We start from the raw sequence: 144,179 nt of genomic DNA on the forward strand, positions 1-144,179 counted from the left end.
GTGATAATAAATGATATTGGCCTGCATTTTCTTTAAGTCACATCTGTTGATTTCCTTAAATTACTTGATTTTACTGATTCTGAAAAAATGCTTTTCTCTATTGTAGCATTCAATAAAGATGTTGAGTCTTTTGGTAGACTTTCCTGCATTCCTTTATGAGAAATGGTGTAACACCACCTAAGCCAGAAAAATGTTTGGCTTTTAGTTGGTTTATTGTGTTCGAAACCTCTGTGTCAATGTTATTAATGGAATGGTAGAATTTTTGCCTCTGTATTCTCTCTGTCTGTTATATGTCGTCTTATTTTATCTGTTACAGTTACAATATATATGTTGAAGGTGTCTGCTATTTCAGGAGGCTCTATTTCACTTTCATTACCTTTCAGTGGGCAGATGTCCTCTGTCCTATTTCTTCTCTCCTCATTTTTATTTACCCTGTTAATTTCAGTAAGTAACACATGTGATGTAAGACTGATACTGAATCTTTGGTTTGGTACCCTTGTGGAAGAATCCTCCAGTGGATGTATGCCTGACTACCTATAACCTGACTCAACCTACATGGTTAAATGTGCTCTCTCATGATGGGGTTTGGGGGACATAATGTGTGGGGCATCAAACTGTAACAGATTTTCAGTCAGTTCTCACTATTTCTCCAGCGTCACATGCTTAATTTGAAGTGCACTATTCATTTCATTCTCAAGTACCTACATTGGTGTTGCATCTTTCACAATATTTACCTCAAAATCAGCATTCTTTCAACAGTCAGTCTGAGTTATCATCATTCGAACCTAACCTAACAAATTTGTTTTCTTTGAAACCAATTTATGATAGTGCATCTGAACTGTGAAACTGCAGGTAAGTTAATTAAGAATGTGTACATATTGTAATATTTGTACCATTAGAAATGTATCCATTCAACATGGTGCTGGACTGTTTCAGTGAGTCATCTTTTATTGTACACCTACTGCCTTGGACCTAGAAGTAATCTGTGCAACTGTTTTTATTCTTTCCTCATTTAATGCCCTCAAGATGATTATTGTCCCATTCTCTCAGAGTTTAATTTTCTATGTTTAGTGTAGACTGCACGGTTCCATGTCACCATGCTGGGAGCTCCACAGTATTGCTGCTCCTGATGACAGCCTGGCCTCAAACTGTGTTTTGTGGAGACATTGTCTAGTTTCTGTTCAGTCCTCCCTGCACAGGGGGCTTGTGAGGATGTACCGGGCATCATTCATGTGCCCCTCAAGGAGTTCCCACTTGTTATTTGAGTGAGTTTCCTTACTGTAACACTGTTCTGGACCAGACCTGATGGAGGAAAACATCAGAATTCCACAGACATGTAGTAACATTATTTCACCTTTGCTTTGAGTTGCTACCTACGTCTGTTCACTGGTTGATGTAAGATCCATTTTTACAACTTTCCCTTTTTTTCAGAACACTGACAATTTGTATCATTGTTTAGACTTCACAGTGAAACTATGCCCCCAGTCACTACCAGTACATTGATCCTGTGGCCTTTGATCTCTTACAACAGTGGAGACAGCAAAGAAATACTTTACTTTTAATTTTTTCCGCAGTGCTAATAGTCTTGGAAATCTAAAATTCAGAGATTTTGTAAGTGTCATTAAAAATGGGCAATTTTGTTAACCAGGAGAACAACGACTCTGTCCCTAGAAAAGGATGCAGTTGGCATTATTTGAAACTGATTTGTATCATTTGCTGTATATTTTAAATAAATTAAGCTTGCTGATGTGCGCTGAAATCAAATTTTACTCAAAGAAGGAAAGAAGATTATGGTTTAACACCTTGGAGATAATGAAGTCATTAGAGATATAATGCAAACTCTGATTGCACAAGGAGAATTGCCATGTGCTGTTCTTGGGAGTGGTCTCGGTGTTTGCTCCAACTCACTTGAGGAAACTGTGGGAAACCTCAACCCGCATGATCAGACACTTTTCCTGGTCCAGATGCCTCTGCGTGGCAGTCATCTGCCAACTCTACAAATTATTCTCATTGTTTATTTGCGTGCATTAAAAACTGAGATACTAATACATGTGAGGAGGTATTTTTTGTACTTAACAGCACTCAGAAATCTGCAAAATTGTCTTTTTTTGGGATGGGACGGGGGAGGGGGTGTTGACTGCTTTAGGAGTTTTGTGTTCAGGAACTCAACTCTAGACCCTGTAAGTATGGAGATTACCTGAGAGGACCAGTCAGTAGGGAGTTCTTGTTCAGTTGCTCTCATACTGTACTACAAGGTTGTGTAAGCCTCTTTTGTTGCCATAAATGCTTCATCTTACTTTATCATTTAAGTTTGCATGAGCAAGTCACCAAGCAGAGTGTACCATAAATGAAGATGCTCTTAATACCTTCACTCTCTAAACACTGTGAATGTGGCACAAGCATGAGACCCAATGTCTCTATGTTAAGATATACATCTTGACATGTCAGATACCTAACAAACCTGTCCACATGATTTACTGTGTTAGAGGTAGTGAAATCGTTGCAGTAACTGTTTCTTAAACAGATGTAGAGGAATGTTTGATGAGTCGTCGCCTTTGACCTGTGACATAAGAAGCACGCAATGAACACCATTAACAATGTGGTGACTATAACATGATGTTATTGGCAATTTTTTCAAAAACTACAATCAGGATTTTTTAGTGTCACATTCACTGTCTTTGCCAATGCACAACCAAATTTTCACCTTCCAACCCAACTGACACATTGGACACAGCTATAGATCAATCTGTCACCATAGCCACATATTTTTATTATCAAACTCATTAACTTCACCTGCTCACAAGCTACAGATCATTGTGCCACCAATACCAGTTATTTTTCTCTTTTTCCAAATTAGTTGACTTTGCCAACAAACAACGAAAGTGTGAATTCATACACCAAAAGGTGGCATGACAGCAGCCATTAACAGTACATCACTGGCCAGAGCTGATGACTCATATCGAACATTCTTCTTGACGCTCTTAAACACCCAGTGCTGGCTGTCGAGAGAGCAATGTCTGTTTCTTTCAATGAGTATCATAGCAGTATATTGCCAGGTGATCTTTCACAGAACTAAAAGGAATTCTGGTTGTATGTAAATGCTGTTAGTGGCACCAAGGCTAGTGTCCAGTACCTAGTGAATGAGACAGGAACTGAAGCTGAGGGTAGAAAGCAAAAGCTGAAATGTGTAACTCTGTTTTCAAATGTTGCTTTACAACAGAAAACCCAGAACTGCCCCAATTTAATCCTTGTACCACTCAAAAGATGAATGAAATAAGTATCAGTATCAATGGTATTGAGAAACAGTTGAAATCATTAAAGCTGAACAAAGCTCTTGGGCATGAAAGTATTTCTGTCAGATTCTATACTGAATTTGTGACTGTGTTAGACCCTCTTCTTACTATAACCTATCATACACCCCTTGAACAAAAAACAGTGCCCAATTCTTGGAAAAAGACACAGATCACACTCATTTACAACAAGGGTAGAAGTTATGATCCACAAAACTGCCATCCAATATCCTTGACATTAATTTGTTGCAGAATCTTAGCACATATTCTGAGTTCAAACATAATGAATTATCTTGAACAGAATGACCCCTAAATGCCAACCAGTATGATTTTTTGAAACATCAATCATGTGAAACCCAACTTGCACTTTTCTCACGAAATATTGAAAGCCTGTATTAGTTGATTTCCAAAAAACATTTGACTCAGTACCATGCACACGCTTATTGTCAACATTATGATCATAAGGGTATCAAGTGAAATTTGTGACTGGGTTGATGACTTTTTGGTAGGGATGACACAACATGTTATCGTTGTTGGAGAGTCATGGTCAGATGTACCAGTAACTTCAGGTATACCTCAGGAAAGTGTGTTGGGTCCATTGCTGTTCATGTTGTACATCAATGACCTTGCAGACGACATTAATACTGACAGCAGACTTTTTACAGATGATGCACCAATCTATAGTGAAGAACTATCTGAAAGAAGCTGCATAAATATTCAGTCAGATCTTGATAAGATTTCAAAGTGGTGCAGAGATTGGCAACTTGCTTTAAATGTTCAGCAATGTAAGACACTGCACTTCAAAAAATTAATATCCTATGACTATAATATCCATGAGTCACTGTTGGAAGCAGCCAACTCATACAAATACCTGGTTGATTTGGGGGAGTGGACCAAACAGCAAGGCCTTTGGTCCTATAAGATTAGAGAAGGAAGTCGCCTGCACCCCTTCAAAGGAACCATACCGGCATTTGTTTAAAGTGACTTGGGGAAATGAGGTAAAATCTATAGCAGGATAGCTGTATGCTAATTTGAACCACCATCCTCCCAAATGCGAGTCCAGTGTGCTAATAACTGCGCCACCTCACTCGGTACAAATACACTTTGTAGGGATATTTATTTATTTATCTTCTGTCCATATAACAAAAAGTTTTCGGAGATTGTCAGGGAAATTTAGACTACATTACACATATACAGTAAAATATTTACATTCTTTCATAACAAAATATGGATCAGACACATGTCTGTACACATTATTTTTCAAAAGGGCACTACAAGTAGATTCCTCTATAGTGTAACACAATTTAGCTTATATTTATGATAGTACAGTGCACATTATACAGTGTATAATTACATTCTTTCATACCACTGATAGATTGGAGACATTGTCTATATACATTGTTTTCCAAGATGGCACTACAACTTAAGGTCCTCTATAGAGTAACAACACTTCTCTATTCATAATTGCTTCGGTCTACTCATTAGCATATTTAGATTATAAAATGGCATGATCACATCGGTTCAGTCATGGGCAAAGCAGGTGGTATATTAGAGTTTATTGGAAGAATACTGGGGAAGTGCAGTCTATCTACAAAGGAGATTGCTCACAAATCACTCATGCAGCCCATTCCAGAATATGCTGAAGTGTGTGGGACCCGTACCACATGGGCCTAACGGGGGTTTACTGAACGTATACAGAGAAGGCAGCATGAATGATCACGCATTTGTTTAATCCATGGGTGAGTGTCACAGATATACTGAAGGAACTGAACTGGAAGACTCTTGAAGATTGAAGTAAACTATTCCTAGTCTATTAACAATGTTTCAATAACTAGTCTTAAATGACTGCTCTAGGAATATCCTATAGCCCCTACGTATTGCTCACACAGATGTCATGAAGATAAGGTTAGAATAATTACTGCACGCATAGAGGCATTCAGTCAATCATTCTTGCTGTGCTTCAGATGTGAATGGAACTGGAAGAAACCCTTGTAATTGGTATAATGGGACATACCCTCTCACATGAATCTCACAGTGGTTTGCTGAGTATTAATGTAGATAATATTTCACTCTTTGGATGTTATAGATCGTCATAAAGAATCTCCACACTGGAAAGTGGTTCCAAAAGGGCACGTGTACTTTGTTTCCTAAGTGTCATAAAACAATCCTACAGTGTTCTTCTAGTCTTGGAAAGATAAAATCATAAGTGTGCGAAGTACACTTGATTGTTAATAACTGGCAATACTTGCTACATTGTGTTGTCATGCCTACCTTGTATGTCGTTTGTCACTGGTAGAAATTATGGAGACATCGGTAGCTACAATTAAGTCGTGCGACTGTAATTTACGAATAATTGATGTATTTTTGCCCATGTTGTATAATAAATAACACACTACAGACTTATTACATGAAGTTCAACGAAGAATTTATGCTGAATAATGTACGTAAAAAACATATATTTTTGCTAAAGATTTATCTAATTTTCCTTGAATAAAGCATTCTCAGATGTTTTCTTTGCCATCAAAAGGCCACATTTTACATTATCCACCATTTTTCTGTAATTCCAAACGATACATTTTCAGACTAAATCTTGCACATCTGTCCATTAATTAGAATCGTACGTTATGGCTGCTTAGGAAATACACTTGAGACTTTATTAGTAACCAATATTATTTATTTAATACTGAAACCAATTCAACTCTTCACAACTTTCCAGTGTAGGGGCCAATTGGTGGAAGAACATAGCCATTATTACAAAAATTTTATAACACTTCTCGGACGCTTACAATAAACTACCTTTGTCCTGCATATATTGCTTCCGATTTACAGACGTGCAAGCTCTCTAACCTTTCTCGTTCATTGTAGATCGTCGTTTCACACACTCTTTAAAAGAATGGAGCGAACCATGTTAACTAGGCAGTCTAACCTTCACGATAGTATCAGCAGGGATAAAATTGAAACAATAAAGTTGATGTGTGCCAGACGCGAAATACTTTATAAAACAGCCATAAAAACATTAATGCAGAAAATTAACAGCATTAAGCAAAGAAAAGCTAAAACAAAACTCTCGGAAAATATTATGTTATTTACAACGTGTATCATAAACATTAATAGTAATAATAAATTGCAAACTAATGTATCCACCGTTTTTCAACAGATAGGCGAGAGTAGAAGTTTAAATCGAAAGCTTTATTTAGTTCCTAAAATTAGTGTGCACAACTCCAGCTGCGGCCTAAAAACAAATGAGTACTGAACTAGTGGCAGAGTTTCGCACGATAGTAAACTGCCAACATCGAAACATCAAAAAGTTTCAGAGACGCTATAAAAATGGAATTTTCCACATTGGCATCTAATAATTAGGACTCTGGATGTTTGAGGTGATAAACTCGTTTTATATCCGGTTAATATCAATTGATGTTATAATATAATGACGATAAGTTATTATTATTTTTAATTAGGTGGGACGTATGTGTGAATGCCGTTCTCCATATGAATTAAATTTCTCCGATATAAGTTTCTCTAGCTACTATTTTGTATAATAATCATTACGTGATTGTGTACACTGAAAATATTTTACGGACTTTTCATTTTCAAATGCTTCTATGTTGGCAATGGAATGGTGGTGTACTGTGGTGTGTTAACATGTTTGGCGCGTTAATTTTAGTGTTTGAATTGGATTTGGTTATTAAAACAAATAATACTGTAGCTCTCTTTAATAACAGTAATAGAACAAGTTTTTGGTTGTCATAATAAAGTAATCGGTGTGCTGCAAGAACAAATATTGTTACGTAACGTGCAGTTGTTCGACATCCGTCTATCGTTTCAGAAGTGCGCCGAAGATATATAAATCTGTGTTAGAATTTTATTTATATTTATAAGAAGCCCCAGGTAAGAATGAGGAACTATGAAATTTCGCATATCCATAACTGTTTGAAGCTGTTGGAAGACAGTAATAATTTCAAATTGCTGCATATTTTTTATGTTGAGAGAATAAGTAGTGATGTTGCCAAATTAATTTTGGTAACTACTTTGTTATAAACACGAGTTCTTCGAGTGCAGGGGGTTATTTGCTAACAGTTTAATGATGCAAATATTCTTTCCTTTTGTTTTAAGCTCTACGGACAGGAAAGTTATCCCAGCGCTCGATAATTGTGTTTACGTGTATATAATATTATACAACAATTAATGAAAATTTCGGGAACTTCTTCTTGTTGAGTATTTGACAAGTTTTTCGGTGCATGTTGCAGTGTTGTTCTTCTTAGTTAAAACGACGTTAGATGGGACGAAAATAGTCTGTTTAATTTTGCCGTTATTTGAATCTTACTCCCAGCACTCCTCCCAAATGACACCAAGGAGATATTTGTTGCTTAGGAGTCATAAATAGGTGTTTGCTCTAAAACTACCCGTACTGCCAAGAGGTGTATGTGCATTTTAAGTTGATTTTATAATATATATGCATGTTATTTGTTTGCTTGCTGGGTTCCTGCTCCATGGTTCCTTTGTACCATAAATCATAATGATGTGGAACGATTAATTTTACAAGCGCACCATAACTTAATTTTTAAAGAGCTGTTTTTCTCTTTTTTTTTTTTAATATATTGAGATTGAGTTATTAACTCCTAGCCACCACCCTTTACAAATTATGTTGGCAGAGATAGTTATACACAGTAGCAGGAGGTGTCAAGGAGAAACGGTTTGTTATCGAGAATTAAAATATATTGGTGCCATGGCCATTGCCCTTTTTTAAATTGTATTGGGCTAAAGAATTTCATGGTTCTCTCATCTGTGTAACTATCAGTAGGAATTAGTCCAGAAAGAAGAAAGTTGGGGACTCTGTCTAGTGGCAGCCTGCATTTATTTATATTTCCACCTGACTGTTATTTTCCAACTAACGTAAACCCCAGGCCATATGACAGACCTGTCAGTCATCAGAGCCAAGGTTTTGAGGCAGAACACTATCATACTCAAGCCATTATGCATTTTCTTGTGCAATGTTTGTTAATGATATTACAATATAGGCTAGTTGCACTTTTAAGGTGTCCAGATGTGTCTAAAAAAATGTGCTGACTGTCTTAGAATTTCTGGTATGAGGATACACGGATCTGCTCAGGATTGGACAGCACTTCTGCTACTGCTGTAGGCCCTAAGTGGAATATGTTGGCTGTGAAGCCTTTGATCCCTGTAGTGGCTGTCTGAGTGAGAGTTGTACTCAGCAGAGTTGGGACAAGAGATCTCAGGCACTTTGATCTCGGGTGGGTTGCTGGAGTAGAACACACTTATATTCTCTTTCGGAGTAATCCTTTATGTTACTCATAGACCACAGATCCTGTGGAGAGGTGTCTCAGAGCTGTGGAAAGAAGTCAAAGGTGCATGTATTATCTAAGTTAAATGCAAAATATTGTTAAGACATTATGTTAGAAATGACTGTAGTTTTGCAATGCCAATTCTCGAATGATCAAAAATATTGTATTCGGTATTTTCTGTGACAAATATCTTCAGTGGAGTATAAGGAGTTGCCCAACAGAAACTTCTTTAAATCAGTTTAAACTCAATCACCTTATCGACCCGACATTTAATGTGTTTTGGTAGGTTTTTTAATACTTGAAAACCTGTGTGTGTGTGTGTGTGTGTGTGTGTGTGTGTGGGCGCGCACGCTATTTGTATGCAGTGTCAAGGGTTTGCATTAAATTTGTTTAAATCTGTCACTGCCATAGGTGACACCTCATACCATTTGTTGCTCACATGACAGCTGGTAGGTGCTCCCATTTCTTAGCCAGCTGTGACATTCTACTCTCTGCCTCTGTTGTAAATGTGAAAACGTGTAGAATGTAGTGACAAATCAAAGATTTTTGTACTGGAGGCGCATCAAATTACTTAAAAAAAAAGCTAATAATAATTAACATATTTAAGCAGACATTTCTGAATTTTCAGACATGAACATTTTAACAAGAACATATATAACACTTATGGTCATTTTGCAGCTTGCAATACAATAAATACGATATATTAACAATTTATTATACAATACGTAATCTTTATTGTTTCTTTTATTTTCAAATTGCCAAAGTGTCCTGCATTAATTCTTCGATTGAATAACAACATTTTTCCATTAGTGTATTAAATAACAATGTTTTTAGTGGGTCCAACTCCATATTTAACAGATTTGTGTTATTTAGTTTATTGTAAATTTTTAAGCCCTTGTACAGTGGTCTTTGAGTGTAAAGTTGTAAATTATGAGAGGGAAGGGTGATACTGTGTCTGTGACGAGTACTGTAATTGTGGTTAAAATGAAAATTGTCAAGTGAGTTTTGATTTTTATGTATGAAAATAAAAATTTCGTATATGTACAGAGAAGGAATGTTGAATATTTTTAATTTTTTAAATAATGGGCGATACAATGTTCTTTTTTGAACTAAACCCATGTTTCTTATAATTCTCTTATGAAGTGTAATGGAGAACAGCTCTCATCCACCCTATCCACAAGAAAGGTTTGAAGACAGACCCCAACAATTACAGACTATCACTGCTGGATATAACGTACAAGATTCTTTCTAAAGTCCTTTTGAACAGGGCAGAGCCGCAATTGGATCCACAAATCGGGGAATACCAGGGAGGTTTTAGAAAGGGTAGATCATGTTCGGAACAAATACTAAACCTCAAAAACATCATGGCTTACCAAAAATCAAGGGCAAAGACATACGTAATCTCCTTCATTGATTTCAAAAAAGCATATGATTCGATTGATAGAGAATCTCTGTTATCAGTCCTGGAAGAAATGGGTTTGGATAAGAAAACAACTAATATTATAAAAGCGACCCTTACAAATACATTTTCGAAAGTTAAATTTATGGGCGAACTATCGGAACCCTTTGAAATAAAAACGGGAGTGCGACAGGGTGATGGGCTCTCACCGTTGCTGTTCAATTGTGCTCTTGAGAAAGTAGTCAGAGAATGGAACACAAATATTGAGAGTGGTATAAGACTGGGTTGCAAAAAGAAGAACCTTAAAGTAAATTGCATTGCTTTTGCAGATGATATGGCCCTGTTTGCTGAAACAATGGAAGAAGCACGGGAGCAAATCCTTGAACTAAAGAAACAAGCAGCTAAAATTGGTCTTCACATCTCCTCTGAAAAAACTAAGATATTGACAAACATCAAGCACTCATGTAAATACATCAAAGCTCAAGAACAGAAGATTGAAATAGTAAAAGAATTCAAATATCTCGGAGAATGGATTACTTGGAATGCTGGGGAAAGCAAAGCAATGGAATCCAGAAAAAATAAACATGAATTGGCCTTCCAACTAACAAAAAATACATACAACAAAAAATCCCTTTCATGGGGGTCCAAAATTACACATTACAAGACAGTGATTAAGCCAGAAGCACTGTATGCAGCAGAAACACTTAACATGAATTTCAAAGGCCAAATGGAGAAACTTGAGATAAAGGAAAGAAAAATTTTAAGAAAAATCATTGGGCCAAAATTTCAAGACAATAAGATTATATACATTAAAAATGAAACTCTCTACAAGAAAATTGAAAAACTTTCAGATTCTATGCGAAAAAGGAGAATAAATTTTTATGGTCATCTTCTCAGAATGAATTCCAACAGATTAACTAAACAAATCTTTGACTTCTTCCGTAACCGAAAAACGAAGCCCAACTGGTTTAAAGAAACTGAGAAAGACCTAGTGGAATTAAATATTTCAGAAAATTCACTTATTGATCGAACTGCTAAATTAATTACTAAAGATGAAAACATAAGGTTCCAAGACAAATCCACACAAAAGTCCAAATCCTTCATCTCGGAAGAAGAGAGGAGAAGAAGATCAGAAAGAATGAAGAAATACTGGGCCCTAAGAAAAGAACAACGCACAAAGAAATGATTGATCCAGCGTACCCCAAAGAGGGTGAAACGAAAGAAGAAGAAGTAGTGTAATTAATCTTGGGCTGTTCGCAGACTTCCTCAGAAAATTATTCCATATCGAATTATATCCGTACTCTTAAAGTAGCTGTGGTAGACTATGTTCCTGGTATCCATAAGGGTGGAACCAGATAAAATGTTCATCGCATTAGGTAGGCTGTTTAGTTTGTTTGCTAAGAAGTCTGCATGTGCTGTCCAGTTTAAATTTTTGTCAAGATTTGGACCTAGAAATTTTACATAACTTGCTTCAGTCATTTCCTGATTGCTGTGCACTTTTTTCATGGGAGATGCTGATGATGCTTTAGCACTGAACTGCACTGATTGTGTTTTTGTGACTTAAGTTTTAATCCATTTTACTGAAACCATCGGTCTAGGTTTCCCATTATTTTATCCCCAGTATCGTGAATTTGTTCAAAATTGTTATTTTCTATTAAAACTGAGGTATCATCTGTGAATAAACCGGAGTGAACATCAATGCTTAAAGGTAAATCATTTATGTACAGCAGAAAAAGATAAGGCTAAAAAATTAAGGCCTTTGAGACCACTGTACAAATCTTTTTCCAGTCCGAGACCGAGCGAGGTGGCGCAGTGGTTAGCACACTGGACTCGCATTCGGGAGGACGACGGTTCAATCCCGTCTCCAGCCATCCTGATTTAGGTTTTCCGTGATTTCCCTAAATCGTTTCAGGCAAATGCCGGGATGGTTCCTTTCAAAGGGCATGGCCGATTTCCTTCCCCATCCTTCCCTAACCCGAGCTAGCGCTCCATCTCTAATGACCTTGTTGTCGACGGGATGTTAAACAACACTAACCTAACCTAACCCAGTCTGAGAATGATATTTTCCTGTTTGAATTTAGTATAAGTCCCTGGTTTTTTTTTCTGACCAATAAGATTTGAACCACTGTAATGCCCTGTCCACGGTCCCATCTCTCTCTAACTTGTGTAGAAATAGCAAGTAACTGACAGAGTCAAAACCTTTGGTCAAATCACAAAAAATATCTGTGACCTTTTTACCCTTGTCTAAAGCAGAGCTTGTCTTTTCAGTGATTTCCCTGATAGTGTTTATTGTATTTTTCCCTTTTGGAAATCCAAATTGATTTTTAAGTATAACGTCATTTTATATAAGAAAGTTTTCAAGATGTTTTGCAATAATCCTTTCTATCACCTTAGCAGAAACTGGCATCAGGGAAATAGTGCAGCAGTTTCCCATGTCATCTGTTGAGCCTTTCTTGAACAATGGTCTTATTTCAGCATATTTTAACACATCTGGGAAATATCCTGCCTCAAATGTCTGATTAATAATTTCAGCCAATGGATAAGAAATGATGTTATAAACAGCCTTGACTACAGTGGTTGGAATTTCATCCCACCCAGCTGATTTCTTGTTTTTTAAAGGCACTGCAGCATCTTCTACATCTTTTGGGATAATTCTTTTGAATGTTTTAACAGATTTGACAACATCTGAAATAGGCCTTGATTTATTTTCATGTTTACTAATAAACAGGTTGTTATCCAATTTTCTTGCTGCCTGTACAACTTTTTTGAATGTATTCTTATATCTCTTTAGTCAGAATTTTTGTCATGTTTTAACTCATTGTGAAGTTGTCTTTTCCTGGAACTAGAAACTTTTATTCCTTGTGTAATCCAGTTTATTTTGTTGGCCACTCTTTGTTGCCAGGCTTGAGGGGGAAAGTTTAGTTGAAAAATCTAGGAAACCATTTAGGAATGTTTTGAAATTTTTTTCACTTGACACACTATTATCTAGAAGCCTGTTTATAGTTTTTTAGAGAATATATTTACATTCTCTTTCCTTTCAAAACATGTTTTCACACGGTTTGGTTTTCCTATTTTTGGAAACTGATAATATGTGTTTCAGAGTGGCTATTTCTTCTAGTACTTTAAGTGAAATTTAAATTAAAAGCATGTTTCTGAATTAAGTGACAAAGATTTACAATGTCATTATTCTGATTTAATACATTTATATTAAAGTTGGCTGCAATTACTATTTTTTTCTTTCTTTCTGGTTTTCGGAAGTCTTTCTAATAGACATTGAAATTTAGATAAAAAGAATTTTGTTACAGCATTTCCAGGAATTCTGTAAAGAGATACAGTATTTAAATCAATTCGTTCCACAGCACAACTTTCAAAATTACCTTCCTCATTCAAACAATTGAACTCACTGTCTTTAAAATTTATTGAGTCATTTAGAAGCATGCAGCAGCCCCCATGAGACCTTTTACCTCCACAAAAACTACTGACAAGTGTAAAATGTTCAATTTTGTTTAGAATTTCTATACTGCCTTTGTCAGCCAATGTTTAAATTTGAACATTCTGAAAGTAAAACTTGGAAGTTCATCAGTTTTAGAATACTTGGGTTACAACAAATCTGAGGCTATACCATTTATATTTGAATACATTAGAAAATGTTTATCACTGTTTTGAAAGCTTTTAAGTAAATCATATGTTCGAATATATCTACATTTTTTATTTGCAGTTGATTCTTTTGTTTTTAACATCCATTCCACACACTGTCAGTTTCCCTGATAATTGATGATTTTGCAAATGTCGAAAAACATTTTACTCAGTCACTGAGAATAGCCTATTTAGATGTACACAATCTACACCCAGACATTTGTTACTTACAAATTTCTTTGGGTTTATAAATACCACGCCAAGCTGATCACACTGGTCCCATCTACGTAAGAGACAGAGTGCCAATAATAATGGGACAGGAATAATGTGTAATCCACACATTGAGAAGTTAACGGTACAAATTGAAAATGAAGTCACACTTTCTGTCTGTGATGTTTTGTAGTTAATGAAAGTTTGACAGTGAAAGAAGTAAATGGAATAGTGAACATATTCTGTTGTGCTTTCACTGAACTAAATATGGTTTTTGAAACTAAGCTTCTGGTGCATCCGAAATGAAAAGTTTGCATTGGTTGGTCACATTCTGCAGATCTTGTCGAGAAAGAGAATCTTTAGGACAGAAACATGTCGAGGCATACCGGTAAATTTTACCAAAATGGAGGTGAGTCAAAGAAACTTAATGTGTATACTTTGCTAACAATAAACTATCCCTATACTAAACACTGTTCATATTAATACCACCTGACTTTAATCCAAGGCACTGGAACGAAAGCTGCTATTTTGGAAGAAGCTGCTACTTCCTAATTTTTAATATGTAGCTTTGGCTTTCGGCAGCTTACTATTCATTATTATCATTACTATTACAAAGCATTTTTCAAAGAAAATATTTTTACATCCATAAATACTGAGTGTTATTTATAGTACAGTATTACTTGTCATACAGCTTTATCACAAACACTAATATTTACTATATGGCTAACATATCACTGAACCTAGATATTCAGATAGTTGAAAGAGTAGTTAATGAGGTATGTTTTTAATTTTCTTTTGAATTGGCAGGGATTTCCAGTTTCTTTCTTTATGTTAGATTGGAATTTGTTGAATATCTTCCATCATAGTACACAACCAGGCAAAGTCTAGATGAAAATTGTTGTCATGTCTTTATTGTGACTGTGTAAGAAACATTTCAGCTAAATCTGATTTTTATTGTCAGCAACAACAACCATTTGGGAGTAAACGTATTGGGAATTGAGTGTCAAGCCTTGTGTAAGATGTACAGTTATCTAATTTATTCAGTAGTTATACTACTTGCTGTTGTACAAACATTTTGCTTAATTACTGTAGGTGCACTCCCCCAGTGTATATAGTAAGTCCACAAGACAACAGGTAGTGACAGTGGGAAAATGAGAAAACACTCTTGTCTTCAGAACAACACAGTGAGAGATGAGAGATGCTTCTAATGATGAAACGCTTTGAACTGAGCTGCTTAATTAGTTTATCTGTGTTTCTTTTTTCTTTTCTGTAATATTTAGCCTGCCTAGTATGGGGTCCACTTTTTCAGGGTTTGGCAAATTTTACTTTGACAAATTTTATTTCCATGTGCTTTATCTTGTAGACAAGAAAAAAAATCATTCTTATTTAGATGTACCAAACATATTTTGCCTATTCATGCTGGACGTCCTCAATGGTATTCATTTTTATGTCCTTGTCACATATCCATACATTCTTTTGCATGTGCTAGGTGCACATAGTAGAGATTTCTTCCTTTTTTTTTTAGGCTGCATTTAAACACTGCACTGCCCATAATATATACTTTGGCACACTGAAAGTGCTCTTACTTATTTAGTACACACAAATAAAACATTCAGTTGCAAAAGACTGATTTTTCATATGTATACAGGGTGTTACAAAAAGGTACGGCCAGACTTTCAGGAAACATTCCTCACACACAAATAAAGAAAAGATGTTATGTGGACTTGTGTCCGGAAATGCTTAATTTCCGTGTTAGAGCTCATTTTAGTTTGTTCTCCCACCTACGCTCAATGGAGCACGTTATCATGATTTAATACAGGATACTCTACCTGTGCTGCTAGAACATGTGCCTTTACAAGTATGACACAACACGTGGTTCGTGCACGATGGAGCTCCTGCACATTTCAGTCGAAGTGTTCGTACGCTTCTCAACAACAGATTCGGTGACCGACCGATTGGTAGAGGCGGACCAATTCCGTGGCCTGCACGCTCTCCTGACCTCAACCCTCTTGACTTTCATTTATGGGGGCATTTGAAAGCTCTTGACTACGCAAACCCGGTACCAAATGTAGAGACTCTTCGTGCTCGTATTGTGGACGGCTGTGATACAATACGCCATTCTTGAGGGCTGCATCAGCGCATCAGGGATTCTGTGCGACGCAGGGTGGATGCACGTATCCTCGCTAATGGAGGACATTTTGAACATTTCCTGTAACAAAGTGTTTGAAGTCACGCTGGTACATTCTGTTGCTGTGTGTTTCCATTCCATGATTAATGTGATTTGAAGAGAACTAATAAAATGAGCTGTAACATGGAAAGTAAGCATTTCCGGACACATGTCCACATAACATATTTTCTTTCTTTGTGTGTGAGGAATGTTTCCTGAAAGTTTGGCCGTACCTTTTTGTAACAGCCTGTATAATGAAGCATAACTGAAGTAGCAACTGAGAAAAAATGGCTGCAGATATAAAGAATATTTTATCTCTGTAGGGGTAAGGGAGACAACTCACTGAAGAAGAACAGCCTTGAGTCATTGACAGACAAACCGAAAATGAAGGAAAACATGCTAGCTTTTGGAATAAATCCTTTTGTTCAGCTGTATTGCACCACCACTCCCCCTCCTCCCGTTCTGTCCCCACGCCCCACCCCTCCCTCCCCCAGTTGCAAGGCTTTGTGAGAGCCACAGTATGCACCAACAGCCTAATTTTTCTTGCTTAGCTCTGCCAGCTCTTCACTTTTGAGGCCTCGTGTTGATTTCTCTGTGGAAAGCTGTTTATGATAGCCATAGTGAGAGGCAGTTAAATAAGTCAGTATTCATCATAGGCCAGTTCTGGAATTGTTAATCTCTGCATTGCACATTCATATCTTGAAACTGGTGGAATAAGATTGTTGTTTTATTTCAAGGTGAGACCAGGATCATTGAAGTTATTTTAGTCATGATTTTCATTTTTTGTAGTTCTTAATTTACTTTTTACAATATTCTAAGTAAGTATCAGTATGTTTTTACTGCATATACTGATAGTGCTAAATGAGGCAACTCGCTCGGTTATTGAACTGTTTATTTGTGGGGGAGAGGTAGGGAGAGGTGCATGCATACACAAGTGCAGGAGAATTGTGTGTTCTACCTGGCACAGATTCAGTTTCTAGAATTGTAATTAAAATTACTGGCCTTTGTCTCTAATGTGTCCCTTTCCTTACAGGCACTAATATGGATGACAAACTGCTTCCGAGAGAAGTGCCAGAGCCGACAAGGTTTCCAAGTGTAAGTAAGTCATAATATTTTTTTTAATTATTAATTTTTTATATCTCTTTATGGAGATAATTAGTTTGGATCATTATTGTCCCATACTTACCAGTGGAGTAGCTTTTAAAACTGTTACACACAGACTGTGGTTTCGAATGTCAACATTGAGTGTTCCAAGTTCAGCTTGCTGCTGAAAACTCAGAAACAATGTAACTTGTGCGTATGGCATGTGTTCCTCGATGTGATATATGCGATTGCAGTGCGCTCCAGTGGCTGTTGTTGGCTGCGTCTCGCTCGCACATCATATTGATTATTAAAGGGATGAGCATAGATTTGCTATGTTAGCTCTGTTAAAATGGACAGTTACTCCCTTGTCCATAGGCTAGTCTTGTTTTGTCTGTAGTATACATAAATAAAAACTTTAATATCCATGAAAATGTTGTAAGGCAAAAAGGAATGTACCATGTTCAGTCAGTAAGAATGGTGGTGTACAAAAGTTCCATTACAAGTAGTGTGATACAAATTTACAATAATTCTCCATGTAAGATAAAAATGATTTTGTTATTCTTACTGTTTAGTAAAATCCTAAGGCCATTCGTACTTGATCACTGTTTCTTCAGCAAGAATCACTACAATATGTGGAATACACTTAAAACAAGAACGTGTAAGTAGTGCATGCTGTTTTGTAGCTAAAACCAAACAAGCAAACAAACTGACTTCCCAGAAAGTGCATGACATGGGATATTGGAGAACATACTTTTATTAATTTAACAAGAAAGTATCAGAACCTGCTAAGAAACGCCACTGTCAGTAAAAAAAAAATTGGCTCCAGGGAGGCGCAGACCAGTGACACATTGACATACACCTTAGAATTCTGTGACGCTACCCATTGTGGTATACCAGCCGTGAGTGTTACATGATCTTAATTTGCATCTTAGCATCTCCTGAAAGTGTTAAACATAGGTGTGTTATTAACTGACAATTGTAACAAATTGTACCAAGAACATTGTGGATTCTCAGTGTGCCATTGCCTTGGCATACTTTAATAATATTCAAGCTACAATAATTTTTTAACCACCAATGTGATGTTTCCAGTCATTTTATCATAACTAATCATACAGTTAACAACAGGTGTTTGGGACAGGACAATATTGCAGGGTGGCAACATCAAGGTGTGGATAATCATGTGACATTGTTGTAGAGTCTGACTGTTAAGTTACAGAGGCGACCAGAGCGATGGATGCCAACACTGGGTGGAGTAGGTGGGATACAAAAGGGAGGGTATCCAATTTCAGGGCTCAATCGGAGTGTGTGTGGTATGTTCAGTGGAGGCATATCAGATCCTAGGTGATGAGGGTGCTTCTGACAGGAGGGCATTAGTTTGTGAATAATGCCTGTAGGGGTAGTTGTAGGACAGCTTGCCAGTCTGTCGGGGGGGGGGGGGGGCATTTGATGTGGATATGGTGATAACTTTTAAAGTGTAGGTGTTGCTACTTGTCATTTGGTTTTGGGGGACAAGGTTTGAATGAGGGCTTCAGTGCAACAGGGGTTTGACGATCTTAGATTCTCGCACATCAAGGTATTTGCCATTGTTTGTAACGTTTGTTCATAAATGTATCGATCTACTTCATTGCAGAGTGTGTGTGTTCCAGCTACCTCTTGTTTAGCTGAGGTAAGAATTCCACAGTAATCACTTCCTGCTGGCTATGAGTGTGATTTTTGTTGCTGGGCACTAGTGCTTGGCATGGTGCAACAGTTAGTCCGAGCATAGCAGTTGGATTGAGATGATGCTCTTGTCAGCATGGGTCGCACGTGCTTGCTAACTGTGTTCACGTGAGACATGCCCTTTCGTAAGAAAGAATTCACTGTAATTATTCACACTGCATTATTTATGTGATAGTGAGTGGGAATAAGTTGAGTTGAGTTCAGACAATGTGCTTACTGACATTGCTCGGTTGTATTTGCTGATTTTCTTTTGTTATTCGTATCGCATTTTGTTTGCTTTGAGAATTGCAAAGTGATCAGTGTTGTACGGTGACATGCACAATAGCACTAAAGCCAAGTATCTTAAAAAATGTTTGAAATTACTAATAATTGTGGTAATAAACCATGCTATTGATGATTTGCTAACAATCACTGTTCTTAATCGAACTCATCTTAATTGACTAACTCAAACCGTCAGAAATTGAAATAAACATTTTGTAACTTCTTCGAGTGGAGAGAGGCAGCATTATCGTAATGTGACACACCCTCGTCGAGGAAGGTGGCTTTGAATCTGAAAAAGGACAGGGTTACTTATGTTGGGAAATGAATTTTCCTTTAAATAATTTTTCATTCTCACAGAACTTAGAATTATGTAAAAGATAGTCTACTCCATCCAAAAACAAATAAATATTCTTAAATTGTGCAATGTGGACAACATGGTCTTGTATAGTATGTATTTACAGAATGAGCAATACAAACCTCAGGACTTTATCTGTAAACCTCACCGTGAAACTCAGCACCACTCTTGCAGCACCCACTACTGGAGTTTGTTGAGCATATGTGTAATCTAAAAATGCACTTCTTTGCATCTTCTCTGTTTACTATCAATTTTAGGTGTAAGGATCACAGACAGATGAGCAGTATTCGGGTATTGGTGGAAGGAAGGTTTTGTAAGGCACTTCACTTCTGGGTGGCCCATACATCCTGAGGATTCATCCAGTGAATCTCATTCTGACATCTGCCTTACGTGCAGTTAGTTTTGTGTGGTCATTTCACTTGAAATTCCTCCATCCGCATTCTCTTAGGTATTTAATGGGTGTAATTGCTCTGTAATCATGCAGTCATACAATAATGGGTCTATCTGTCTGTTTAGATACAGTACATTACTTTATTTTTTGTTGAGGGTCAAACAGATGTACATCATCATCATGTTTTCAGCTAATAGACCTAGTTGTCTGTTATGACATCCTTGCATCTCGTGTAACAGACGTGGCAGGGAAACAGGCAGTTTTGAAACCTCTGCTAGTGATACAAATTTATTCGCAAAGATATAAAATAAATACAGCATGGATTCACAATGCTTGCAATTTAAAATGCCTATCACTTGAAAATGATATCACTCATGTGGCCACCATTTTCCTTCACAAACATTTCAAGTTGAGGAAGAACCAGTTACTTAATTTACCGTACAGACTAATGAACCTGGCAAAAGAAGATTGGGCATCAAGTTAATGAGAAGTCTGTCCAAAAACTTACAAGCAGAGGTGTGTGACAGCAGAGTCTCTGGTGGACAGTATTAAAGATAACCTAATAGATTAAATCTGTAAATAATGTTCTGTGTAGTCACTAATCAACTGTATTGAGGATTTTTCGGTAGAGAGGATGGAGCACATGGTTGTAGATATAGATTTGTCCACAGATATAGATGTAACTTGAGGTATGCCCCATCAAAATGTTTAAGGATCCTTACTATCCATATTGTGTATAAATGACCTTACAGACAAAATTAATAACCTCACACTTGTTGCAGGCAATGTAGTTATCTATCTGAAAAATAGGCGGAGACATATTCAGTCATATCTTGATAAGGTTTCAAATTGGAGCTAAGATTTGCATCTTGCTTTGAATGTTCAGAAATTTAAAACTGTGCAGTTCATAACTTGCAAAAACATAGTATACTGCAACTAAAATACCAGCAAGTCACGATTTCAGTCAGTAAACTTGTTCGAATACCTAGATGTAACAGTTTGTAGGCATATCAAATGGAACTCCACTTAAAATGGCGCAGTGATCAGCTTAAAAAGACTGCTGATGGACAAAGCTTCTGGATATTGTGTAACTGGTTGTGGACCCAGAGAACAATAAGGATCCTGAAATATGGGTAACCAGTAGCCCAGCCAATCTCATACTATATGGAGGGGTCAGCCCGTCGTGAGTACCACCTTCCGGTTTCTTCACCCAGTGCAGTCTCCAAGGTCGCCTCTCAGCATCTGTCGTCCTGCACCGGCCCATCTCATCTGTTCTGATTTGTGTACAGGTTGATTGGAGAAAGCGTCTCATATTTTTACAGGGGGCACTGCTAGTCAAAACAGCAAAAATTTTGCCATCAACATGACTGCAACACACACAGATCACATGAAACCCATGTCACACTTCTGTTACATGACATTCTGAAAGCTTTGGATCAAGGCAGGCAGGTAATGCAGTATCTCTTAATTTCTGAAAAGCATTTGACTCAGTACCACATCTATTTTTATTGTCAAAAGTACGATTATATAGGATATCAAGTGAAATTTGTGACTGGATTGAAGACTTTTGGTACATAGGATGCAGGTTATTATCTTGGTTGTAGAGTCATCGTCAGATGTAGAAATAACTTTGGGTATGCTCCAGGGTGGTGTGTGAGGACCGTTGCTGTTCATGTTGCATATTTGCAGTTCTCTATAATGGAGTGCTACATGAAAGATACTGAATAAACATCAGTCAGATCTTGATAAGATGTCAAAGTACTGCAAAGGTTGGCAACTTGCTTTAAAGATGATGGCTTTGAAGATGGCATAGTGGAATGCTGAAACTGGTTGTTGTCAAAATAAAAAAAAAATTTAAAAAAATCATCATCTTAGTTACACAGCTGTTGGAGTATTTCATTGATATTGACAATTGCTTAACCAGCTGATGTCCCCTGTCCATGAGGGACCAATAGAGACTTGCTTTAAATGTTCAAAAATGTAAAGTTATACACTTCGTATAGTGAAAAAAATGTAATATCCTACGACTATTATGTCAGTGAGTCACTATTGGAATCGGCCAACTCATACAAATACCTGGGTGTGACACTCTGTAGGAATATGAAATGAAATAATCACATAGGATCAGTCGTGGGTGAAACAGGAAGTAGATTTCGGTTTATTGGTAGAATACTGGGGAAGTGCAGTCAGTCTACAAAGGGGACTGCTTACAAATCACTCGTACAACCAGTTCTGGAATATTGCTGATGTGTGTGAAACCCTTACCAATAGGACTAAATGGGAATGTTGAATATATACGCAGAAGGGCAACACGAATGGTCACAGGTTTGTTTGACATGTGGGATAGAGTCACAGAGCTACTGAAGGAACTGAACTGGCAGACCCTTGAAGGTAGACGTAAAATACCCAAGAAAGTCTACTAACGAAGTTTCAAGAACTGGTTTTAAACAATGATCTTAGCAATGTGCTACAACCCCGTATGTATTGCTCACACAGGGCTTGTGGGGATAAGATTAGAACAATTACAGTCTGCACAGAGACATTAAAATTATATTTATTCCTGTGCTTCATACGTAAGTGGAACAGAAAGAAACCCTGATTACTGTTATTATGGAACATACCCTCTGCCATGCACTTTGCAGTGGTTTGCAGAGTATAGTTGTATATGTAGATTAATCGAGTTACACCCCAGGCTGTCGTACAACAGGCACCTGTACTTCCAACATTCCTTGTGGTTTCCATTTGTTGTCACACACCCTTCAGCTCTCCTCCTCACAGAGTCACAAATTTGTGTAGACACATGCTCAGATTTGGTGTTACACATGTGCACATTGTTGATGGCTGCAGAATACACCAATATCTTTAAAACTTTGAAGAAGAGCAACGTAGCTTGTACATCGCATAGATTTTGCTTGAAAAAGACGAGCAACGTATCTCCGCTGGCTGTTTCTCAGCTCTGTTAATATATTCCAAATTTTGTGTTGCATCTGTCGGGTGTATAAAGGTACCCTATGATGCCTGTACTATAATGAAAAAACATAGATGGCAGCACCTGTCACTTGTATTGACTGGTGAGGAATCCAGACATTGTGTATCACTTGCTTTGCAGCTTTTACGTTCATCGTGTTGCAACGCGCCGTGTCTCATGATATTACATGTATTGGAAAAATGCATCAATTGTAGTCTGCTAAAAGCTTTGTATTTATTTTCAAAATGATCTTATAGTACACTACTGGAAAATGGAAAAGGGCTAGCTAACAGTCCAGTTGTCCAAAAGCTGGTAGCAACATTAGGAATAACAGAAAAATCTGTATTTTGCATTGTAATAAAAACAATGCAGTGACCAGCTAATGGGCTGCTACCCTTTTGAGATGAAGTAAATAAAGTGGTGGAATAAAGCTTTTTTCACATTTTCATGATAACAATTGTAACTTCATTTGCCTATTAGTAGACATCATCTTGAATTCATTACTAAATTGAAGTGGCTTTGATACACAAAGGAGGCTTTCCCACAAGGTGGTTCACTTGTAAACAGACTCAATGGAAGATATTTTCCTATACTGAAGCTGGTTACAGAAATGTCACAGAGGCCCCAGAGAAGATGTTACGTTTGTGCAGAATGAATCGAGGCATGATCTGGAAAAGTGACAAGAAAATGTACCAGGTTCTATTGAGAAGTACGTGAGGTGGGACTTTGCTTTCCAAAATCCTTCAAAAGTTTTAATGCTAAGTAGTTTTCAATAAAAACTATATTTTCAAAAAGATTTATTTTTAGTACCACCAGTTTCTAATTCTGTCTGCAATAAGGAAAGAAAAGATGAAAAAAAATGTTTTGTTTTATTAAAACAACACATTATTTTTATTTCAGTATAAAAAATGATCACTGTGTAGGTCTTATGTTTCTTTGCAGTATCTCAGAGAAAAGATCTTCTTTCAAATGCAATAACCTGACATAATTTTTCCGCAGTAGAATCTACTAAACAAAATTCTAAAAAGGCTTTGAAAAAGCACAGTACGAGTTTGTTGAATGACGCCAGAGGTGCCCAGTCCTCAAAATGTTAAATGTCCGCACAGCTGGAAATTCAAAGGATTGAAGGCAGTTGAACCTCTACCAATCTGTTGCTTACCAAATGTCGACGATAGGTACTTTTGCACGTGGCATAGAATGTGCAGCGGTGCCCTGTAGTGCTTAAATCCTGTCCGTCATCTTTTGGTGAGAATGCTGTGGGTAGTTTATTATTGCAGTTTGGCGATAAAGGGCAGCTGTTAATATGTCTGGCAAAGTATGATAAATGAATCGTACAACAATGCCGAAGGTGTGAGTTTGACGTTAAACAAACTGTACTACTCAGTGTGCATGGGTGTACAGATGTGATACTGCTAGTTACATAAGCCCAGCCACCACGGCAAGGTCATATCATATTGGATGGTAAAAATCGGTTTTTAATTTTCCTGAGGCCAAAAACCTCATAAAAAGCATCACTCAGATCAGTTTTTAACCGTCCTGAGGCTAAAACTGCAATCAAAATCAAATCGCATTATTAATTTCCGTGTGACTTTAACAAAACATGCTGTCCACTGTTTTCTGTAACAAGTTGAAATCGAAAAACAGCATGTTCCATAACTGATCGAAGTGTTTCCAGGGTCACGTTCAGAATGTGTTGGGCAATGCGTGCCTTCAATGCAACTAAGTCTTCAATCAGAACATTGAACACAACATCTTTCAGATAGCTCCACAGCCAGAAGTCACACAGATTAAGATCAGGTGATTGGGATGGCCAGCCTGTAGGGAAATGATGGCTGATAATTCTAGCATTCCTGAAATGGCGCTTGAGCAGCAGCTTAACTGGATTTGCAATGTGCGGAGGTGAACCATCTTGCTTAAAATGATCCCATTCACACATCCATGCTGTTGGAGAGCTGGAATGACGTGGTTGTGCGAAAGACACTCGTAGCATTTACCAGTGACGGTACAGGTAACAGGACCGGAAACACATCTCTTCGAAATAATATGGCCCTATGATAAATGATGCCATAAACCCGCACCACACAGTGACCTTTTCAGGATGAAGTGGTACTGGTTGATTTGCCTATGGATTTTCTGTTGCCCATATTCGACAATTCTGTGTATTGACATATCCTGTTAGATGAAAGTGGGCTTCGTCTGCCCACAAAATCTTTCACGGCCAATCATCGTCTACCTCCATGCGAGCAAGAAATTCTAAAGCAAAGGTCTGTCTTGCTGACAGGTCAATAGGAAGCAACTTGTGCACATGGGTAATTTTTAATGGATCGCAAAGAAGGATGTTTTTTAGGATTTTACGCACCATGCTCACAGGTATGTCCAATGTTCAGGCAATTCTCCATGCACTACGCGTTTGCACATCACTACTTGTCTCCTCCTGCATTGCTGTGGCCACTGCTTCCACTGACGTCAGATTAATTCGTTTTCTCCATCTACCAGGTTTCACACCAAAAGAACCTGTCTTTTTGAATTTCCGAATAATTTTCTCCAGACCCATGGTAGTCATCGGACCAACGCCTTTCTTCAAATCCTTCAGTGTCTGGAACTTCTGCAGAACAAGGTGTGCACAGTCATCATTTGTGTAATACAGCTTTACAAGCAGAGCAAAATCCTGCATTGAGACAGTCATGGCGAACATTGCAGGCGCGAAAGGAGGAAAAGCCGTGTACCTGGTGTGTTTGTACCAACTTCAGTGGGTCGTGCGCATGACAGGTGTATTCATTTACATATTCTGATACATACAGTGCCATCTATTGATCAATTTTCACATTATTTCTTTTTTCTGCCATACATTTTCCCCCTTCTCCAATAATATTGTGTTGCAATTTGACGTCATTCTGACCAACGGTGTTATGTGTGCAGTGTTTTGAAAGTTTAACTTTAATTACAATCACCCTGTATTATACTTCTCTATGTGAGTGGTACCTTATCTGTAAATAAAATGAGAGTTTTGAAGTGTAGCTCTTCTAATGTAACATGAGGGTATTGTAGCCCGAGAACTCGTGCACGCTGCAAGTGGAATGGAAAGAGTGATTTCCCAGGCAAGTGTGACCCCACAAGACCACTGTTACAGTTCCCTGCACATTTCACATTTGTTTCGAGGTGTAAAATGCTCTTCCAATAACTTACATCGATAATGACATATCCACTATGTGGGTGTTCGTCATTTTTGAGTGAAGTTGAAATGCGTACCCACTTTGATGAGTTTAGAATTTTGCTACTTAGCTCATTCTTTTACTAATCTCATTCACTTTTCTCCAGGATATCAATTTTTCAATGAGTTTCATCAGTACAAAGAAATTGTACTACTTCATCTGGGAGACTCTATGTACAAGTTATAAAGATCATTTCACTTTAACTCGTGTGTCTTTTGAAACAACTCTTTAACAGTGAAGTATAACATGTCTCTTCATTACAATTCAGTTTCCAAGACTTTCTGCCTTTGTTTTACAACAATTAAAATATAATGTCTTCTCACACGCTAAGACACAACTTATCTTAAGACAACTAAAATGTCACTGTTCTGTCTCTTCCCACATTGCATGAGCAGGCCAGACAGAGATACCGTAATAATGTACATGTAGGCTGAAGAGTTTAGTCATTTGCAAAGATATTCAACAAAGGTGTTTAAATTGTTCTTACATAAATTGACACGTAAACATTACAAAAGGTAGCATCAACATGTATGCTGTTGACTTTACTAAAATGGGCATATTTGTATCTTTGTTAATGTAACTGCACAGATGTTAAATTTGTGTCTAGTGAAATGGTAGTTCACAAGCCATAAAGATTGTATAAAAATCAAAGTTTCTATTTTCTTTTTCTAATTTTTTTTATTTTTTTCACACACAAAGTTACTGGTACGCACCAGTATCAGAGATTTCATACTACATATTAGGCTCGATTACAAGACAGGTTTCAATCTTCTGTTCGTCACAGTATCCCCTCCTGCGTATCTGGTGTATGAATTGTGTTATGTCTGTCACGATCCTTAGTCCTCGTGGTATATCGTTCCATGATTGGGAGTTGCTGAAATAACTTGCAGAAAACTTTTTTCAGTAAGAATGTGATGCTGAGGATCTTGTGCTGCTACAGTTTAGCTGACGGTGTATTCACCAGGCGGGTATTACGTACACTGAACAAGATCCTTAGCATCACATTCTGGGTGAAAAAAAGTTTTCTGCAAGTTATTTCGGCAACTCCCAGACATGGAACAGTATGCTACGAGGACTAAGGATCATGACAGACGTCACACAGTTAATACACCAGATATGCGGGAGGGGATACTGTGACAAATAGAAGACTGAATCCTGTCATGTAATTGAGCCTAATACTTAGTATTAAATCTCTGATACTGGTGTGTATCAGTAACTTTGTGTATGTGGGGGGGGGGGGGGGGGAGGGATTAAAAATTTAAAATAAAAAAAAAACAAAAAAAAAACAAAACAAAACACTGTGCAGTTACATTAACAAAGATATAAATATGCCTATTTGAGTAAAGTCGACTGCATACATGTTTATGCAAACTTTTGTAATATTTTCGTGTCAATTTATTTAAGAACGATATAAACACTTTTGTTGAATATCTTTGCAAATGATTAAACTCTTTGGTCTACATGTACATTATTACGGTATCTCTGTTTAGCCTGCTTGCGTGATGTGGGAAGAGAGAGAGCAGCCACATTTTAGTTGTCTTAAGAAGTTGTGTCCTAGTGAAAGAAGACATTATATTTTAATTGTTGTAAAACAAAGGCAGAAAGTCTTGGAAATTGAATTGTAATGAAGAGATTTGTTATGCTTCATTGTTAAAGAGTGGTTTCAAAAGACACATGAGTTAAAGTGAGATGTTTTTTATAACTTGAACATAGAGTCCCCCAGAGGAAGATGTACAATTTCTTTGTACTGATGAAACTAATTGAAAAACTAATACCCCAGAGAAAAGGGAATGAGACCAGTAAAAGAATAAGCTAAGTAGAAAAAATTTTAATTCATCAAAAGATGACGAACATCCACATAGTGGATATCTCATTATTGATGTAAGTTATTGGAAGAGCATTTTACATCTCAAAACAAATGTGCATGGAACTGAAACTGCCAATGGCATTGACAATGGTCTTCTGGGATCACACTTGCATGAGCAATCACTCTCTCCATATCACTTGCAGCGTGCACGAGCTCTCGGGCTAAAATGCCGTCATGCCACCTTAGAAGATCTACACTTCAAAGCTCGTATTTTATTTACAGATAAGGTACCATGGACATTGCCGTTGGTGGGAAGGCTTGCGTGCCTCAGCGATACAGATAGCCGTACCGTAAGAGCAACCGCAATGGAGGGGTATCTGTTGAGAGGCCAGACAAACGTATGGTTCCTGAAGAGGGGCAGCAGCCTTTTCAGTAGTTGCAGGGGCAACAGTCTTGGTGATTGATCTGGCCTTGTAACACTAACCAAAACAGCCTTGCTGTGCTGGTACTGTGAACAGTTGAAAGCAAGGGGAAACTACAGCCGTAATTTTTCCCGAGGGCATGCAACTTTACTGTATGGTGAAATGATGATGGCATCCTTTTGGATAAAATATTCCGGAGGTAAAATAGTCCCCCATTCGGATCTCCGGGCGGAGACTAATCAAGAGGACTTCATTATCAGGAGAAAGAAAACTAGCATTCTACGGATTGAAGCGTGGAATGTCAGATCCCTTAATCGGGCAGGTAGGTTAGAAAATTTAAAAAGGGAAATGGATAGGTTAAAGTTAGTTATAGTGGGAATTAGTGAAGTTCGGTGGTGGGAGGAACAAGACTTTTGGTCAGGTGAATACAGGGTTATAAATACAAAATCAAATAGGGGTAATGCAGGAGTAGGTTTAATAATGAATAAAAAAATAGGAATGCGGGTAAGCTACTACAAACAGCATAGTGAACGCATTATTGTGCCCAAGATAGACACGAAGCCCATGCCTACTACAGTAGTACAAGTTTATATGCCAACTAGCTCTGCAGATGATGAAGAAATTGATGATATGTATGATGAAATAAAACAACTTATTCAGATAGTGAAGGGTGACAAAAGTTTAATAGTCATGGGTGACTGGAATTCGGTAGTAGGAAAAAGGAGAGAAGGAAACGTAGTAGGTGACTATGGATGGGGGGGGGGGGGGGGGGTAAGAAATGAAAGAGGAAGCCGCCTGGTAGAATTTTGCACAGAGCACAACTTAATCATAGCTAACACTTGGTTGAAGAATCATGAAAGAAGGTTGTATACATGGAAGAAGCCTGGAGATACTGACAGGTTTCAGATAGATTATATAATGGTAAGACAGAGATTTAGAAACCAGGTTTTAAATTGTAAGACATTTCCAGAGGCAGATGTGGACTCTGACCACAATCTGTTAGTTATGAACTGTAGATTAAAACTGAGGAAACTGCAAAAAGGTGGGAATTTAAGGAGATGGGACCTGGATAAACTGACTAAACCAGAGGTTGTACAGAGTTTCGGGAAGAGCATAGGAGAACAATTGACAGGAATGGGGGAAAGAAATACGGTAGTAGAAGAATGGGTAGCTCTGACGGATGAAGTAGTGAAGTCAGCAGAGGATCAAGTAGGTAAAAAGACGAGGGCTAGTAGAAATCCTTGGAACAGAAGAAATATTGAATTTAATTGATGAAACGAGAAAATATAAAAATGCAGTAAATGAATACAAACGTCTCAAAAATGATATCGACAGGAAGTGCAAAATGGCTAAGCAGGGATGGCTAGAGGACAAATGTAAGGATGTAGAGGCTGATCTCACTGGGGGTAAGATAGATGCTGCCTACAGGAAAATTAGAGACCTTTGGAGAAAAGAGAACCACTTGTATGAATATCAAGAGCTCAGATGGAAACCCAGTTCTAAACAAAGAAGGGAAAGCAGAAAGGTGGAAGGAGTATGTAGAGGGTCTATACAAGGGCGATGTTCTTGAGGACAATATTATGGAAATGGAAGAGAATTTAGATGAAGATGAAATGGGAGATACGATACTGCGTGAAGAGTTTGACAGAACACTGAAAGACCTGAGTCGAAACAAGGCCCCGTGAGTAGACAACATTCCATTGTAACTACTGACAGCCTTGGGAGAGCCTCTCCTGACAAAACTCTACCATCTGTTGAGCAAGATGTATGAGACAGGCGAAATACCCTCAGACTTCAAGAAGAATATAATAATTCCAATCCCAAAGAAAGCAGGTGTTGACAGATGTGAAAATTACCGAACTATCAATTTAATAAGTCACAGCTGCGAAATACTAACTCGTATTCTTTACAGATGAATGGAAAAACTGGTAGAAGCCGACCTCGGGGAAGATCAGTTTGGATTCTGTAGAAATGTTGGAACACGTGAGGCAATAATTACCCTTAGACTTATCTTAGAATAAAGATTAAGGAAAGGCATACCTACGTTTCTAACATTTGTAGACTTAGAGAAAGCTTTTGACAGTGTTGACTGGAATACTCTCTTTCAAATTCTGAAGGTGGCAGGAGTAAAATACAGGGAGCAAAAGGCAATTTACAATTTGTACAGAAACCAGATGGCAGTTATAAGAGTCGAGGGACATGAAAGGGAAGCTGTGGTTGGGAAGGAAGTGAGACAGGGTTGTAGCCTCTCCCCGATGTTATTCAATCTGTATATTGAGCAAGCAGTAAAGGAAACAGAAGAAAAATTTGGAGTAGGTATTAAAACCCATGGAGAAGAAGTGAAAACTTCGAGGTTCGCCGATGACATTGTAATTCTGTCAGAGACAGCAAAGGACCTGGAAGAGCAGCTGAACGGAATGGACAGTGTCTTGAAAGGAGGGTATAAGATGAACATCAACAAAAGCAAAACGAGGATAATGGAATGTAGTTGAATTAAGTCGGGCGATGCTGAGGGAATTAGATTAGGAAATGAGACACTTAAAGTAGTAAAGGAGTTTTGCTATTTGGGGAGCAAAATAACTGATGATGGTCGAAGTAGAGAGGATATAAAATGTAGACTGGCAATGGCAAGGACAGCGTTTCTGAAGAAGAGAAATTTGTTAACATCGAGTATAGATTTAAGTGTCAGGAAGTCGTTTCTGAAAGTATTTGTATGGAGAGTAGCCATGTGTGGAAGTGAAACATGGACGATAAATAGCTTGTACAAGAAGAGAATAGAAGCTTTCGAAATGTGGTGCTACAGAAGAATGCTGAAGATTAGATGGGTAGATCACATAACTAATGAGGAGGTATTGAATAGGATTGGGGAGAAGAGAAGTTTGTGGCACAACTTGACTAGAAGAAGGGATCGGTTGGTAGGACATGTTCTGAGGCATCAAGGGATCACCAATTTAGTATTGGAGGGCAGCGTGGAGGGTAAAAATTGTAGAGGGAGACCAAGAGATGAATACACTAAGCAGATTCAGAAGGATGTAGGTTGCAGTAGGTACTGGGAAATGAAGAAGCTTGCCCAGGATAGAGTAGCATGGAGAGCTGCATCAAACCAGTCTCAGGACTGAAGGCCACAACAACAACAAGGTACCATTCACATAGAGAAGTATAATACGGGGTGATTATAATTAAAGTTAAACTTTCGAAGCACTAGAAATAAGACCACTGGTCAGAATGACGTCAGATTGCAGTGGAATATTATCGGAGAAGGGGGAAAACGTATGGAAGAAGAAAAAAAATATTGTGAAAATTGATAATAGATGGCGCTGTACATGTCAGGATACGTAAATGAAAACACCTGTCATGCGCACGAGCTTTTGAAGTTGGTATACACACACCGGGTACACAGCTTGTCATCGTTTCATGGCTGTGATGTTCACCATGACTGTCTCAATGCAGGATTGTGCTCTGCTTCTAAAGCTGTATTGTTTTCCATCATTGCGTGGAACAGTAGGACTCCATATTACTATCTACGTTTTTCACTAACTGCAGCAACATTGGTCTTCTGCTCAGGCCTGCACAACTTGAAATGATGCATATGGAATGACTCTTGTTGGAGACAGTTGCAAATGCCAAGTCTGACAAGAATATCATAGTCGGAGGGCCAGAAACAGAGTTGAACCCAGCCAACATAGCTTACACCACTGATTGCTGACTGCTCACCACACAAGCAGTATGGCCTGTATCTCAACAAGTATTAGTTCATAGGTATAAGTTTATAGGACACTACTTTTTTTCCAATTTGTAGTCATTATTGTCTTCTCTCTCTCTCTCTCTCTCTCTCTCTCTCTCTCTCTCTCTCTCTCTCTCTGTGTGTGTGTGTGTGTGTGTGTGTGTGTGTGTGTGTCCGTTCCCTCCCAGTTATTTTTGATGTGTTTTGTGACCTCACAGGTTTCCTCAGCCTTCCTGAATAGCAGTGTACTTCTGGGTGGCTCAGCTGAATTCTGTCCATTTTATACCCAATATTTTGACGACTGACCCACTTGTCTTCTTCAGGTGCTGCGAATTGTGCCGCCTTGTGTAATTGCTGCCCGAGCTCCAACCACACTATGAACTGTATTTGGTCTCATGCCGCTATTCGTACCCGATTGTGAGTCGACTCTTGATGCCCACTGTGTCTTTTGACTTTCCCGAGTTTTTCAAACTGTGCGCTGTTAGGTTAAGTTCACATTCTTGCAGCTTTTCGTAGAAATGATAGATGATAGCCAGCAAGATCTCACTGAATTGAGTGTCTAGCCCCAAACCTTGTTAAAATTAAGGTATCCATACCCATTTATTAGTTTGTCTGACGTCTTTGTTTCAGTAGTCTCCTTAATTACATTGCCTCAGAAGCTTGGTGTTTGCACCACGATACTCGTCTGGTGATGAGTGTATTTGAGACAGTGCTTGGCAACCATCGATTTGTACAGTTGTTTTAGTCTGGTGTATCCGTGACGTTCCTCGAACCTCTCATCAACTGTTCTAATAGCTTGCACCGTGTAAGACATTTGTGTGGAATGCAGTACACACTTGGCTCTGAGACCTAGAGCGTCTTTAACATTACAAAGAAGACTTTTTATCTTTGTTGACGATAGTGAAAGACACTGAAATCCATATTTCTGTAGGAGTCCCCAGTCACTCCAGATACTGGGCCAGTGCGAGGTAGATAAGTGATTCTTAGTTCTCTTTTTCTGTGTGTCTCAACCTCTTTCTTTTGCAATCTTGATGTTGACTGCAAAGCCTGTTGAATGAGTCTGCATCCCTTAGGGAGACTGTTCGAGGGTGTGTAATACTTTCATAAGCCACTCCTTGTCTGCTAGTGTAAAGAACTTCATAGACCAGAGTCTTCAGCATCAATTTTGTCTGTGAGGAGTGGTGACAGCTTGAGGTGTAGAGATATAAAAAATTGTGTGCATGTTTACTATGTACACTGTGACCCAGGGATTTTGCCCAGTTTTGTCTTAACCAACAAATTAAGGATAGATAGCCAGCCTCTTTTTTCTAAGCTCTGTCATAAATTTTATATAAGAATGGATATAGTTAAGATATTCCAAACACTCTTAAAGGTTTTCCTTTCCATGCGGTCACATGACAAACATGTCATGCATGTAAGAACAGATTCATTGGTTTGAACTTTGCAGATTCTAGTGCCTTTGCTTCAAAATGTTCCATGTGTGGATTTGTGACTTCAGGCATAAGGGCTAACTGCTGCAACACCAACAGTATGTTAATAATAATTTGTGGCATAAAGGAAAGAAGTTGATGTCAGAATATGCCTAAAAAGTTATGTGAAACACTTGATTGCTTCCAAGGATTTACAAAGTGGGACTATTGTGAAGAGGGAAACTACGATGGGGCTGAGTTTCCAGAAGTACATCATTAATTCTATGAGTGTTACTAGCAATGTACGCTGTCTTGTCTTTTCTGTTCACTTGACCTACACTCCTTTTTCTGTTTAGATTTTAATGTGATTTTTCTGACAAGAATTGAGAAGAGGTGGTGATGTAACCTCGTTGTGACCTTGCTATCTATGACAGTCTTTACAGCTCAGCATACAAAAACTCAGTCATGTTGAGCATAAACTGTACCTTGTTCACTTACAAACATTTGTTTCTTTTAGATCCTCTTCGAGCCATGTGTGCCAGACACATCTCTAGTTTTTGGATGTGGGCTGTTCGAAGCACCAAAGGCATCTGCCAAAGTGATGAAAACTCCACACGAAACTTCGAACACAGAAGATATTTTACGCTATGGCATACAAGAGAAAGCTGTCCCTTCATGGATAAAGGCATACAAAGTGGAGACAAATACAGTTGTCGATCCCAGCAACTTTGAGCAGAGTGATCACCAGCGCATATCAGGTGACTTCAGTGAGAGGAGACCAGATTTCGAGGAGTTTGAAGAGCGAAGTGCTGAGAATTTTTCAGGAAGGACCAGTTCAGGGCCCGTTGGGGCAGGGAATATGTGTGTGGGACAGAAGACGGGGGACGGAACTCGTAAAGCCGATCGACTCGGGTATAAGAACTCGGTTGCAGTGCAGGAAATGAGAGAAAGAGGTGAGTCATTTGGAAAAAGTACCACCGATAATTTCCTCGATTCTGACACAGACCCGTTTGCAAAAAAATACCAATATGGTCTCAAAAGGAGCAAAGTGACAAATTCTCAGACTCGTGTTGAGATGTCGGATCGGCACTATGCTGAGCTGCAGGAAGGCACTGCTGCAGTGCCACATAAGCGTCTCGGGGATGTTGTGGACTGTACGGGACGTCCCACACAGGATTTGCCCGACATTATGGGCGTCCAGTGTGACAGTACCGTTTCGGCGACAGTCACTGCACCTGGAGGAGAGATACAGGGTGTGGAGGAGGAGCGTGGCAGCTTTCCACCGGGTCACTCGGACCGACAGGGAGGAGTCGCTCGCTACGTCGATTCGTCCGATCGGGTCGCACTCGGAGGGGCGGGGTACGTCGCCTCGGATGTAAGTGGCCTGCGGGTACCCCAGGCTTTCGGCTTTCAGAAGGAAAGAGAAAAATCTACAGGGCCACACAAAGGTTTTATTTCGTCAGACTGCAGCCTAAGTGACGGTTCTCCTCTCAGTTTGGGAAGACGCAGACGGAAGTGGAAAAACAGACTGGTGAAAGAAAGTGACCCGGGATCAGTTCCGTGCAAAAATCTTGGAATAAATGTGAGGGAGAGAGAACTCCTCACAGTCGGCAATTCTGAAACGCGCGACAGTCCCAGGCGTGCAAAGAGGGGGAGCTCCGCGGGATCGCCCCTCACGGACTTCGGAAACGCACGCACTGCGGAGGGGCTCGGAGGGTCGCGGGTCCCAGTGTTGGACCCTCTTATAAGGGCACTGTTCCACCTGCAGAACCGCCACACAGAGCTGCTGCTAAAGCTGGCGGCAGATGTGGGTGAGGTGGCTCACAAGCAGAGGAGGATGTTTGACGTCTTCCAGAAACTGCAGAGTGCCTTCTGTGACAGTGGCACCCGGACTGCCGCCGAGGTGCCTGTGGGGAGTGGCGGGGTCCAGAGGAGGCACTGCGACAAGTGCACCCAGACGAGCTGTGACGGTGGCGACCGGGTACCAGTGGCTGTGACGGATGCCTGGACGCAGTCGGGCAGTACGGGAGACACGGAAGGTAGCAGTTACAGGGCAGGTCATCTGGAAAGTGGGGTCGTGGCTGTGACTGAGACTGAGAGCGGAGGCTCGCACAAGACACGTGAAGGTCTCGGTGGAGCAGTGTGTGCTGTGAGTGAAGGGACAGGACATCTGGCCGAGAGTGGAACCTGCATCGGTGATAGGTATGTTTTCCTGTTGTCACTGGGTATCGCATGAGTTTTAAATGTATTCATCTTTGCATTTTGTGGTAGAGATCCCATACACACTTTGTCATTTGTTGTGAAGTCTCCATTCAGTTGAATACATACACCATTTTGCTCATTGTCAGTCAAGACTTCATTTGCTTTAATGTTTGGAGCACACTCTCACTGAAGCGGTGGTTTAAAATACAATGTTTCCTGGATAGAAATGTGTTTTATTTTGTCTAATTTATGTAATAATTCTTGTGCTATTTTAATTTAAAGATTTAATTTGTTATTTAACAATGTAACAAAGAACACTACTTTAATTTCACACCAATAAAGCAGGTCCTGTGTAATTAGTGTTTTAAAAAGTGTTTGAATTACTGGGAGGTACAAGGAAATATGTTTTGATTAATCATGTTATTAATCAAAATTATGCCAGCATAAAACTATGTGAAATAAGCCCATTTAAATGATTTTTGAAGCAGTGGTGTACAGTCCAATTTGACGATACACAGAAGTGTGAAATTTAAGATAATGGAATGCAGTCAAATTAAATGAGACATTGCCGAGGCAATTAGATTGTGAAATGACACAGTAAAAGTAGTCAGTGACTTTTGCTATGTGGCCAGTAGAATGACTGATGACGGCCAGTGTAGAGAGGATATTAAATGCAGACACAGATACTCTGAAATAGTTAAATTTGCTAACATGGAATATAAATTTTCATCAGAAAGTTTGTTCTGCAGGTGTCTGTCTGCAGTGTAGGCTCCTACAGAAGTTTGACACCGACAGTAAGCACATCAGACTAGGGAGAACAAAACCTTCTGAAGCGTGGTGCTGACGATAATATGGGTAGATCAGACGACGAATGAAGATGTGCCAAAGGGAATTAGTGAGAAAAGAAATTTATGGCAGAAGTTGACTAAAGGAACGGATAAATTAATAGGACACATCCTCGGGCATCTAGGAATCATCAGTTTGGTAATGGATCGAGTACGAGGATAAAGTAGCGAGTGACCAACGTTTGAATACAGTAGCAGATTCAAGTGGATTAGGTTACTTTAGCTGTGCATGTCTCTTGATATTTATTAGAGAGTCACATGTACAGTAAAAGTTATGTACTGTGCTGGGTGATTGATCGATTTTGTTGTTTAATTTTTTAAAATTATTTTCAAAAGAATCACATGAATTTTTCACGGTTTTGTAAGGAATTGGGACGAGACAGTGTCTGTCTTCAGACTGTGATAGATAAAAAGTGGAGACAAGAATCATCACAGAACCTGTAACTGCTGCCAAGTAACCATGTACAGTTGTCATTCATGCTGTCTTTCTTTGGTAGTTTACTTCTTATTTGTGATTAATGTTTATCATTCTCAGGTGATTTTATCCGTAGCAATTAGTATTATTGACAATGTGTGGGGAATATTAAATCATCAGTTGCACCATGTGTCTTTAGGTATAACTATATTCTTATTTATCAAGAAGTAGATAGTTACTTGACTGAGTTTATATGTTCTGCAATAATCCTTTGTCTCCTTGTTTTTTTTACTTACCGGAAGTCTGTGGAACACGGCCACGAGACTGAGAAATGGTTGTGTGACTGTTTGTGTAAAATAAAAAATGATAAAGACAGTATACAGCTGACGAGAGATGTCTTTTGCAGGTTGGAGACAACAGAGGTCAGAGCGAGGGTAGGCTCAGGTGCCACCCGGGGAGGCAAGGACTCTGGCAAGGCAGCAAATCCTGGTGATGTGTGGAGGCTTATAGGAGCCGTGCGGAGCATCGCTGCCAGGTACAACGAGTGTTGGTGTGGAGGGTGTCGTTAGTTGGTAGCACTACTACAGAAACCGTATAAACAGAATATGAGCTTGAATTGAATTATTTGTGCACGCCCATGTAATATATAGAGTTGGTGCATAAGTTTGTAGTGCTTTTCCATGGGTCTTTGTGTATCTGCTGTATTTATACAAAGACTTTAGTCTTATAATATATTCTCTTTGACTACTTGCAACAGTTTGCTAACACTGGGTTAACTGTCTGATTCTGCAGCTTTTGATTCATGTGTTTTTGAGGCAAAGAACTCGTTAAGTCACGTTCAGAGTGCATTCCCATCCAGAAAAGAAGATCTTTGACGCTTGTTTGATGGAGAGCAGAAAAGGTGAAAATCTGAGGGTGCGACATCAGGTGAATAAGGTGGCTACGGAATGACTTCCCAACCCAACTCCTGTATAGCGTTTTTCGTCAGTCAAGAGGAATGTGGACGGGCATTACTGTGGCATAGCATCACTTTTCACAGTGTTCTTGGTCATCGTTCTCAGATTGCATGTGCAAGATGTCTCAGTTGTTGACAATAAATGTGAGCAGTGATGGTTACATCTCAGGGAAGCAGTTTGTAGTGCAACACCATCACTGTTCCACCAGAAGCATAATGTTATCTTTTCTGGAAGCGTGCAGGTCTTTGTACGGGGAGTTGCTACTTTGTTTGGGTTCAACCATTTCTCACCACCAGTGACAATATGGGATAGGAATGGTTGGTGTTGTTCACAAGCCAAATGATGACGAGCAAGCAGAGATGAACATACGGCCACCCACTGATTTTTATGATTTTGACTTAGAGCATTCGGTACCCGTACACCTAGTTTTTGAACATTCCCCACTGCATGCAAATGTCACATGATGCTGCAGTGATCACAGTTCATCACATTTTCCATTTATTGAGTGCACTGGTGTGGATAATTGTGAATTAATGCGTTTAAACAATCTTTGTCAAACCTTGAAGGTCTTCCTGAATGTGGAGAGTCACTGATGTCAAAATGATCCTTCTCAAAATGAGAATAGCATTTTCTTCCCATGCTTTATCCAATGGCATTATCCCCATACACAGTGCAAATGTTTCTGGCTGTTTCCACTGCTGTCATCCCTTGTTGAACTCAAACAAAAGAATATGTGTGAAATATTCTGATTTCTTCATTTGGCACTCTATAAAATAGCGTCCACAGCTTCACTTATTTGGTCGAAAAGACAAAATGTATGTAAACTCAGATAGCAACATTAAACTATAAATGAAAAGAAAAAAATTCAGTCAATAAATAAAACCATAGCAACTGGAATATAAACATGCGAAACAAAAATGCTATGAACTTATGCCTCAACCTAATAATAATAATAATAATAATAATAATAATAATAATAATAATAATAACTACCAATGCCAGCAGCTTTGCAAGTGTAGCATTAAGTATCTACAGCCAGACAACTTGCCTGCCATAATGAGAATAAATGATATACACAAACCTTCGTCATGATTTAGTCTGTGCTAGTGAAAATTGTATAAAAAAACCCTACAGTAGTTCTTGAGAGTTATCTTCACAAACAGACAGAAAAATATGATTTTGGGAAGGGGGGGAGAGGAGGGCTTTAATTCAATAATAGACGTATAATACTTGAGCAAGCTAGTTTCCATAGCAGATTTGGCAAACTTCAACATAGTTTTTTCTGCAGAAATTAAACAAATATGGATGCCTCTATGGTAGATTTAGTGAATTTTGTAAAGGCCTTGGACTGAATTAGCTATCAAGTTGTGTAAGCCATAGCTGAGTGAGGGGTTAGAGGTGGCTTATGGTAAAGCCCTGTAGCACATATACAAAACCTACATCTTTCATTAATCTCAGAGAACCTACTTGGGACTTTCCAATCAAAGAGGAGTAAAATAAGGTGAGTTCATCTTTCCTAATCTGTTCTGTCATACTGGAAATGGCTGTGATGAAATTAAACTGGAAAGAAAAATGAATTTTATTCAGTAGGAAGATAATTAACAACCTGAGATTTAACAGTAGACATTGGGCACTTGGCAAACAGTTTTGAAGAACTACAGATGTCGGTATTGCATCTCGCCTCGGAATGTGAGGCAGCTGGACTGAACTAGACCTTTCCTAGACAGAAGCTATGCCTAATAAGTGGAGAATGGTAAGAAATGTACAGTTTAGAAATACACTACTGTACACTTCCAGCGACTACATCTATGCCGGCCAGCTCATAAATACGACTGGAGACCTAATATCTGAAATGTTTCGACACATTGATCTATGCTGGCAAGCATTTGGAAGACATTCAAGTATCTTCAAGTGAAACTTGGTAGTAAAACTGAAAAAATCGTTTGTGTCCAGAATGTCCTCCCCATGTTGACTTTCAGCTGCTAGGTCTGGAGACTTCAAAATACACCATGAAGCATGGAAAGGTTGGAATCACAAGAAAGGACAAAAAGGAGGACAGAAGGCATCAGATACATTACTGACATCAAATACATCCTGGATATAATAGGTACCGTATTTACTCGAATCTAAGCCACACTTTTTTTCCGGTTTTTGTAATCCAAAAAACCGCCTGCGGCTTAGAATCGAGTGCAAAGTAAGTGGAAGTACTGAAAAATGTTGGTAGGTGCCGCCACAACTAACTTCTGCCGTCAAATATATGTAGCACTACACAGGCACGCTTTGCAGGCACAAAAATAAATACTGGCGCCAAAAACTCTGCGTCAGTAAATAAATTTTAAAAAAGGAGGAAGTCGAGCTTTTTTTCTCCGCCCCGAGTTTCGACCACTGCATTTTCATACGTTATCCAACGAAGTAAATGCAAATTCCATATTCTTCATCTTCGAATGTAGCAGCATTTCAATGTACTACGAAAATCCGACTGGCAAGACTGTTTGGGATGTTTGTCAATATGGCCAATTCTATGTTCTGAATTTTTTCCCACCTTTGAGAAGAGATGGTTGCTAATAGGAGCTTTTATGAATTGTGAATCACATGCAGTATTCTCTTTACCATAAGAATAATCCGAATATAAACATTTTTCCATGTATTCCTTTGTGTTTGCTGCTATCTCATTTAAATCCTGTCTGCCTAATAAACTACGAAACTAGAGTGAGACAACAGCAAATGCGGAAGACTATACATATTATGTCACGTTTATATTCGTGTTATTCTTATGCCTAATAGTGATATAGTCAGAAATGAAGCATGGCAATTGACTAGATTTTTAAATCTAAGATGACTAATTTCTGTGCAGAATGTAATGTACTAAAGAGGTGCCTGCAAAGATTGTCAAACGGCGAAAAATTTTCACTAAACTCTTGTTCAGAAAATCTTCTATCATATGCAGTCTATTATTTGGTTCTTGTTGATCATTATCAAAGAAAGCAGCAGTGTAAGTAACAACAAATAGCGTTCTCTTGCCATTGTTTCGCTAATGAGAGAATTCCTCTCTCTTTTTTTTTTTTTAATTGTAAACGGCGGTAGTGTGCACAAAAGCAAGCTATGCCGCGAGCGGCGACAGGTCGTAAACACCCAATATCAGAATAACACAAACAATGGATGACACAGTACAGTAATGCATTTTCAGCTTGGAGTGACGTAAACACCTATAACAAAGAGAACGGCACTTATCAGATCAAAGAAAAATAAGCAATCAATTCAAACCAGACGAAGCACGTGAAAAAGGAAGGGAACCCGTATGAATACGGACGGAGCGAATGACGCATATTGGCTACCTGGTAAAGCTTAACTGCTAAGCTTACGACTCGAACCAAACTACTGTAGCTGTATCGTCATTCATTCGACCTAAATTGTTTCTCATATTACTGTGGACCAACTTTGTTTCGATGTGGAGGTGCGGCCTAAAACTTTTCTCTTCCCTTGAATTTCGAGTCTCAAATTTCAGGTGCGGCTTAGATTCGGGAAATTTTTTTTTTTCCTTGATTTCGAGTCTCATTTTTCAGGTGTGGCTTAGATTCGAGTAAATATGGTACTGTGAAATGGCAGTGGGTTGGCGTGTTGCCGGAAGAATAATGACTGATAGATGAGGACTGTGCTGGAATGGAATCCGAGAGACAGACCATGAGGAGGACTGCCAGACTGATGGGACAAAGACCTGTTGACGTTATTGGAGCCAGCTGGCAGAATATTGCCCAAGGCTGTTGAAGTTGCAGACACCAATAAGCTCAGTACACGAATACCACATCATTTAATAATAATGATGATGATAATAATAATAGTAGTAGTAATGGTGATGTTGGTGAATAGTAATACACTCCTGGAAATGGAAAAAAGAACACATTGACACCGGTGTGTCAGACCCACCATACTTGCTCCAGACACTGCGAGAGGGCTGTACAAGCAATGATCACACGCACGGCACAGCGGACACACCAGGAACCGCGGTGTTGGCCATCGAATGGCGCTAGCTGCGCAGCATTTGTGCACCGCCGCCGTCAGTGTCAGCCAGTTTGCCGTGGCATACGGAGCTCCATCGCAGTCTTCAACACTGGTAGCATGCCGCGACAGCGTGGACGTGAACCGTATGTGCAGTTGACGGACTTTGAGCGAGGGCGTATAGTGGGCATGCGGGAGGCCGGGTGGACGTACCGCCGTATTGCTCAACACGTGGGGCGTGAGGTCTCCACAGTACATCGATGTTGTCGCCAGTGGTCAGCGGAAGGTGCACGTGCCCGTCGACCTGGGACCGGACCACAGCGACGCACGAATGCACGCGAAGACCGTAGGATCCTACGCAGTGCTGTAGGGGACCGCACCGCCACTTCCCAGCAAATTAGGGACACTGTTGCTCCTGGGGTATCGGCGAGGACCATTCGCAACCGTCTCCATGAAGCTGGGCTACGGTCCCGCACACCGTTAGGCCGTCTTCCGCTCACGCCCCAACATCGTGCAGCCCGCCTCCAGTGGTGTCGCGACAGGCGTGAATGGAGGGACGAATGGAGACGTGTCGTCTTGAGCGATGAGAGTCGCTTCTGCCTTGGTGCCAATGATGGTCGTATGCGTGTTTGGCGCCGTGCAGGTGAGCGCCACAATCAGGACTGCATACGACTGAGGCACACAGGGCCAACACCCGGCATCATGGTGTGGGGAGCGATCTCCTACACTGGCCGTACACCACTGGTGATCGTCGAGGGGACAATGAATAGTGCACGGTACATCCAAACCGTCATCGAACCCATCGTTCTACCATTCCTAGACCGGCAAGGGAACTTGCTGTTCCAATAGGACAATGCACGTCTGCATGTATCCCGTGCCACCCAACGTGCTCTAGAAGGTGTAAGTCAACTACCCTGGCCAGCAAGATCTCCGGATCTGTCCCCCATTGAGCATGTTTGGGACTGGATGAAGCGTCGTCTCACGCGGTCTGCACGTCCAGCACGAACGCTGGTCCAACTGAGGAGCCAGGTGTAAATGGCATGGCAAGCCGTTCCACAGGACTACATCCAGCATCTCTACGATCGTCTCCATGGGAGAATAGCAGCCTGCATTGCTGTGAAAGGTGGATATACACTGTACTAGTGCCGACATTGTGCATGCTCTGTTGCCTGTGTCTATGTGCCTGTGGTTCTGTCAGTGTGATCATGTGATGTATCTGACCCCAGGAATGTGTCAATAAAGTTTCCCCTTCCTGGGACAATGAATTCACGGTGTTCTTATTTCAATTTCCAGGAGTGTATAAGGTATTACAACAAATGAAGTCAGTTGTGCAGTATCCATGTTCTTTCTGTTCATACAATTGAACAACTTTTGGTCCAGGGACATCTGAATTTATGTCTTGAATGAGGTATCTGACTACAGATAAAGAAATCAATAAATAACAGGCTAAAGGCAAATGTCAGAACTGAAAGTAATTATGTATGTGCAAGTGATAGTCATTCTGTAGCCTTCAAAAGTCTGAGAATATGTCAGACGCACATGCGGCATACAGCAACACTAGTCAGATTATTTAAGTTTGTGTTTGTTGTGCGTGTGAGTGCAAAGCCAGTGTGTATTTATACTAGCTGTATGGCAAGTAATGTGCATGTACTCAGCCTCGTATACATAAACTCTGCAGTAAGGAAAAATAAGGATCAAAGGTGTATGGAAAGACATGCCATATTTAAATAAAATTTGGAAAGGAGTAGGTAGTAAAGTTTATACTGGATTATATACATCAATAGAGCAATTAATATCTTTTTGTGACCAATTGATGCATTTAACAACAAAAAATTTGTTTCTCATGTTTCATCTTTATGAGGGCTGATGATTGTCAAGGTGATGTGTTTTGTAAGAATGGACCCATATTTCTTCACCCCTCATTCAGCCTGCTAGTTGGCAGAAAACCATCCTTGGATCCCGTACTGTGAATACTTTCGTTTCTGGCATGAAAACTGTGGACCTTTCCACAACATTGAAAATAGTTGTCTAAATTGCAAGCTCCGTTACTGTTGCCCAGGAGGTCTTTAAATGATTCCAGCCCACTATCAGAGATATATATATCACTCTTTGCCTTTACACATGTCTGCTTGTGTGTGTGTGTGTGTGTGTGTGTGTGTGTGTGTGTGTGTGTGTGTGTGTTAGTGTTTCTATCAACATACCAACACTTTCGTTTGGTAAGTTTTTAGATATATTTTTCCCACGTGGAATAAAAAATATCTGAAACAAATAAAGATAACCCCTGATAGCCACTTCTGAAAAGTATACTGACAACAAATTATGACTAGTGCTAACCTCCTCGCACTCATAATTATGCAAATTACTTCTGAATTATTTCATACAGATTTAAAAAAAATTTGGAAAAAAGCCAGCTTTCCAAAAAAATATATGTATAGTTTAGAATCTAGTAACTGGTCATTGTGTTGTGTTTTTCACTGAGAAATTGTACTATAATTGTAAAACTCCCTTATTCCAGATTGTAGCAAGAGGTTTTGACTATGATGTGACGTGCAATCCAAATAGCTAACCAGTCACTAACAGCTGCCTATATACTGGCAGAGCTTATTTTTGTTTTATATACAACATGGAATTTGGAGAAATTTGAATTTTTGATTCCAAATATTATGACTACATTATTCTTTTATTTTGTTTTTAAGTGTTTAGGGGTCCACTGGCAGAGTGTTACAGACTTTTGCACCAGAATATAAAACTCCACTCTTAATATTAGAGAATGAGGTATGGCCTGTACAAAAATTGTTCGTACTTGTAGTGTTGCGGTTGTGAATTGCTGAGTTGGTTCCAAGTTGTCTCTTATTATTAATCACAAAAATTTATTATCATGTAAGTGCAGGAGTTCTTAGGCCCCCGAAGAGGCTTTGGCAAGGTGTTTGGTTTCCTTATACGCAGAATATTCTTACTGCACACTTGTGTAAAATAAATAGTTGTTTGGTGTTAGCCGCAATGCCATAGGACAGAAGTGACCGAAAGTATGCGGAATATGCCAACAGTACTGTCTGCAGGTCAGCACAATGAGAGAGGTTTCTACTTCTCCATCTATACTTATAATGTTATTAAGCTAGTTTATATTTTACAAAGTACAAGCTAGCACATACACACTTCACAATTTTTGGCAGTGACAGCAGCTTTTCAGGGCACTTTCACGAACTAGCTCTGACTGACAAGTATCACAATATTTGTTTTGGTTAAATTGTTTTGATATAACACTACAGATTGTCTAAAGTATACTCAACCTGCCATGTCAATTCAGGATGAAAACTCGTAAATTCAGGATAGAACCTTGCCCTTTTGAGGATTGCCTCCATTGCCTGAGTCAGGAGTAACTGACTGTCAAAACTACTACTGTGGTGACACATAGCAGAGAGACAGCTTCTGATTGCTTGATAATTACATCGTGCTGTCGCAGATGTTGTCACTGTCCAGAGTGGTGGTTCCATCACTCCTGCCGTAGCATAAAAATTGCGACGCATGTTGCTGGCTCTTCTCTGCATCGAGAGCTTGCTTTTGTGCACCACTAAGATTACACCTGTTGTCAAGATTCGAGGTTGTCTCACACTTTCTTATTTCCATGGCCCCTTTAATTACAGAATCGAATTATGTGGGAGCCTGAACAATATTTTATGTTTGTTTGTGGGGCTCTGTTCAGTAACAGCAGATCTCTCCAGTTCTCAACTTTTAATGTGCCATTCAAGTTCTGCATGGCAGTCGGAAATGGTGCAAATGGACTGATTCATGTAATTCTATCCACACTTACAAGTGATGTTATAAATCCCAGGAATCGTGAGTCTGAGACTTCTTAGGAGGTCAAACAATAGATCTGATAGGTCATCTTCCCAGGACTCTGCCTGTTTTGCTGAATGTAGCACTGCAGAAGGGAAGGAATGCAACCAGTTGATCATCATATGATTGTTCAATATTTTCACGTTTCCTTTGCTTGGAGAATACTGACTTTATATCATGTGACTCATAGCCACTCTTTCTTAATGCTGGCTGCTAACTAGATGCCAACTTTTATACTTAGATGCTAATCTAAGTTCCATTGTGGAGATACTACCCGGGTGACAGCTAAGCATGAATTTTTTACACCTAAGAGTGGACACTGACACACAGGTATTAACAGATTGAATTCTAGCAGCCAAATGACTACTCAGTAAGGGGTGTATAAAAACAGGCATTTGAATAAGTAACAACATCAGTAATTTCATTTCACTTCATGATTATGTAAGATTCAAATTTACTTATGTGGTCAACCAATTGAGCCCAATGGTAGTTTTAATTTATTTTAGACTATTAGAAAAGTATTAAAGGTAGAAGTCAGTGTGTTTAACTTTAAAGCTTTTCTATTTGTGTGTTCTTATGTGGTGGATTCCTGGGTTGCATGTTAAATTCTCATGTTTGTAATTTCTCTAATTTACTCAATTTCATTATTAGTGGCTTATTCAGATAATGAAAGGTATCTTGTTCAGAAAAATTAGGACAGCAAAAGCGTAGCATCAGATGAAATTAAATGAACTTGAAGGCTCAAATAACGAAAGTACTCCTTATGTCAGCAAAATTTCAGGACAGGTTGTTTTTTTTGGGAGTTTGCAATGCTATAAAGGAACAAATGTTATATTACCTGCAGCCTTGAAATGACCTCGGCCGTGCAAACTCACTAGGTTGCACGGCTGTGCTTAGCAACTCATTGTTTGGTTTCTTGACACATCAATTACTGTGACATGATGGGTGCTTATGGTGAGCAAAGAGTGAACATTAAGTTCTGCGTTAAGCTCGGGAAAACCCGTAGTGAAACATGGACAATGATTAAGTGAGCATATGCAGGTGAGGCACTTTCAAGATGTCGTGTTTTCAAGAGGCACAAAAGGCTTCATGAAGGCAGAGATGAACGAGTACCAGGTAGAAGGATTGGTGGCGTGCGTAAACACGTTCAGAGCGCACAGGGACAGGTACAAAAGCACACGTGTTAACACATCTAGAGCATTTAAAGGATTAAGGAAGTCCGATCCCAATGTTGGATTTCTGCCGAGTATTAACTGGGAAAAAGCTACTTCTTCTTGGGAATAAGCTAATATTGGTAACAAGAAATGATAGTAAAGAATATCTATATTAAGAGGCCAGTGTCAAAATACCCAGGCTAGTGAACAGGGGTTGACAAGGGTTTCATGAACTCACACCACTTATTTCCCGTTTCTGAGCCAAAAATATCCATTTAGAATGGGAAGAGCTACCCCAAAATGTAACACCATACGACATAAGCGAATGAAAATAAGCGAAGTAGACTAATTTTCATGTCAAATGATCACTTCAGATACCGTTCGAATCGTAAAAATGGCAGCATTAAGTCTTCGAACAAGATCCTGAACGTGGTCTTTCCATGACAGTTTACTATTTATCTGAACACCCAGAAATTTGAACAGTTCAGTTTCACTAATCATATGCCCATTCTGTGAAATTAAAATGTCGGGTTTTGTTGAATTGCATGTTAGAAACTGTAAAAACTGAGTCTTACTGTGATTTATTGTTACTTTATGTTCTACAAGCCAGTAACTTACGTCTTGAACTGCACTGTTTGAAACAGAGCCAATGTTGCTCACGATGTCCTTTACTACCGAGCTAATGTCATTATCAAACAGAAATATTTTGCAATTACCTGTAATACTATAGGGCATATCATTTAAATAAATAAGAAACTGATATCTGAGGCACCCCCCCCCCCCCTCCCCGCCCCCAATTTAGTCGTATCCCACTCAGACCCCACATCAGGGCCATTCTCAACACTGTGAATAATGACCTTTTGCTGTCCGTTGTTAAAGTAAGAGGTGAACCAATTGTGAGCTACTCCCCGTATTCCGTAATGGTCCAACTTCTGGAGCAATTTTTTGTGGTTAACACAACCAAACGCCAGAGTTAAATAAAAAAAAAATACCTAGCATTCAAAACCTTTTGTTTAACCCATCCAGTACCTGACAGGAAAGAGACTATAGCATTTTCAGTTGTTAAATGACTTCTAATGCGGATGAGCCATGTGTGGCTCGTGTTCGTGCCATATCTCATTTGTCGTCCTGTTTTTACTGTACTACCACCTCGTTCTGTTAATGTCAATCACTGGTGTCACTGAGTTGCCGCCTTGCCTGCCCGTGAGCGGCAGCAGCGGCGCTTATCGATATAAGCCCTGGCGTATTATCTTTTCTGTCTGCTATTACTTCCCAGTTGTCGTGTGTTTGGAGTTAGTTCAGATCTGCCAGTGAGTTGGGAGGCACTAGCAGTGCGTTCTGACCTTGCAGCGTTTGACTTAGGACGTGGGGGGAATTCAGTCGGGATGCGGCTGCAGTGAGATCCGGACAGCCACGACTCGCCCGACAGTTGCCGATACATGTCACTTGAGTGCTGACCACCTCGATTGGTCGTCAGTTGGTCGTCTTGTTGGACGACGTGTATGTCGGCTGGCGATGCTTATGGGTTGTCTGCGTGTGCCGGCTCGTGATTTGTCCTTGTTATTGCACAGTCGCTGCCATCAGTATTGTCTAGTCCTTTGTGTAAGTGTTCATGAAACTGTGTGTAGCTTGTGATGTCAACTAATCAGTTATTTTAGTGCTGTCCCCGTGCTGATGTGTGACAGTCGGTCGGTTGGCGTGGAGCAGCGAGGAAATCTCTGCGGGGTGTTGTTTGGCCGGGCCCGCTGGCGGTCTCTACGCAACGTCGGAGTGTGTGGGGCCGTTCCCATTGCTACGAGGTCCGTGGCTCACCGACCCTGGACACGAAAGTTGAATTTGGATTTAATTTACCAGCAAGTCAAGACTGTTCACATTGTGCCATTTGGTTCTCATTGTTGGCTGTTGGGACATTCCCGTGAGCAACAACATGTGTGTTAGAGTTTGCGAAGGTTTAGCCACCGTCCGGTGGAGTCTAACTGTATTTGGTTATTTGCAATTGAAGTGCACCAGCGGAATTTTCTGCCTTGTGACTGTTAACGTTCCGGTTACCTGCCCTGGCCGTTAACGCAAATTTAGCCATTGTCCTTTCCTCACCGTGTTGTCGCTGTCCGGCACGGTGTGTAGCTCGACAGCTTAATGTGTGCTTGGTTGTGGGCGTCCGTGCCTTTTACGTTTGCATTGAACTCCCGGTTGTGTGCTGGTCGAGTGGAGCGCAAGTTACCTTGTCGGTGGGTCCGTTGACTGTCAGTTGGTTGGGTTGTCGTCGGATCGAGAATGGTTGGGCCGACTGTCTGTCTCACCTAATTAGTATTTCAAGTGCTGGCCAATGCCTGAAACTTCTGAGCACCATTTGCTGCACTGCCTTTTCTTATTTTCTGTTGTGTGTATTTCTATGGCTCATAGCCGATGGGTTTCAATTAAAGGTGAATTGTTTTAGTGGTGTTTTAAGTTGTTGGCCTTCACCCGCTTTAAAATTAAAGTTCTTTGATTTTCAAGTGTTACATTTTTGGGCCTTCAGCCAAATTATAGAACTTACTTAATGTGAGGCCTTCTGCCTTCTAAATATTCTTTTTGGTGTCTGAATTTTAAGTTAATGGCTTTTAGCCTTTTTAAAAAAAAAATTAAAGTTGTTGTGGCCTTAAGTTATAAGATAGTGTGGTGTATTCCAGCCGATAACTAAGTTCAAGAATTTGTACTGTAATATTTGGTCAAATAAATAAAGTTCTATGTGTTGAAGTGTAATTGACAGCCACTCATTTTGGCCCCTTTGCACAATTCCAACTACCTGTCCTGTCCTTTGAGTTTAGCAGGGTGTCTCAGCGGAACTGTACATTTGATAGCAAATTATGTGATATAAAATGATCAATTAACCTTACATACACAGCCTTTTCAATAACGTTAGCAAATACTGATGGCATAGAAATAGGTGTAAAATTGTATACATGATCCCTTTCTCCCTTTTTATAAAGTGGCTTTACTACTGATGCTTTAATCATTCAGGAAACTGATCTTTCCTAAAGGAAAAATTAAAAATATGGCTAAGTACAGGGCTGACATGTGCAGCAATGTACTTTAATATTCTGCTATGCACTCCATCATATTCATGAGAGTCCTTAGTCTCCAGTGATTTAATTTTTGAGTCAGTCTCGGAAAGGCATTTTCCAAGAGAGTTACATGATTCCCTTCAGAAACTAAATCTTTATTTAATTCACTAACAATGCTTACAAAATGATTGTTAAATACTGTAAATATATATCTGATTCATCAGTAACAGAATATTTTTACTACGAACTGATTGTATATCGTCGACCTTATGCTGTTGATCACACTTCCTTCACAACTGACCCTGTGGTTTTAATTTTATCCTATGAATTAGCTATTCTATTTGGACACCAAATACTCTTTGCTGTCAAAATAATATTTTAAGCACTTTAAAATACTGTTTGTAATAGGCTTGATTGTGACTATTTCTAACATTTTGATATAATTCCCGCTTTCTTCTACAGGATATCCTTATCCCACTAGTCAGCCTCCCAGGCTACATTTTACTGCTAATATCCCATTTAGAATGTTCTAATGGACGGCAACTCTCAAAGAGCATGAGAAATGTGTTAAGGAAAGTATTAATATTTGTCATGTATATTATTGGCACTATAAACATCCTGCCACTCTTGTTCCTTGACAAGGATTTTTTTTTTTAAAAAAAAAAAAAAGAACCTTTCTGTTGCTGCTGGATTAACTTTCCTACATAGTTTGTAATTATATGTGACATTTGTTTGAGTACAAAAGCATTTTAGTGTTAAAATTTTGTATCATGGTCTGAACGGCCATTCACCCTTTTACTAACAGAATGCCCATTTAGTAATAAAGAATGAATAAAAATATTGTCTATGGCTGTGCTACTGTTCCCTTGGCCTATAGTTGGAAAACAACACAGTCTGCATCAGATCATATGAATTAAGGAGTTCTACTGACATCCTTTTTCTTGCACTGTCATGTACAAAATTTATATTGAAGTCACCACATATAACTAATTTCTGGTACTTCCTACAAAGTGAACCAAGAACCCTGTCTAGCTTGAGCAGAAATGCTCTGAAGTCAGAGTTAGGGGACCTATAAACAACAACAATTAGAAGTTTGGTTTCACTAAATTCAACTGCTGCTGCAACAACATTCCAATATCTTTTCAGTGCAGTGTCATGGAATGTCTGTGGACTCAAATGGAATACTGTTTGTTACATACATAGCCACTCCTCCACCCCGCAAGGAACTCCTTGAAAAACAGCCAGATAATCTGTATTCTGGTAAAGGAAGCCTCTGAATTATCAAATTATTTAAGTGGTGCTCCGATTTACCAACAATTTCAGAGTCAACGTCTATAAGCAGTTTACTAACTTTATCTCTAATACCTCTTATATTTTGATGAAACATACTAATTCCTTCTCCACTTAGGAACATGACGTCCTCTGAAGGTGAGCCCTTAGAGGGACTTCCTTTAAGCAGATATACCTATCAGCTGACTTCAATCTAAAAAAGGCGCAGCTATAACACCAACTACTACAGGAATTTTTCCATGAGATATCCCCCTCCCCCGCACACACTACACTGTCACCTATAAGCTTTGCCAGCCTCCCTTTCCCATACCTATTGAGCTGCAGGCCATGCCTAGTGAAATCCGATCTACTGATGTACTGATGATGGACTCAACTGGCGCTGTGACCCATGTCCTCTGCCATCAATGCCTCCTCCAGCCTCATGATAACGTGCCTCACAGCCACATTAAGATGAGCCCAATCATGATACTGAAAAAGTTGCACAAATGCACATTAGTGTCACCAGTTCGAGTAGCTACTTTATCTGTTACCAAGTAGTTGGCCAGACATTCTGTTGTTTCCAACCCACAACTGTTGTATTCTCCTGACCTCTCTCCTTGTAATTTTGTCTCGTTTCCGTGAGTGAAATGGTGACTACAAGGAAAGCTACATCAAGATATCGCAGACATGCAACGGGCTGTGATAAATGAGTTTACAAGCATCAAAGTTGAAAATTTCCCTGTTTGCTTCTAAGACCTCTAGAAACACCGGCAACTGTGTGTACATAGCCAAGGGGACTACTTTGATTGGAGCTAGGATCATTACCTGGTTTTCTATTTTTTAAGAAACCTGACTTGGAGCTTTTCTGACAGAGGGAGTGTTTTCAGATGGGTGGAAACTTTAGTCAAAAATAATTTATTAGTTAATGAATTTTCACAGAAACTAAACTGATTATTAAAAGGAGTGAAATTGGGCCTATCTAATGAGCTGGGTGCTTTTTGAATAAACTGTAGCTTTCACAATTTTACTAACAAGTGGCATTGGGACAAGTTCAATCACAGATTTATCATAAAAATATTTTATGAAAACTAATTATGTCACTGGAATAAGCAGCAAACAGACAACCCAGTCAACTATAAATTGTGATAGGTTTCAGCATCTATAGGAATTTTGATGCAATTTTGGAATTAGCCAAATGAATATGTTGCTATGAAACCTGATGTCATATTACAATCTTTAATTATTATAGATCTTCCATTTGTGGTAGCAAAAATGAAGAGCTGCATTTAAATGATTTCAGCAATCAAATTTTGGGCTTTATATATGAATCATAAAATACAGAGGGGTCCAGGAAAATGTAGACACTCTTTGATAGCCAGTATTCATGAAACAGAATTACATATCATTACAATTCTTGCATGGGAGAAAGGTTATTTCGTGTGTTCAAACTGACCCCAAATTAACAGCCACACAATATCAATGCCATTGAAGTGTTGCCGAACTACGGCTGTCAGTGTTGCTGGCGTGATAGCTGCACAGTACACCCAATGGTTTCTAGAAGCTCATTTGGTGTAGCTGACTTCTGTTGATAAACTTCATTTTTCGAGGTCTGTCATAGGTAGAAGTCAAGAGGTGTAATATCTGGAGACGGTAGTGAGTACTCGACAGCTCCTTTTTGACCGCTCCATCATCGAGGTAGGCTCTGACATATCTGTGGTGGTGAGGCAGAGTGCCATTTTGTTGTAGGTAAAATCTCTCATTTCCAAACACCTCTCTGATGGCAGGTAAAGTGAGTGTTTGCAGCATATGAAGACACACCTCATTTGTTACAGTACCATCAAAGAAGTGTGGGCCATTCAATGACAGACCACACCTCACATTAACTCCCGGTAGGTTAACATGTTTGTCCACATGAATGTGAGGATTTTCAGGAGCCCAGTATACACAGTTGTGGCAGTTTACATTACTGTTCAGTTTTAATTGCGCCTGATCAGATCAGATAACCATCCCTGCAAACTTTCATCCTCACGAAGCGTGCCTTCAAACCACTCGCAGTACTCCGTCCTTCAATCCCTGTCGTCGTCATTCATAAGCAGTGATCTCGGAATGTACACTTCCCAGTTTGGCGGCCGTTGGAAATGGTTGTACGCTTGAATGGCTTACCCCGCTTTCATGTGCACCCTGCTTCACAGATTTTTGAGGTGGCTTATTAAAATGTTGCCAAACAGCAGTGCTGGAATCTTAACTTGTTGATGTTTTTGGTCGGCCAGACCTTTCCTTACCCACATCCTGCACGGTACCATCAGCTTCGCATTTATCCCGAATATGATAAATTGTTGCACATGTTGTGCCTGGGTTCTGTGCACATTCTGCCAGTGTTGTTGTACCTCCAACATGTTTTCATACTTCCACTACCACTTCAGTACGGCCTTGCATTGCTCGAATGACGATCTTTACTTCATTCGGTGCTGCACTATCATCTGCTGGAAAACACTTGCCAAAATCTGTTGAGAAAATAATATACTTTGCCACCATGCAAAATAGCTACACTATGTCATTTTGTTCCAAAGATATTAACTATCAGAGAGTGTCTACATTTTTCTGGACCCCTCTGTACAATTCAGGATTATATAGCGCCTTTGGAATCATCAAAGTAGTGCTATTTTGTAAACATATCTTATGTGTGAAGAAATGGAATTTTGTTATATCAGTTTAGGCTAGGGTCAGCGAGTGTCACTAGCGGTCGATTAACTTTGCTTTAATAATCGATGGTCGGCTATGAAATTGTAGTACACTATGCAGAATATTTTCTCCTCAGTATCTGAAAATTTGTAAAATCTGCTAGGGCAATTTGTTTTCAGGGTTGAGGAGTCTGGATCGAAAACGAGACATCCCTCCGGGGAGGCGGGCACCGGCAATGACGAGGCAGAGGAGGAATGTGGTGACCGCTCGAGGCAGGTGGAGGTGGCTGGCCTTGTCGCAGCCATGCGGAGTGCTGTGTTGAGGTGAGTGGGGGCGAGGCAGCCGTGGCTACTGCCACTGTATTCTGCCTGCATTGACTCTCGGCTGCCACGAGTGGGCACTTTTATTTACACGCCAGCCATGGGATCGCATGAGCTGTGACAGTGAGGTTCTGAGGAGCAATGAGTGCAGACTTCAGTAATGATTGAAGCAAAATTCACAGTCTCTGTTTTCGACAGAAGTGTACGATAATTTCTCGACACTACTGATTACAGAGAATAGGAAACAAGTCGTACAAACATTTTGAAATGTCATTGTTTTAGTTGCTCCTGTAAATAAATGTCTACAAACATATCAAACTGTATTTAGAAGGCAGTACTCAGAGCATTTCTACTTTATCCTTGCTGTCTCAGTTTCTTTCAGAGTATCAGATATAGCCGTTTTCACTGTTGAAATAATTTTCACTAACCCTTTGGGCACGTCTGCATCAGTTAGCCGCAAGATTTAGTTTTCTGTTAGTGTCACAGATAGAGTTATAGTTGGAGGCATGTCCAAATACATATTTGTCATTCATTACAGCTGTCACCACTTACTACATTTGTGCAATTCACGCTAAAAGCAATTTGGTCGCTATTGTTTGGAAAGTGGATATTGTGTTTACAGTGTGTTTGCTGCTATGCACCTTGTAATGTAAGTACTTTCTATACTTACGTTTTTCTCACTTCCCAAGGCAATCTTTCTATTATTTTAGTATGTAATGAATATTTGAATTGAATCAAAGTTCCCATATGCAACTTGTGTTACTTTTTAAAATCTTTGATATTGTCTTGCAACAATATCTTACTGTTCTAAACATTTGTATCATTTGGTCTCATAAAAGTATGGAAATGGGGGAAAAAGAAGACATTTCACAGGCACTCTCAAATTTTATGTCCTAAAGACTATGAGACAATATTACAGAAATTGTCAGAAGAATTATCAGATCAAGTGAATCACAGTTAGAAGAGGAAGTTATTGAAAAAGAAAACCACAGTAGTAACTCCGAACAATCAACAGAGGAAACAGTCTGTAGGAGCTGATCATTCATTTGCTCCTGGGATTCCTGAGCCCGGGACTGGAAAGCACCGCTGTTTGGTCACCATAAACTGTATGCATGCTTCACCGATCACTGTGGCAGTGGAACAATGTGTGTGACAGGGAATGGGAATCGTAGCATGAACACCCAGGTCATGATAACGGAATAAACTTCTATTAAAAGAAAGAAAGAAACTGTAAATCTCAAGGTGTGCTGCGCACAGATGAGATGAATAGCAGTTGAGTTGTCACAGTCGTTAACGGACAACCTGGGGGGACCCTGCCGCACCTCAGTTGTATAATGCTTACTCAGCCATGTGGGTCTCAGTCTGAGTGGACCCTTATTTCCCCCGCTACTCATGGGATAAAAATGGAACCCTTGGAGATTTCTCCTTATTGTCCCAATGGCAAGAGTGGGCTGCTGGTAGGTACTAACACCCAATCAAATAAGATGGGTCATGTAGCCACTCTTCCAGACATGGGGGCTACACAGAATTTGTGCACGAATAGTAACGGAATGCATGCTGCAGGTCAGAATGTGTTTATAATTGTGAAACAGAAAGAGGGCAGTTTGGAAAAAGTTTCGCCTTTTTATGCTCAAGGAGGTTTGGAGCGCATTACAGGTTCAATGAAATCCGTCAAGCGATTGTGTAATGATATGCTGTTGGTTGAAACTGCTAGCTCCCAATAATCAATATGCCTCCGGAAAGATAAAGGCCTTGTAGAATATGCCGTCGAAATGGAGCTCCGCAATACCTTGAGCTATACCAAACGTGTTGTGTTGTGTAGAGATCTGGTAGACATACATAAGGAGAAATTGAAAGATGAGTGGGCTCAAGAAGGATCAGCAATCTGCTGAATATGCTGAAAAGGGTGGATGGGAATCTGGTGAAATCTGACTCCTTCAATTACATGAAACTCCCAGAGCATATCAAGGCAGGTTTTCTTCATCTAAGCGTACGGCCGTATGTCCCTAACCCAGTGCACTGTTTTAAATGTCAGTATTTTGGTTACACACCTGTGGCAAATGTAGCCAATGCCTTGATGGCATTGGCTGCTCCTCCCCTCCAGTGTGTGTAAATTGCTCTGGGGATCACCCTGTCTGGAGTAGGGATTGCAGTGTCTCCCTTGAAGAGCGAAAGATACAGGAGATTAAGATTTTGAAATGCATCCCATACGTAGAAGCCAAGAACATCTATAAGGCCAAGCAGCCTTCCACATTCACATCTTTTGCATTCCCCTTAAAAAGCATAGTTTGACAGCCAACACTTCTTCACAAATGGAGATTGCTAGTGTCAGCACTAGTACCTGCATGTGTCACTGTACTTGTCAAGTAGTTTCAGAGCTCATAGCCCCTCCGAGAACGCAAGTGGAAGCCACGGTTACCACCACTGCGGAGCTTGTGGTACCTCAAAAGGCAGAGTCTCGTAAAAGTCCAGCTCTGCCTCTGCCACTGTTGTAGTCCCCAGAAAGCCCTTCCAGGTCAAGAAAGCAAACGGACTCGAACCGCAGTCAAAAGCAGGTGATAGACTGTCAGACCGAGACAATGTAATTCAACTTGATGGCTCTGCTGCTTCTGCTTCAGAGCCTACGGACTGCGAAGTCTGCCCGAGGCAACCATCTTTCCCCAAAGCTGAAACTCCAATCATTGTCGGCTCCCCACCCCAGTGGAAAGGCGGAAAGACAGGGTGAAAGTCCAAACACCATGATAAATGGCTCCCATACTACAGCGGAACATGAACGGGTTCAGGACTCTTGTGGAGGAACTGAAACTCTTGGTGCAAGCACAGCCCCTGTGCTTGTGTTTACAGGAAACACATTTCAAAGCTAATGATGCCCCTGTGCTATCGTGCTATACCCTCCACCGTGAGAATGACCTGATTGGGGAATGAGCTGAGGGAGATGTTGCTGTGTTTGTCAATAACACACACCACTCCTCTGCTCTCCCCTTAGTTACTGATCTAGAAGCAGTGGCCATTGCAGTTCATGCAAGTCCGATGATCACTATCTGCTCTATGCACTTGCCTTCACAGGAAACAATGGACTCTGAGGCTCTCGCAAGCCTAATTGAACAACTTTCCCACCCATTGCTCCTACTGGTTGATTTCAATGCCTGCAATGTATTATGGGACTTGCACTTGACTTGCCCCAGGGGTCAAGTGTTGGAGATCATCATGATGTCTCAGGAGCTGTGCACTGTCAACATGTCCCGTGCATTTCTCAGCTACTCCTGGGTCATCTTCAGGCATCGAACTGTCTTGCTCTCCAGGCCGCGCACACTAAGCACAGTGAGAAGCAACTGATTACTTTCATTCCAGTGACCACTTCCCACAGTGGATCCACGTACCGGATGGAGGATTGCTGGAACAGAAGCCATCAAAATGGATGATCAGCAGGACTAACGGGGTGCTGTTCAGCCAGTTGGCTGTGTTTGAACACCGTGACAGCATCCTGGAATAGGTGGATCACATCATACGTGTGATCCGTCATGCCACTGACCTATCCATACCACAGTCTTTAGGTCATCTTAGGGGGTGACTTGCACCTTGGTGAACAGATAAGTGCCGTTCAGCCGCCTGGGAGAGGCATGCGGCCCTTAAACAGTTTAAATGCCTCTCGACAGCAGACAACCTCACAGCCTTTCGAGTTGAGTGCCGGCCGAGGCTTGACTCGTCATTATGGAGAGCGAAAAAAGGTCGTGGGAAACATTCCTGGACTCCATCAACCATTCCACTTGTTCTACAAAAGTGCAGGAAGCCATCTGGAGGATTTCCAATAAACATAGTCGATTATTGATAGCAGCGGTACTGAAAAAGGGGTGTCTCCAAATGGCACCCAGAGCCATCGTTCAGATGCTGGCTGACCATTTTGCAAAAACTACAGCCGATGCAAGTCAGGATCCAGCATTTTTTCGCTACCGTGCAGCTGTAGAGAGGGGCAAGTTGGACTTCAGATCCAACAGTTTTGAGGCCTATAACTCTCTGTGTGGGAGCTCGAAACGTCTCTGTCTGATACTCGTGACTCTACATATGGTCACGACCAACTCTGTTACCGCATGCTTCGACATTTGCCAATATTGTGAAAGGAAATCCTCCTAAAATGTTTTAATCTTATCTGGCAGACAGGCAATTCATGGAGGGAGACAATTCTGATACTTCTCCTAAAACCAGGAAAGGAGTACACATCTTCCAGTAGTTACAGGAATGTCACCTTAACGAGCTGTGTAGGAAAGACTGGAGTGAATGGTTAACTGTCGTCTAGCCTGGCTGTTAGAGACCAGGCAACGCCTTAGCCACTCTAATTGTGGATTGGGGAGATTTCGGCCCTCCATCGACAACCTGACCGTGCTAGAGGCGGCTGTTCAGCAGTCTTTCCTACATACCATCACTGTGTGGGTATATTCTTCGATATTAGAAAGGCTTTGATACTACTTTGAGAAACTGTATTATTGCACAACTGCATCCTTGGGGATTTCATGGTCACCTCCCCATCTTCATAGGATCTTCCCTGTTTCAATGGTTTTTTAGGACCCTAGTTGGTGACTCTGCAGCTCGTTGTGAACAGGAGAATGGTGTCCCTCAGGGCAGTGTTTCAAATGTTACCCTCTTTGCCATAGCCATAAACAGTAGTACGTATACAGTAAGGAGTCCTGTACAGTGTTCCTTATTTGTGGACTTTTTTGCTGTTTTCTGTTACTCCTCCAGTGTTGCAACTTAAAGTGCAGAGGTTACAGGGAGCTGCCAAGATGGGTGTACAGTTTTCTGCAGATAAGAAGTGTGTGTGTTTTCATTTTAATCAGTCTTGTTATATTTTTAATTTTAGCTGCCATGCATATGAGGAACACCATCCTACATTTTAGAGACTCAGATGGGTTTCTGGGCCTCATTTATGACTTCAAGTAGACTGAGATACCTTAGAGCGAGAACCCTGTAGGGACTCAATACCTTAAAGTGCAATTAAAGCAATAACAGCCCTCGGTCACAAAAATTACATCTTTTGACCTGGTTTCGGCACTACTATGAGTGCCTTCATCAGAAGTAAGACATTGAAACTGGCTTATAACATAAGTACAAAAATCACCGCAAATACAAATAGGCTACTTAACATTCAAAATGTAGACAGATGAATATTATGATGAACATTCCAGAATGAGATTTTCACTCTGCAGCGGAGTGTGCGCTGATATGAAACTTCCTGGCACATTAAAACTGTGTGCCGAACCGAGACTCGAACTCGGGACCTTTGCCTTTCGCGGGCAAGTGCTCTACCAACTGAGCTACCGAAGCAGGACTCACGCCCGGTACTCACAGCTTTACTTCTGCCAGTACCTCGTCTCCTACCTTCCAAACTTTACAGAAGCTCTCCTGCGAACCTTGCAGAACTAGCACTCCTGAAAGAAAGGATATTGCGGAGACATGGCTTAGCCACAGCCTGGGGGATGTTTCCGGAATGAGATTTTCACTCTGCAGCGGAGTGTGCGCTGATATGAAACTTCCTGGCAGCTTCGGTAGCTCAGTTGGTAGAGCACTTGCCCGCGAAAGGCAAAGGTCCCGAGTTCGAGTCTCGGTCGGGCACACAGTTTTAATCTGCCAGGAAGTTTCATGATGAACATTATTTAGTACATGAAGTAAAACGCAATGTTTTATTTGACAGCAGCATACATAGTAACTTTTTGTCTATGTAAGAGTTTAGAAGTGCTGTTTAAAGGCGGAAAAATAACAGTGCAGGAAAGAAATAGTACTTACATGTCACGTATAAACTAAATATCAAGCGCTAAAGCCTTAGTCACAAAAGTTTTTATGAAATAACACATGGGAGGCAAACTACTATGGGCTGCTCGCACGTCATGCCATAGCTAGCAAAAGACTGAGGTGCCCGCGTTAACAACTGTGTGCAGGAGAACATTACACCAAGATAGCCATCTAGTAGCCACAAATACAAACTGGATACTTAACATCCAATATATAGACAGACAAATATTATGATGTACATGAAGTAAATGGCAATATTTTGTTTGACAGCAGCAGACAGGTTAACATTTTGTTATACATTAGAGCTTAGAAATATAGTTTAAAGATTGAAAATGCCATTATAAAATTACAAAGGGGCTGAATAAGAGCATGTAGAAAAACAATATGACATGAAAAGCAACCAATATAAACCATTTAATAGACAAAAAGTATGACTCCACTTGATAGAAAAAAAAAAAAAAAATATTTCGGTAACTGCGTGAAGAAACACAAAATCAAATATCAAGTAATGACTTTATACCGTTAAAGACGTTTTTATTACGTAATTCTAGCTGCTTCTTAGGAATGAAGCCATCGTTTTGAGAAAGATGTTCAAAAATTTCTAATTCTTCAAGAATATTTAATCTATGCCCATTTTGCTCAGTGTGCAAAATGTTGATGTCGTGAACACCTTTAGGCATGTAACCTGTAATCAAAAGATGGTTGGCAAAAGACGAATTTTGGGCAGTAGTGCCATTTTTTCTTAAAAGATGTTCTTTGTATCTGATTGTAAAGACAAGTCCTGTTTGTCCTATGCAGTAAGAAGAACAGATGTCGAGTAGGAAGAACAGATGTCGCAGAAAATCTAACGAAAGCCAGTTTTCCAAAGGGGAACGAGTCAGTTTTAAATTATGAATAAATTTTTTTTCCAACTATTATTGGTTGAAAAGACTGCATTACAATTGTTTTTATTACGAAGAAGGCGTTGAATCTGGTAGGAGATGGGCCTCAAGAAAGGAATAGAAAAAAACTTTTTTAGGTTGGATTCAGTGATGGAAGTGCTGAGAGTAGTAACTATTTTAACAGTTTTCGTTCTAAGGATGTCATCTACTCTGCCAGGTTCATATTCATTATTAACTGCTACTGTTTTGATTAAATTAATTTCTTCATTGAATTTTTCTCTTGAGAGTGGAATAGAAGTAGCTCTACGAATAGCAGAGTGAAAGAAAGCATTTTTATGAGAGTGTGGATGCATGGAACATGCAAGTACGATCTGATTAGTGTATTTTTCTGTACAAAAAATATTGAATGAGATTTTATTTTCTTGTCTGTAAGGGTCAAGTTGTTGTTGTTGTGGTGGTCTTCAGTCCTGAGACTGGTTTGATGCAGCTCTCCATGCTACTCTATCCTGTGCAAGCGTCTTCATCTCCCAGTACCTACTGCATCCTACATCCTTCTGAATCTGCTTACTGTATTCATCTCTTGGTCTCCCTTTACGATTTTTACCCTCCACGCTGCCCTCCAGTACTAAATTTGTGATCCCTTGATGCCTCAGAACATGTCATACCAACCGATCCCTTCTTCTAGTCAAGTTGTGCCACAAACTTCTCTTCTCCCCAATCCTATTCAATACCTTCTCATTAGTTATGTGATCTACCCATCTAATCTTCAGCATTCTTCTGTAGCACCACATTTTTAAAGCTTCTATTCTCTTCTTGTCCAAACTATTTATCGTCCACGTTTCACTTCCATTCATGGCTACACGCCATACAAATACTTTCAGAAACAACTTCCTGACACTTAAATCTATACTCGATGTTAACAAATTTCTCTTGCCTTCCTTGCCATTGCCAGTCTATATTTTATATCCTCTCTACTTCGGCCATCATCAGTTATTTTACTCCCCAAATAGCAAAACTCCTTTACTACTTTAAGTGTCTCATTTCCTAATCTAATTCCCTCAGCATCACCTGACTTAATTCGACTACATTTCATTATCCTCGTTTTGCTTTTGTTGATGTTCATCTTGTACCCTCCTTTCATGACACTGTCCATTCCGTTCAACTGCTCTTCGAAGTCCTTTGCTGTCTCTGACGGAATTACAATGTCATCAGTGAACCTCAAAGTTTTTATTTCTTCTCCATGGATTTTAATACCTACTCTGAATTTTTCTTTTGTTTCCTTCACTACTTGCTCAATATACAGATTGAATAACATCGGGGATAGGCTACAACCCTGTCTCACTCCCTCCCCAACCACTGCTTCCCTTTCATGCTCCTCGACTCTTATAACTGCCATCTGGTTTCCGTACAAATTGTAAATAGCCTTTCGCTCCCTGTATTTTACCCCTGCCACCTTCAGAATTTGAAAGAGAGTATTCCAGTCAACATTGCCAAAAGCTTTCTCTAAGTCTACAAATGCTAGAAATGTAGGTTTGCCTTTCCTTAATCTAGCTTCTAAGATAAATCGTAGGGTCAGTATTGCCTCACGTGTTTCAATATTTCTACGGAATCCAAACTGATCTTCCCTGAGGTCGGCTTTTACCAGTTTTCCCATTCGTCTGTAAAGAATTCACATTAGTATTTTGCATCCGTGACTTATTAAACTGGTTGTTCGGTAATTTTCACATCTGTCAGCACCTGCTTTCTTTGGGATTGGAATTATTATATTCTTCTCAAAGTATGAGGGTATTTCACCTGTCTCATACATCTTGCTAACCAGATGGTAGAGTTTTGTCAGGAGTGGCTCTCCCAAGGCCGTCAGTAGTTCTAATGGAATGTTGTCTACTCCCGAGGCCTTGTTTCGACTCGTGTCTTTCATTGTTCTGTCAAACTCTTCACGCAGTATCGTATCTCCCATTTCATCTTCATCTACATCCTCTTCCGTTTCCATAATATTGTCCTCAAGTACATCGCCCTTGTATAGACCCTCTGTATACACCTTCCACCTTTCTGCTTTCCCTTCTTTGCTTAGAACTGGGTTTCCATCTGAGCTCTTGATATTCATACAAGTTGTTCTCTTTTCTCCAAAGGTCTCTTTAATTTTCCTGTAGGCAGTAAGGGTCAAGTTAAGAAAGTTTAATTGACAGGCCTCGTTTTAGAGTTCACAGGTAAAGAATGTTTTCTCGTGAAGTTCATTAAAGAGATTGAAAATATGGTCAGTGCCATCAGCAGGTCCTTTGTAGAGAACTAAAATATCATCAGGATATCTGAAATAGTGGAGACGCCTAGTGCTGTAGCTGACAACCAGTTGAAAAACTTTTCTTCTAGAGAGTTAATGAAAATGTCTGCAAGGATACCAGCTAACGGATTTCCCATAATGAGACTGTCGGATTGCTGATACAATTGTTCATTAAATGCAAAATAGTTGTATTTGACTATGAGTATGATCAGATTCTTAAAGTCAGTGATTTGTTTGTCTGAGAGTTCTTTTTGAAATGATGTAAATTTCTTTTCTGCGATCCTAAGTGTTTCTTGTACGGGAATGTATGTATGAATATAATAGAGGGAAACATTCCACGTGGGAAAAATATATCTAAAAACAAAGATGATGTGACTTACCGAACGAAAGTGCTGGCAGGTCGATAGACACACAAACAAACACTCTGTCAGACTTAGTTATTTAAGCATCAGCTTCTTTAAGTTTATTATTAATGTATGTATGAAGATTTTTGATGTCTAGGGAAAACAACTTGGTATCTGGATTGGATTCTAAAACTTTCATTTTATGGACTAAGGCATGACTATTGGGGGTGCAATAATTGTTCTCAAAGATGAATAATTTTTTCAGAGTTTTATGCAGGGATTTGGCTAAATCATGGTACACATTATTCATACTATTAGAAATTGGGTGTTTTGGATGGTTAGGTTTGTGAATTTTGAATTGTGAATGAAGTTTTGGGGGCTGAGGGTTCATGTTGATAAGCATGTCCTTTGGAAAAGGTTTGAGTAAAAATTTTGCATTGTTGATAGCTGACCTGACTTCTTTTTGTAATTCAGGAGTTGGATACCTGTACAGTTCTGAAATATTATTTTCGTTAAAAAAATCTGAGGTTTTAGAAATATGTTCAGAATTGTGGGCAATAACCAAAGAGCAACCTCTGTCAGACTTAGTTATTTAAGCATCAGCTTCTTTAAGTTTATTATTAATAGATTTAAGTAACTTACTATCGTTATGCGTAACAATTTGAACACAGGCTATGTTTTTACTGATAATGTTAGCTATATCAAAGGCAATTGTATTTTGATATTAATTATCCATGTTTTTACGGTCAAGACCAATTTTTAGGTCGACAAGCGTCTTTTCTATTACATTTTTGTCTGCCAAGTTGGACATAACATTGTACTTTACGCCTTTTTCAAGTAAGGCTGTTTCATTCTGTGTAAAATTCTTTTATAAAATACGTAACAGCTTTTCTTGAAAGTGATTTGAGAATATTTTTCAGCAGAAAACAGACAAACAAAGTTTACTTAGCATTTTTTTTCACGCAGTATGCCTTGTTTACAAAATTTCTAAATGTTTGTTAATATGTACCCAAATATCATCAATGATAACATTATAGTTAATACAGAAGATATATGTGAGTTCTAATTATAGATAATATGCCTCTTCATTAAGAACATCCTTTTTAGCATATAGCTTTTTAATATGAGCAGAAATGACATTTTTAACTGCAGGTTTGAAAAACTTGGGGTCTTTCTTACAATTTGCAAAATTAAATAGGTTTTCATATAATTAGGGAATAGGCCACTTTTTTCACCTTGCTTATTAAATTGTGAATGGCCATACTTGTACTTAGCAGTTTCTTCTTAATATCCTTATATTTAGAGGCAGCCTTGGATGCCTGGGCAGGCAGAAATCTTAAAGCTTTAAATATGGCTGCATGGTCAGCAACTGTTTACAAAGTAAAATTAAAGCAATAACAGCCGTTGGTTGCAAACAAAGTCTTTTGACATGGTTTTGGCACTACTATGAGTGCCTTCAACAGAAGTGAAACATTCAATCAGGCATATAACAAAAGTAAAAAAATTATGGGAAATTTTTTTAATATAATTTTAAGTACTAACAGTACAAGAAAGAAACAGTACTTACCTCTCACTTATAAAATAAATACCAAGCGATAAATCTCTGTCTCAAAATTTTTTAAAAAAGAATGCATGGGAGGCAGGCCACCAAGCGCTGCTCACACACGTCAAGAGAGTTGCTAACGCGGGCGCTCCAGTCTGTTGCTACCTGTGGCTTGACGTGTGAGCAGCCCATAGTGGCTTACCTCCCATGTATTCTTTTTTAACAAATTTTGTGACTGAAGCTTTATTGCTTGATATTTACTTTATGTGTCACCTGTAAGTACTGTTTCTTTCGTGTACTGTTAGTTAGTACTACTCTTATATAAAAAATGTTTCCCTTAATTTTAGTACTTACCTTATAGACCAGTTTGAATGTTTCACTTCTGATGAAGGCACTCATAGTTGTGCCAAAACCAGATCAAAAGAGTTAATTTTACTTTGTAAATGGTCGCTGACCTCACAGCCATGTTTAAAGCTTTAAGATTTCTGCCTGCCCAAGCATCCAAGGCTGCCTCTAAAAATTAGGATATAAAGATGAAACTGCTACGTACAAGTATGGCTGTTCAATTTAATAAGCAACGTGAAAAAAGTGGCCTGTTCCCTAATTATATGAAAGCCTATATTAATTTCGCGAATTGTAAGAAAGACCCAAAGTTTTTCAAACCTGTAGTTAAAAATGCCATTTCTGCTCATATTAAAAAGCTATATGCTAAAGGACCTCAAACAAGAAAGTATGAGAGAAGAAATTGAAAGAAAGAGATTAAGATGGTATGGGCATGTTAAGAGGGCAGAACTAAAGATGGATGGGAAAAGACCTAGAGGGCGCCCAAGAACACGGTGGAAAATGGGAGTGAGAATATCTGTTGAAAGGAGAGGTGTGACATGGCAGCAAGTGGAGGAAGAAAAGTGGTGGGAGGACCGAGCCAAATGGAGAGGACTCGTGAGCACCCAGACCCGGCAGTAGCTGGAGCGGGATTCGGATATAGATAGATATGCTAAAAAGGATGTTCTTAATGAAAAGGCAAATTATCTATATTAAGAGCTCACAAATATCTTCCATATTAATTATAATTTTAACGTTGACAATTTTTAATTACAGATTAACAAACATTTAGAAATTTTGTAAACAAGGCATATTACATAAGCTCGAAAAGAAGCTTAGTAAATTTTTTTTGTCCGTTTCCTGCTGAAAAATATTCTCAAAGTACTTTCAAGAAAAGCAGTTATGTATTTTAAAAAAGAATTTTAAATAATTACCTTTACACAGAATGAAACTGTCTTACTTGAAAAAGTACCACAACTATGTAGCTGTTTTTACAGATGGGTCGAAACGGGGAGTTTCTGTTAGTAGCCCTGTTGTTTCCCCAGGTCCTGTTCTCAAGTTCCGAATGCCTGAAGCCTTTAATGTCCTCCTGGCAGAATTATATTTGATCTTTGGGGCTTCGGAAAAACAAGATGTTCTTCCAGTGCTAAATTTCTTGTTTTTCTGATTCTTTGAGTGCCCTTCACTCTCTCCAATGTTTGCACCCAGCAGATAACATAGTCCAGACTATCCAGGGTGCCCTCCTCCAAACACAATGACTGGGGACAGAGATTTTTTTCTGCTGGGTACGAGGACATATGGAAATTGTGGGGAACAGAAGGACGGTTCTAGCAGCCAAGGTGGTGTGAGTTGATCCTAAGGTATTTCAGTGTGCCAGCCCCCTCCATGCTATGACCTTGCTGTTGAAGTCCAGAGTCTTGTGTCAGTGGGAGGATGGATGGCTTGAAGTGACTGGCAATAATCTCCGTGCAGTAAAACCCACAACTCAGTTGTGGCGTACCTCCTTCCAGACACGTCGATGGGATGAGGTCCTCCTCACTTGTCTTCGCATAGGCCACAGCCGTAAGAAGCGTGGCTTTCTGCTCCGGCAAGAGGACCCTCAAATGTGTGGTGCTTGTGGCATGCAGGTCACTGTGCACCACATTTTATTGGACTGTGTTTTATTTTCCAATCAGCGGAGCGCAGCTGATTTGCCGACAGATATGCAGTCTATTTTAGGTAATGAACAAATGAATGTGGTTAGAGGTTTAAAGTTTTGTGAATTGTCTAATGTTTTTACCAAGATTTGGGGGAGATGGTTTTAGTATGTTCAGAGTGACTGGCTTGCCCATATTTTATGTAAGTGGTCAGCCTGTGACATTTTCCTGTGCCTTCCTCCTTTGTCATTTTACTTGTGTTTTAGTCTTCTTTATAGCATCTTTCATTCTTTCCTGTTGTCTTAGCATGTATGATCACATTTCCATAATTTTTTGCATATTTGTTTCTTCTAATGTGTGTAAGGGGACCTGCAAGCCACACACAGAAACACACACACATACACACACACACACACACACACACACACACACACACACGAAATATGACCACATAATTGAAGAAGGGAGACAATAAACATATGATGACCATTTTTTAAATAAGAAAAGATGAAGAAACTATTTGGATAAGTGAACCAGTTCCTTCTTCTTCTTCTTCTTCTTCTTCTTCTTCTAAAGCCAAGGCCAAGAACATACTAAAGGTTTTGCCAGGTCCAAAACAAGTGGTATAATTATGGAAAAAGAAATTGACACGTTTTATTTATTTATTACTATGGGATGATTGTCAACATTGTGGAAAATACAAAATAATGCATCCAGTATAGTAAAAGAGCTGAGGTTCAATATCCAAGAGAACGAGACTACAGACACCACAAAACCAGAGATACAGGCTCTTTTAGGTGCATAAAGAAAGGAGACACAAATTGCTGTGAACTGTGGGATTCAGATGCCACAAGAACAATTATTTTACAAGCTCTCTTCAGCTATAAACACTTTAGGTTTCTGTTTTGAGCTCATAGGCTTGACGACTTGGGTACCTGGAATGAGAGAAAACAAAGAGAGAAACTAGCACCTATTTGGGACTTCCATCAAGAATTTGTCAATTGTCTTGTTCAGTACAATGTTAGCGAGTTTGTAACTGTTGACAAGATGTTGCATCATTTCAGAGGATGCTGCAGATTCATATAGTATATCCATAACAAGGCTGCAAAATATGGGATCAAGGTTCGTGCCTGGTATGATGCCAAAACATTTTTTACCATGAACTTTGAAATTTGCTGTGGCAAGCAGATGCCAGGACTCTAACAAGTCTGATAACATTGTACGAAGATTAGTGACACTAGTTGAGAAAACAGATATCTTTCGACTGGCAATTACTGCAATAGCTACCCTCTGGCTGAAAATATCCTCCGCAAAGAATTGACATTCTTGGAAACCATGGAGAGGGGGAGGGGGGGGGAGAGAGAGAGAGAGAGAGAGAAGGAAATTCCTCCAGAATTTTTTTTTTTACCTCGATTATTTCTAAAAAGAACAAAGCTGTGATTTTTTTATTTTTTTTTTTTTTATCGGCAATTCACAGCACAAATATAATAGATCAAGAGACTACGAAATCGAGAGTGGAGTACAATGCTACCAAAGGAGTAGTAGGTGCTGTAGATCAGATGTTCTCGTCCTACAGCATTTCCAGAATTATGCGACGATGGCCAATGACACTTTTTTCTACGGACATCTAGATACTGCTGGGGTAAATGAAGACATTATTTTCAAATTCAACTATCCTGATAATAAAAGAGAATATGGATTTTTTTTTAAACATCTTGCTGTTAGCCTGATGGAAGAACATTCAAATCAAGAAATGTTACATCAAACACTTCCCGCCGGCCGGAGTGGCCGTGCGGTTCTGGGCACTACAGTCTGGAACCGCGAGACCGTTACGGTCGCAGGTTCGAATCCTGCCTCGGGCATGGATGTGTGTGATGTCCTTAGGTTAGTTAGGTTTAAGTAGTTCTAAGTTCTAGGGGACTGATGACCTCAGATGTTAAGTCCCATAGTGCTCAGAGCCATTTGAACCATCAAACACTTCCCAAGGATGTGCACATCATCTTGGCCAAGTACAGCCATGAAGAAAAGCAGACCAAGGAACCAGCAAAATCTGGAATTTGTTACATATGCGGCAGGCATAAAAACAACAGAACAAAAACAGAATGTGTTAAATGTAAGAAAAATGTATGCAAGAAACATAGTGCCACAGGCACCAAGTGTGTGCATTGTGAAAGGAGCTGCAGATGGAAGTTGACTAACTTATTCAGTCACAAAGAGGAGTGGGAGTTGACGAGTGCTCCATTTCATAATGTGTTCTCGTGTTACTTTCTTTTCACACCAATCAGTGCAGTTTAGTGATACAACTTTAAAAAAGTGAAGGGAACAAAGAATATTAGCACCTTATTAATTACTGTGACAGCAATAGACAATTATGAAGGCAAGAAATAAATAAAATATTGTTTTTATAGAGCCATGTGAAGTTATGTTTTCTCCACTCAAATATGAAGGCAAGAAATAAATAAAATATTGTTTTTATAGAGCCATGTGAAGTTATGTTTTCTCCATTCAAATGCAACTAGTGATTATAAAAAGTTTATTTTTCCTAAGGTTAAAAATGTATTACTAATTGCTGTGTAAAAGCCGCAAGGCTCGTGCTCGTGAAACTTTGAATGGCACTACCACTGAATGGTTAAAAAAACATTTCTTATCTATTCATTTCTTATTTATGCTCAGTGTATACTCCTTTGTCCAGCTATTGTGAAGTGTAGATAGCTTTTAGCTTTCAAATATTGGGTTTCTCTTGTTGAAGAACTGTCTTAGTAGTGTGTATTTATTCGCTGGCATGACACAATACTCTCAACTGAGATTACGACTGTAGATAGCTACACAGAGGCCCCCCCCCCCCCCCCCCCCACCCTCTTGCTGCCCCCGCCCCTCAGGAGAGTATGTCTTTGTAAAACAATAAACCGTCCATAAAGCTTGGTATTAAATTGCTGTACACTTGAATGATCAGTCACCATTTGTCAGCTGGAGTTACACTTGATTCTACTGGAATGATATATAATAGCACAATATAGATGATAGATCTTGTAATGATTTTACCCACCCCATGAACCCTTGGTGGGGTGGCTTGTGTTCCTCAGCGATACAGACAGCCACACTATAGGTACAACCATAATGGAGGGGTATCTGTTGAAATAGCAGAAAAACGTGGTTCCTGCTGAGGAGCAGAAGCCTTTTCAGTAGTTTCAGGATCAAGAGTCTGGATGATTGATCTGGCCTTGTAGCATCAGCCAAAATGGCCTTGCTGTGCTGATACTGTGAATGACTGAAAGCAAGAGTAAACTACAGCCGTAATTTTTCCCAAGGACATGCAGCTCTACCATATGGTTATATGATGATGGCATTGTCTTGGGTGAAATATTCCAGAGGTAAAAGAGTCCTCCATTTGGATCTCCGGGTGGGCGGGGACTACTCAGTAGGATGCCTTCATCAGGAAAACAAAACTGGCGTTCTTTGGATCAGAGCTTGGAATGTTAGCTCCCTTAATCGGGTAGGTAGGTTAGAAAATTTGAAAAGGAAACTGGAAGGTTGAAATTAGGTATGGTGAGAAGAGAACTAGTGAAGTTTGGAGACAGAAAGAACAGGACTTCTGGTCATGTGAATACAGGTTTGTAAAAGTTTACATGCCAACTAGCTCCGCAGATGATGGAGAGATTGCAGAAATGAATGATGAGATAAAAGAACTTATTCAGATAGTTAAAGCAGATGGAAAATTTTTATTGGGGGGACTGTAATCCAATCGTTGGAAAAGTAGGAGAAATAGGTGAATGGGGGGTGGGAGGAAGGAATGAAAGAGGAAGCTGGCAGGTAGAATTTTGCACAGAGCACAGTGTAATCATCTCTTAACACTTTGTTTAATAATCATAAAAGGAGGTTGTAGACATGGAAGAGACCTGGAGACACTGGAAGGTTTCAGATTGGTTATATAATGGTTAGACAGAGATTTAGGAACCAAGTGTTAAATACTAATACATTTCCAGGGCAGAGGTGGACTCAACCAAAATTTATTGATTATGGGACCTGGAAAAGTTGAAAGAACCAGAGGTTGTTGAGAGATTCATAGGGAGCATTGGGCAAAAGTTGACTAGAACAGAAGATGAAAGTGAAGCTTTAAGAGATGGAGTAGTATAGCCACCAGAGGGTCATGTAGATAAAATGACAAGACCCAGCAGAAACCCTTGGATAACAAAAGATATTGAATTTAATTGTTGAAAGGGGAAAATTTAAAAGTGCAGCAAATGAAGCAGGCAAAAGGGAATACAAACGTTTAAAAGATTAAGTTTACAGGAAGAGCAAAACTGCTAAGTAGGAATGGTTAGAGGAGAAATTTAAGGATTTAGAAGCATATTTTAGTAGGGGAAAGACAAATACAGCCTACAGGAAAATTAGGAGGCCTTTGGGAAAAAGAGAAGCAGCTGTAGCAATATCAAGAGTTTAGATGGTAAACCAGTCCTAAGCAAAGAAGGAAAAGCTGAAAAGTGGATGGATTGTATAGAGGTCTGTACAAGGGAGATGACCTTGAAAGCAGTATTATAAAAAGGGAAGTGGATGTTGAGAAGATGAGAGGGGAGATATGATGCCACGAGAAGAATTTGAAAAAGCTCTAAAAGATGTAAGTCAAAACAAGGCCCCAGGAGCAGACAGTATTCCGTCAGAACTACTGATAGCCTTGGGAGAGCCAGCAATGACAAAACTCTTCCATGTGGTGTGCAAGACATATGAGACGAGGGAAATATCAGCAGACCTCAATAAGAATGTAGTAATTCCAATTCCAAAGAAAGCAGTTGCTGACAGGAGTGAAAATTACTAAATTATCATTTTAATTAGTCATGGTTGCAAAATACTAATGCGAATTCTTTAAAGAGGATTGGAAAAACTGATAGAAGCAGACCTCAGGGAAGATCAGTTCAGATTCCAGATAAATGTCGGAACATGCGAGGCACTACTGACCCTATGACTTATCTAAGAAGATATATTAAGGAAAGGCAAACATACATTTATAGCATTTGTTGACTTAGAGAAAGCTTTCGACAGTGTTGACTGGAATATTCTCTTTGAATTTCGGAAGGCAGCAGGGGTAAAATACAGGAAGCGAAAGATTATTTATAACTTGTACTTACAAGAGTTGAGGGCCATGAAAGAGAAGTAGTGGTTGAGAAGAGTGAGACAGGGTTGTAGCCGATCTTCAATGTTGTTCAATATGTACGTTGAACGAGCAGTAAGGAAACCAAATAAAAGTTTGGAACACGAATTTAAGTTCATGGAGATGAAGTAAAAACTCGGAGGTTTGTTGATGGCATTGTAATTCTGTCAGAGACAGCAAAGGATTTGGAAGAGCAGTTGATTGGAATGGACAGTGTCTTGAAAGGGGGATGTAAGGTGAACATAAACACAAAACAAGGATAATAGAATGTCGTTAAATTAAATAAAGTGGTGCTAAGGTACTCAGATTAGGATATGAGATTCTTCATGTAGTACATGAGCTTTGCTATTTGAGCAGCAAAATAACTGATGATGTTTGAAGTTGTTGTTGTTGTTGTTGTTGTTGTGGTCTTCAGTCCTGAGACTGGTTTGATGCAGCTCTCCATGCTACTCTATCCTGTGCAAGCTTCTTCATCTCCCAGTACCTACTGCAGCCTACATCCTTCTGAATCTGCTTCGTGTATTCATCTCCTGGTCTTCCTCTACGATTTTTACCCTCCATGCTGCCCTCCAATGCTAAATTTGTGATCCCTTGATGCCTCAGAACATGTCCTACCAACCGGTCCCTTCTTCTTGTCAAGTTGGGCCACAAACTCCTCTTCTCCCCAATCCTATTCAATACCTCCTCATTAGTTACGTGATCTACCCATCTAATCTTCAGCATTCTTCTGTAGCACCACATTTCGAAAGCTTCTATTCTCTTGTCCAAACTATTTATCGTCCATGTTTCACTTCCATACATATACACTCCATACAAATACTTTCAGAAACGACTTCTTGACACTTAAATCTATACTCGACGTTAACAAATTTCTCTTCTTCAGAAATGCTTTCCTTGCCATTGCCAGTCTACATTTTATATCCTCTCTACTTCGACCATCATCAGTTATTTTGCTCCCCAAATAGCAAAACTCCTTTACTACTTTAAGTGTCTCATTTCCTAATCTAATTCCCGCAGCATCACCCGACTTAATTCGACTATATTCCATTATCCTCATTTTGCTTTTGTTGATGTTCATCTTATACCCTCCTTTCAAGACACTGTCCATTCCGTTCAACTGCTCTTCTAAGTCCTTTGCTGTCTCTGACAGAATTACAATGTCATCGGCGAACCTCAAAGTTTTTATTTCTTCTCCCTGGATTTTAATACCTACTCCGAATTTTTCTTTTGTTTTCTTTACTGCTTGCTCAATATACAGATTGAATAGCATCGGGGAGAGCCTACAACCCCGTCTCACTCCCTTCCCAACCACTGCTACCCTTTCGTGTCCCTCGACTCTTATAACTGCCATCTGCTTTCTGGTCAAATGTAAATAGCCTTTCGCTCCCTGTATTTTACCCTGCCACCTTCAGAATTTGAAAGAGAGTATTCCAGTCAACATTGTCAGAAGCTTTCTCTAAGTCTACAAACGCTAGAAATGTAGGTTTGCCTTTCCTTAATCTTTCTTCTAAGATAAGTCGTAAGGTCAGTATTGCCTCACGTGTTTCAACATTTCTTCGGAATGCAAACTGATCTTCCCCGAGGTCAGCTTTTACCAGTTTTTCCATTCGTCTGTAAAGAATTCGCGTTAGTATTTTGCAGCTACATCTACATCTACATCTACATCTACATTGATACTCCGCAAGCCACCCAACGGTGTGTGGCGGAGGGCACTTTACGTGCCACTGTCATTACCTCCCTTTCCTGTTCCAGTCGCGTATGGTTCGCGGGAAGAACGACTGTCTGAAAGCCTCCGTGCGCGCTCTAATCTCTCTAATTTTACATTCGTGATCTCCTCGGGAGGTATAAGTAGGGGGAAGAAATATATTCGATACCTCATCCAGAAACGCACCCTCTCGAAACCTGGACAGCAAGCTACACCGCGATGCAGAGTGCCTCTCTTGCAGAGTCTGCCACTTGAGTTTATTAAACATCTCCGTAACGCTATCACGGTTACCAAATAACCCTGTGACGAAACGCGCCGCTCTTCTTTGGATCTTCTCTATCTCCTCCGTCAGACCGATCTGGTACGGATCCCACACTGATGAGCAATACTCAAGTATAGGTCGAACGAGTGTTTTGTAAGCCACCTCCTTTGTTGATGGACTACATTTTCTAAGCACTCTCCCAATGAATCTCAACCTGGTACCCGCCTTACCAACAATTAATTTTATATGATCATTCAACTTCAAATCGTTCCGCATGCATACTCCCAGATATTTTACAGAAGTAACTGCTACCAGTGTTTGTTCCGCTATCATATAATCATACAATAAAGGATCCTTCTTTCTATGTATTCGCAATACATTACATTTGTCTATGTTAAGGGTCAGTTGCCACTCCCTGCATCAAGTGCCTATCCACTGCAGATCTTCCTGCATTTCGCTACAATTTTCTAATGCTGCAACTTCTCTGTATACTACAGCATCATGCGCGAAAAGACGCATGGAACTTCCGACACTATCTACTAAGCTGTGTTTATTAAACTGATAGTTCGGTAATTTTCACATCTGTCAACACCTGCTTTCTTTATGATTGGAATTATTATATTCTTCTTTAAGTCTGAGGGTATGTAACCTGTCTCATATATCTTGCTCACCAGAAGGAAGAGTTTTGTCAGGAGTGGCTCTCCCAAGGCCGTCAGTAGTTCTAATGGAATGTTGTCTACTCCCGGGGCCTTGTTTCGACTCAGGTCTTTCAGTGCTCTATAAAACTCTTCACACAGTATCGTATCTCGCATTTCATCCTCATCTACATCCTCTTCCATTTCCATAATATTGTCCTCGAGTACATCGCCCTTATATAGACTCTCTATATACTCCTTCCACCTTTCTGCTTGCCCTTCTTTGTTTAGAACTGGGTTTCCATCTGAGCTATTGATATTCATACAAGTGGTCCTCTTTTCTCTAAAGGTCTCTTTAATTTTCCTATAGGCAGCATCTATCTTACCCCCAGTGAGATCAGCCTCTACATCCATACATTTGTCCTCTAGCCATCCCTGCTTAGCCATTTTGCACTTCCTGTCGATCTCATTTTTGAGACGTTTGTATTCATTTACTGCATTTTTATATTTTCTCCTTTCATCAATTAAATTCAATATTTCTTCTGTTACCCAAGGATTTCTACTAGCCCTTGTCTTTTTACCTACTTGATCCTCTGCTGCCTTCACTACTTCATCCCTCAAAGCTACCCATTCTTCTTCTACTGTATTTCTTTCCCCCATTCCTGTCAATTGTTCTCTTATGCTCTCCCTGAAACTCTGTACAACCTCTGGTTTAGTCAGTTTATCCAGGTCCCATTCCACCTTTTTGCAGTTTCTTCAGTTTTAGTGTATAGTTCATAACCAATAGATTGTGGTCAGAGTTCACACCTGCCCCTGGAAATGTCTTATAATTTAAAACCTGGTTTCTAGATCTCTGTCTTACCATTATATAATCTATCTGATACCTTCTAGTATCTCCATGGTTTTTCCATGAATACAACCTTCTTTCATGATTCTTGAACCAAGTGTTAGCTATGATTAAGTTATGCCCTGTACAAAATTCTACCAGACGGCTTCCTCTTTCATTTCTTACCCCCAATCCCTATTCACCTACTATGTTTCCTTCTCTCCCATTTCCTACTCTTGAATTCCAGTCACCCATGACTATTAAATTTTCGTCTCCCTTCACTACTTGAATAATTTCTTTTATCTCATCATACATTTCATCAATTTCTTGCATCATCTGCAGAGCTAGTTGGCATATAAAATTGTACTACTGTAGCAGACATGGGCTTCGTGTCTATCTTGGCCATAATAATGCGTTCACTATGGTGTTTGTAGTAGCTTACCCGCATTCTAATTTTTTTATTCATTATTAAACTTACTCCTGCATTACCCCCTTTTGATTTTGTATTTATAACCCTGTATTCACCTGACCAAAAGTCTTGTTCACCCTGCCACCCAACTTCACTAATTCCCACTATATCTAACTTTAACCTATCCATTTCCCTTTTTAAATTTTGTAACCTACCTGCCCGATTAAGGGATCTGACATTCCACGCTCCAATCCGTAGAACGCTAGTTTTCTTTCTCCTGGTAACGAAGTCCTCTTGATTAGTCTCCGCCCGGAGATCCGAATGGGGGACTATTTTACCTCCGAAATATTTTACCCAAGAGGACGCCATCATCATTTCACCATACAGTAATGCTGCATACCCTCGGGAAAAATTACGGCTGTAGTTTCCCCTTGCTTTCAGCCGTTCGGAGTACCAGCACAGCAAGGCCGTTTTGGTTAGTGTAACAAGGCCAGATCAATCAATCATCCAGACTGTTGCCCCTGCAACTACTGAAAAGGCTGCTGCCCCTCTTCAGGAACCACACGTTTGTCTGGCCTCTCAACAGATACCCCTCCGTTGTGGTTGCACCTACGGTACGGCTATCTGTATCGCTGAGGCACGCAAGCTTCCCCTCCAACGGCAAGGTCCATGGTTCATGGGGGGAAGTAGGGAAGATATAAATGGTAATAACAAGAAAAGCATTTCTTAAGAAGAGGAATGTGTTAACACCGAGTATAGATTTGAGTGTTAGGAAGTCTTTCCTGATGGTGTCTGTCTAGAAGGTAGACATGTATGGGACTGAAACGTGGGCAATAAACAGTTTAGATAAAAAGAGAATAGAAGCTTTTGAAATGTGGTACTACAGAAACACGCTGAAGATTAGATGGGCCGATTATGTAACTAATGAGGATGTACTGAATAGAATTGGGGAAACAAGAAATTTGTGGCACAACTTGACCAAAAGAAGGGATCGGTTGATGGAACACATTCTGAGCCATCGAGGGATCACCAATTTGGTATTGGAGGGAAGTGTGTGGGGTGAAAATTGTAGAGGGAGATCAGGAGATGAATACAGTAAGCAGATTCAGAAGAATGGAGGTTGCTGCAGTTATTCACAGATGAAGAGGCTTGCACAGGATAGAGTGGCATGGAGAGCTGCATCAAATCAGTCTTTGGACTGAAGACCACAACAAACAACAAATTCATTTTATGGAGCTCATAGATGACAATATCAGTCGTACAGCACAGATTATTTGTTATTGATAAGTTTTATAGATCTTGCCTCACTGAACATAGATGGTAGTTTATATAGGTCATAGAGCATAAATAATTGAACGTTTGTGAAAGTTTAATTGAACTTATACTCTAGACAGTGAATTGTACATCATCTGTAACAAGAACAATGTTGAGAACATGAGGTGTCACAATGGGAATTGCAGTTTGCAAGAAAGTGGCACCTGAATATGGTGGAGGAAGCTTCACTGCACAAAAGACGTCTGTGTCAGTCAGATGCTGCGTGTCGGATAAGATGCCATTGGGTCTGACAACTGTACAGCTTTAATGGTGTTGGTTTCGTGAAAACTCTGAATTCTTTCCCCATGTTTATGATGGTTCCTTCCCTCACTGGCAGAGGCAGGTTGATGTGTGATCCTGGGCCACTGGAGTTATCTTATTTTGGAACGGTGGTAAATGCGGACTCCACTCATGGTAGTCCATCTACTGAGCCCCGAGCTGTTAGGAATGCTTAGCTCTTTTCATCTTTCATTTACTGGTTTGTTATTAATGTCTCAGAATTGTGTCTCAAAAAAATCTGAAGCTTGTGCTTTGGGAAAACGGTGAGCACTTTGTGTCAGGGGTTGTGTGTAAATCGTTCATTAAATGCAGCAAGTGACTTGTTTTGAACAGCTTCTGTAACTTGTGTATTGTACATTAAACGTCTGTAACTTGGAAACAGAACTTCTCTCGATCCTTGCGCGTATAAGAGGGCAAGTCAAAATTAATAAACACTATTCTCTAGAAAGTAGTTGTTATTTCGAAAAACAACCTTGCCAGTAACATAATTTCTCTACTTAATCTCCCTTGTCCTCTGTGAGCACTCTAACATAAATATCCATTTTTTTATCTTATAATTAACAGACTTTTGCAAAAATATAAATTTTAGTGCCATTTGGCAGGTGATTTCACAGTACATGAACCCAATACACATCACTACACACCCCAAATTAATTGGATACCATCAAAACAAAAATACTTATCTTCCATGCTGAATAAGCAGGCCCAGTGGTGGTATATACCCTCTAATTTATTCCTTCCCAGTGTAACTGATGAATTCAGAATTTTTTACAGTCGTAGGTTCCATTTTGCTGATAAATCTACATACAGTCTTTGACATCACAATGCAATACAAAATATGACAATTGAGAGAGACAAAAACTGAGACACAACAAAAGTGAGACAGGTGATGTGACTAGAAGCTGTACAGGAAAAGTGTGATCAGATTATATAATTGGAACAGTACTGCACAAATGCCTCTGGCAGCTATGTATGTAACATAAAAGTTCTGGTCATCTGTACAACTTGGTGTATCTGATACTGATGAAGGGGTATCCCGAAACGCACAATATGAAAAGTCATTCTTTAACAATTTGATGATGTTTTTCTAAGTGCCCTTTCAGCATTTGTGCAGTACTGTTCCAATTAAACTGAGTCTGCCTGTGTGGTCACAGCCACAGTCATTTATATATCATCTTGACAGTGCAGTAAATTTTAGGTGTTATTACAATTAATAATATATGTAAATTCACATAAAAACAGATGAATATAAATAATTTCACATGTAATATTCAGTTTAGCAGAGAACAAAGACATCTTTTAAACAAATTGTTTCATTAAAGGCAGAACTTCCTTATGTCAAATTTTGTAAGATGAATATTTTTAACAGTTAATACTACAGTATGTAAGATTTCATTATAAAAAAACAAGTAATATGTTACTTGCCTTAAATAGTGGTGACTACATCATGATCGTGCATATATGTTTATGTAAAGAAATTATGTATCCTGAAGTGTATTGGTTATGTGTGTGGTGGTGTTAGAGTGGCAAATCTCGGTCTGTTCCATTACGTCTCATTCCATCTGACGAGCTTCTGAATGCTGACCCAGCAGAAACTTTGCACCACAATCTCGTCATCTGACTAAAGCTCGTATTCATGCAGTTGCTCCTTTGTCAGACTGGAATGGTGACACTCACTTGGAGCTAGGCCGGGGCTGTATGCTGGGCGCTCCAGAAGGTGTAGTTTGTTCCTTTCTCAGCAGTATGAGGGTGGTCATTATCGTAAAGCAAAATGACATATTTGAAAAATTTGCCTCTGCTCTTCATTTTGATTTTGCATTTCAGATTTCATAGTATCTGTCACTATGTTCTGTTTGACCTTAAGGAGTGGAATGAATCAGCAGTGGTACTTTTATATCACAAAACAGTAATCAAATTTCCTGCAGGAGCTTGGCTCTTGGCTGCTTCCACGTCTACACTCTTACTCCACAATCCACTTGCACAGGGTAGTGTACCGTGTACCATTACTAGCCATTTCCTTTCTTGTTCCAGTTGCTTAGAGAGCGAGGGAAAAACAACTGTCTATGTGCCTCTGCGTGAGCCCTAATTTCTTCTACCTTCATGGTCTTTATGCCAAATATATGTTGGTGGCAGTAAAATGATTCTGCAGTCAGCCTCAAATGCCGATTCTCTGAATTTTCTCGATAGTGTTTCGTGAAAATCCCTTCAGGGATTCTCATTTGAATTCGGGAAGTATGTCCATAATACTCGCTCTTGGATTGACCTACCAGTAACAAGTTTAGCAGCCCACCTGCAAATTGCTTTGATGTCTTCCTTTAATTCAACCTGGAGGGGATCCCAAATACTTGAGCAGTACTCAAGAATGGATTGCGCTAATGTCCTATTTGTGGTCTCCTTTATAGATTAACTACACTTTCTTAAAATTCTCCCAGTAAACCGAAATCTGCTAGTTACCTTCCCTACTGCTGTCCTTACGAGTTTGTTCCATTTCATACTGCTTTGCAACATTACACCTAGATACGAGGGTTGGAACTCTAATAGTGGCAACTATTTATTTACAGCTCATACAAAATAGACACGTGTTCCAAAGTTTTACTGACCTTCAAAGTAGTCACCAGAATTATGTATAACCCGTTGTCAGCAATGTGGAAGTCGTAGGATGCTCTAAGCAGTACCAGTTGTGTTGACAGTTTGAGCAGTGCGGTCTAATGCCCAACGAATTTGTAGCAGTTCTGAAGCGAATGCCGTGAAGTGATTCCTTCAGTTTAGAAATCGAATTGAACTCACGAGGGCTTAAGTGAGGGGAGTGTAGTAGGTGGTATAGCACTCAGCAGCCCCATCAGTCAAACAAATCAGTAACAGCTTGCACTGTACGTGCTTGAGCATTGTCCTGCAAAATTATGGTCACGTCCTGCAGAGAGTGTTATCACTTCTGTCTCTATGCTGTTCATTTTTGGAACACAACCTATGACCAGCTTATATGCAGGACAAAGCTCAGGTACGTACAGTGCAAGCTTTTACTGATTTATTTGGCTGATGGGGCTGCTAAGTGCTATACCACCTACTGCACTCCCTTGACTTAAGCCCTCGTGAGTTCAACTCTATTTCTAAACTGAAGGAAACATTTCACAGAATTCGCTTCAGAACTGCTACAAATTTGTCAGGCATTAAACTGCACCGCTCGAACTGTCAACACAGCTGGCACTGCTAAGAGTATCCTATGACTTCCACATCGCTGGCAACGGGTTATACACAATGCTGGTGACAACTTTGAAGGTCAGCAAAACTTTGAATCACGTATCTATTTTGTACGAGCTGTAAATAAATAATTGCCACTACTAAAGTTCTAACCCTCGTATTCAAGTGACTTGACTGCATCTAGCAGCACACTACTAATACATTTAGATCAAGCTGTCATTCATCGTATCTACTAGAAATTTGCTCTATAGCCGATTCTCGAGAGCTGGGATGAAGCAAAAACACTTTTATGTGACTGACCAGTACCTGTTCCAGTGAAAGCATTCAGTTTTCACATGGTACCTATGTGTCGGAAATCCTTGCATCCTTGCACGCTATGCACTTGGCCACCAGACTGACATCACAGTGAAATGTGTGTAGCTTGTGAGAAAGCCTGTATTATATTTTGTATGTTTTTTTTTTTTTCTGCAACATAGCCTTTGATTATGGGCGTAACTAGTTCGTTAGCATTCAATTCACAGTGGTGTGGAGGAATCTGAAGAACAGCTTTCCCTTCATTCTTAGCCTTTTTACCCATTACATGTTCATTGATCACTACTCTGTGCTTTTTAATGATATGTAATAGTTCTTTCAACAACATACCATCTTCAGAAGTAATATTTTTAGATGTGAAATAAATTCATTGAATGAGCGTATTTCTGTTGAAAGTTATCAACGCTTTCTGAAAGCTTCTGTCATGGTTTTTCTTTCTTAGGAGAGTTCAGAGAGTGCATAGCCCAGTACTCACTCACCACACGATACAGTGAAGAACGACCAACGCCTGTAGATGCAGCTGTTCTCAGAACTATATCAGTCATTGACTACTTTGCGTGCAATAGCTCCAGTTTATACAAGCTAAGAACGACGTGTTTCTCTGAATAACTTAATTATTTCTTTTCTGATCACTTCCTGAGTGGACTCAAAGCTGACATGTTGACCTCGCTCACTCTCCTGTGGATGAAGTAATGGCTTACCTGTATGTGCTGCTATTGGATGGGCACAGAAACAGTGAATGCTGTGTGTGATCACACTGGTACTTATGTTAATAATCAACAACTGGTTTTTCGAACATCTTAAAAGATGAATATTACAATCAGATTCTAAAATCACCGTTTTGTGTCAACACACACTAATGAGCTTACACCTGCAACAGGCGTGGTCACAATGACGAACACCTGTTGTGTTGTTCACCTCCCCCATAGCACCACTATGGTCTCTCACCTTTGTGTGTATTCGGGCCGTCTCTTGTTTTGGTGAGTGGAGTGTAAGTCATCTCATATCCCCCCTGCAGTCCCTCGACAGTGATACCTTCCCGTACACCACAGCATCATCTGGAAACAGCCACAGATTGCTGCTCACCACACCTTTCAAATCATTTGTATGTGTAGGACACTCCTGATGATGCCCTTGTCTCTGACCAACACTCTCAGCCTTTTCTAGCTCTTTTCAGACAGTGCATTGCTGCTGTGGTTTCTAGTGACAGACCTAGATCACAGAATAAAGTATACAGGATAGAAACTCGAGTGAAATTCAAGCAACAAAATTTAGTGTGCATCCATGAAGTCTGCCACATCGAAACTGTGTAAACAGCTGTGTTTAAAGCCAAAAGCAAATTGATACATTTTGTTTGTTTTCTTAATTGATATGTTAGCTGTTAGCATATTGACATGTGAACATTTGTTTGACGTACTGTAATAGTTAAAAACTTGTAATGAGTGGTAGTAAGAGAAAAGACTAGACAGGAGAGCAATGAGCGATTCCCCAAAGTGGCTGATAGCAGTACGTGAGAAAAATGAGTTTTTCCATTTCTTGCTGTGAATAGTAGAACCTCATTAAACTGTAGAAAACACTGTGTAAACGAAGCTACATAAACTCCTGTAGAGGTTCTCCTTTGCTTTTAAAAAAATAAAAACTATGTCTTTCACATTTGCTTGTCTTCTTGACTACTGTATATACCTGTCATTTGATCTTGAAGAAAATAATTGGCACATAAAACTGCTTTCTTTTATGTCTTGTAGTTTCATGTCATAACTTGATGATGAAGTGTCTATTCTTTCATTATGGATCATAGTTACTGTAATACTTAATATCCAAGTACTCTGTAGCACGAAATTTGAAGGGTTTGCAGTGAAAACTGCGGTTGCTGGCTGCTTTACGTTTGGTTCATTTTAGCTGCACATTGCTGTATACTAAATGTAGGTAACATATCGTAACTGTTTTTATAGCTGGAAGGAAAGCCAACCTCAGTCATTGTGGAGAAAAGAGAAGTTAAAAGCATTTTATTTGAGTGGGCTGCCTGAGTGCACCACACACAAGTAGCCTTTAGCACACAGGGGAACCGCACTTACTCGTCATCATTGATTTTGTTCAAATTTATGTTATATGCAAGGCTTGGCAAGAAATAAAAGGGACAGAAATGGGAACTCCATATGGCTGGGCACTTAAAAGAAAATAGCATTTCTGACACAGCTGAGGTAACGGATGAGGCATGTATGGTAGTACAACTTGTAACCTTTGTGTGGCATATGGGAAGAGTGTGGTATAATAAATCAAGGGTTTGGGTTTTGGCTTTGAGTCCAATAGTGAACAGTATTTTATCTTTCCTATTTTCAGTTTTTACTTATCTTACACTGCAGAATAAATAGAAATAATGTTTAATGCATTCTATTCATTAATATGTTAATAACGGGTATGAAAAGGAAAGGCAAACAAAAATTTGCGGTTGCATATAACTTTCCAGGAAGCCAGAATGAGATTTTCACTCTGCAGCGGAGTGTGCGCTGATACGAAACTTCCTGGTAGGTTAAAACTGTGTGCCGGACCGAGACTTGAACTCAGGTCCCGAGTTTGAATCTCGGTCCGGCACACAGTTTTAAGCTGCCAGGAAGTTTCTTTCCAAGAAGCGATTGTATGCTGTCCACAAGAACGTCTTATATAAAATTAGATGCTTTCATTATTTTACAGTTGACGACTTGCACTTACTTGGGTCATATTTACTGGAAGTCATGACCAGTTCCTGGAAGTAGAAGCATGTTTCTCAAACTGGTGATGATGATTTATTGTACTACTTATTGCTGGAAGAAAACGATGAAGACGACGACGTTCTACACCAACACTTACATAATAGAAAAGCTGAACACATCTCATATTTAGGACAAAGTTGGACATAAGTTTCTTTATGACCTTTATCTGTCATCATTTATTAAACGAATATGCTTCATATTATGTAAAATGTTAGTGAACTTAATGATCTGGGCCTAATTTAAAACATTTGTGTAAATTACGTTTCAGTCACCTTCATTTAAAGTAATGCCCATGCATCAGTTTCTGATTGAAAACATGAATGAAAATTCGAGGACTGATGCATACCCTGAAACTCCTGCAGAGTGTTCAATAACAGCTGTTTCTGTTGGAAGTGAATTTGATTTATTAGTTCACAGTCCCAGAAATGAAAAGTTATGGAGTAAAATAAAATTGCTGTAAGGCAAGAACCGATATTTGCAAAAAATGTAGCTACATTGCTATCTGAAGCTAAAAGCAGTGGCAGTTCACAGCTTTTATATGAGAACATAAATTAATTTCAAAATTCATGTGATAAATATTTAACTAAAGGTGTGTCACACTTTGTCTCTTCAGTGTTTCCTTCCATAAAAGTTTTCATTTAGTCTGTTGGATTAGTTCTTTTCTTAAGGACGTCCGTTTCGAGCCATAGTAGTAAGCAGCTATTGTTTTGCATTTACTTGGTTTCAGTATGGCGTGAGATGCATTGCTTGGCTTCATACAAATCAAAGGGGCCGCCCTCAGCTTTCCTTTCTGTATGTTCTCTGTTCTGTGCCCACATTACATTGGCAATTGGTATCCAACTGACAAAGTTTCCCTTCAGAACCCCATAAATACAATTTCGCCACTTTCAGACATTCCTACATGTTCTGCAATTTTTGGATTAGCATCTGGGATAATAGTAGTTCTTGTTTCAAAATTTTGGGTTCTTGTTCCAAAATTTTGCTTGCCAACATTTCAGCCATTCTCAAGGTGAGTCACTTGCAAGATTTTTAAATCGCTTAACACAATATTATGGAGTAAATGCACATGCATGAGAGAGAACACTAAGAACATTAGACATTAAACATTACTTACAAAGAATAAAGTGCAAGTCAATTTCACATTGATTTCTGTCCAAGAGAGGTAGCTTGTCTTTTACTTATTGCACTAGGAATTTTACACAACACCAACTTGTCAGAAAGGGAAGCATCTTCTTGCTGTTCCAAGTAGTCCAGAAACTCTTCGGCCCATTGAAATGCTGATGCATGACCGATTATTAATTTTGGAATTAAAGGAATGTTGTTATCTTCCACTCTCATTCACCTTCTTGGATTTCCCTTGTATTCTCTGAGCAATAGCGCCAACACTTGAGCTCCGATGACCCGGCTCAGTGCATGCCATATCAAACCATTCAGAAATATTCTCTTCATTAAAAGTTTCGCACCCTGGAATACTTTCCAAAACAACAGCTAATGTTGCTAATGAGCTGTCTTATTTGTCGCCAGAATAACTGATGCTATCAAGTTTGAGATTAGTGTTTTTCTATGACTTGGTCGTGGTTGATTGTTCAATCCTGGTTGATTGCTTTGTCTGAGACACTTTGTTGTGGACTGGCAAGACAGCCAATCCACTAGGACGGGAAGCCGAGAGGCACGCGTTTAAGCTCACGCAGGCTGGCGTGAGGTCTGGGAACAGGACAAGGTATTTATAGTAGCAAAAATAGTGCGTAGCTTCTGGAATACTTAACTTTAATCCATAATTGGTGAACATCGGTCTGACGGTGCATGCATCACAAGATAAATAGCAAATGATAGTGGCGCCTTGCTAGGTCGTAGCAAATGACGTAGCTGAAGGCTATGCTAACTATTGTCTCGGCAATTGAGAGCGTAATTTGTCAGTGAACCATCGCTACCAAAGTCGGCTGTACAACTGGGGCAAGTGCTAGGAAGTCTCTCTAGACCTGCCGCGTGGCGGCGCTCGGTCTGCAATCACTGACAGTGGCGACACGCGGGTCTGACGTATACTAGCGGACCGCGGCCGATTTAAAGGCTACCACCTAGCAAGTGTGGTGTCTGGCGGTGACACCACATTCCTCCCCCGCAAATCGGCGTGCGGTTGTGTTATAAGGCTTCAGCCCGCCGTGGGGAGGACCCTATGTTGACGTATGCGACGAGGTGGGGAGCCTAACAACAGGCGAGGCTGTACCACCCGCACTCTGCCATTCGGTCCGAGGGGAGCTAGGAAACGCTTGAAAACCTACTCCAGAGTGCACGCCAACATGCGGTGTATGCGCCCATAGAGAGACAGGAGGGGCCGAAGGGTCGACCTCCATCGGGTCGGGGCACCCGACGGGCGAAGACGTCCTATGGTCCGGAGCGGGAAAGAGTTCCATGGTGGAGGACAGCTGGTCACGGGAAGCGATCGGCGGCGCGTGACCCAGGGAGGCGCCCGGCGGTTGCAGCGACGCGTCCACTGCGGGCGTCGCCGGCGGGAGAACAGGCGGCGGCGGCGGTGTGTCGCCATGGGGCAAAATGGAAGGCAGCGTCGGTAACACCTGGGGCTGAGGCGAGCCAGTAGATGGGTCCCCAGGGCGCCGACCGGACGGCACCGTCGCTGAAAGCAGACGGGGAGCGGCAGAACCCGTGCGACGACAGAGGCGCAGCTGATTGAGATGCCGACGCACCTCACCAGAGGCCCCTAACACCAAATACATAGCACGGCCGAGGCAGCGAAGAATGCACCCTTCGAGCCAACGCCGTGATCCTCGATGGTTACGATAGTAGACAACGTTGCCCGGAGCAAAAGCAGGTGTCTGCCGCTGCACAGGAACCTGATGCGGCGGATGTAGCAAAGACATCAAGGTTCGATGAGGACGACCGTGGAGCAACTCAGCCGGCGAGCGACCATCTCGGGGCTGAGAGCGATAAGAGGACAAAAAGAGCAATACCGCGTCCTCCCGAGAATGCGACTCTTTCAACTTCAACATCTGGGACTTGAAAGTACGGACCAATCGTTCAGCGGCACCGTTTGACTGTGGCGAAAACGGCGCGGACGTCAGATGTTGAATACCATTGGGCTTGCAGAATGACTGAAATTCTGCGGACTTGAATTGTGGGCCATTGTCGGAAACAATAGTCTGTGGAAGACCTTCAATGCAAAAGATAGCAGATAACGCTTGGATGGTGGCAGATGACGTCGTGGAAGACATCCGGACAACATAAGGAAAGTTACTGAATGAATCTACCACAACCAACCATCGAGCATTCCAGAATGGACCAGCAAAATCGATGTGCAAGCGTTGCCAAGGGGAAGTGGCTTTTGGCCATGCAAAGAATTTCCGCAGTGGTGCGGATTGTTGTTCGGCACACGCCATGCAAGAAGAGCACATATTCGTAATCGCAGCATCGATTCCGAACCAAGTACAGTGCTGACGAGCAAGTTGTTTCGTTCGCACTATACCCCAATGTCCTTGGTGGAGAAGCTGTAAGACAAGAGGACTGTAACGAATGTGGTACCACGACCCTGTACCACGACCCTGGACTGATCATTTTCTGAACGCAACAGCAAAACACCACGTCATACAAAAAGTTTCTCCTTGTGAGCAAAAAATCGGCGAACCAACGGATCCTCGATCCGCGACTTCGACAAAGGCCATTGCGTAGCAACAAAACGCAGAATCGTAGCAAGGACAGGGTCAGCAGCTGTGGCTGTAGCTACACGACGAAAATCAATCGGAAACGATTCGACCACATCATCGGTTTCCGCATCAATGAACATACAAGCAAGTTCGGAGGAATCGAATGCTCTGTCCTCAGCAACAGGCAAACGGGACAACGCATCGGCGTTTCCGTCCTTAGCAGGGGACCGATACAAGATATCGTAGCGGTACTGGGAGAGGAAAATAGACCAGCGAATGAATTTCTGCGCTGTACGTGGAGGTACAGGCTTGGTCGGATGAAAAAGCGACGTCAAAGGTTTGTGGTCTGTGATGATGGTAAAGTGACGACCATACAAGAAATCATGAAATTTAGTAACACCAAATACGAGAGCCAATGCTTCTTTCTCGATCTGTGAATAATTTCTTTGCGCAGACGAGAGCAATTTGGACGCAAAGGCAATAGGGCGATCATGCGATCCATCTTTGTGCGCAAGCACAGCACCGATCTCGAAATCCGATGCATCCACCATCAACAAAAGGGGTTTCTATGGATCGAATGGCGTAAGGCAAGTATTGGAAAGCAACGCCGATTTAAACTGGCGAAAGGCGCGTTCGCATTCCGTCGTCTAGACGAACGGAACACCTTTACGGCGTAAACGATGAAGCGGAGCTGAAATGGAAGATGTGTGGCGCACATAGCGATGATAATAATTGATTTTTCCCAGCACACTCTGTAGCTGCTTCAAATTCTGCGGCGAAGGCAAGTCTTGTATGGCACGAGGTGCTCGGGACTGGGATGTATGCCTTGGGCAGGTAGTGTAAGTTACGAGCAAAAAACACACATTTGTCTTTCTGCAAGCGAAGACCATTTTGTCGTAAGACCTGAAATAATGTTCTGCGATTGGCTAAATGTTCTTCTTCCGTCTTTCCGGAGATCACAATATCGTCCAGATAGTTTGCTGCAGTAGGGACCGACACACAAACAGTTTTCAGATATTGCTGAAACAATGCAGGGGCGGATGCACACCCGAATGGCAGTCTTTTGAATCGATACAAACCAAGATGCATGTTAACCACCAAAATGCGCTGGGATTCTTCGTCCACCGGTATTTGCAAGTACGCATCTGCTAGGTCCAACTTCGAAAAATATTTACCCGGGCACAGTTTGTCAAAAAGATCTTCCAGGCGGGGTAAAGGAAAAGTTGCAATCACTAGTTGTGGATTCACGGTAGCTTTGAAGTCCACACAAAGTCTCAATTTTCCAGAAGGTTTTGGCAAAATTACTAAGGGTGATGCCCAGAGAGAAGCCTGCACACGTTCAATCACACCTTGTGATTCCAAATCGTGTAATGTTTTTGCGACCTCATCACACAATGCGTGGGGAACATTGCGCGCTCTGAAAAATTTCGGTTGCGCGTTTACTTTCAGTTCCAAATGTGCTTTATAGTTCTTAGCGCAACCAAGGCCCGGTGCAAAAATGTCTGCAAACTCTTCACGTAGACGAGAACCACTGTCTGAAGGCCCAGTCTGGTTCACTGATAGGACCTGATTGACTATAGGCAAGTTAAACAACTGAAATAAATCGAAACCAAACAAGTTCACTGCAGAAGAAGAACGAAGGACGTACAATGACACAAGTTTTGTTTGTCCCTTGTATGTTGCAAGAAGGCTGCACTGTCCTAACATAGGGATAGCTTGTCCTGAATAACTATTTAACTTGACATTTGTGGCACACAACGGAGGTGTGCCCAGCTGTTTGTACGTGTCGTGATTGATCAGTGAAACTGCAGCTCCGGTATCTAGCTGGAATGGTATCACTTTGCCGTTAATGTCCAAAGCTACAAAAAGTTTATTGTCCTGTTGACGACAAGAGCGACTGTCACGTGCAACGTTAACTGACACTGGTACAAAATCACTTGTGACATGACGGTCCGTCGATGTTTACGCACACTATTTGTGGGACGAACACGGTCACTGTTAGAGAGAGTGGCACTGGGCGGAGTGGAATGAACTGCATGAATTTCCACGGGCGAAGGTTCACGAGCCTGAGTATTCTTGGTTTGATTCTGGCGCGAAGCAGAAGGCCTAGAATGGTTGTGAGTGTCCGTTCTGAGCTTTTTCTGGCAAATACTTTGAACATGTCCTTTTTTATTACAGAAAAAGCAAATAGCTTGGCGTGACGGGCAATTCTCACGCGAATGTCTAGTAGCACACCGCGGGCATGATTTCACTGCATTTGCTTGCTTGCGCGGCACATGTGGCGGAGAGCTTGGCGGCAGCTGCGCGGACGGGCGCGAGGGCTGTTTACTGTTCCGTGCAGCGCGCCCGTCGGGCTGGTTAACGTGACACATGGCCGGTGAAATTTCAAATGATTTCTGAGCAAAGTCAAGTGTGTCCTGTCGATCCAATATGTCCATCACTTGTTGAAGGGAGGGATTGACTAGTTTCAAAATCTGTTCCCGTATACGAACATCAGAAACGTTCTGTGCAATTGCATCACGCACTATAGTATCTGAATAAGGGAGTCCACATTGACACTCAAAAGCACAATCCCTAGTAAGGCCTTGCAAGGTTGCAACCCACGCTCTATTAGTTTGACCGGCCGTACGTTTTGTACGAAAGAACATATACCGTTTGGCAACTACATTGACTGATTCTTTGAAATATGCATCTAATGCAGACAAAATTTTGTCGTAGGACAGAGTTGCTATGTCGCGTCAAGGAAATAATTTGACTATCACACGGAACGTGTGGACGCCGACGGACGAAAGGAGATAAGGCTGCCGCTCATTACCTTGAATTCTGTAGGTGGCGAGATGGAATCCAAATTGGCGTGACCACTCCGTCCAGCTTTCCAGTGCCGCATCAAAAGGACGAAAAGTTGGTGCAACAGCGTGTTGTGGCTGCGGTAGCGGTGGAGCAGCGGCCGCCGCATTGTTTTGCATTGCACGTTGACCCTGGACGAGCTGTCCAAGGGCATCCAGTAAGGCCTGCGTCTGCTGATTCTGCAAGCGATAAAATTTGGACAGTACATCTGGAGATTGTGGCGAAGCCATTACACAAGTAAATCAGGGCAATATAGGTACGAACGCGATTTGGGCTCGTCGCCAACTGTTGTGGACTGGCAAGACAGCCAATCCACTAGGACGGGAAGCCGAGAGGCACGCGTTTAAGCTTACGCAGGCTGGCGTGAGGTCTGGGAACAGGACAAGGTATTTATAGTAGCAAAAATAGTACGTAGCTTCTGGAATACTTAACTTTAATCCATAATTGGTGAACATTGGTCTGACGGTACATGCATCACAAGATAAATAGCAAATGATAATGGTGCCTTGCTAGGTCGTAACAAATGACGTAGCTGAAGGCTATGCTAACTATCGTCTCGGCAATCGAGAGCGTAGTTTGTCAGTGAATCATCGATAGCAAAGTCGGCTGTACAACTGGGGCAAGTGCTAGGAAGTCTCTCTAGACCTGCCGTGTGGCGGCACTCGGTCTGCAATCACTGACAGTGGCGACACGCGGGTCCGACGTATACTAGCGGACCGCGGCCAATTTAAAGGCTACCACCTAGCAAGTGTGGTGTCTGGCGGTGACACCACACACTTCATAAATTGCATCTAGCACAGTCAATTGTTTCCAGAATGTTTGAAGATTGCTGATCTCATCAGTAAGCTTTTGTAGCAGATTTCCTCTTCATTCAGATGCACTGCTGCACTGTCCAGTAGTGCAGTGTCCTTGCAGGTAGACCCTCCAGTGTTAAATGCTCCATGGCACAAAGCAGTTATGGAGCCATGTCTGAAATATTGTGTGGTCCATCCAGGCTCCTTTCTGGTGAAAATAATGGACAGGTAAATTGTGCATTTCTTTTGCTCTGAAACAATGTCATTTTTTAGCTGTAACTATTTCAACACACTCAACTTTATACGAGTATGATCCTGTAACCTTAGCACAACAAAACCCAGTTATCTTGCTCTTACAGTACACAGTTTATAACCGTGTGCACTACACTCTGTCTCGAGCTAAAGTCTTTGTCGGTAGACATTTCCAAAATGGCCCAGTTTCGTCTGTGTTGTTTATTGGCTCTAGCTCTAAATTTTCTGGTGCAATAAATTCCTGGAAATCTACATAATTCAGAAGGAGCTTTATTATCTGCTCTTAACCTTTCTCCTTGGAACACACTTTCATGTATACTGTAATGCTGTTGAAATCTTGTTAGCCAGCCGGAAGATGCATTAAAATCTCCTTCAATCCCCAAGGTTTCGAAGAAAAACTGAGCCTATTTGGCACATATTGATCCAGATTCTTGTGTGCCCTCTGCTCTTTTCTGCTGAAACCATTCCAACACAGCTTTATCCAGTTCTGCATACATTGACGTTTTCATAGTCTTCCACTTTAGCAAACCTATAGATGAGTCAGATCTGTTAGAAAATTGAATTATTTTGTCTTTATTTTTCCAAATATCACGGATTATTGGTTCATACATGTAGTAAATCAGTGCCAGATTCCGCGAATCAATACTGCATTCTTAGAGTTTGTGTATTATTTCCAGTTTCAGCTGTATTGTTAGCGCAAAACGGTTTTGCTCATCAGACCATGTTCAGCCCTAAAAGAAGAGGGGGGGGGGGAGAATGACTACAGTATCGATCACAACAATATAATTTGACACTTGACGTGCTTGAGCAACACATTGTGTACTACAGTGATGTCGTAATATGACACCGGCGTTCCACCGACGTCCACTTCCAGGTAAAAGGAAAATTTTCAGTAACTTAATCACCAAAGCAGATAATCTGCAAAGCAGATTGAGAGCTTACAGTATATCATTTTCATAGGATTTAGACAAGACTAGTAGATTCAGCTGTTATAACCAATAGGTCGTTAAAAGTGATGTTGCCGTTGTAGCATATTGACCATATTTGGTCAAATAATATGCCAGAGCGGAAGTGAGTTGCAACAGAGCCAGCCACAGATGTGCGAGAGTGTTATGCATTGCAAAGCAAAACATGGCCGACTGGTGTTGCGAAGCAGATCCAGTTTGGCATGGTATAAGGACAGCCAACACTGCAATATGCTAACAGAAGAACGGAAGTGTTTCCTCATTTGCCACCAAGGAAGTGTTTATTTCCTCATTTGCCACCACGGAAGTGTTTATTTCCTCATTTGCCACCACGGAAGTGTTTAGAGTACGTGCCTTAAGCCCTAAAGGAACATAGTCTCGAGCATATAAGACTCAGCAGTTCTTGTACTAAATGATTATCGTCTCAGTATCACAGCCTACACTACAATCCTGCGACACCCGGGGAGACATCCCAGAATGCAGTTCAGGTCTGCTGTTTGAGCATGAGACAGGGCAACCTGTAACGAGGGAGCTGACCGCTCCCCGGAGGAAGTTCACGGCCATTGTCAGCTGTGCTGTCGCACTGTCATCGCGGTCGTGGCCAAAGATTTTGCTGACAGTGGCATTCGAGTGGCGCCACACTCGGCCCCACTCCTTGCACTGTGAGCAATGTTGGGCGTCAGCATGAGAGGTGGCTGGATGCCTCACTAAGTTTTTCCTGATGTATTATGGCCGAGGGCTGGAATAAAGTAATCAATTTATCAAATCTATGGTCTTCGTGACATCTCATTTCACTCTCCACTGGTGACAACGTGAGGGGCATTAAACACCGTAAACAGTATTGACTATATTACAGTTAGAAACTGTATTTTATTTGAGAGCACCTAGCGACTTCCAAAAAACTGTAAGTATAATTTGAAACATTTGCTAAATGTTTCCCCATTTATATGCTTAACGTCAAATGTTTAACACATTAACTATTTGTAAAGTAATGGGATGTTTGAAGCTGTTTTATAAGTGAGAGTTTAATTCCTGAAAGAGTGGGGCTACTGGTTGTTACTAGACCCTGTATATGACACGAAGGAAAATCATAATTTATTTTATCCAAGGTGGCCTGTAAAGCCCACAGTTTTGTGTACAAGTTTACCTTCAGACTGCCAAATACTTATGCCAATTTTACTATTCTCTCTTGAAGACAGAAGAAATCTCTGTGTAAAACAGCACAAAGTAGAAACTATGTGCCTGCCTTATACTTCAAAATGGCAGACATCTCGCAATTTGTGCTCTGTGCAGTTTTGTATGGGAACCACTTTCTCTTTAAGATAGAAACAAACAATTTTCAGAAGAAAATTATTCAGTCATGCGAAGATGGAGCTAGGACGGAAACTAGTTATCGGAAAATAAATTGTCGAATTAGTAACAGGTACGGCTAGTTTATATGGTTCAAATGGCTCTGAACACTATGGGACTTAACATCTGAGGTCATCAGTTCCCTAGAACTTGGAACTACTTAAACCTAACTAACCTAAGGACATCACACACATCCATTCCCGAGGCAGGATTCGAACCTGCGACCATAGCGGTCGCGTGGTTCCAGGTGGCTAGTTTATAGCATATTTTTTTGTTGGTAGTTCCTGTAGTATTTTACCACACCCTTTGCAGCCCTTCTATTTGTTGGTAATCAAATTTTAAAAAATTCCCCCTCAAATATTGCACCTGCTCAGCTGTATTAACATAACACGTGTTACATGCAAAAATACATGAACCAGAAAGAGACACAAATAATGTAACTTAGTTGCTGCTACTTGTGTTTGATGTACCTGGTGATACAATATTACAGACACACAGACACTACAGTTTAGTTTAGACTTCCCGACATAGTGTTAAGGGTTCAGGCTATGATGTCAGTGCTTTCCATCTGAGCTATCTGAACAATTTCTGTGAAATAGTTAAACTTCTCTCCCATTTTGTTGTTATATGTGTGCAGTTGGATTTTGGAATGTCACAGAATTTTATAATTGATGACATGTAGATTTGTATTACAGTTTATTTTCCACCACTATTGCAATTTCAGCAGTAATTATTATGAAATGTAATACTGTGAAAACAGAAGTATAAATCACAATCAATTGCTCAATGATAGTGAGGTGTTTTGAACAGAAAGACCCCTCCAAGCCAACTGATATTTAGTCCAAAAATGTTGATTGTCCAAATCCAACTTGTGTTTTTTCTCTTATGACATCCTGAAAGCCACTAATCTTAGACAGGCGGGTTGTGCAATAATTATTGTCTTCCCAAAATCATTTGATGTGGTACCAAGCCAGCATTTATAAACAACAGTAGGATCATATGGGTATAAAACAAAATTTATGACTGGATTGAGGATTTTGTGGCCGGGAGGACACAGCGAGTTATCTGAGATGGAGCATCAGCGGCAGAAATAGAAGTAACTTCAGGTGCACCCCAGGCATGTGTATTGGGACTGTTGTGTAATAACAACCTGACAAACTATATTACTGGCCACCAAAAACTTTTTGCAGACAGTGCAGTTAGCTACACCGCAGTCTTCTTCTTCTTCTTCTTCTTCCTCCTCCTCCTCCTCCTTCTAGTGTTTGTCCCATCTATTATGGAGTCTGCATTTTCAGGATTTGGTGAATTTTTATTTCAATATTTAATCCTATAGCCAGATGCCCTTCTGATGCCACAGTCCTCCAGGTAACCTGAGCAAGAGAAGTTTCGTAAAGATTTGAAAACGTGTTAAACTTCATTGGAAGTTATTCTCAAATACTGAATGAATATAGTGGATAGTTTTCGCACCTTGAGTCACAGTACCTCAAGACACACACACACGCGCACACACACACACACACACACACACACACACACACACACACACACACACACAGTTCCTTACTGTAATATGTGTCTTCCTCTTAAACTTTTTAATATAAGAATATAGCTCTTAATGAGTGGAATGTAACACCATTTAAAGTTCTAAATTTGGGTTATAATTACGTAGAATACGGGAAATCAAATTTTTGCTGACCCTGGAATCCATTAGATAAGCAACCTGAAACTGGGGCCATACACCATGAAGTGAGTTTGCTGTTTAATAGTGTAGATAACCAATCAGATGCATGTTTGGGTTACTTAACAGACAGAACTGCTGTTTCTGGGCCCCTGAACAGCTTTGCGGAGTACTTGAAAGACATCTCCACTCCCCAGGTGTGCCAGGTGTTGTGTGCCCTAGCTGCTGTCAGTGTACTTGGGCCTTATTTTCTCGAGGATGCCGGCATAATTGTGACAATAGAGTCCAAACATTTTGCGTGCATGCTTAATACATTCTCCTGTCAGAATTGCATAGAGGACAGATAAACGGGAGGAGTCTGTATTTTCAGCATGACGGTGAGACATCTCATCACAGTGAATGTGTCCTGTTCAGTTGCTGGTCACCTCATTTCTTATTTCAGTCATATGCTGTGGCCACAAATGTGACAAAACTTGTGCGCTGCTTGGGTATTTGCTAAGTGTTCCTATACAACAAACCCCAAAGCTTAACAGAGTAGAAAGCTGTTGTTAAAGAAGAGGTGGGTTTGATTGACCAATACCTAACTTCCAGCAGTGTTGAAAATGCAAGAAAATGGGTACCACTAGGATAACATAATTTTTTTGAGAGTGATCACGTAGATTGACATGCTACTGTTCACATTTCCTCTATAGCTCACCCTGTACGAATTAGCTCCATGTTTACCAGATTATGTTTCATATTTGTCATCTAATTGCCAAATTTTTGGCGTGTACTGCATGCCTTTGTTGTGTGATGCCACTGTTGTCCACAGGTATGAGAACAACGAGTTCATAAAAGCGCCCAGGTTGGAGGATGTAGCCGAAGTATCGGAGAACTCTTCAGACTCGGAAGACGGTGAGGCATCTGAGGTGGGCGACGAGTCATTGACAATTGGCGACCTTAGCCTCGTTCCTCAGAACGTGTCGCTGTCGCCTGACCCGTCGCTCCGGATTGACCCGGGGGGCTTGGAAATCTCTTCGGATGCACTCGCTACTGGGAGCGATGATAGTGAGACCGAAGTGTGAGTGTGCAACAACCTGTATTCTGATTCCTTCTTTTTTTCCATTTTTTTTTTTTTTTTTTTTTTGATTCTAGAAAGCAAATATGATAAGGCTACCGTATTTACTTGAATCTAAGCCGCACCTGAAAAATGAGACTCGAAATCAAGGAAAAAAAATTTTCCCAAATCTAAACCACACCTGAAATTTGAGACTCGAAATTCAATGGGGGGGGGAGAAAAGTTTTAGGTCGCGCCTCCAAATCGAAACAAAGTTGGTCTATTGTAATATGAGACACAATTTAGGTAGAATAAATGACGATACAGCTACAGTAGTTTGGATCCAGTCGTAAGCTTAGCAGTTAAGCTTTACCAGGTAGCCATTGCTATGTGTCAGGCGTGCTTCGTCTGGTTTGAATCGGTCGCTTATTTTTCTTTGATCTGATAAGTGCCGTTCTCTTTGTTATAGGTGTTTAGGTCACTCTTGGCTGAAAATGCATTATTGTACTGTGTCATGCTTTGGAGGTCGCATTCTAATAATAAGTGTTTACGACCTGTCGCCGCTCGCGGCATGGCTTGCTTTTGTGCGCGCGTGCTTTTGAAAATCTTTGCACACGTCTCTTTTGTACATTACATTCTGCACAGAAATTAGAGTCATCTTAGATTTAAAAATCTAGTCAATTGCCGTGCTTCATTTCTGATTGTATCACAAGTAGGCATAAGAATAATACGAATATAAACATGACATAATATGTATATTCTTCCGCATTTGCTGCTGTCTCACACTAGTTTCGTAGGTTATTAGGCAGACAGGATTTAAATGAGATAGCAGCAAACACGAAAGAATACATGGCAAAATGTTTATATTCATATTATTCTTATGTTGAGGAGAATACTGCATGTGATATGCAATTCATAAAAGTTCCTATTAGCAACCATCTCTTCTCACAGGTAGGAAAAAATTCAGAACGTAGAGTTGGCCATATTGACAAACATCCCAAATAGTCTTGCCAGTCGGATTTTCGTAGTACATTGAAATGCTGCTACATTCGAAGATGAACAACACGGAATTTGTATTTACTTCGTTGGATAATATATGAAAATGCAATGGTCGAAACTCGGGGCGGAGAAAAAAGCTCTTCTTACACTTTTTTAAAATTTATTTACTGATGCAGAGGTTTTGGCACCAGTATTTATCTTTGTGCCTGCAAAGCGTGCCTGTGTAGCGCTACATATATTCAACGGCAGAAGTTAATTGTGGCGGCACCTACCAACATTTTTCAGAACTTCCGCTTACTTTGCACTCGATTCTAAGCCGCAGGCCGGTTTTTGGAATACAAAAACCGGAAAAAAAGTGTGGCTTAGATTCGAGTAAATACGGTGTGCTGTGGCCTCCATATGATTATAAATTGAAAGTACAAATTACTGTAAGCAGTCGCATTTCTTGTTTTGCCCACTACACATTTGTTTCGGATAACTATACCCTCTCATCAACTGAATTTATGTCAATTAATAAGGTGACTTCTGAGAAATCTGTGGTCTCAGGATTCTTTTTTCCCAGTCCTGTTTATGCGAGATACAACACTGAAAGATAGTGCCACAAATTCAGTACAATCAATCTCACATACAAATCCTCCAGGTCTTATTAAATGACATAAATCCACCTGAGGGGAAAGGGGTGTAATTCTACAAAATGCCTAGTATGAAGAATAAGAAATGTGTTGGCCGAAGTAATCTGTATCTTTAACTTATTCTAGAAACTGCCAAACCATACCTTGACCAACAAGGCCGCTCTCCCCAATTGAGATCATTTGGAGCAATATGGACAGGTCCCTCCAACCGGCACAGGATTTTGACTATCTAACATGCCACTTTTACAGAATTTGGCACAATATCCCTCAGGAACGACATACAGCAAGTCTATCAGTCACTGCCAAGCAGAATAGCTGCTTTCGTAAGGGCCAAAGATGTGCCAGTGCAGTATTGACTTTCTCAGTTTTTGAAGCTCTTTCTCTTGAATAAATCATAAAATTTTCTGAAATCGTAATCGTGTGTTTGTCTGTACATGTACATCACATCTATCGATTTCTGTCCCATTTGGATAATTCCTTCATAGTGCCCTTTTTTCCTCAGATTGTATTTTGCTGTTTAAATAAAAACAATATGTAAAGCTTTGTACAGGGTGTTCAAAAAAGTCTCTCCGCAGTGCCATATGATTGTTCGTGCGCCTGGGTTACTTCCCTTCAAGTGGACTCCCCCAACATTCCACTGTTCCATTTATCTCAGCCAGCATCAGTAGTGTCGTTGGTGTGTGTTGTTAGTGTTGACGTGAACGTTTAAGTTTCGTTCCTTTGTTCATTTGTTTTGTTTTTGTTGCAACCACACATACTGCTCGTGTTTCAATGTCACTGCTTACTGATGTTTCTGGTGATCACATAATTTCACAGGGATTTTTGCCTCCACGATCGCCTGACCTAACACCACCCGACTTTTTCGTCAGCGAAAGCAACCGACTATAAAAACCGTCAAAATCCATCGATGAATTTAAAACTGCAATATCCACTTTCACTGCTTCTGTTACAGAAGAATTATTAAAGCTTGTGTTTGGAAACATGATTAGACGAATAGAGTTTTGTATTCAACAACAGGGGGACACTTTCAGCATTTAATGTGAAAATTTGTAAGTAAAAATGAATATTCAATAACTTAATAATTTGTATTTCACTGAGTTTCATTTCGGTATATTCACTGCGGTTAACAATCATATGGCACTGCAGAGAGACTTTTTGAACACCCCATACATATAAGCTTAATCATTGTAGGGCAAAATCAGAAAAACTTCTAAAAGAAAACGACTGAGTGTGTAGCACTCAGAATCTACACCATTTGATCAAAAGTATTCTGGCACCACCAAAAACATATGTTTTTCATATTAGGTGAGTTGTGCTGCCACCTACTGCCAGGTACTCCATATCAGTGACATTGGTAGTCGTGAGAGAGCAGAATGGGGCACTCTGCAGAACTCACAGACTTCAAACGTGGTCAGGTGATAGGGTGTCACTTGTGTCACACATCTGTATGCAAAATTTCCACACTCCTAAACATCCCTATGTCCATTGTTTCCGATGTGATAGTGAAGTGGAAACGTGAAGGGACACGTACAGCACAGAAGCGTACAGGCCGATCTCGTCTGTTGACTGACAGAGACTGCCGACAGTTGAAGTCGGTCGTAATGTGAAATAGCCAGACATCTGTCAGACCATCACACAGAAATTACAAACTGCATCAGGATCCACTGCAAGTACTATGACAGTTAGGCGGGAGGTGAGAAAACTTGGATTTCACGGTCGAGTGGCTGCTCATAAGCCACACATCACACCAGTACATGCCAAACGATGCCTCGCTTGGTCTGAGGAGCGTAAACATTTGACAGTTGAACAGTGGAGATGTTGTGTGGAGTAACGAATCATGGTACACAATGTGGCGATGTGATGGCAGGATGTGGGTATGGCGAATGCCCGGTGAACGTGAACGTCATCTGCCAGCGTGTGTAGTGCCAACAGTAAAAGTCGGAGGCGATGATGTTATGGTGTGGTCATGTTTTTCATGGAGGGAGCTTGCACCCTTTGTTGTTTTGTTTGGCACTATCACAGCACAGGCCTACATTGATGTTTTAAGTACCTTCTCGCTTCCCACTGCTGAAGAGCAATTCAAGGATGGCGTTTGCATCTTTCAACGTGATCGAGCACATGTTCATAATACACAGCCTGTGGTGTAGTGGTTACGCATCAATAACATCCCTGTAATGGACTGGCCTGGACAGAGTCCTGACGTGAATCCTGTAGAACACCTTTGGGATGTTTTGGAATGCCGACTTTGTACCAGGCCTCTCCTCAGTGCAGCACTCCATGAAGAATGGGCTGCCATTGCCCAAGAAACCATCCAGCACCTGATTGAACATATGCCTGTGAGAACGGAAGCTGTCATCAAGGCTAACGGTGGGCCAGCACCATATTGAATTCCAGCATTACTGATGGAGGCTGCCACGAACTTGTAAGTCATTTTCAGCTAGGTGTCTGGATACTTTTGATCGCATAGTGTAAGTTCTACTCTTGCAAACTACAATTATTTTTTTTTTTCACTTAAAAGTGCTGTTTGCTACTCATTATTTGTGTAAATCCAAACAGATTTGAAAAACACACATCTTTAGTTTTCTGAGAAAATAAAACATATCTGGTATAAATTCTACACTGTGGCATTGTTTGAGTCTTGGCAAACGTCACTGTGGTAGAAGAAAAACTAGTGACAAGTCATAATCACTATCTTGTCCTTTGAAGAACGTTTGTATAAACTTTAACTGCATTTGACTCATTTGCCTGCAGTACAATCTCCGCAATATCCAAAAGTTGTGTTTATTTTTCAGAAACTATGCCACTGCTGCAAAAAGCACACATCCTGTTACACAAAGTACTAAATCTTTGCTATAGTATTGTTTGTACACTACCCAAGATTTTTCAATATTTTTGTTATTAATTGTCCACAATATTATTGCACCTGGGAGCAGGAGCTTATCTTCAGTCAGTGCGTAATTGGCATTGGTAGTGTGTGTACAATTGACTTTAAAGCATTGACAGTGCGATGTGTTTTCCTTAGTCAGCATTGTAATTGTTTACTGTAATATCACCATGTAGTTCCAAAATAATGGTGAATTGCAATGATATGATTGAGTAGTATGTAGTTTGGTGGTGGTGGTGGTGGTGGTGGTGGTGGTGGTCGTGGTGGTGGTGTAATCGTCTCTCCCCCTACAATTTTTACCCCCCACCCTCCACGGTTTCCTCCTTTACACGCTCGGATGTGTAATATCAACCAATCCCTTCTTTTAATAAAGTTGTGCCGTAAATTCCTTTTTTCCTGAATTTGATCCAGTACCACCTCATTGGTTACTCGATCTACACATCTGATCTTGCGCGTTCTTCTGCAGCACTGCATTTCAAAAACTTGTAGTCACTTGTCAGAACTGTTTATTGTCCACTTTTCACTTCTGTACAAGGTTGCATTCCAGACAAATACCCGCAGAAAAGATTTCCTAACATATTTATCTTCAATGTTAACAAATTTATGTTTTTCGGAAATGTCTTTCTTCCTTTTTCCAGTCTGTCTTTTATATCCTTCGACCGTCATCAGTATATTTTACTGCCAAAATACAAAATTTATCTATGAGTTTGTCTCATTTCTTAATATAACAATTTGTCTGAACTATAAATCTTTTTATTAAATTCTTCTTGCTTTCCTTCAGACCTCCTTCAGTGTAGAGGTGGAATAGCATCAGAGGCAGGGTTGTACCCTATCTCATTCCCTTCTTAACTACTGCTCCCCTTCCATATCCTTAGATTATTATAGCTTATTGAATTGATATGTACATAATTTGCCAGCCGTTACTGGTGTATCATTTATATAGTGAACCAACGTAGTGATCCATCTGGGCCAACTTTATTGTTGTTTTCGTATACTTCTCGTGAACCAATCTACCAAAATACCAGAGTAACGACTAGTTACATTTCTTTACATCTCTGTCCACAGCATACATTACACCTTAATTTAAGAAGAAATAGAACTTCAGTTTCAGTGAAAGTTAGTCATTTGCTTTCTTGTTCTATGTGCAGGTCAGCCCACTCTTCTAAAATGAAAGAAGGCCATTCCGAAAACACTGACATGACGGCCGTATACCTGTACAGAAATATTTTTGTAAGTACCTATATTTTATGTAAGTGACTGTTTCAAACCTCTTTTCTTTTGTAGAAGGGACCAATGTTAAGTGTTGTGCTCCACTTATTCTGCAAGTATTTGGCATTATTAGGGGCTTTATATTTATAATATTTTCTGGCTGTAATCACTTTCCATAAAATTGTGTCGATCTGTAGACTACAAAATGTTGGAAAATGTTGAACCAACATTTTGGCAACCTCTCCAAGTGGCATTCATCAGGGTACATTATGTATTTTGGCAGTGCTGGAACACAGGAGAGTTTTACAAAAACTAACTGGAGATTTCCTGTGTGGAAATTCCAGACACCACAAGTGAAAGTGCATTTGGGTTTGAAATTGTAGAGAGTGTTAATGGGAGAGAGAGAGAGAGAGAGAGAGAGAGAGAGAGAGAGAGAGAGAGAGAGAGAGAGAGAGAAACATGGACACATGGCTTTATAAATCTTATATACTAAACACTAACACAGTTTCGAAATACGTGAACTGTAATAGTAATTCAGTGTTCTGTTACACATTCATGCACAGAATGCTGTAATAATTAAGGATACAAAATAAATATAGTATAAAAGTAACCAGCCCTGATGTTGAGGATCATTTACTTCACTTACCCATTGATAAAAGGCACTACTTTTTGATGTCATTATACTATCCAGCCTTCATATTCAATAAAATTCTCCATCTTCTAAGAGAGTTGCCATTTATAATTTATTTAACAAAAGTTTAAGCTTTGGATACTTCCTTTAAAAATCGAAGTATAGGAAGTCTAAGAACATCACTGTCTTTGGTAAGGTTTGGGCTTCAGTATTATCAAAACAGAATTTTGAAATATTACAAGGCGCAACAGTGGTCATTTGCTTGAAATTGTATTGTAATTAACTAATAGATTTTCAATTACAGGCATTTAAGCTAAACTAATCACTTTTTGAGATTGTGAAAAATGGGTCTACAGTGTTAACTTTTTTCTTTCTCTCTCTCTCTCTCTCTCTCTCTCTCTCTCTCTCTCTCTCTTTAGGTTTCAATTTTGAAATACACATTTTTGTATGGTACCGTCTTTATAATGTCTTCAGATCCTGTTGTCTCCTGAATTAACAAATTTTAAGTGGTCTAGAGATAGTGTCTGTGACTTGTAATCAAAACGTCTTACTTGTAATCAAAACATATTCGGTCACAGGTTTGAAACCTGTCACCATTTAAATTTTGATTAATAATCGGCATTGGTGGCCGGAGACTTCAGACAGAAGTCACCCTCATTCTGCCAAGCCTTGACAAGGAGGGCAGAGGGGCAGGCAGAGGTTCAGGGCACTCTCTTGTCCTTGGAGTGGGAAACTGCCCCTGAAGGTGGAAGAAACAGCAATGATCAATGGTATGGGGATGCAGAAGGCAATGGAAACCACTTCATTAGAAACACACGACATGTATCCACAGGACATGTGGCCTGTAATTGAAAAAAGTGACATGATGATCTCTCCATTGACAAAAGATTCCGAAATAGCCTCCCAGAAGAGACTGCCTAGGGGGTGACCATGAGAAAAACATTGAATAACCAATGAAAGGATGACGTTCTACAAGTCGGAGTGTGGAATGTTAGAAGCTTGAATGTGTTAGGGAAGCTAGAAAACCTGAAAAGAGAAATGAAAAGGCTCAATCTAGATAGAGTAGGGGGCAGTGAAGTAAAATGGAATGGAGACAAGGATAGTCAGATGAGTATAGTGCAATATCAACAGTAGCAGAAAATTGTATAACTGCAGTAGAATTTGTTATGAATAGGAAAGTGGGGCAGAGAGTGTTTTACTCTGAACAGTTCAGTGATAGGATTGTTCTTGTCAGAATTGACAGCAAACCAACACCGACAACAATAGTTCAGGTATACAAGCCGACGTCACAAGCTGAAGAGATAAGAGAAAGTATATGAGAATATTGGAAGGGTAATACAGTATGTAAAGGGAGATGAAAATCTAATAGTCATTGGGGGACTGGAATGCTAGGGGAAGGAGTAGAAGAAACGATTATTGGGGAGTTGGGCTTGGGACAAGGAATGAGAGAGGGAAAGGCTGATTGAGTTCTGTAATAAATTTCAGCTAGTAATAGCGAATACTCTGTTCAAGAATCACTAGAAGAGGAAGTATAGTGCACAGCTTGTGGCCTAGGGGCTAGCGTTGCTGCCTCTGGATCATGGAGTCCCGGGTTTAAGTCCTGGCCGGGTTCGGGATTTTCTCTGCCCGGGGACTGTGTGTTTGTGTTGTCATCATCATCATCATTTGTGAGAGTGACTAGATTGGATTGTGGGAAAGAATGGACTGTGTAGAAATTGGGACTTTGTACAAGTGCTGATGATCACGCAGGATGACGATGATTGTTTTGCGGTGTACTCGACCCCACGGAACAATCATCATCACAAGGAAGTATACTTGGAAAAGGCCAGGTGATACAGAAAGAGTTCAGTTAGATTACATCATGGTCAGACAGACTTTCCGAAATCAGATACTGGTTTGTAATGCGTACCAAGGAGTAGATACAGATTCAGATCACAATGTAGTAGGGATGAAGAGTAGGCTGAAGTTTGAATGATTAGTCATAAAGAATCAATATGCAAAAAGATGAGATACAGAAGTACTAAGGAATGACGAGATAAGTTTGAAGTTCACTAAGGCAATAGACATAGCAATAAGCAATAGCACAGTAGGCAATACTGTTGAAAAGGAATGGACAATGCTAAAAAGGGCAGTCACAGAAGTTGGAAGGAAAAACATAGGTACAAAGAAGTTAACTGTGAAGAAACTGTGGGCAACAGAAGGTATACTTCAGTTGTTCGATGAAGGAGGAAAGTACAAAAATCTTCAGAGAGATTCAGGAATACAGAAATAAAAGTAGCTGAGGAATGAAATAAATAGGAAATGCAGGAAAGCTAAGTAGAAATGGCTGCATGAAAAATGTGAAGAAATTGAAAGAGAAATTATTGTTGGAAGGACTGACTCAGCATATAGGAAAGTCAAAACAACCTTCAGTGAAATTAAATGCAAGGGTGGTAACATTGAGGGTGCAATGGGAGTTCCACTGTAAAATGCAGAGGAGAGAGCAGAGAGGTGGAAAGAGTACACTGAAACCTATATGAGGGGGAAGATTTGTCTGATATGTTAGAAGAAGAAGATTTATAAGAGATAGGCATCCAGGATTAGACTCAAAATTTAGTAGAGTTTTGTAGGACTTAAGACCAAATAAGGCAGAAGGGATAGACAACATTTCATCAAAATTTCTAAAATCATTGGGGGGAATTCCAACAAAATGACTATTCATGTTGTGTAGAATGTAGGAGTCCGGCAACATACCATGGGACTTTTGGAAAAATATCATTCACCTATTCCAAAGACTGCAAGTGCTGAAAAGTGGGAGAATTATTGCACATGCAGCCTAACAGCTCATGCGTTCAAGCAACTGACAATAATAATGTACGAAGAATGGAAAAGAAAATTGAGGACCTGTTGAGATGACCAGGTTGGCTTTAAGAAAGGTAAAGCCACTAGAGGGGCAATTCTGACATTGTGCTTGATAATGGAAGCAAGACTAAAGGACAATCAAGACACATTCATAGGATTTTTCAGCCTGGAAAAAGACAATGAAAAATGGTGTAAGCTGTTCGAAATTCTGAGAAAAATAGGCGGAACTTGTAAGGAAAGACTGTAATACACAATACACACAAAAGGGAACAATAAGAGTGGAAGATCAAGAACAAAGTGCTCAGATGGAAAAGGGTGTAAGACAGGGATGTAGTCTTTCGCCCTTACTGTTCAATCTGTACATTGAAGAAGCAATGATGAGATAAAAGAAAGGTTCTGGGGTGGATTAAAATTCAAGGTGAGAGGATACAATTCACTGATGACATTGCTACCCTGAGCAAAAGTCAAGAAGTTTCAAGAAGAATTACATGATCTGCTGAATGGAATGAACAGTTTAATGAATGCAGAATGTGGATTGAGAGTAAATCGAAGAAAGATGAAAGTAATGAGAAGTAGCAGATATGAGAATATCAGGATTGACGGTCATGAAGTAGATGAAGTTAAGGAATTCTGCTACTTAATCAGCAAAATAACCAATGATGGATGGAGCAAGGAGGAGATCAAAAGCAGACTAGCCAAGAAAAGTCTACTAGTATCAAACATAGGTCTTAATTTGAGGATGAAATTTCTGAGATTGTACGTTTGGAGTGCAGTGCTGTATGGTAATGAAACACGGACTGCTGTAAAACCAGAAAAGAAGAGAATTGAAGCATTTGAGATGTCATGCTACAGATGAATGTTGATAAGGTGAAGAATGAGGAGATTCTGTGCAGAATTGGAGAGGAAAGGGAAATATGGAAAACACTGACAAGGAGAAAGGACAGGATGATAGGACATCTGTTAAGACGTTAGGGAATCACTTCTGTACTAGAGGGAGCTGTAAAGGATAAAAACTGCAGAGGAAGACTGAATTTGGAATACATCCAGCACATAATTGAGTATGTAGGAGAGGAATTCGGTACTAGAGGGAGCTGAAAAGGGCAAAAACTGTAGAGGAAGACTGAATTTGGAATACGTCCAGCACATAATTGAGTATGTAGGAGAGGAATGCAGCCCGCCATTGAATTAATCAGAAGACTGACGATTAAAAGAAAAGTGGAAACAATTAGACCACAGTCTAATTAGATAGAATATTTATGTGATAATAATAAGAATGAGAGATACTTCACCAAATGTGAAAGTTGATAAATTTGTGTACACTTGTGGGGTAGTCATGATTCTGTATTTGTGATAGTCCTGGAGCACATTAAGTGGTTGTATTAAACATATGCGCCCCCCCCCTCCCCCCCCCCCCAGGTTTTGGCGTCTTCAGTACACACATGATTATAGAGTTCTCCTGTTGTACCTTTCCTCCTCGGGTCACACTTTCAGGTGTCGTTTCTGATTCTGATTTCCAGCAAGTCATCAGGTTGTCCATTTAAAAGGAAAGAAAATGGTGGTTGTTCTATACCAGCAAACTGAATTATAATCTTAATACAGTATAACCCTGCTTTTACGTTTCCGCAATTAACGTTTTCCTGCTGTTTACGACATTTCTTATCGGTCCCATCAAATTTCCTATGTCCACGATGTTAATTTGATTTTGCGTCAACATATTTTTAACTTTCCAGCGATTTACGCCATATGAAAACATGTTTGTGGACAAAATATGATGCTGGCATGATGTTGGCTGTCCAGTAGTGTTTACAAATATTAAGTGTTTAAGTTTCTTGACACCAGGGCACTCTTCTACTCAGCGGATTTGAACTGGTAAATGAGTGAAAGTTGTCTCAATTCGTGCCGTATCTCCCGCCGTTGCCAAACTCTAATGGTGTGGTGGCTGATGGAGTAACTGGGTTTATTCGAATGAAGATATCGTGACCAATCACAACCATTCTCAAACTGTTTCTACTGCGCAAATGCAGCTTTGTGATTGTTGTGATCATTGGGACAGCTTTTTCGAACCATATTTAGCGTGTTTTGGCTTATGGCCACTTGGAGCGCTAGTTGACGCAGTCATTCACTTTGCGTTGCTCAAATGTTTTAATGTATACACAGCAACGGTTATGTATTGTATCCATGCTGAGCAAAACGTGTATTGAGAATTTATTCTCGTTGTCAAGTGCAGTATTTATGTATGTATTTTTTTGTGATGTTACACAAACAAACAATGAGAGTGATAGTTTGCGTGTGTGTGTGGTTTCCTACATAACTGATGAGGCACAGTATCTCATAACCTCAAAACGACAACTGCAGTGCAAGAGACACAGAATAACACACATTCAAACACCATACAAAATACATATTTGCACTTGACAACGAGAAAAAATTCTCAAAACGTGTCATGCTAAGCATGAAAAAACATGTAACTAGTGCAGTATTTCATTATTTAAATAAAGAATGACATGTACAGGCCTTCAAAAACATTGATTGTGACATGAAATTGAGTCAAATGTTCTTACTTCCCAGACAGTTATCAGTTTCAGTTACATCAGTGGTTTTTATTAGGTAATAAACTTTCATTAGATAACGAAAAAGTCCCTGACAAGTCTTTTGATGCCTGTTATGTACATATATCATACATAAAGTGCAAGTGGGTATCCTATACGTAACTTTTACAGCTTAAAATGTTATTTCCCACATTTTACTTTTTCCAGCGGTTTACACCATTTTTTTGAAGTTTGAAAAGTGTAAAAGCAGGGGTTTCACTGTATCTTCTAACCCAACTACATGCACTTGAATACATTACATGCAGACTCATGAAAGTACAGTTGGTTGGTTGGTTAGATTATACTCACAATGGTGGCAGTTCTGAACATAAGAGTCAAAAGAAGAATGAGTATTTGCTTTTCAATATTCCTGATCTTCTTTCATAATTTTCAAAACCAGCAACTTGGTAATGTCTACCAACGTTGAATGACAACTCCTCTTATTTTAGTCCTCTGGTTGATGCAGCTTTGTGCCTTTCAACATTTTCAGTAGTGAAATCCGTGGGCATAATAGTCCAAGGAATAAAGTATTTCTTCTGTTTCTGAATGTTGATGAACTTTTGTGACATATGTGTGAGTACAAACATTGTGTTCAATCAGTTTCTCACATTAAAAGTTTATTATTTTTTGTTCATTAGCATTGTTGTCTAGCACATACATGGAATTATGTAGGAATGGAGTACTCTGAGATCCTGCTTGACACACTGTGATGTCGGTAGCTCTGTGCAACACGTCACCTGAAAAATACCTCAGAAAATAATAAAAATACAAAACAAATATCTGAACTTATACAGGTTATTATCTACCTATAAAAATACTTTTCTTGATTACTCACCTCTCATTTAATTATTATTAAAATTATAATAAAATTTGGTGTACATATGCTTGCTCATGTATAGACAATGAGGGTACAGAAAATTTTGCTTGTCTAATGCCTATGAGACACTTCCTGGAATTAATGCAGCTGCATTCGGTACCCTCTCAACAATAAACATAGAGATGTGGAATGTATTAACAGGACAAACAAAGAACACAAAAAAATAAATGACTGTATTCTGGCCATCAGCTGGTTTTTCTGTGAAATTGACATGATTTATATTCAAGAATTTGCCCGTGGTGTAGGAGGAGTTATTAAGGAGGAATATCTTTAATCTGCATTTGAAAAATACTGCTATTATCTGTGAGGCATGTACAATTTCCACAGATTTCTACTTCTTTCTGTGCCAAAGTCCTTTTCATTAAAGGGTAATGCAGATCATTTTCCCTTCCACCATTGTACTTGTGAATCTCTGTGTTACTCTCAAACACAGCTGTATTGTTGACAAATTTTTTTACAGGGGAACAGGTGTAATGTGAGGCACTGATTAATATTCCCAGCTTCTTAATGAGATGCCTGCAAGATGTACATGGGCGAACATAATTCTAATTACTTTCTTAATGTGATGAATACTTTTTGATTAAGTGAGAAGTTGCCCCAGAAATTATCCCATAGGATGTCAGTGAGTGAAAATATGCAAATTGTTATTTTACTGACTTCCACCAGCTCGCACATGTCTAATTGTAGCTAGATTGATGAGTTCTGTGGTGTACACTTGCAGCCACTGGCTACCAGTTTGCCACTTGTGGATCACATTTCTAGTTGGGCATTATTAAACCCACACATATGTGCACTGTGCAGCATGCTGAGAAGTTACACCACTATTTTACTAATTTTTGTTTTGGGAAGGACACATAATTCAATCAGTTTTGTTTTCCAATTATTTTTTCTTATATTTGCAATTTTTAGTATCCCATTGTGAACTGTAGTCTTCAGTTATAACAGTCAGAGAGCAGACATGTTTACACTCAGTGGCTCTCCTGGCCTGATCAGCTAGTCTGTGACAAGTTACTGTGTAATGGATTCTATTGCTTGTAGTTCTTAGAATGAAGTTTTCATGAAGCAGTGGAGTATGCACTGATATGGAACTTTGTGTCAGATTAAAATTGTTTGCAAGCTGTGATGCAAATTCGGGACCATTGTCTGTCGCAGGCAAGTGCTCTACAAACTGAGCTACCCGACCATGACTTGTGACCTATCCTCACTGCCTTACTTTGGCCAGTAGCTTGCATCCTGCTTTTCAGACTATCAGCACACACCCCAAATTTGATGATCCCTCTGTTCTTGACCGAGCTGTGTCTCCGCAATATCAGTTTTTTCAGGAGTGCTAGTGCTACAATTTTCACAGGAGGATGTCTGTGAAGTTTTAAAGGTAGAAGATGTACTGGCAAAAGAAAGGCTCTGGTGACTGGTTGTGTGTCATTCTCTGATAGCTCAGTTGGTAGAGCACTTGTCCACAAAAAGCAAAGGTCCCTGGTTTGAGTCCTAGTTCAGCACATGGTTTTAATAATTTTTGAGAATTTGACTGGAGTGGGCATTGTAACTCCACAAATGTTAGCTGCACAAAATAAACGTTGTTTTTTTTTTTTTTTTTTTTTTTTTTTTTTTTCCCCCCAGTTGAAATTGCTTATGTTGATTTTTAAAACACAGTTTGAATCTCCCAAGAAGTTTCACGTAATAGTTCTTTTTCAAACATTCGAGTGTGAGTTGCAGTAACCTGTGTGGATTAGTTTCATACGGTAACGGTAAGTGCAAGTCTGGGCTGAAGCTCGATAGGGTTGAAATTGTAGTCGTCCTTAATTATAGAATTTAAGACGCTCACTTTCATTTATCTGCTAAGTGGTAGATTGGAAATGGGAGATGGGATTACTGCTAGGCACACGACTGAAGTGCTTAACCTGCCATCATTTACCTGTATGCAGGTTCTGCACTCCCAACTAAACATTTTCCAGTTGCTTTCAATTAAATTTGTGAATGTTAATGTTCACTGAAATATCAGCAAGATGGGATGGACAGTTACGGTGTGCACACTTCCTTGCATATACTGACAAGAGTGTGTTGTCAGAGAGAGAGAGAGAGAGGTATTAATACAATGTCTTCTTTTTGTAATACAATTTTTCTGAGCATGTAAATGTTTCTATCTGTTTGAGTTGCCCTTTCTACTTCTGTAAGCATTGCCTCTGCAACTGCCTCATTGTCACTGATACCAGCTTAAGTGTGGATGTCCTCAGAGAGGTCAGCTCTTCTTTGTTCTCATTAGTTGCTAAATATATCCAGACTGTCTGGTCTCTGGACAACAGGAACTGTAAGGTCTCTCATAGGTCGAAAATGTCAAGAATCCAATGGCATCCTGCCGGGTCTCCGTACCCGTTTAAGTTTCTGCAATTGGCCACTGAATGGTGCTATTGAGATTTAACATTACTGCTGTTCGAAAATTAACATTTTGGTGTAGTTAAAACATTTGCAGTTCAGAAACTGGCCAACTATATTGTCTGCAGGGAGTGTTTAAAGAAACAGTGCTCAGGAAATGGATTATATCTGAGTGGTTTCGTCAAATGACTTAAGATTTGCGTGAAAGTCTAACTCGATAACAGTACCTCAAATAGATTTGTTCACCTTTGCTAATGAGACACTTCCAGAAAAGACTACTCACAACTGCTTTGCAGAATCTGGTTGTGGCCGTGCTTCTGTTACCGGTTTATTTCTCGAAGGCTGACCAAAATCAGTTGTTTCAAAAAACATGTGTGCTGTGTGCAACACGATTGAAGGCGGTCTGCATTGGCTTTCCATGAGGTAGAGCCATCCTTAGGCATATTAGAGACTGTAGCACATTTGATTTTGCGTCAACATTTAGTAGCTGTGAATAAGATCTGTTCCCACTGGCTTTCACACAATGTGGCCAAAGTCTGAAAACAGGCTTGTGTCACTTTGTGTGAGAAATGCTTTAGGAAATTCAACTGAGGAAAACAAAATCTGTTTATAACGTTATAGCGGGAGACGAAAACTGGTTGTATTTGTAAGAATCGGAAACAAAGAAGTGGTCATCTGTTTGGGTGTCCTCAGGTGAACCAAAACCAAAAGAGGGTCCTGGAAGCATTTTGCTTTCAATTTTGGTTACATTCAGCACATTGTAACCTTTGCTAAAAAGGATTGAAGAACAGCTAATGCTGAATGGTACACAACAATTTCTTTGGCACAAATCATTGATGGAATCGCGTAAAAAACAACTGAAAACATCACATCATTCTTCATCACTCAATGTCAGTTCTTGCACATCACATAAGTTATTTACTGGAGCAAAATCCATCAAATTAATGGCTCATTGTCCACATTCACTTGATTTATTGCCAAATAATTCCGTTTTGTTCCCTTGTGTCAAACAAAAAATACTCGGACAGCAATTTTGTGCCAATACTGGAGTGGAATTTTTTTTTTCAGAATTGGTTCAAATATGTGCAGAATTGAATAAATTTAAAGGCAACTGTTTTGAGAGACAGTAAAATTATTTTTACAAAAAGGTGTTTTTCTTCCGTTGTTTTTGAAAAAACTTGAAAGGCAGCCGCTGCACATCATTTTGGTACTATAGCATCATAATAAATGACTGAGTGCTGCCAGAAAGCCTCTACTTTTTTATGGTTTTATCGTTTTCAGAGCAAAGTGCAGGAGATATTGGACCATAGTAAAACAGCTTCAGAGGGCAGGAGAGACAGTTCTGGGAAGAAACCCTCAACATCTGAAGCAGAAAATGGAAGAACTAAGAACAGATAGCATTAATTTCCATATGGTGATGCATAAGGTGGATGTAGACAGTTAGGTTATATGACTTAAAAGGTAAAATGTTTGATGGTATTAAAAATGTAAATAATAGAACATAATAATAGAGTGCTATTAACTGTGTACCAGTGTGTTGGGGGTACTTATTACGTTCCCATTAGTCATCCCATCCATTCCAGTCAAGTCCAAAATGGAGCCATCAAGTCATTCTGATGCCCACTGCATCTGTCGTTAATTACAACATTGCTCTCTGTCAGATGGATCTTTTTAAGTGTCATTTATCCCAGATTGTATGAAAGCAAATATGGACGTATGAGCATGTGCTGACAATTCACTGTTGTTTGCTTGTATCTGTGACTAGTTGTACACACTGAAGGGACCAGGAGAGAACACAGTAAAGTAAGCTTATATGTTTTTTCACTGAGTGCCGTACAGGCGTGACTCAATAGAATTCTGGTTACGGTTCTGGTATAAAACTCTGAGATTGACATAGGACTATTTTGCATGGTGGGTGTGTTGTTCTTGATTCAGCAAGCAAAATGTAACAGGAAAAGAAAAATGTATTAATAGATGTCCAAATTTCTATGCAGGTGTGCAGCGCTTCACTGAACTGCAGCTCCGTTCTTCCTTTGAATTATTCCATTATCTTGCAAGTACTTTAGTTGACACTTCAAGCTGGCTTCTTGTTAGAGCTGAGGAGAATTACTGACATGCACAATTAAGACACTGACATAAAGCTTTTGGCCACAGTCTTCATCAGTAAAAGATAGACATGCACCATTTTCACACACAAGCAGGCACACCTCATGCACACACGACTGCCAACCCCAGCATCTCACGCCGGACTGCATTTCAGTCCGAGATGCTGAAGTTTGCGGTCGTGTGTATGAGGTGTGTTTGCTTGTGTGTGTTTGTGTGTTGTATGTTTCTCTTTTACTGATTAAGGCTGTGGGCTGAAGCTTTATATTAGTGTCTTTTGATTGTGCCTGTCTGCAACTTGATGTGTCTTGTTTGTGGTAAGTAGCAATCTGTCTTTTCCTACATTGATGATATTCCTGCCTGGAGTTTCCATTTTTTGAATGGTAATTACTGACAAGCGACATAGCCTAAAGAATAGATAGCATTTACACACTGCAAATGGAGAAATTTACAAAAACCTTGTGCCTTAAATAGTTCCTGATGTTTGCAGTGATATATGTAAAGCACAGATTTCATTAATGTACATGTAAGGAAGATAATGTCACTAAAGTACAATTATTGAAATGTGAAATATATATACAAGGGGTGGTCAAAAAGTTTCTAGCCTGAGATAGTTACCGTAATGTCTCACACAAACACCACCTACTTTTATTGTGGGTATGCAAGTTAAATTTAGCAGCTCCAGCTTCGTTAGTTTTGGCACTAGGATGCGTTGTATACCATAGTTTAAGCAAAATGGTGACTATCAAAGAAACAAGAACTGTACTGTGATTGAATATCTTAATTTGAAGGGAATGACACAGAAGGAAATTGTGGAGGACATGTTGAATACACTTAAGAACAGTGCTCTGTCTTATGCAACAGTGAAAAACTGGGTGTCCGACTTGAAATGTGGAAAATGAGTGTGGAAGATATGCCTAGGAGCGTGTAGTGGGAATTCTGCCACCGAATGTATCAGGATGACCAAATGGAGTGGGAAGAGGTAGAAGGCACCGTATTAAGACTCGTCCAAGCTTTCCAAATGATTTATTGTTTCCAACTACAGTGCTGTGTTCCCCTGTATCACCGAGTCCTGCAATGCTGAGGACACCACTTCGCTGTCTGCGGAACGGATTGGCGCGGAAGGGCTGCCTCAGCAACCTGTACATGTACTGTGTGTCGCCCTTGTATGTCAGCGGAGTTGCGTCGTCGTCAGGATGCCGGCAGTTGACTCAGTGGTCGGCGTCCCTGCCGACTCAGCGCAATTCTGTGTGAGCCACAGGCGGCCAGCTGCGCGCTTCTCGCCGGTGTGGCTGAGATCGTGGTGACAAGAAGCGCATGCAATCCAGCGTCCGCATCTGCGACCCTTGCCTCGGGATGACTCCAGCGTGTGTTGGAAGCCAGGACAACTGCCCGTGGTAGTGAGCCGTGGCGTGACCTGCCGCTGACTGGCTACGGACCCTGCGTCGGCCTCGGAGGGTCGAACCAGCGACCTGCTGTGGACTGGAACGCTGGCGCTCCATCTGTTGCTATGAGGTGCTGTGTTCGTGTGACATGCCCTGCTGTCCAGGAGAGCCGCCACACTTGAATGAATCTCTTCGCATCATGTACTCATAACACGCTAGGTTGGCCAGTGGGCCCCTTCTGTCTGTGATTTGCGACATGCAAAACTGCTACGTATACTCTTTCAGCAATTTGACGGCCCTGTGGCCTCTATTCTACTTCACAACTGTTGGTATGCGTAACTCACTGCAATACGGCCCTCACCTGGCTGTAACTTCTGCTCAGAATATTGCACAAAACTAACTTTCCCTATCCTAAATGGTGGTGCTGCTACATTATTCCGCTCTTCGGAAAGACCCGGTCCCCGGTTCGACCTTTAACTAGCTCGTTAACTTGTTTGGGTTGGCACCTATGGCATATTTCTTTACTATTAGAAACCTTGAATGTGATCTAGTACCCCTTAAAACTATGGCATGAAACAAAACATAAAAATTCCTTACTGGACAACCACTGCTTGATCAACCCCTTACCTACTCGTCTCACGCCCGCGATATCCAATCCACTGGGACTTGGACTACCTTTGGTTCCCTCTTGGAATTCATTATCCTCCAGATCAGAAAGAAAACACACAATACAAAGTTAAGGCTGCGATGACACTTGGCACAGAGGTGCTCAAAATGATTGTTATTTGTCATTGCCTTTTCCTATACTGAGTGACATGTTGCACAAGCTGTTCGGCTGATATGCGCCCCTCTTGCTCTAAAATGAACTGGTTTATGTATCTCAACAGATGTGGCTCCAGAGTTTGATTTAACAAGGTCAAATTCTGCCTTGGCAAAACTCTAAAGAGGCTTCTGGCCAGTACAACTGTGGCTGCGTAACATTCAATTGCATGACTCTTGAAATTGACGCTGGCAGATGGAAGGTTGGTCCTATTGTGTTACACTTAGTTCCATTGATTAAAATCCCGCTCCCCTCGAGCTCTATATGTTTCGCTTCTGCAAATACTCCCCTCTCAAAACAACTTGCTACTACTACCAAATTCTCATAGGTGGAAAAGATCCAATGCATCCCAACCCGTTGCAAGCTCAATTTTGGCTCCACGATGTCCCTTGGACAGTCATTCCTTTCCGCTGGCTAAAAATAACTGCACCGTGCATGTGTCCCGATTGGTACTTACCACTCTGACTGGACATACTGTTGCCTTCCCTCTATGGCAGCTTCGTAATTCCTCCCTTGCCATCTCGGCATACCGGTTTCTAGTTGCCGAGATCAGCAATAACTCTTTAGTTTTCACTTCCACAAACTTGCTCAACGCTCCCCACTTTACTGGATATGAATGGACCATGTAACACTGAAACCTCGCATTCCTCCCCATAACCCGGAATTGGACCAAAATATACGCTCATGCTGACCAGTTGTTCCCGTACTGTTGTGACATGGTAGAAAAATGACAAATTTTGCTCACTGGGCTCCATTATTATATATAACCCCGACAGTAGTTCCTTTTGCGCCTTGCGCAACCCGCGTAAATATTGGTCCGGCGGTAACAAATCGGTACTTATCTGGCCTGCATGATGCAGCACTTCTTGCAGATTCGTTATTACTCCTTGTACATCCCACACACTGTCAGCTACTCCTTGCAAAAGTCTGGTTAACACCACCCTGCTATCTAGTACTACTAGATGCCGCTGTAGGGTTCCCAGGTTATGATTTATTATGTCTTCCAACGCCTTAGGGTATTCCACTACCTGCCCTGCTAATGTGCGTAGCAACCGTGTGTTGTTCAGGACTTCCCCTTCTAATGTCCCTATCGGAGTTGTATGCCAAGTTCCTGCTGCCCTACCTTCATCTGTGAGTTGCCTCACCGCTTCCACCGTGTTGTTCAGTTCTGTTATATTGCTTCCGTCTGTGGTTCCAAAAATTGTCTTTAAAATTTTTCCCCCTGTGTTCAGCCATCCTCGTTTCCGTCTTTCCCATGGCACTGCTTCCTCCATCCGTCCTGCCTGCTTCCGTAGCGTCTTATAAGCCTCGTGCAATTTCTTATACTCCCCTGCAACTTCCTCCAGTATTCCCTTGCCCTCTGCACATTGCCTAAGCTCTTCGAACACTTCCTCAAGCCTCCTTACATCATTCTGTATTTCCCATACACTCCATACCAACCTTAATGCCCACTGGTGACTTGACACCAAATCTTCCTGCCTTGAGTAAAGCACACCCCCATCCAGGTGCTGCACCTGTAAGGCGTCCACTCCAATGATGAAGAGATGAATCACTGCCAACGCTCCCCCTTTCAGTGACCTGAGGACAGGGATCACCATCACCATTCCTCCCTCTTCAAAAGGACTGCTGTCTGCAGCAGGCTATATTCGAAAATACATACAACATATGAAAATACAATGCCTAATTACTCTAAGCAAACCCAGTGATACATGGCGCGAAAACGAAAAGACTACAAATACTCTACTACTTTCTGGATCGTAAAGCATACGGTACTTACTGCTGTATTCTATCTTCATTGTTTTCTGTGTGCTTAGCACCTCTCTTCCCTCTCTCTTTCTTCCTGTTTCCTTCCTGTGACACGCCTGAAATCACATCCGGGCAACCCTTAAATGGCCGTCCCCGCCCAATGTGTACTATTGTCGTTCTAGTTGGATGCTGAAGCTTAACATTAACTCGGGATGTGGTTTCAACAACTTGGTATGGCCCTTGATACATCGTGAGGAACTTCTTCCTTTTCCCTTTTTGTGCATAGGGGGGCTGGACAGCATTACCCATTGCCCCACTCTGTACTGTGGTAAACTTCCTTTCCGCTTTACTGCATCTTCCTGCCTTTCCAAAGCCTTTGTATTTGGCTTTTGTATCTGTTTCCAAACATCCTGATTTGTTCTCGCGAATTGATATACTGATTCACCAGTCCTTCCTTTCTGTGGCTTCACTAAATCAAACGGTGATGGAATTTTTCACCCATACACTACCTCATATGGAGACAAACCGGAATTTGTATGGACTTTTGCATTGTATGTGCATACAATATCTTTCAAATACTCGTCCCACTGACAGTGATGAGAATCGACATAAAAATTCAGCATCTGTCCTTCCGTTGGCCTGTGGATGCAACACACTCGTCCGCAACTTCTTTACGTTCAACAATTCACACAGTTCCTTCATTAAATCCAACATGAAGTTGATCCCCTGGTCAGTAATTATTGTCTCCGGTACACAAAACTTCAAAATCCAGTTGTTTACTAACACTTGCGCGACCATTGCTGCCTGTTGATTTGGCATAGCCACCATCTCCACATACCTCGAAAAATGGTCTATTATTGTGAGAACAAATCTGTTCCCCAATGGTATTCGCCTAAAAAATCCTAAGACATCAATCCCCAACATAGAAAATGGACATGTTGCTTCCTCGAATCGTTGTAGCTGCATCTGTTTCCAACTAAAATCCGCTCTCTGCGCACATGGTATACAATTCTTCACATACTGATCCACATCTACTTTCCTACCTCTCCACCAATACCTCTCCGTCATTCTCCTATTTGTCGCTCTACACCCTCCATGACCAGGTAACATGTGATCATGTGCTTCCTTTAAAACCTCATCCCTTAACTTCGCTGGCACTACTACTACCCGTGGCCCTAACTTCATTACCCTGCACAGAAGACCATCATACATATTTTTTTGGCTGTGTCCAGTTCGATTTGCAATCGTTGTCCGCGTCCTGTAGTTCTTGCCATACTGCTAGGTCATAACCTATGACTTCTACTATTGCCACCTTTCCTACTTACTGCATCCGCATTACTGTGCTTCTTCCCAGGCTTGAGCACCATCTTGTAGTCAAATTCACTGAGTCTCACAGCCCATCTAGCGAGTCTAGTGAACTGATCCTTCAACCCCAACAACCACTTCAATGCAGCATAACCTGTCATTACTTGTAATCTTCTCCAATATAATATCATTTAAAATATGAGATTCCATAGATAACGCTAAGCATCTCCCTCTCGATTGTTGAGATTCCTCTCTGTTTCATTCAACTGCCTAGACGCGTAGGCTAAAGGATGAGATTTTCACTCTGCAGCGGAGTGTGCGCTGATATGAAACTTCCTGGCAGATTAAAACTGTGTGCCAGACCGAGACTCGAACTCGGGACCTTTGCCTTTTGTGGGCAAGTGCTCTACCAACTGAGGTACCCAAGCACGACTCATGCCCCGTCCTCGGAGCCTGCTCCCCAGCAACTATAACTATGCTCTATAATACCATTCGCAAGCCAACACTACAATTTCTTCACGGCTTTTGGAACCTATGGATGATCGTGAATCTTTTTTCTAGCGCTTTGCGGGACTTTCTTGAGGTCGTCAATTATGAATGACGTCCTCCTCTGCTGTTAACGCTAGCTGTTCGCAAATCGTGTGGTATGACTCGTTCGAATTTTTTTTCCAAAAACGAGTGGTATTGTGAGGCCTAATTTTGTGATTCCCTTGCCCAACACTAGGCGGTTTTCTCTTCTTATTAGGTGATTGAGACTATTAAAGCCAATCTTAGCGCATCCATTTGGTTAGTGCTGTATTACCTGTAGAATTTTCTTTCTGTTTAATTTTGTTTATTGTGGATGTCAGCAGTGTTTCTCTGTGTTATGTTATTTCCTCCTTAAGGCCGTTTCCAGCTATAGCAGGTTGCATTGATTGCACTATTTGTTGTTTATAATATAATAAGTGGTTTCAATAGCTGATACGTTGGGTTTTGTGCTTAAACGTCTCAATCTGAATTTTTTTTATGATCCGATTTCGGGAGTCTATGGTGGTTCCAATTTCCTCCTGCTTTTTGTGATTTATAGCTGTGGTTCATATAGTGTCAGGTAGGCCTACTCATTAGCCATGCTGTCGCCAAATTCAGTCTCACTTCAGTATGTGGGTACCTATAGTGTACATATTATGTGATCTGAGAGAGAAGTGCCATAGTCATTTCTGAGTCTGTGTGACAAGAAGTTTACCATTTTTCTTGTTCTATTTTTTTTCAGCAAATATTGTGGATATTTGCTGAGTCTCCTGTGACTTTAGCTCGGCCGAGTAGGAGTATGTAATTAACGAGATCAATTGGCAGTTGCTCGGCAGGAGGTACACATATTGCTGTGTCTCTTATACTGTGCTCTAATTTTTAACACGATCGCGTGGTGAATGTTTAGATTTTACGGCAGGTTGGGTAGTATTGCAGCTAGGTGTTTGCTATGAAGGACTGCAATGCATCTATTTCAGCTTCTGCCACAGTCTGGTTAGGGTTTGTCAAGTTGGTGACAGATATAGTTGTGTAGATTGATTTCTCTGCCTCAGCGTCAGGTATGTGCTATGACTATAATGCTAGTAACTTCTCTTTCTCGTACTAAGTCTTCAAGTAGTTTCTTTTTCGTGCAGAAACCCAATGTGTTGACAAAGCAGTTAGTGGAAATATCTGTCTCAGGCTTGTTCGTGGTGTCTCGTGCTAGATTAGTTTTGGGCCTCCTTGTCCATCAGCTTGGCGATATAGATGTGGATCCGTATTCGCCAAAGAACGTCGTTGGGACTATTTAGGAACTATTGTTATGGTTTCCCTCCTTTCAAATATAATGTTGAGAAGGGCTGTAGTGAAGGCTCACAGGAAGTTTTCCGTTTGATTGTTTCGTCAGTGCAAGTAACCTTGTGAGTTTCGTTGACTGAGATAGGCTTTTTTGGTCTTCCTTTGCAATTCTCATCATTGTCAAAGTGATCAGCGTTGCAGTTGCTGAATTTTGGTGCTTCTTTTTTCGGGTCATTTTACGATTAAAAATTTCGTGTGGTTTACTCCATTTTCCACATTTCGATTTATTACGGCAGTTTTTCGTGGCATGTTGGAAAGTGTTGAAACTTGTACGTTGCTGTTATTGAGGAGGTAGTGTTTTAGATAGTTCAGCCTTGTGAAGTACACAGTGCAGTCTGAAATGGTGGCAAGTACCTTGTCTGTTGGTTGTTTGTGACTATAGATAACTCGAACTTTTCAATAGGTCCTGGAATGCTGTCTGAAATTATGAGCACGGAATTTTGCTTTAGTTTCCCAGTGCTTTTAGCTCCTTTTCAGTATTTTCGTTTGCTATATCGCGGCCAACCTCGGTTATCACAATGGTGAACGGGAATCCATGTGATTCCTCTTTTGCTTACAGTTTGGCATGCGGTGTTATTGGTGTGATGGTTGCTTCAGATTGGTAAGTAACACGAACCGTTTTCTCGGGTCTCGAAATATGGTGGGTGTGCTTTAATGTTAGCAGAGATATTTCGGGATTTTTGGTGAACGACTTGGTGTACTAGGCAATTGTTTTAGTGCAGGTTACAGCGATTTGCATGTTTCTTTGCCGCCTTCTTCGTTTTTTGTTTACTGTAAGGTTTGTTAAAGTGCCATAAAGGTATGTTAGATGTACTGGAGCCCATCCGCATTCGAACAGTTCTAAACTTCGTTCTTCATGAAAGTAGGTTTATGTAGTGGAAAGTTGTTTTTTTAAAAGTTCTCGATAAGATGTAGATTGGTGAGTGCGAACGTTTTGTATTGAGAGTATCATGTTTGTGGCTGCTTTGCCTGTTTACTGTGGCTTTGTTGTCTGGGTTTTCGGTTCGTTCCTATAGTTTTGTGTTGTTGGAGATCTAGTGCAGATGGAGTCCTTTGCTTTAGTTTGGTGTGTTGAAAGCTGTTGCTGCATATTGGGAACAGGACGATCTGCATTTCCCACGCCCTGCTTGCGAACCGTCACACTTGGCCTCGAGTTCTGCGCCTTTAGCCTCGCCAGATGCGGGTTGGTCGTCCCTCGCTGTCTGTCGCCAAGTATGACTGTGCAGACTGCTGATCCCAAATCTGAAGCGCTCTGACAATGCACACAATCGGTGCCGTATTTGAAAGGAGTGGCGCGAGTTACACACGATGTAGTTGACAGCAGTTATGTCTGAGTAACACGTGTGTTCCGTAACAACCAAATACATCTTTTCGAGTAATTTCGCATGTGAGAATGCTTCTAAAGTAGTTCGTTTCCATAATATCATAGGAAAGGTTTTAATATGTGTATTGGTTCCAGAAATTAATGCTTGGTACTCCATGAGTGAATACGTCGTAACATAAGATTTCATGGCCACCAATGTGTGCTAGCTCGTTCGCCTCTAAAGATCGGGACGTGAAAGAAGCGGCTGTAAGCAGCAGCAGGGAGTGGCCAATGGTGGGGCTTTCAGACCTCTCCTGGTTCTGGCTGGCTGAAAGGCCCACGTGTTGAGTGATTTCGTGGAGAGGCTAGGAGCTCGGGAAATCGACAAGGTGGCCGTCGGTGTTCCTAAGGTTGATGTGGATGGTCGCAGGCTCTCTGGAGCGGAGTTTGTGTTGTCAAGCGGTTATCACTTCAGAGTTCTGGAGTGAAGGATCGTACACTATCAAGAGAGTTACGATTTCGGTACGGAAAGCGGACATGACATTCCAAAGTGCGATCTCGTTGACGTGCATCGATTACTGCTGTTGTTCTCTGCGGGTGTTGCAGAATAATGAGTGGACATTTTTGCCGAGCTGTGTCTCACGGAACGGTTAGTGATATTAGCTAAGTGGCAGTGTTGGTAAGGTTAGAATTGGCTGATTTGGCTGCGATAATTTGATGCGATAATCTTAATTTGTTATCTAACAAATTTGGGAGTGATGTTTCTTGAGTGACCGTTTCCGTATTGTCTCTGAACTGTATATTTTGTACAGTCAGTCGAACATAATTTACTGAACTTGGCTGTGAATGTTCCCGGTCCTGTGACCAGATCTTGCTGGAGGTAAGTAGGTGGCGACAGGGCTATTAATTACTGAATCTTGAGTGATGAGGTTTGATCCTGTCTGGTTGGCGACCCTTTTTTCAGACTGACTTTATGCGTGTATCGATGCAGGACACTTATCTGGGTCCGCCAGTAAGCGTCTCAAGGTGCCACGTGACGGTTCAGGCGCGCCTCGCGCCACCAGGAGTGCTGTGACATGGAGCGCGGGTAAGGGTAAGCTGCTTCATATGAACAGCGCAGTGAACGCATTATCGTAGCCGAGATAGACACGAAACCCACGCCTACCACAGTAGCACAAGTTTATATGGCAACTATCTCCGCAGATGACGAAGAGATTGAACAAATGTATGACGCATAAAAGAAATTATTCAGATAGTCAAGGGAAACGAAAATTTAATAGTCGTAGGAGACTGGAATTCGATAGTAGGAAAAGGAAGAGAAGGAAAAATAGTAGGCGAATATGGAATGTGGGTACGGAATGAAAGAGGAAGCCGCCTGGTAGAATTTTGCACAGAGCATAACTTAATCAAAGCTGACACTTGGTTTAAGAATCATGAAAGAAGGTTGTGTATGTGGAAGACGCCTGGAGACACTGTAAGGTTTCAGATAGATTATATAATGGTAAGACAGGGATTTAGGAACCAGGTTTTAAATTGTAAGACATTTCCAGAGGCAGATGTGGACTCTGACCACAATCTATTGGTTATGAACTGTAGATTAAAACTGAAGAAATTGCAAAAAAGGGAATTTGAGTAGATGGAACCTAGATAAACTGAAAGAACCAGAGGTTATAGAGAGCTTCAGGGAGAGCATTAGGGAACGATTGACAGTAATGGGGGAAAGAAATACAGTAGGAGAAGAATGGGTAGCTTTGAGAGACGAAATAGGAATGCCAGTAGAGGATCGAGTAGGTAAAAAGACGGTGGCTTGTAGAAATCCTTGGGTAACGGAAGAGATATTGAACTTAATTGATGAAAGGAGAAAATATAAAAATGCAGTATTGATGTGGGCATTGCACGGTCCATATATGTTGTCACCTTGCTAGTAACTTTACCACATTTCTTAATTACTTTCTGTAAACGGAAATATTAACAAATTTGGTAACGCTTTCTGTGCCAATGAAAACAGACTAAAGAGCTGTTGGTACCTGAGTGGATAAGACACATATTGATTCATGATGTAAAGTGGTAGAGACGAATGGTAAACTTGAGTGGGAAACGCCCTTTACCTCCTTACAGGCCTTAACCCTTAACTACTCTAGTGAAATGCTCTTATGCTAAAACTCAAGTGGGGACTTTGAATATCCCAGTAAGTAACTGAGACAATAATGTAAAGAACTTTTATCTGAAATTGAACTTTTATAGTTGAGTACTTCAACCTTTTTACACATTATAGCTGCAATTAGAAACAGTTCTGATATACTAGAAATCTGTTATAGGGACAAACATGTTCTGAGAATTTTTTGCACCTGTTTTTGGTTTTCTTGTCTGCAAATCTTTGCACGCATGCAGCATATTGCTTTCCTCATGAGTTGTGGCTCAGAAGATGTTGAGGCAAGAGGAATACCTCCAAGTTTAATAACATCATCTCTCAGTTCACGACTTAGAGGTTGGCCATCTTGACATTGTGTGTGGAGTTCTACTAAACCAATTTTGAGCCTCTGTAGCAATTACCTTCTTTTTAATCATCAATTTGATCATCATCTTTTTGGTGAACTGAAGTAAAACAGTAGCACTGACACCTACTGTGCACAATAAATAGACACTGAACACCTGTGTGTTCGCCATGATACCAAATAGTTGGCATGCAGTTGGTTCAGTCCATTCAATCTTACTTTTGTGCCATTGTAATCACTGATCACTTCAGGTATGTCCTTTTGAGTTCTAAGGTTCTGATCGTGGTGCACATATGAAAGTAACAAGACTGCTCGACCTTTCTAAGAGACAAAATGATGAGAGTTATTCAATGAGGATATTCACTGGTCATCATCACTGAGCTGTGTGCTCACTCTGATGTCGTTTCTGGTGCTCTTTGGTTCTGTTGATAAGTTGTGGACTGTAGGGCGTGGCTTTGTGGTGGTGCATTTGCAGCACACAGTTTGTAGTTAGGTTGTCTGTTCAGGGGCCGTTTGTTGCATGTATATTGATGCCGGAATTGGTCGTTGGCCATTGGGCGGACTCAGAATCGTGCCGAGATGTCACAGTGGGCTGCTCCCTGTGTCTGGATCGCTTGTTCCCCCCCCCCCCCCCCCCCCAGACCACACCTTCGCCTTCTGGAGACTTGAGGCCTTAGTGAGGTGACGAAGCCAGCCACCAGTTTGCTTTAGTGAGCTCCCCACTGCCTTGATTGGTGGACATGCCGGTGTACATCGTCCATGATGCTCCTGTTGATAACTGAAAGGTTGAAATTCTATCATAGCATTCTACTCCGCCTGCTATACAGACATGCCTAATTAATTTTTCTTTCAATTTTTTACTAGTCTCCTGCTCTGTCTGCTTCACAGATAAGTATAATTTGTTTCTTAAGTGTTCGATTGTTTTACCTGTTAGTTTTAGTACTGAACATAGAAACGTAGAACATTCTACTTTGCTTCACAAACGTGTATGTAAGGTTATTCTTTTAGAAGTTTGTATTAACAATTCCTCTATCTGCTTCACAATGGAGTGTAATTAGTGTAATTTATTGTCTTTTTAAATTTTGTATGTTAATGCTGTCCCCCCCCCCCCCCCCCCCCCCCCCCCCCCCCCATGAACCATGGACCTTGCCGTTGGCGGGGAGGCTTGCGTGCCTCAGCGATACAGATAGCCGTACCGTAGGTGCAACCACAACGGAGGGGTATCCGTTGAGAGGCCAGACAAACGCGTGGTTCCTGAAGAGGGGCAGCAGCCTTTTCAGTAGTTGCAGGGGCAACAGTCTGGTTGATTGACTGATCTGGCCTTGTAACACTAACCAAAACGGCCTTGCCGTGCTGATACTGCAAATGGTTGAAAGCAAGGGGAAACTACAGCCGTAATTTTTCCCGAGGGTATGCAGCTCTACTGAATGGTTAAATTATGATGGCGTCCTCTTGGGTACAATATTCCGGAGGTAAAATAGTCCCCCATTCGGATCTCCGTGGGGGGGGCGGGGGGGGGGGGGACTGCTCAAGAGGATATCGTTATCAGGAGAAAGAAAACTGGCGTTCTACGGATCGGAGTGTGGAATGTCAGATCCCTTAATCGGGCAGGTAGGTTAGAAAATTTAAAAAGGGGAATGCATAGGTTAAAGTTAGATATAGTGGGAATTAGTGAAGTTCGGTAGCAGGAGGAACAAGACTTTTGGTCAGGCGAATACAGGGTTATAAATACAAAGTCAAATAGGGGTAATTCAGGAGTAGGTTTAATAATGAATAAAAAATAGGAATGCGGGTAAGCTACTACAAACAGCATAGTGAACGCATTATTGTGACCAAGATAGACACGAAGCCCACGCCTACTACAGTAGTACAGGTTTATATGCCAACTAGCTCTGCAGATGACGAAGAAATTGAAGAAATGTATGATGAAATAAAAGAAATTATTCAGATAGTGAAGGGAGACAAAAATTTAATAGTCATGGTGACTGGAATTCGGTAGTAGGAAAAGGGAGAGAAGGAAACATAGCATATGAATATGGATGGGGGGTAAGAAATGAAAGAGGAAGCCGCCTGGTAGAACTTTGCACAGAGCACAACTTAATCATAGCTAACACTTGGTTCAAGAATCATGAAAGAAGGTTGTATACATGGAAGAAGCCTGGAGATACTAGGAGGTTTCAGATAGATTATATAATGGTAAGACAGAGATTTAGGAACCAGGTTTTAAATTGTAAGACATTTCCAGAGGCATATGTGGACTCTGACCACAATCTATTGGTTATGAACTGTAGATTAAAACTGAAGAAACTGCAAAAAAGGGAATTTGAGTAGATGGAACCTAGATAAACTGAAAGAACCAGAGGTTATAGAGAGCTTCAGGGAGAGCATTAGGGAACAATTGACAGGAATGGGGGAAAGAAATACAGTAGAAGAAGAATGGGTAGCTTTGAGGTATGAAGTATTGAAGGCAGCAGAGGATCAAGTGGGTAAAAAGACGAGAGCTAGTAGAAATCCTTGGGTAACAGAAGAAATACTGAATTTAATTGATGAAAGGAGAAAATATAAAAATGCAGTAAATGAAGCAGAATACAAACTTCTCAGAAACGAGATCGACGGGAAGTGCAAAATGGATAAGCAGGGATGGCTAGAGGACAAATGTAAGGATGTAGAGGTTGATCTCACTGGGGGTAAGATAGATGCTGCCTACAGGAAAATTAGAGAGACCTTTGGAGAAAAGAGAACCACTTGTATGAATATCAAGAGCTCAGATGGAAACACAGTTCTAAGCAAAGAAGGGAAAGCAGAAAGGTGGAGGGAGTATATAGAGGGCCTATACAAGGACAATGTGCTTGAGGACAGTATTATGGAAATGGAAGTGGATGTAGATGAAGATGATATGGGAGATATGATACTGCGTGAAGAGTTTGACAGAGCACTGAAAGACCTGAGTCGAAACAAGGCCCCCAGGAGTAGACAACATTCCATTAGAACTACTGATGGCCTTGGGAGAGCCTGTCCTGACAAAACTCTAGCATCTGGTGAGCAAGATGTATGAGATAGGCGAAATACCCTCAGACTTCAAGAAGAATATAATAATTCCAAACCCAAAGAAAGCAGGTGTTGACAGATGTGAAAATTACCGAACTATCAGTTTAATAAGTCACGGCTACAAAATACTAACGCGAATTCTTTACAGACAAATGGAAAAACTAATAGAAGCTGACCTTGGGGAAGATCAGTTTGGATTCCGTAGAAATATTGGAACACGTGAGGCAATACTGACCCTACGGCTTGTCTTAGAAGCTAGATTAAGGAAAGGCAAACCTACATTTCTAGCATTTGTAGACTTAGAGAGAGCTTTTGACAATGTTGACTGGAATACTCTCTTTCAAATTCTGAAGGTGGCAGGGGTAAAATACAGGGAGCGAAAGGCTATTTACATTTCACCAGAAAGCAGATGGCAGTTATGAGTCGAGGGACACGAAAGGGAAGCAGTGGTTGGGAAGGGAGTGAGACGGGGTTGTAGGCTCTCCCCGATGCTATTCAATCTGTATATTGAGCAAGCAGTAAAGGAAACAAAAGAAAAGTTCCGAGTAGGTATTAAAATCCATGGAGAAGAAATAAAAACTTTGAGGTTCGCCGATGACATTGTAATTCTGTCAGAGACAGCAAAGGACCTGCAAGAGCAGTTGAACGGAATGGATAGTGTCTTGAAGGGAGGGTATAAGACGAACATCAACAAAAGCAAAACGAGGATAATGGAATGTAGTCAAAGTAAGTCAGGCGATGTTGAGGGTAATTAGATTAGGAAATGAGACACTTAAAGGAGTTTTGCTATTTGGGGAGCAAAATAACTGATGATGGTCGAAGTAGAGAGGATATAAAATGTAGACTGGCAATGGGAAGGAAAGCGTTTCTGAACAAGAGAAATTTGTTCACATCGAGTATTGATTTAAATGTCAGGAAGTCGTTTTTGGAAGTATTTGTATGGAGTGTAGCCATGTATGGAAGTGAAGCATGGACGATAAATAGTTTAGACAAGAAGAGAATAGAAGCTTTCGAAATGTGGTGCTACAGAAGAATGCTGAATATTAGATGGGTAGAGCACATAACTAATGAGGAGGTGTTGAGTAGGATTGGGGAGAAGTTTGTGGCACAACTTGACTAGAAGAAGGGATCGGTTGGTAGGACATGTTCTGAGGCATCAAGGGATCACAAATTTAGCATTGGAGGGCAACGTGGAGGGTAAAAATCGTAGAGGGAGACCAAGAGACGAATACACGAAGCAGATTCAGAAGGATGTAGGTTGCAGTAAGTACTGGGAGATTAAAGAGCTTGCACAGGATAGAGTAGCATGGAGAGCTGCATCAAACCAGTCTCAGGACTGAAGACCACAACAACAACAACAACAACAACAACAACAACATGTTAATGGTAGTAGTGGTAGCTTTATTCATCCGTAGATCTCTTTTTACAAGGATATTTTAAATGTCAGAGTATTTACAGGTTTAGACCAATTTAAAATAAGCTAATTTGTATACACATACATTTGCAGGCTTTTACTAGAGACAATCATTAGATTTACTTGTGGTATACAATACTTCTTCTACAAATAACTTATTAAATAATGTAATGCCACGCTATTCACTCGGCTCTCACTATCAGTCACTGGACACACTATACACACATTGTTTCATAACACTTCACTCATTACACACACACACACACACACACACACACACACACACACACACTGGTGATGTCTGGGCCATTTTCTGTACCACATCTTCCAATTTGCTACCATGAAAAATTGAGTCAGCGTCCCTCTATAATGAGGGAGATCTTGAGTTCAGAAAGAGGAAGAGGTGTTAGTATTGTTCTATACATAGCTGGGGTGTAAGTTTTTCTAGAAGAGGAAAAAAGAAGGAAAAAACACAGTGTGAAGGTGTTATGTGGAATGTTGGATGTTTTATAATCATTTATTATTTATTATACAAATTTTTATAATCATTTTTACTGTTATTTATTTGTATAACATTGTTTTTACCAAACCCCAACTCTGTTTTATCAAAGTACTCCTTTGATGTATAAAATTTATTACGTAACAGGTACTTTTTAGCTGCCTATTTAAGTAAGTGTATTTTTGCAATTTCTTTAATCTCTTTTGGTATTTTATTGTAGAGTGTGTTATTCCTTGGTAGAAAATGCTGTATTGGGTTTTATGTCTATTTTTTCTTGGTAAACGTAAGTTGAGTCTAGCTCTCGTTCGATGGTCGTGACAAAGCTGTTTGTGGAGTAATTACCAGTGTTATTTTTGACGTGTGCAACTGCTTGGTAAATGTATTAACATGGAGCAGCTAAAATTCCCAGTGTTTTGAACAGATCTTTACAATGAGCTCGACTACTATTTTTGGTTATTATTCTTATGGCTTTTTTCAGGAGTTTAAAAATTGTGTACATATTTTGTGCACTTGTTCACCGTAAAACAATGCCATAGCTAGGAACTGAGGGTACATATGAATAGCATGTAACTAAAAGACACTGCTTGTTACACACTGATGATAGGATTCTAAGGGCATAAAACATGCTGATGACATTCTGTTTCTAAGTACCTTTGTGTGTTCACACCACTTCGACTGAGAATCAATATTCATTCCTAGAAATTTTGCATTTGTTACACTGTCTTTAGAGGTGCCACCTACATTTAATTTAACATTGTAATTTTCCCTCTTCAAACTGAAATTCATAGCCTTAGTTTTATTTATGTTCAATGTCACTTTTTTTCAACTTGTGCTTCAATAATTCCTGAACGTACTGTTGACTCTCCTTTACAAATAGGTGCAGGTAGCTGATTTTAAAACTTATTTTGCATTAATGCTTTTATTGTCTGCTCCACATAAGTTTATAGCACTTTCAGTATCAGCTACCTGTAAATTTTTATCACAGTGGTCACTACTAAAATCTGTTTTGTTCAATACTTGTGTATTTATCAGTATCGAAAGATTTGTTTTCGATTGGCTGATCGTTGTAATGAAAAGTTTGCCTCTTGTGGTTAGTAAGTATTACCTGTTCTTGTAAGATTGGCCTCTGGGGTAAGTAACTAACTTTTTTAATTATTTCATTTCCGTTCAGCGTCTTACTACTGCTAGGTCCTAGCTCCCTACCAGTTCAGTGGTGGCGGAGAGTGGATCTAATTGACTGGCAGTGTTCTGATCCTGTGTATTGGTAGGGAGGAGTGTTTTATTTTGGCAAAGTGTGCTTGTAATTGGTGGATTCAGCCATGTGCCAGCGATCAGTCTCCGGAATATCATACCTAACTGAAAATCAATTGCATTATGCAGAAGTCTGCATGGTGCATCGGACCATCAGATCAACATCACTCCTGGTATCATTGGTGAGGTGGGTGATGCCTGCGCCTTATATGGTAGCTTGCTGTCTGGTATCCAAACGAGTATAGAACTTTTACAAAGTGGTGCGGATTTGCTGTCGTAGCGTTTTAGGATTAAGGACTGTATAAATCATTTGACTCACTGTATTCAGGACCGATCAAGCTCCTCTTCTTGAGGAGCTGCTTGGTACAATCATTCATTTACAGCTTGATGACAGTTTGTTAATTTGGCAAGATGCTTGATACTTAAGGAGTGGGAGATGGGGGAAGTGTCCTAAGAGAGAGGGTCCTCTGGCTGAACCAGCTGCTGGAGGTGAGGGGGTTGGAACTTCAAATAGGAATAGCAAAGACGAGTGGAAATTGTGTAACAAACTACTTAATAAAGCTTTTGCCAATAACGCAGAGCATTGACAATTTATCAATTGATACAGTCGATCAGATTATAAATCTTTTATGGTTAACCATTCGTTTTCAAGATCAAGCTGAAGTTTTGCCAGTTGGTCATTCTATCATTTTACAGGGTATTTACCTGTTGACTGGTGCTAAATTAGAGGTGAGGCTATTCATAAGAGCAAGTAGTTGGTTGACTGCTGAGAAGCTTGGTAGAGGATAACTGACCAAGTACAATTAGGAATGAGTTAGTCTGACAACACTTCTATCATGATCAGAATTACAGTGTACTACTCGCTCGCTATACTTAGGATGTTAAGACAGCTATGTCGGCTCTTTTTCTTAGCGTTATCGAGCTGGAAGCTGTAAACAATATTTTGGAAGATATACGTTGGGAAGATCGGCCGTATCTTCTCTTCACTAATAAGCCTGAAAACTTTCCTGAGCTGGATAGATTGGTAGCGAGTATAGGACACATTCGATTTAGTGAGGAACGCTGTGGATTCCTGGACTGTAGACCAGAAAACTTTACACTACAAGCCACATGTTACGACTGCAAACCTAAGCATGTGTCCGCTGGTAAAGCATGTTTTTGGTGCAATCATTTGGCTCATTCAGTGCGGGATTGTCTTTCATCCCAAGAAAGTGTAAAATGGTGCTAACGGCACTGGGTGATGGTTCATTGTAGGAAGTGCTGGGGACAGGATAATGGTCAACTCCTCCAGTGTGGGCCTGGAGAACACCAGATGATATAACTATCATACACAGTGTGCGAACGGAACAACATATGGTGCTTGTGTTCTCGGCACACATCGGTGAAGTTACCCCTTCTAAGATGGTGTGTTGCATGCGGAGTTTCCTATTATATTTTGTGAGGCACAGAGAAAGAGAGCATAGAATACCCCACCAAAGCACACACATCAAAAAAAAGTTTTGCATCACTCCAGTTCCCAGAACTCCTGAATACAGACGTTCGCTATGGATATTGTATCACAGACACAGTGCCTTTGACTGTTCGGAGATGTCACTAAACCCGCCCAAAAACGTAAACAACCATGCATGAGCAGCACCTATTAGAGGGAGGGGTTCCGACAACTGATCAGTTCCAGTCTTTGCACCAGGAAAGAGGTACACGGCTCATGTTGTCTGTAGTTCAACCATGCCTAGAGCGTCAATACCGTGGTTCGATCGCGTCCGCATTGTTACTTTGTGCCAGGAAGGGCTCTCAACAACGGAAGTGTCCCAAGCATCTCTGAGTGAACCAAAGCAATGTTGTTCGGACATGGAGGAGATACAGAGAGACAGAAAATGTTGATGACATGCCTCGCTCAGGCCGCCCAAGGGCTATTACTGCAGTGCATGACCGCTACCTACAGAATATGTCTCGGAGAAACTCTGACAGCAACGCCACCGTGTTGAATAATGCTTTTCATGCAGCCACAGGACATCGTGTTATGACTCCAACTATGCGCAATAGGCTTCATGACGTCCATGGCGAGGTCCATCTTTGCAACCACATCACCATGCAGTGCGGTACAGATGGGCCCAACAACATGCCGAATGAACTGCTCAGGATTGGCATCACATTCTCTTCACCGATGAGTGTTGCGTATGCCTTCAGCCAGACAATTGTCGGAGATGTGTTTGGAGGCAACGTGGTCAGGCTCAACACCTTAGACACATTGTCCAGGGAGTGCAAGAAGGTGGAGGTTCCTTCTGTTTTGGGGTGCCATTATGTGGGGCCGACACATGCCGCTGGTGGTCGTGGAAGGTGCCGTAATGGCTGTATGATATGTGAATGCCATCCTCCAACTGATAGTGCAACCATAGTGGCAGCATATTGGCGAGGCATTAGTTTTCATGAATGACAATTCGCACCCCCATCGTGCACATCTTGCAAATGACTTCCTTCAGGATAACGACATCGCTCGACCAGAATGGCCAGCATGTTCTCCAGACAGGAACCCTATCGAAGATGCGTGGGATTGATTGAAAAGGGCTGTTTATGGACGATTGACCCACCAACCACTCTGAGGGATCCACGCCTAATCGCCGTTGAGGAGTGGGACAATCTGGACCAACAGTGCCTTGATGAACTTGTGGATAGTATGCCACAACGAATACAGCCATGCATCAATGCAAGAGGACGTGCTACTGGGTATTAGAGGTACTGGTGTGTACAGCAATCTGGACCACCACCTCTGAAGCTCTCATTGTATGGTGGTACAACATACAGTGTGTGGTTTTGATAAGCAATAAAAAAGGCACGACAGATGTTTATGTTGATCTCTATTCTAATTTTCTGTGCAGGTTCCGGAACTCTCGGAACCAAGGTGATGCAAAACTTTTTTGATGTGTGTATTTACATAAGTTACTTTCATTCTCTGTATTAGTGTTTTAGGCGATTGAAGTCCTCGAGCACCTCAGAATGAGTAAAATAGCAACGAGAACCTCAGTACTGAAGGTAATGTATGAATGCATTATTTCTCAGGATGGCAACATCAAAGTCATTCATGAAAGTCATTAACAGATCACAAGCGGAAAAGTGTAGTGAATGATCCTGCTTATTTCCAACTTGATAAGTAGAGCACAACAGATATAGATGAATTTATACTAACTGATTCCACATGTAAAATTACATCAGAAAGTAGTAGTAATGAACCAGATGAAGAATCATGTAATATGTAAAGTTACATCAGAAAGTAGTTGTGAAGAACCAGATGAAGAAGCATGTAAAGTGCCTTTGGCTGACAAATATTGTTTTGGCGAAAAACAGTGCTACACGTGATCAAGTGAAGCATCTTCTGCAACTCTTATACGTGGCCACAATGTAGACATGAATCATAAACGCTTGAGTCAACTGACATATTACTGATTGGGCATTGCTCATTACTGAAGATTTAATACAAATAATACTCACCTATACAAACATCAAGACACATGTCATAGCAAACAAATAGATTTCCTAGACCAGCATTAATCAGACCCCTGCATACAAAAGAATGGTGAGAATTTCTAGATCTGCTTTGTTTATCTGAACTCTGGACTAATTAAAATGTTGTTTGACTTTTTGATAGTGATGGATCTGGTCGTGATGTCTTTCGTGCTTCCTATGTCCACCAAAGCAACGTTTGTTATTATGAGAGCTGCCTTCTTATAACTCGATTTATGACAGTCCCTCCGAAATATATACTAAACTACACTGAAGCACCAAAGAAACTGGTATAGGCGTGCATATTCAAATACAGAGATATGTAACAGGCAGAATATGGCGCTATGATCGGCAACATCTATATAAGACAACAAATGTCTGGCACAGTTGTTATATCGGTTACTGATGCTTCAATGGCAGATTATCAAGAGTTAAGTGAGTTTGAAGGTGGTGTTATAGTCGGTGCACGAGTGACGCTACACAGCATCTCCGAGCTAGTGAAGAAGGGGGGGGGGGTTTCCTGTACGACCATTACATGTGTGTGCTCTGAATATCAGGAATCCAGTAAAACATAAAATATCTGACAAAACTGCGGCCAGAAGAAGATCCTGAATGAACAGAACCAACGACGACAAGAGTATCATCCAGTGTGACAGAAGAACAACCCTTTTACAAATTCCTGCAGATTTCAATGCTGGACCATCAACAAGTATCATCGGTCTTGTCTTTCAGAAATGAAGGAACACTCGTGTATCCTTGATGACTATTCGACACAAAGCTTTATGTCTCGCCTGGACAAAACTAAAATAAATTTTCAGAGGCAGAAGGCCCAAAGCTTAGCCCAGAAAAAAAATTAAATGAGGCTGAAAGCCGAAACAGTGCAAGACTTCACAAGTAAGAAATTTTCAATTTTAAAACGGCTGAAGGCCCGTTGTTTAAAGCCCAACTAAAATCATACAAATTCAAACTATCGGCTATGAGCCATTAAAGTACACAATCAAACACCAGTAAGAAAAGGCAGAGCAGCCAGTGGCACTCAGAAGTTTCCGGGAGTTGGTGTGCACTTGAAATATTAACGTTCACTTAGGGTAGACAGGTAGTTGGCCCAACTATATCCAATCTGCTGGCAATCCAACCAAGAGACAGTCAACGGGCCACCGATAAGACGACTTGTTTTCCACCCGAACAGTACACAAGGAACTCCAAAGCCAAAATGTAAAAGGCATAGCCGCCCACAACCAAGTATGCATAAGCTGTCAAAATTACACACACGTGTTGGACAGCAACAACATGGTGAGGAAAGAACTCTACCTGAATTTTATGTCAGCAGTCAGGGCAGGTAACTGGTATGCTAACAGCCAGAAGGCAGAAAATTCCGCTGATGCCCTTGGACTTCAAATAACCAAAATACAGTTAAACTCCGCTGGATGGTGGCCAAACTTTCGCCAACTTGAACAATCACTGTTGCTCACAGGAATACCCCCCAACAGCGAACCATGAAAATCAAGTGCCCAATGCCAACAGACTGGCTTCAGTAAGTAAATCACCACTCAACTTTGATGTCCTGGGTCGGTAAGCCGTAAACCCTTGAGCAATCTGAACAGCTCCCACACACACTGACACTGTGTAGAGACCGCCAGTGGGTCTGGCCCAGTGTGCTGCGCAGAGATTTCCTGGCTGATCCACACTAACCGACCGGCTAGCCGGGAACTATAAGCACCAGACCAGTAAAAGGTGCGAATATTAATACACACTGCTGCTGCCACACATAGAAAGTGGACAAACCGTGGCATAACCGCAATAACTGTGGGAAACCAAACGCAGAGTAATGGTCAAGGTTTAAATCAACTCGTAAGCTGGGGCTAGCATGGCTCAATCCTGTCTGATCACCTGCATCGGTTCATGCCCATTGTGCATTCCGACGGACTTGGGGAATTCCAGCAGAACACTGCAGCACCCCACACATCCAGAATTGCTACAGAGTGGCCCCAGGAACTCTCTTCTGAGTTTAAACACTTCTGCTGGCCACCAAACTCCCCAGACATATCTGGGATGTCTTGCAGCATGCTGTTCAGAATAGATCTCCACCCCCCTCATACTCTTACGGATTTATGGACAGCCCTGTAGGATTCATGGTGTCGATTCCTCCAGCAGTACTTCAGATATTAGTCGAATCCTTGCCACATCGCGTTGCGGTATTTCTACGTGCCCGCCGGGGGCCCTACGTGATATTAGGCAGGTTTACCAGTTTTTTTCCGTCTTCAGTGTAGAAATGCAGTCACCAAGCTCTGAAGGAGCTAAATTTCATTTATTGCGTCCAAAATTTACTGAATAACTTTGAAGCAGTTTTTTCAGTATTGTTTCTGACGTAGCACTTTGGCTACCACGTTTCAAGTTTGAGACTGAATAATTCCTGAAAAATTATTTATCTGAACTTGACATTAATTTGAAACGAAAATATCGCTGGCATTTGAAAAGTTCACCAATATGGTATATTAACACTCAGTTTTGACTGAAGTAGTCTGTAAACACTTTGTTGGTTTTTCTACTGTGAGGCATGTGTGGACGGTTGATAAGTGCGCCGTAGTTTGCGAACGGCTAAAGACACTTACGGCTGCAGTCAGCTGTTTGTAGGCTGCTGCCTTGGAGTGTGGCAGCAGTGGAGATGTCGGCGCGCACACGAGACACCTCAGGCACCGCCGGTTTCGCCCACAGGGATCTGCTATCAAGGAAACTTCCAGCTTACCCAAGCCGGGGCCGTGCACAGTCCAAACAAGAACATGGGAGGAGGGGCTTACTAGTTATTAGAAGCTGAAATGTTGTCGTTCGGGGTTGTAAATAAATCCACTCAGTGCATCTGCGGGTGTGCCTCCATATCTTGAGGGTGCAGTGTGCGGTAGGCTACAAGATGTGGCATTTGCGCCGCCAGGGGATTCTGAGGCCATGCTCGTTTCTCATGAGTGCCTGGTGGAAGTGGTGAAGACTGTTCGCGTCACTTGTGGTGTGCAAGTAGAGCTCACAATTGGGAAAATCCTACCGGAAGTCGATTGGGGTTCTTTGATTTGCAACCAAGTGGAGGGTACCAACAAAAGACTTTGTCGATATTGTGATGGTCAATAACTGCAGATTTCTGGACCTGTGTTATGTGGTGGAGAATTATGGAACTCCTCTTGATAGGTCTGGGGTGCACTAGACAATGGAAGCAGCTACTCAGATAGCAGAGTACGTGTAGAGTGGACATGGGGTTTTTGTAGGCTAGAGGGCTGACTGAGGTTCTCTGAGGAGGAACACTCGGTAGTCAATATGCACATAGCGAAATCGGATTGCGTACAAAGTCAATACAGAATGAGATTTTCACTCTGCAGTGGAATGTGCACTGATATGAAACTTCTTGACAGATTAAAACTGTGTGCCGGGCCGAGACACGAGCTCGGGACCTTTGCCCTTCACAGGCAAGTGCTCTACCATCTGAGCTAAGCAAGCACGACTCATGACCCGTCCTCAGAGCTTCAATTCTGCCAGTACCTCGTCTTCTCCCTTCCAAACTTCAGAGAAGCTCTCCTACGAAGCTTGCAGAACTAGCACTCTTAGAAGAAGGGATATTGTGGAGACAAGGCTTTGCCACAATCTGGGGGATGTTTCCAGATTGAAATTTCCACTCAGCAGTGGAGCGTAGGTGGGAGACAAGGTGCTGGCGGAAGTAAAGCTGTGAGGAGGGATCGTGAGTCGTGCTTGGGTAGCTCAATTTTGCCCGCAAAAGGCAAAGATCCCATTCTGTAGGGACTCCCCTACAGATATTTATTGGGGGTGTCAGTTGACCTGAAGCCGAAATACCCGTAAACAGATTTGAGAGCACACACCGTGTGTCAACAGTGAAACCAACGCCCTCCAGAATCCGAAGCAGAAAGTCGTGATTGACACATTCAAATCCCTTATCGAAGTCTTACAAAAGGAAGCGCACAAGGGACGGATGTTACAGCAGCAACCAAAACCATCTCACGGCACTCGACTATAGGGGTAAGAATGGTACAACCAGGTATGCAGCTTTATGTTTTGCAACAATCGTCTCCATCAGAGCCTCAAGGAAGCCGACTGTCAATGATTTTGTTTGTGTTGTTTTTGAAGCCCCTACTTTGGTTGCTAGCATCCCAGCTTACAGGTTGGATGCTTTCCAGCGGGACTACAGTTGTTGGTGCCTAAGCGGATGGCGTGATGGTTCTACTTCACAATCCTGCTGTAATCGATGATTTTTATCAGAGTTCGGTTGCAAAGCTTAAATACAAGCTTCTTCCCTTATGAGGTTTTGATGACGCGGTTGTTCCGTGGGCTACTGCGGTTGATCAGCATATGTCTCTTGGTATCATCATTGATCGATGTCGACTCAAAATGGCGGCGCTCAACTCGAAGTCTGTTCCGGAAAAAATTCAGGTAGTGATACTAGAGCATGAAAGGCGTTCTCTTACTCTGTTCCAGAAAGTCTGAATACTGGATACTTATGTCTTATACAAAGCTTATTACGTGACTCAAGTTTATCCACTTCCCTCGATGGTGGCGAAGAAACTACAAAAATTGTCTGGTCATTTCTTATGGAAAAGACTTATATTTTGCTTACGGTATGACGTGATTACGAAGCCCGGAGGGGGGGGGGGCTGAACTTGACTGATATACGAAGGAAGACGCAGATGCTATATGTGCGCCGGACTATTTTGACGATGACCCAAGAAATTCACACATTCATCTCATTTATTTTTCTGTATCCATCCTGCTAGTCTTGAACCCCCTATTGATGTTGGTCGCATAAATTGTAAATAAAAACACATTCGTGACTTACATCTTGCAGTGAGCTATTTAGGGGCTGACATCTTATGGACACCTGTCCTCACCATGAAATTCCTAAAGACTCGTTGGGAAACAGTCCCTTGCCCGAACCTCGTTGAACGAGAATTGCCGCAAACAACCTAGACGACAGTTTGGTTCAATATCAGTCTTCCGATTTTGCAGATGCGCGTAGCGTCCTCGTGGTGCAAAGTAGTAAATAACTTGATTCCAACGAACGAGCGGCTTTTCCGTATTGGGCTTCATGACATGGATTTATGTAGTCGTTGTATGTCTAAAGATGCGATACGACATCGCTTTATTTGTGGAGGTCATATGGCAAACTGGTCTTGCAGAAGGACACAATTGGCCTTCCTTAATCGATCTTCTGAGATTGCATACACTACGAACACCATATTTCGCCCAGATTCTTCTTTCTTTCCACAGTCGAAAACCCATTACCGTTATGTGGTTGCTGGGACACTTCGTTCATTATGTTGTAGGAGGCGAGGGAGGAGATCATGTGAACTTCTTGCAGTACATGGTCACTGCCTATTGGGCGTGCTTGCGAATGCCTCGATATCGAGACCACTTGGCCAACATGTTAAATCTTGTTTTCCGCCGGCAAGGTGTTGGTTAATTTAATGTTACTGATGATTAGTGTTTCTCTTTGTTATGTATGTTCCCATCTGATTTTCATCATATCGATGAAGTGTAGATACACATGAGTGTATACAATCCTTGCAATCAAATTGGGATATTTCTTGCTTTGCTTTCGTTTTACTTCTATTTTTAGATTATATTACAAACTATAAAAATGTTTAAAAAACACAAAATAAAATTAAAAAATACTAAAAGACCGTACAAAAATAATTGTTGATAGATATCATGTGAGCTTGGTGGTGGTTTGTCGGCTACGTTCTCGTTTTATTTGTTATTTTGTTATCATAATTAATTTGTTCTCCCATTCGCAGCTTATATTACATGGCGATTTGAGTATGGTCTACTGAAGCGTCGTGATAGTACCATTCTGATAATAAAAAAAATATTGTAAAGCACTTTCCTGCGAAAGGCAAAGGTCCCGAGTTCGTGTCTCAGTCCGGCACACATTTTTAACCTGCCAGGAAGTTTCATTTCAGGCAACTAACAGGCAACACTACGCAGTTTTCGGGCAGAAATATTTGTGTAGGTATTTCTACATTATTTCGCGTTACATTCCTTGTAGCACAAGCAGAGAAAGGTTAAGTCAGCCCGCTTTGACAATTTTCGATGTGAACAATATTATCAGTGATCAATATTATCAGTGATTAATGTTATCACAGGGCTGTCGGCCTGCAAGTTGATGTCAGACTCTCAGTTAACTAGTTTGTCGGCATCTACAAAGCATGAGGCACTTAATTTGTTGTGATGATTCACTGGAGGTGAGGTCCATCTGAGCAGTAATTCGCATACAACAGAATATCAGAATATAGCAACCTGTTTTATAGCATTGCCGCAGTAGTGGCAATCCTTATCAGGTAGACGTGATGATAGCCTTCAAACGAGTTTTAAAAGTGTGTTGCAATGACCTTAAGAGCACAGCATTCCGTAGAGGGAAGGATTCTTCGGACGATCATGGAAATTAAATGGGACATTTTCGAAGAAAGACAACCTTTTTAATGAAACGCTACTCAGTAAACATAGAAAACTAGCACTCAAGGTAAGATGTGGAATGATGCTGCAGGTTGCTTTCTTTATCAATGCAGAGACCTTTGGACTGATGTATGGGAAATTATGCCTCATATGAATGTACTGAAGACAATCTTTTTCCTTGGCCCAATCTTCTAACCAATTAATCAATAATATCACAGAGTCCTGTCTCCTATTTACTGTACGTTGTGCAGGTGGGATTCTGAACGTTTCTACATCAACATCCATAGTCTGCAAACCACTTAAGTCAATGGCAGAGCACACTCCACATACTTTGCCACAGTAGCGACTCTGTCTGTTCCATTCGCATATGGATCACAGGAAGAATAACTTTCCAGTTACCTCCTGTAATTAGTCTGCTCTTATCTCTTCTGACCCTTACACAGTGATTTGATCAAATACATCTGGTGCCTTTTATAACTACACTTAACATGACATCTTAGTTGCAGTTTCGGTGGGAACAACATACTTGAACAATCTTCAGATATATATTGTACATTGTTTGCAATCTCCTTTGTACACGGCATTTTCCCAGCAGCCTACAAAAGAACCAAAGCCTGCCAGCTGCTTTACCTACAACTTAACCCATGCAATCGTTATGTTTGCAGCCGTACAAACTATTACCGTCAAATACATGAGTTTGCTGATTCCAGTTTTTGCTTAGCTATATAGAAATCGCGGAATACTGGTTTTGTATTTTCTGAAAACCACAGTTTCATATATCTGATGATTCGAAGCAAGTTGCCAATCCTTGCACTTTTTTTACTGTTAGCAAGTTCTGAATATTTATATAATATAGCAAAACCTCAGATAATGAGTACAATCATGGCAGGCCATTAAAATACACGGTGAGTCACTAACTATTGCCACCAAGAATAACTCCGAAAGTATGATAGGAGCTGAAAAGTTTGTGGGACAAAAGTTGCATGGGATAACGGTAGCAAGAATATGACGTCGGTTTTTTGTTGCTAGGTGGTATCGCTTCAGAGATATGAAGGTCAACTTTGCTTTTTTTCAAATGGGATGATATACTTTGGTACCTATTTTCTGATAGCGGTGATCGAGACGAATCCAATTACGTGTAACAGTAAGGTCTTTGAAGGTCAGCGAAGGTCACAAAGGTGACATGAACGTCCATTTACAGAAGTTGTTCCAAGTGATGACCATTGGTATCAGTGCAGTGCTGCAATCTTCTTATCATGGATTGAGTGGTATTCCTTATCACTTCGGCACTTATCGAAGCACATGTTCTCTCGTATATCGTGCAAATAGTAACTAGTCGTCGAATACGGCGTATCAATCTAACGTGCCGTTGACGTGTAAACACCATTCGACGGTTTCGCAATACAACACTAACAGGAACAGTGCGACTTGTATCGTCGAATCAAACGAATGTGAATGATGTATTCCTTCCAAGAACAAGTCGATATGCTTCTCATTTACGGAGAATGCCAACGAAATTAACTGACAGCTAGAGACTTATACACTGAAAGATATCCTCAAAGAAATTTCAATGTACTCACCCTACACGTCGTACATTTCAATATGTGTAAGATAAATTGATAACAACTGGATCTTTAACACATCGGAAACATATCCGCCAAAGGAAACTTACTAATGAGGAAATGGATGTTGGTACTCGTGCCACTGTGGTTAGAGATCCTTGTGTTAGTTCGCGTCAAATCGCAAGGGAATCTTGTATGAGAGTTCGAGTTCTGCATCGCCATAAATATCATCCTTATCAGTCTCCACCCAGAATTAACTGGTATGGATTGTAAATGTATCCTTAAATTCTCCCGATGGGCTCAACTTCACATTCAGAGGGCTGACACACTTAGTAATTTGATTTTATTTACTGAAGAGGCCACATTCACGAACCATAGAAATGTTAATTTGCGTAACATGCATTATTGGGCAACTGAAAATGAGTGAATGATGTATTCCTTCCAAGAACAAGTCGTTATACTTCTCATTTACGGAGAATGCCAACGAAATTAATTGAGAGCTAGAGACTTATACACTGAAAGATACCCTCAACGTACTCACCCTACACTTACGGCAAGTTGCACACCACAAACCATGGTCAGTGAACGTATGGTGTGGGATTTTGGAGGACAGAATTATAGGCCCCTGTTTCATCGAAGCAAATCTCAATGGTAGGAAGTACACCACATTACTGCAAGAAACAGGTCTGTTATGGGAAGAAATACCTTTGTGAACAAGGAACAGAATGTGATATCAACACAATGGGTGTCTGGCACATTTTTCGCTGATGGCTAGAAATTGGTTGCAGAGACAATTCCCAAATCGTTGGATTGGACGCGGAGGAGATGTGTCTTGGCTGGCTCGTTCACCACACTTGACGCCTCTGGATCTTTTCTTGTGGCGATTCGTAAAAGGCATTGTTTATAAAGACGTTCCAACTACACCTGAAGATATGCGAGAGACAATTGTCAGATTATGTGCGCTTCGATAAGTGCCAATGAAATAAGGAATACCACTCAATCCACGATAAGAAGATTGCAGCACTACATTGATACCAATAGAGATCACTTCGAACACATTCTGTAAATGAACGTAAATGCCACCTTTGTGACTTTCGTTGACCTTCAAAGACCTTACATTTACATGTTACTATCAAGGTTTGAACCTGTGAATGATGACTCCCTAAGAGAATGACAGTAGGTTCCATCGAGGTACTGAAGTGTGGAAGGCTCTTTTTCTAGAGCTGTTACTTTCATCGACATGAGATAGCTTAACCTTTAGAAAAATTCAGAAGAATTATTCCATTTTATTGTTTAATGGAAGTCTGAGTAACCGTATAACTTGCATCAATGGAGATATGAACAACTCAGTTATTTATATTTACAGCAACATAATTAGAATTGCTAACATCATTTATGGGCCAATGTCTAGAATTTTACTTCATGTAGATTTGTTATTTTAATTACCACCTCAACTATACCATTCTGCTGGATGTATTTCACAGTTCGTGTTTAGTGTTGTGCAATATGTCTCACTGTGTCGCATTGATGGTTGACAATCTGTCTTGTGCTTGAAGGGCAATTACATTTATTTGACTATTGAAGTCTGATGCCGAAAAGTAGGCATAATAATATGAAGATTATATTAACGTTCTTTTTGCCTGTGCTGTGTACCATTTGTGACTGTGTTATGACGTCTGGTGGCTGCTTCAGCCTCTTTTGCCACAAGCAAAATACATACTTGTTTCATGGATTAGCACTTGGTTTTTGAGGAGGAGGAGGAGGAGATTAGTGAGTGTTTAACGTCCCGTTGACAACGAGGTCATTAGAGACGGAGCGCAAGCTCGGGTGAGGGAAGGATGTGGAAGGAAATCGGCCGTGCCCTTTCAAAGGAACCATCCCGGCATTTGCCTGAAGCGATTTAGGGAAATCACGGAAAACCTAAATCACGATGGCCGGAGACGGGATTGAACCGTCGTCCTCCCAAATGGGAGTCCAGTGTGCTAACCACTGCGCCACCTCGCTCGGTCTTGGTTTTTGAATCTCTGTTGGGCTATATTACATTCTCGTTATATCACGGCTTGTAAGATACACTTGCTGCTTGCTGGTTGTCAGTGGAAATAACCTGTTTGATAATGGAGATTGATCACCATAATTATTAATCATTCTGACA

The 144,179-nt window shown here is 40.6% G+C and overlaps 1 protein-coding gene across 2 annotated transcripts; it reads left to right on the forward strand.

Annotated features, from left to right (window-relative positions):
- The first annotated feature begins 6,923 nt into the window (after window positions 1-6,923).
- On the forward strand, window positions 6,924-112,836 carry LOC124720086. Of its 2 annotated transcripts, XM_047245365.1 has the most exons (8): window positions 6,924-7,178; window positions 17,039-17,100; window positions 33,874-35,558; window positions 37,225-37,353; window positions 53,936-54,079; window positions 96,054-96,302; window positions 101,942-102,023; window positions 112,591-112,836. In XM_047245365.1, exons 2-8 carry the CDS (start codon window positions 17,047-17,049, stop codon window positions 112,705-112,707), a joined length of 2,460 nt encoding a protein of 819 aa, XP_047101321.1. In that variant the 5' UTR covers window positions 6,924-7,178; window positions 17,039-17,046; the 3' UTR covers window positions 112,708-112,836. The 2 variants fall into 2 exon arrangements, with proteins under 2 accessions (XP_047101321.1, XP_047101322.1); XM_047245366.1 differs by lacking the exon at window positions 53,936-54,079.
- Window positions 112,837-144,179: the final 31,343 nt, after the last annotated feature.

Source organism: Schistocerca piceifrons, chromosome 11 (genome assembly GCF_021461385.2).
Source record: "Schistocerca piceifrons isolate TAMUIC-IGC-003096 chromosome 11, iqSchPice1.1, whole genome shotgun sequence".
NCBI classification, from domain to species: domain Eukaryota; kingdom Metazoa; phylum Arthropoda; class Insecta; order Orthoptera; family Acrididae; genus Schistocerca; species Schistocerca piceifrons.

Coding starts and splice junctions, on each gene's coding strand:
- LOC124720086 (XM_047245365.1), top strand. CDS start 17,047: ATGGATGACAAACTGCTTCCGAGAGAAGTGCCAGAGCCGACAAGGTTT. Junction 37,354..53,935: donor GTGCGGAGCATCGCTGCCAG/GTACAACGAGTG, acceptor ATTTGTTTTCAG/GGTTGAGGAGTCTGGATCGA. Junction 102,024..112,590: donor ACCTGTACAGAAATATTTTT/GTAAGTACCTAT, acceptor TATCGTTTTCAG/AGCAAAGTGCAGGAGATATT.